This window comes from Callionymus lyra, chromosome 12 (genome assembly GCF_982586985.1).
Source record: "Callionymus lyra chromosome 12, fCalLyr1.hap1.1, whole genome shotgun sequence".
NCBI classification, from domain to species: Eukaryota; Metazoa; Chordata; class Actinopteri; order Syngnathiformes; family Callionymidae; genus Callionymus; species Callionymus lyra.
In genome coordinates this window covers 22,436,573-22,580,751 of record NC_141829.1, presented here as the reverse complement: position 1 = coordinate 22,580,751, position 144,179 = coordinate 22,436,573, and the positions used below count along the sequence as shown (strand labels likewise).

Genomic DNA, 144,179 nt, shown 5'->3' with positions numbered 1-144,179 from the left:
CTACTTTTAAAAGAAAAAGCGCTGTAACTAATGAGCTTTGCACTAAAACAACAGGAGCACATCCCGAAAAGCTCTTCCTGCTCCGTTATTGAAGAGTGAAAACTGGAGGAGCATTATGCTCCCAGCAGGTTTTCATCTCAGCAGAGTGGCACTTACACCCAAGGACAAGCACTTCATTGTGATTGTGGGGAGAACTGGGGGGTTGAGGCGGCGGGAAAGCTTCCGACCAGAGCGGGATTTGTTTGGGTTTTTATGGCTCGGAGCTTTAATAAAGTTTGCTCCATTAACGAACACAAATGTTACAACCGCGAGCATGTGGATCATCTTGCCACACTTTTCGGGCTCACCTGGAAAATTCAAAGACGGCTCTTATAGGGACGAGGATATTAAAATGTGAGCGTCTCAAAACTGATCCACGGTCTTTAGCGAGTTTATGATTAAACTGTCGAGTGCTTTTACAGATGTGTGACGACATTTAGTCTTGAGCAGGTTAAGCATCTGTCCGTCCGTCTGTCCGTCTGACATTCATGGTCTATCCATAGTTTCTACTTCATATCCTCTGTCCATTCCACTCCGTCCATAATGTCATTCTACTGACCATGCATTCGTGTAAACGTTTTTCATCTGATCATTCTATCCATCCATTAATAGTTGGTGAGATCTTCTGTATTGTTCAGTGCACAGATGCGACACTAATAGACTCAGGGACTTCCTTCCTCATATTCTATTCCATGTCACCGTTTGCAACCATTTCAGCTTCCGTCCATTGGTCAGATCGTCTGTCTTTATATCATCTGTCTGTCCTTCCATCCAGTCATCCATCTATTACCTGTCGTTCATTCTGTCAACCCATCTTTCCATACAGTTGTTAGTCCTTCAATCCATTGGTCAGTTCATCCCTTCATCCATCCACATGTTCTTCCATCTGTCCACCCATCTTCCATCCAACCGTCGAACAATTTATCGGCCCAGCTACCTGTCCAACCATTTCATCGTCCATCGATGCATGTCCCCGTCCACTGGTCAGTTTGTCCATCTATATAGTGTACAATCTGTCCATCCATCTATCCAGTCATTCTTCCATAAGGTGTAACTATCTGTTAACCCATTCATCCTTCAGTGCATCCATTCATACACCTGTACTTTTATCTTTCCATCAATCTGTACTATGAATGAAGCCATCCACCGTCTGTCCGTCCATCGTTCAGTTCGTCCTTCCATCCATCCATCAAGCTATCTATTCTTCCAGATGCCTGTCCAACCCTTTGACCAACAGACTATCAGTCCATCAGTCCATCAATCCATCTATCTGTCCAGATAGCCCGACTTCCGTCAGTCAAACCATCTGACCATCCATCGGCCCATTCATCCATCCACCCATCTCTACATCCATCTAGCCATCCGTCTTTCCGAAACCATCGGCCAGTTCGTCTGTCCATCATCCCGTTAACCCACCCATCCATTTCAGTCCAGTCCAAGTTGGTGTGTCGTGATCATGTTTCCATCATCTCAGGTGTTCTTCGCTCCATGACGACGGATTCAAATATCTGGAGTCTCTGCTGCACCAGCATGTGAGGTCATTAGCTCCTCATCCAGACGGCTTCACGTATAGATCCAGCCTCTGTGTTTAATCACACAGCTGCCGAGGCTCCGTCCAGGGACCGAAGCTTCAACTTATCATTCTTAAATCAATATTTCTCTCTCCATATCTGCTCAACCCTGAGCCGCCGCGTCCTTGTACCGCGGATGATGAGTCTCATCTAAGGTGGAAATGAGTGTTTGGGACCTGTGGAACCGTTGTTCTGGACGGGCTGTAAATAATGCATCATCATATCCAGTCTGTGTTTCCATACGCCATCCTTTATGATTCTTCCAGCAACACTCTAATTACGTTCAGAAAAAAAAAAGTGGCAGCCAATTACAGAGAAAATGGATGCAGATTTGGAATAAGTCACCTTCTTTCAGCATAATCGCCACCATTCATCTGAGGACGGAATTAACTTCATGATAGCCGGTGAAAGTGGCGATCCATCACGGACGCCTGACAGTCAATTAGAAGAGAGAATAATCCGGCGCCGCTTCTTTACTGGAACTTTGATTCTGGCGGCATAAATACCTGCCATGATTCTCCATCAGTTGTGCCGGAACGTGAGGATATTTACCTGAATTAACGCGGCGCTGCTGTACCGCCACGCTTTAGTATTCCTCGGAGATCCATTCTGCCGTAAAGGGAGAGCCAAGTCAACGTGTAATGTCGGTGATTTGCTGTGCAAGGAGATTTCCCTACAAACGGCACTTTAAATGTTGTGTTTCTCCCCATTACTCTGCGGAGAAACCTTTAATGAGACTGTCCTCGCGGCCGTCGATAGGCCAGCGGTGATCACTCAGCGCTCTAACCACTGCTAATTGAATCACTGTAACGGGAAACACGGTCGCGACAGAGGAGACTCTGACGTGGATCTGAACATCAAACTTTCATAGGTCTGTGCGAGGGTGACTGTAGTCAAGCACAGGTCAAAGGTCAGTCTAGCTTTCCTTCTGTCTGTAAGTTCAAACCACACCTCATCCGTCGCACCAGAGTCAATTATTTCTCAGTCTTTCTATCCGTTATTCTGTCTACCTAACATTATCCATCCATCATTTCATATCCATCCTTCTATCCTTTCATCCATCCATCCATCCATCCATCCATCCATCCATCCATCCATCCATCCATCCATCCATCCATCCATCCATCCATCCATCCATCCATCCATCCATCCATCCATCCACATATCCATCCTTCTATTAATTTATCCATCCATCCACATATCCATCCTTCTATTAATTTATCCATCCATCCATCCATCCATCCATCCATCCATCCATCCATCCATCCATCCATCCATCTCTCCCTCAAACAATCCATCTATCTATCAAACCATCCATCCATCAAACCATCCATCCATCAAACCATCCATCCATCCATCCATCCATCCATCCATCCATCCATCCATCCATCCATCCATCCATCCATCCATTCATCCGTCCATCCATCCATCCATCCATCCATCCATCCATCCATCCATCCATCCATCCATCCACCCACCCACCCATCCATCTCTCCCTCAAACAATCCATCCATCCATCAAACCATCCACCCATCCATCAATCCATAATACATCCATCCATCCATCCACCCATCCTTCCTTCCATCCATCCATCCATCCATCCATCCATCCATCCATCCATCCATCCATCCATCCATCCATCCATCCATCATCCATCATCCATCATCCATCCATCCATCCATCCACATATCCATCCTTCATCCATCCATCCATCCATCCATCCATCCATCCATCCATCCATCCATCCATCCATCCATCCATCCATCCATCCATCCATCCATCCATCCATCCATCCATCCATCCATCCATCCATCATCCATCTCTCCCTCAAACAATCCATCTATCTATCAATCCATCTATCTATCAATCCATCTATCTATCTATCAAACCATCCATCCATCCATCCATCCATCCATCCATCCATCCATCCATTCATCCATCCATCCATCCATCCATCCACCCATCCATCTCTCCCTCAAACAATCCATCCATCCATCAAACCATCCACCCATCCATCAATCCATCCATCCATCCATCCATCCATCCATCCATCCATCCATCCATCCATCCATCCATCCATCCATCCATCCATCCATCCATCCATCCATCCATCCATCCATCCATCCATCCATCCATCCATCCATCCATCCATCCATCCATCCATCCATCCATCCATCCATCCATCCATCCATCCATCCATCCATCACCACCAATGTATTCTACCTTCAATCAATGTATCTATCCAACCCTCTGTAAATCACTTCTTCATCATCCGTCCATCCTATTATAATCTATTCTTCCATCATCCAACTATCAATCCTTCATATATATATATATACTGTATATCACTTTCTAACGTGTTTCCTTCTTCCATCTGCTTGTTTGCTTCTCTATGTGTTATTCAACCATTCTTCTGTTCATGTTGAGTATTTTTCTTCAATCCTTTCTTCACAAGCTCTCTTTCGTTCCTCTGTTCCCCCGTCTTCCTGTGACGACTCTGGCTGTTTCTCGGGGGATTGAGGATCATCCAACCTCAGTAGATATTGATCTGATCTCTCACATGGTGCGGTGGACATCCGACCACGTCGCTCCTCCCTCAGCTGCGTTTAAACAGCACCGGCGTCTAATTATCCACAGCAGAGTCGGACCTGAAGCGGTGTCACCACACCACGTCCGGAACCCTTTCACCAGACAGAATTAGCCAACGCTAGCGGCGGAGGAGCAAAAACGAGCAATCATGTAAATCTTCAGCGGGTCAGAGGCGTAATTACTCAGCAGCCGTTATGAAGATAGTTAAAGTGGCTACACTGTGACACTCCTCTCCAACAGAGGTAAGGGCTGCACCTCCTGTTCAACAGAGCTCAGCCGTAATGAAATGAAAAGTTGTAATGAAACGTATGAAGAGGATGAGCAGTTCCACATAGACTCCGCGAAACGTGCAGAGATTCCATACCGCTGTAATGATCCTGTTTCCTGTACGAGTGTCAACGCAGAAACTTTCCATCCTAATTATCCATTTCAGCCTGTCTGTTTCACATCTCCGAAGTCGCTCATTACGCCCTCAGCCACTCGGGCTGCTCGCCGTTATTCTACTCAAATAGACCCTTTGATTTGTCCCCAGGAAAACAACCGAGGCGGACAAATAAAGAGAGGAGGGAGGAAGATTAGCCGGACGCGGCCTCGTTTGTTGAAAATATTGACCATGTCTCACAGCCGTGTTTTTTTATTAGGTGATTTGATGCATCAAAAACATAACGAGGAAAATGAGAAACGCACTTTGACTTCTGCTGTTTTATTCATGTATGAACCACTGATGTCTGAATGTGTTGAGAATCAGGCAGAGGGAGGTTTACCTTAATGCTTTGAATAGATGAGCAACATAGAGTTCTAACTTTTCTTTCAAATAGAAATGAAACATTCAGCTTAAATATAAGAGACAAAGAAGAGTAAAAGTAAAAATAAATTGTTTTATTTTGTTCGCAAACGATTGATGAGATAAATGGATTTATATATTTATAAAAAATAAAGTTTACTTTTCCGATAGAGAAACAGGACAAATACTGACTCAGATTTATTCAAATCTTTTGGCATTTTAGATTTGTTGAAATGTATTTTCATTAGGGGAGTAGTGAAGGTACAGATGAAAAACTCATAACTTCAGGTTAAAGGATGTGTCTTGATTCTCTACTGCAGGACTATTACATTTACCCGGGCCAGACTTTTTCAATGGCCGGCAGAAGTTAATGACACAAATAAATGTGACGAGAAAAAGGTTTATTTTACTCCTCGCTTGCAAATTAGGTCAAATCTGAAACAAGAATATCAAAAAGTGTCCAAAGAAAAAAATACCTGGGGAAGCAGCAATGCATGTGTTGCACTTTTGAATTTTAGAAAAACTAACCATTTTGTTGACACCTTCCCAAGCACATGTCAAAGTGCACTCATTGTAAATTAAAAACATTTGACACTTTGATTTGGCAGTATAATAAACATGTGCCTTTTACTTCCAGGCAGCGTTAAACCAGCGGTTTTGGCATTTCAGGGTCTAGAAAGACATATTTTTACAGGTGGTACTCTAGTAGTACTACTTCCTATGTTTTGCCACAACATGCATTCTGTGTTGCTAGGCTACACAGAGTGTTGCATTCACGGTCTGAATTATGTAGGAATTCCTGTTGGTGAGCACTTTTTTAACGGTTTTCTTGGCTTTTTTTTTGGATGTGCCGCTCAGAGGGTTGCTTTCGGGTCAAATGTGGACCACTTGATGAAAAAATATTGATGCCGCAACATATCACAATATTTTTTTGACGATACTATAATGATATTCAACAACTCTGTATCAAATTATTATTCTTTTTTTTCTTTCAAATCACATTTAATTTTTACCATACCTATTTTATGCTTGATATTTTAATTAAGTGTATATAAAAAAAAACGTTTTTTTTATTTGTTTAATTATTTCCCATTAAATATGCAAATATATAAAGCATTTCTTCGTTTTTGTGTTGCAATTAATCTTCTGGCCGCTAGTGCAGACATTAAATCCTCCGCGGCTGAATGAACAATGAAACACTGACAGATGCCGGCAACGACTAAGGACGAGAGGATACAGTCAACTCCAGCAGCTTTTAAAGCTGATGTTTGAACACATTATGGTTTCAAAACCAATCAGTCAAGAGTAGAGTGGTCTGTAAATTCTACAACACCAGAGATAAGTACTCGGACTATACTACAAATATATTGTTGTGCATACAGTATCACAATATATGGTATTTTTGCTCCTGTATCGTGATACATATTGTATCACCAGGATCTTGCCAATACACATCTCTAATCACTCCCATGTGATCTCACTCGGTTGTTTTACACTCAGGCTAGCATGTGCTACATTAGCTGGACTCTGGTCCTCTGGCTGTGACACCGTGTGGGTCTTATTAAAACAGCGTCTGCACCTTATTGGCCATATTTCAGCAACAGAATGACAGCAATAAGAACCTGATCATGTCGGGTCACTCTGTTTGAGCGGCGCTCCTGCCTTCGCCCGCCTTAATTAAACCCACGCAGCGCTCCTTCATCCTGGTGTATCTCACGACTGGGACATTGATACTCATTATTTCTTAAGTCTAAACACCAAGACTGTGTCAAGAATGCATCCATCACTGGCAGGCCGCTTTAGCGTCAGCACTTTTTTTTTTTTTCTTTTTCCACCCTGTCAGCAAATTCAGCAATTTGCGATTTCCATACTCGGTGCTGACATATTTTTATCTGCCAGGATCACCATCAAATGCAAGGATCATGAGGACGGTGGCTCGGTGGGCTTGTGTGGCTCTAATGACAGCAATTAACAAATGAGCTGCAGTTGATAAAAGAAGGTGAGCCGGGAGTGTTTCCGCTGCTTCCGCAGGGCTCTCCTGTTCATTATGTTCCGAAAGCTGGAGTTATCCTGGCCCCGGTGTGCGGGGATGAATGTTATTAAAGGCTGTCTGACACAACTCTAATGAAAAATAGGATGTTTCTGAAGGTTATGTTGCCGGCCAGCTCAGAAATGCCTGCTTCATTTTTTCCCAGCCCGGCACAGGGCAACGTTATTCCCTCCTCTTGATAGATCTTTTTTTCTTAAGGCGCTCTCTGTGCAGGAGCCTCATCATAAAGAGACCTTTATTATCCATGTTGCAGGATGCTCAACAAAGGGCGAGACTGGACTTTTTGTCAGATCATACATTTGTGGAAAAACTACATCAGACTGTTGCTGCTGTGCAGCCTTAATTGCTGCGACTCCATGTGAAAATAAGTGGAATTGTTTGCAAAATAATTCAAATAGAAAATAATTAAATCGAGAGATCTCACGCCCAGGTTTAATGGAAAGGTTGTTGAGAGTATTTTTGCTGTTTTCATGTCCATATTTCTGAAAAAATGGCAATTAAAAACATGTATTAAATGAATTTATAAAGATAACTGAAGAAGAATAAATCATATGAGGGTTAGGTACACAGTTGAAACAAGAAAGTATTCCATCACTTTAACCCTTGTGTTATCTCTGGGTCAAGGTGGCACGAAAACAAACATGTTTGTGGTATCCCTTGTGTTACCTAACAGGTGCCAGCAGGCCAAGGGTCACCTTGACCCAGAGATAACACAAGGGGAAAATAAACAGTTTTTTCATGAATAAGATTTCAGGTGTGTGCACCCCTTTCCTTGATTTATTTTATCTGCAAGTTCATTTTTACAATTCATATATTTTATTTTAATTTTATTTTATATATTTTAATACTGTTAATGTTAAATCCATTGCATTGTTAATGTATTCCTTTTTATTTTATTTTTTTAATCCATTTATAATCGTTTTTACTATTTATTTTAATGTATTTAATATTTAAAATGTATTTATCATGTTAATATGCTTATTTCATTTGTTTGTAATATTTATTTATTCAATATAATGAGGTGTTTTATTTTCTTAAATCATTTTTTATTACTTTACAAGTTACTTCTATTTTACTGATTTACTTTAGTAATGCAGGATTTCTGTGGGATTTAAACTACATTGATGTCAATGGACCAGGAAGTGTTGTTCTTATAAATAAAATATGTTATTAAAAGATAATTAAAACTTGTCTGAAAAGTGCTCTACAAATTTAAATTAATTACCTACTTACTAGCTTCCAAAAACAGTGACGGCCTCCCACCACTAGAGTGCAGAGTTTTTTTAAATCAATGCTTTAAGTGTCCAACATTTTTAAACAACTTAAAATGTAAACACAAAACTTGTGTAGCAGGAAGCAATTTAAAAAAGGCGGGGAAGTCATCTTTGTGCTGCCTTGTTCTGAAGGAGGTTGTGTAGCCAAGTATGCTAACTTGAGTCTGTGAATAAAGACGACACATGAGTTCCGGACCAGCTCAAATGTTTCAACCGTGGAGTTATTTTTGGACCATGGAGTCTCCCTCCCTCCACTGCTGTTTAAGTGCAGCGCTCGTGCGATGACGCCGGCGTGTGACAGTGAGGGACGACGCGTCCACATTAGGGTCAGATCGCACTTTTCAGATCTCCGTCAGAGGTGGCAGGTCACGCCCAAGACGACCCGACCCACCCGCTCTGACGGCTTCCAGCTCCGGCCCGAGCCGTAAATCCTCCCATCCCCCCCCCTCTCGCTCGCTGCCCCACTTTGGCCCCGTCGGTCTCTAACAGGCCCATCAGGGCCACGCGGGAGAACTTTGACAGACGTGTGATCCTGGACTGGTCCAGATGATGCTGGTGTTCAAGAGAATCACGGATAAATATCAGAAACAGCAGCTCTGTGTATATTCAGCATCTTGAAGTATTTGATGGTGATATCACGATTGTGTTTATTGACGTTTCTCGTTCTTCTTCTGCAGTTTCCTCATGTGGCTGAGCTGAAGGCTTCCAGGTAAGAAAAAAACTTGACTTTATTTATATAAAAATAATTGAGAGAGTTGAGAGTTTACTCCTATGAAGGTCAATTAAATTAAATTTTATTGAAATTTTTTGTTGTTAAAATCAAAAACATTAATATGAAATGCATATTTAGGCAATAGGAAAAGGTTGTGGGTTTGATTCCATAATAGCATTTTGGTTTTCTCCCACTGTCCAAAACATACATTACATTTTTTTTATTTACATTTGCTTATGTTGATAAGACACATCCTGTAATCTTGCATTACTGAACCAAATTTATCAGGACTGTAAAGCTGAAACTGTAGATTACTATAGGTTTAACTAACAAACAAACAATTATACTAAAAATATACATAATAATATATATAATAATTTATAATTGTAGCTTTAAAAAGTACTTTATCAATTTGTTTTTCTTATTCGCTTCAGTCTCCTGTAACAACATCCTAGAGAGGTATTACAAATTAAATAATTAAAATATATATATATATTTTTGTTTAAGTATTTTATTTGTGGTGTCATAAACTGTACAGATGACTTAAGATATATGTTATCAAATCAATTATTTTTGAAGATTTCTGTTTTTTCGAGTCTTGGTTGGTCTTAATGTTTAAATGATCAAAGAAAAATAATTTATTATCATTTTAAAGTAATAAAATACATATTAAAAGACTTCAGAGTTGCCCTTGTGTGACAAGCAGCAGAACTTCAACACAGATGTTTTCGGGTCGACCAGCATGACCCCTGACAATTGGTCACCACCTCCTGCTGCATGTAAATCACCCGGACCACCACCACCACCACCACCACCCAAAATAAATCACCTGGCGGAAGCAGCCGCTCCAGCATGTAAAGCCGTGTGTGAAGACTTGCTCGCGCCGCCCGAGGTTTGTTAGGGATGTTTCTGAAGCGGCGACTCGCCGTGTCAGATTATGCCACACGTCCATTTGACTTTCATAAGCTGTTTACGCTTCAGAAAGTGCGGCTTCCCTCTTGTGCGCCGGCTTTTACATATGGTGTCGCCGCTCCAGTTATAGCCGTCATTAAAAAAACAAGCCGGCGAGGTCGCACCAGCAGACACGTAACAGCATTTAGAAAGTCTTAAGTAGAGACTTGAAGGAGATTCCTGGTCTGAGCCAGTCGACCGTCAGTTAGCGAGCTAAATATAGTTGCTGCCACCAACCTTCTCTCTGGTCTGTGAGGTCCACACAAACAATGAGACTATCTTGTCGTTTCCATGTTGTTGTTGCAGGAGAAACACCAGAAGCCTCCAAAGTATTTATTATGTGGTTGAGAAACGTGAAGACTTCCGTACCACAGTAGTTTAAGTTATCCCTCCCAGACACTGTAGTCAGTCCAAAAGTACCACAAACAAAAAATGTTTTCTGAAGATCTTTAGAAGGTCCATCTGATGCCTCTCCACATGAAAGAGATTGAGTGGCTTCTTACTTAGATGTCTCTTGGGAGGAGGAGACCCCGGGGCAGACCCAGGAAACCCTTTTTATCTACAGAGAAGTCGGAAGATGTTTCAGGGCAAGGGGAATTTTGGCTTCCTTACTTGTTCTGCTGCCCCCACGACTTAGAATCAGATACACAGAAGGAAATTGAGGGATGATTTATCGTCCAATAGATTATGACTACTGCTTTTCTTATGGAAGTTAAGTAGTATTTCAACTTTTGACATGAAGAGATTTTTAAACAGAAAGGTCTTGGATTTTTTTACTTTGCTATTTATTAAGTGAGTTTTCCTATAATAAATTACCCTGAATTCAACAAGACTAGACAAATATCGCGGAGATATACAGTATGTCCATAGTTTGTATTATAAATGCTAGTTATCACGTTGGAAAATAAGATTTTTGTCTTATTTTGTTGCTTTATTTTAATTATTCCTGCAATTTAGCAGGAAAAAACATGGATATAGCATGAAACAGGTTTAAATGTACATTATTTAAAAGATACAAATATCTATACCAATGTCACTGTAGCTTAGATGTTCATCACTTTGATATCAGAATCAGAATCAGAATCCTTTATTAGTCAAATATTTGTCTGGTTAAACAACAGCCAGAGTAATATACCAAGAAAATAAAACACCCAGAAATAAAAAATAATAAAAAGAAAAAGAAAGAAAATCTAAATAGAATAGAAAATAAATAAATCTGCACTATATTATATATTCACAATCATATTTACAAAAATAACAAGAAAGGTGCAGGCCCATGAGATGATATTCTGCAGTACTTTATTAAATTTCAAGTTTTTTATTAATTAATTTATTGTTATGTTATTATTAGTTATTATTACTAATTGTCTCCATCTTCGTCTAAGAAAAAGATCATTACATTTAATGTTAAAATTCATATAGTTTTATTATGTAGTGAAAATGGGACCAATTTAAAAGACATTACACAAAAAACTCAGTCAAATCACACATCATTGGACAAAACGATAAACAATAAAATTTGTCTCAAAGACGTGCAGAAAAAACAACAACTGAAAACCCACAAGTCCGAGAGCCATGTTTTAGACATTCAAAGAGATCGTAACAAATTACTTTTAAAAACATTATTAAGACTGGTAGCATCAACGCTGATGTATCTCTTTATCTGCTCTTGGGCTCGCCCGGGGGACTCCTCCTAACTGCTAATGATGTACTTTGAAACAGGCTCTAATGTGAATCAATGCAGCAGTTATCCTATTCTAAGATCTGGAGAAGTTGTGGAGTAAATGTGTATAAATAGCTGTTAATGTATCCAAACAGTTAATGTCTGATTCATAAACGTTCTTTCATCTCCTTCCTGTCTTGTTCTGCCTCTTTTTTTTAAAAGCCCATAAAAGTCTCAGGATTCAACTTTTGATTTATCGGCGCTCTATCGCCGCTAAACGAGCATTTCTCCTTCATCACAAATAATCAGAGGCTTGGGTTCCAGAGGAGAAAACTCACATGAATGTGTTTACGCCGCTCACAAAGCCAGCTAATAATGTGCTTCTATTGCTTCCACCTGGACTCTTGTTAGCCGTTGCAAGTGGGGCTCCCAGGATCCGCGTCCTTCGGGGACCAGAACAAGTGCATGTGAAGAAACACCCGGCGTGAGTCCTGTTCAAAGACGACTGCTAACTGGATTAACATTTATTGAGCGCTTTTTTTTTTCCCTTCAGCTCATCTCTGTTTTCTTGTTTTCACTCCAAGATTCTTACTTAATTGCGGCGGCTGTTCCACCAACTGATCACCAATGTGCCAACAAAAGCCCCCCTAATAGGCGCTTCATTAAGGATCAGAAAGTCTCTATTACAAAACAAATTAAGCGCGCTCCGTTCTTAACCTATAGGTCGAACGACATTACAGCGAAGTTTAAGCTGTTAGACGGCTGAAAAACTTATTACGGCTAAACGCTGAGGTAGCAGTTTGCTATTGATTTTACGATAGCTAGGTATGATGATTTATGGAGTGCTTGTGTCAGTATAACAAGCTGAAGGACACACAATATCATCTCCAACATCATTAAAATTCAGAGGTCTCCAGAGCTGGCTCATCAAGTACTGTTCGCTCACACACACACACACACCCAAACATCAGCACTCAGATAAAGTGTGTGTTCACCTTTTTAACAGCCCTTGTTGTGGTTTTGTTGCAGAAAGACGGTGTTTCCAGTCGTTTGTGTTTTTAATTGTTTGTAGGTTTAATCGCCGGTCGTGATTTGTGTGTAAGCCTGCTTAATGTTTGTATCAATCTTACAAAGCAGCAGTTCAAAAGGTCTCCATTTAACACCATCAGCCCCCCCTGGTCTGTGAGCAGACACCGGCGCGCTGAAATCTATGGAACACGGGCGCCCCCTGTAGACATAAAGGAGTACAGCGGGTCATGCAGCAGCAGCAGCGGATGAGGTTTTATTGTGCTCACCTGATATGCACTTTTATTTCAACGATCCCGGATTTTATTATTATTATTATTATAACACGTTTTCATTATCATCCACCACTTTAAGTTGATCTATAAGTCATAGCAAATGTTAAGTAATAGCAGATTTAATAATAGTCACCGTAACACTTACACTTAAAGAAAGCATGGGACTGAAAGTTTTATTTCATTCAAATGCATAAATGTTTCTTTAACCGTTTTTATTTATATTTTACTCTCTTGTCCATAACGGCTTTCCAGGTCCATAAAAACATAATATTATAATACAAATAAATATTAAGAGAGATAACAGTACGAAGAATAAGGGGGGAAAAATAAATAAATACTAAGTGAATAGAAAATATATATATATATCTTTTCATTATTTAAAATGTACACTGTATATACAATGATGTGTTTTTTTCAGTCCATACAGTGGTGCAGATTTTCCAGATTTAAATTTTAAATACATATTTTTTTCGTCTATTAATATATTGAATACAATTTAATTGACGTACATTTCCTTTAAAATGTTGTGCTGCAAACACTTGATAGACAACTGTTTTTGACTGACAACTGTGTAATACATTTAATTAATCTTTTTTTTTTCATGGTATTCTTTAACAAAAATATTATGAAAAAACACAATCAAAAATCAAGTAAAGTGTTTCTTGTTACTGAGGGTTGTGTTTCTACCTCATCTCCTCAACATACAGACTCCAGAGCAGCAGGCTCACGGAGGGTCGGCCTCTGGGATGGACGTAAGCTTCCGGGCTTCTGCCTGCCTCTCAGATTCCTCTGGATCCACCCCCCTCACGGATCCCAGATTCTCTCCATCATCTCCTCCAGCCGTGAGGTCTAACCGACGGGGCAGGGGCGTGTGGGCGGACGTGCTGGGCGCTGGCAGCGTGCACCGTCTGCTCGTGAGTAATGCAAGTACAGATGACACCCCCTCCACCACCACCGTCACCCCTCTTCTTCCCTCCTGCCTCACCCCCCCACTCTCTTGTAGGGCCGTGGATGGAGGGGCAGGGGCTCCTGCTGCGACTTGGCGCACCCCACTGGACAGCTGCAGACTCCAGGAGTCGTTGCCAAACAAGGCTCGAGGAGGCGAGGAGGAGCAGAGGTGGGCGAGGCGTGAGGTGAACCCATACCTGCAGCTGATCAACGAACCATCATCTGTAATTATCTGCTCTTCTATACCAGAGAGGGGAGAGGTTACGAGGTGGACACACACTCTCATGAACACACACTCATAGTGTACGTAACCACACACTCATGCACTTCTTGCTAAATCGTGAGAGCATTTTTCTTTGCCATTTGAAATGTGGGAAGTCTAGGATTCTTTGCTCAGACTGCTGCCCCTGCGACCCTACATTGCTTAGAAGTCCTGTTGAGAACCTGACATGCTTAGACAGAGAAAAGAAATCAGGTTTATTTTTGAATGTTTGAACTATTTTACTTCATATATTTTGATTTTGCGGAAGATATTAGTTAACGGATGGAGAGAGTGGACACCCTGGAAATGCTGCCAGTCATTTAAAAACAAAGCCACCTTTTATATATCATACAACCATTAGGAATGATGGCATTAAGACATTCATATAGACTTTAAGAAGATTTTTTAATGTTTATAATGTTTTTGTTTTTAAATATAATATGTTGTTGATGGTCACCACAGGCCTTCTCTTGTCAGGGTTTACTCGGGGTACTCCATTCCAATCCACTCTGGTCACATGAATTCACTCTCTAGTTGGCAGCTAGATTTTGAAAAAAATTGTATTAGTTAAATAAAATAAATATTAATAATAAAAAATATGGTAAAACTCTTTCTACGAATTTTGAGCGTATTTCTTATTTGACTCTTATTTTTACTTTACCATTTCTTGTTATTCTGTCAACAAATACAATAGCATTACTATTTTCGAACTGTCCTACCATAGTGGTGTTTACATTTATTTATTTAACCTTTATTTAACTTTAATTTTCCTATTGAGTTCTGCTGATCTCTTTATAAGTCTTGGCCAAGAGGAATTAACACTGAAACCAGTTTCACATTCCTCATTCCAAGTACTAAAAACCAAGTACAAACTCTTAAATAACATTTAACTTTAAAAAATATAGTTATTTACCATCATTTAATTGATTATTTAATCGGCTTATACAAGCTAAACAACTAGATCAACTCTCTCTTATACCCTGAAGTGAATCCTTATCCTCTCTGAGTGCTACTGTTTAGGTCTGTGCACTGAAATGTGCAGAAATATATGATGTGTTTCTATGAATAATCTGAAGGTTCTGTGAATAATTCTGTCAGTAAGTGTCATTCCATCAGGGATATTTATATCACACTTGACGTGTGAAAGTGGCAGAGATCACGGTACAGTACGACGAGGCTGTTTTCAGGGTGAACGAGTCGAGCCCCGATAACAATCCTCCCCGTGAGGAATCATTTGGCCGTAATGTCATGAATATCAACCCGAGCCCTCTTGCAATGTGACCGTCGCCCATTTTCTCCGCCTTCGTTCTCCATCTATCTGCCTAATCCTGATTCATCAGTTACCCGGGCTTATTGTGGCGCCCTGACAGCGCGCTCGCCATCTTGATAAATGACACTGCTCCAGCCAGATTCCAAACGTGAGACTCAAGTGCCAATTATGTGCGCGGACCTGGTTAATAAGCAGATCTCTTGCTAACTATCTGATCCCAGAGTGAGCGTCATTTGTCACCGGAGGCTCATGTTTGCCTCCGAGAGACAGGAGTTCCCGAGACCTCCCCTGCCCAACATATGTAGAACCAGGATCTCTGCTCCTTTAATAACCTGTTATTAACAGCCTGACACCGTGATTAAGTTGGGCCCAAACACACACACGCGGCGATGTACACAATTACCCTCGGTGGCTGCTGGAATCGCAGCAGATCACAGTCAGAGAGAATAATGAATATTGAGCCGGAGTTTGATCTATTCCACACCCGGAGCCCAATTTGCACGAGCACCTGGAGCTGTGCCACTGCAGGCAGTTTTTTGAGGTGATGATGGATACTCGTGGGAGATGGTTTGCACCAGCACATCCTCTCCTGATTTGTAAAGACGATAAGCGCTCTGACCTTAACTCATCATCGCTGCTCATTAAGCCTTTTGTTTGTTCCACTGTGCAAGCAGACGCTTTTAATCTGCCGAGAGGAAAAAAAAAAAGGAAAAAACATCTGCGTGTTTGATTTGACTCGACGGTCTCCAGGTCTCAGATTAATAAACGCTCGCTGTGGTCATTGGCGCCGAGAAGCACGAGGAGGTGAGACGCCCACTGTCCTGTCGTGCACCGTTCATGATGATCCAACTGTTCCTGGACTCGCTCTTCCAGTCGGAGGAATGAGTACGTTGAAGGTCACGGCAGTCATCAAGGACGATCTCCTACAATGAGGTGCAGCAGACTTTTCCTGTAGTCTTGTCTCAGTAGGGTGCAACTCTTTTCTTTTTCCGGGGGGACAACTGGCCGATCCCTACTTTTGCAGATATTTGCAGATATTCCTCTGACTGAGACTAAGACTGAGACTGAGACCGCAGACTGTGTTTGAGCAGTTTTTTTTACTGTACGTATTTGACTCAAATTTCATTTATATTTAGTTGTTTAATGTTTTATGGATTTATGTGTGGTTTTACAACCAAAGCTATGATACAATTGATTTGATGATCTTTAGTCTAACTAAGTGCAACTAATGTTTTGATTGAAGTGTCTTATAACTTGATCTTGGACTCAATTGTATCATCAGTATGTGTCTGTTTGTACAAAACCCTCTTTTCATTTAAATATTTACATTAGAAAATGTACTTAAACCCAGCCCACTGAAAACACTTTTTCCCTGGGGATTAAATCTTGTTTACCATAACCACACACACTCTGCTGTGATTGGTCTAACATCGATGTTTGTCACCACGCAACAGCAATCCTGGAAAATCTCCACCTCCAAGGGACTTGTGGTATAAACAAAGCGGGGTGTGATGACAGCTGGCTAGAGGAGGAGTGAAGACTATTATTACGTCATAATGGACTCTGCTCTCGTAACTTCTTGTTTGCCGAAATTTCAGACGGGGGAGAACTTTATAAAGTAATAAGTTCAAAACATGGCGATGATGAGGGACTTACTGCATCTTGGAGAGGAAGACTTCAACATTTGAAACATGTGAGTGAGTCAGGAGAGTTGGGTTTCCACATTAGTTGCCCTTTAACCATCTGAAATTCAACAATTATGTCTCTTGCTCTGCTTGTGCTCATTAAAACTAAGACAATAAAAAGAATATAATGTCCTGGGTTGAAAATGGACCATGGGGCTGCAAGTGTTGGACCACTGTACAATATTCAAAGTATTTTGATTTTCAATAGTCCAGTCCAACACAACACAGGTTGGCATGCAATGCATTATTGTAAAGTGGGGTGTCCAGAATCCATAGATCGGCTCAGTCAGCAAAATTGACACCGAAATCTTAATGTCAGGAGATGCCAGACAGTGAGCCAGTCTAGTCAGGTGGGTAGTGGACAGTGACACTTGGTCAACAACTTTGTCCGTCCTCCGGTATTGTAATAAATACAATTGGACCATTAAAACATTACATTTGAAGATTCTGCTCAAGGCTTAATCTCACTGTGATGAGATGTGAAATGAAGATGTGGGAGGAAAATCCAAACCCCATATAAATTTGTCAGGAAACCCACCATGCATTCAGATATGTTAGTTCGACTTGAAGCTTTTATTCTTCTAATTTCTTTGTGGAGCGCTTGAGCTACCCTTGTTCAACGCTGCGTTCATGATCAGTCTGAAAATGGAGAAAATGATAAGAACACAAGGTCAAATTCCATTTAACGCTCTTTACCCACTCACTTATCTCAGGCCGCTCGCTTACAGCCGGGTCATCGGGCAATCCCAACGTGGAGAAACTCTCAAAAGCTCTGACCTCAAATGATTAGAATATCTCACCAGTTCAGTTCCAACAAATGTTCCCGGGCCACATTAATAGAATGTCTGTTCTTTGGCTCTGTGGCTCATCGCTTCAACTCTTGTCAAGCACACCAGAGTATAAGAATGTATCATTTCTGTCAACAACGTCAGTAACGTGGCACAGATGTTCTTGAAGGGTTTACGAATCAGAAAAAGAGACTGTAGCATTGCCAGTCAGGCTTCATAGTGACATGTTTAAGCTGCACTATCTAAGATTCAAAAGGGATACTAATGCTGTGATTGGTCAAGCAACAAGGTTTGTCACATCGCGTCATCAATCCTGGAATTCTCCACCTCCAGGGGACTCATTGTACAAACAAAGCAGACATGATTATAGCTGACTGGAGGAGTAGCAAAGACCATTATTATGTTATAATGGAATCAGTTTCAGTTTATTTTAAAAGGACAATGTTCAGTTACAATCCGCTCTCATAACCTCTTTTTCACCAAGATTTCAGACGGGGGGGGGACGACTTTATTATAGTAGTATTTGTTTATGATAGAAATTAAGATTGTACGGTCAGTTTTCTCTTCTTGGAAATTACTCTTGGTACTGCAGCAATTATGGAAATAAATGCAAGCGACGACTCATTTCTGTAAGTCAGTTTGGTATTCTTGTGTTTAAGTATTGTGAGTTCTTCTACTAGAGCAAGTGAGAGTTCGCGCTGCAGAGTTCTGTATCAATTGCAGGCGAGACCGCTCCTTCTTGTTAAGACATGAAAACAAACTGTTGCAATAGTCCAGACGAGAAGACACAAATGCATGGATTACAAGCTCCAGATCATGTTGTGACAACATTTTAGAGATTTTTCTCAGTTGAAGAAAACAGTTTCTGGTCAGTTTTCTGCAGTGTGTGACCAAGCATCATCTGTTTAAAGCTCTTCATAGTCTTCCATGTGTGCAGCCTTCAATTTCCTCTGGACAACACGTCAACACCACCACCCCTGATTGGGTCTGGAAACATCTAAAAGTGGCCCCAGAAGTTGAACGTTCCCTTTAACCTTCGATGTCCGCTTCGGTCGGCGGGTTTTAGAATCACAGAATAATATATGTATTTTCTATTATTGCACAGTCAGTAGGAAGCCAGGTGGGGTGATCAGATCTTCACAGCATCCCCACTTCCTGTCCGCCCGACTGTCGGGGCAGCATCTGCTGAACAAAATAAAGCCCCTTCCCCTTCCCGTGTAGAGACGATCATTTGCATAATATCCCCCTCTGTAAGGTGAAAACAGAATAATAATTGGTTTGCCCTTTTCTCTGTGTGTGTTGTAAAACAGTTAGGAATTAATTTGAGGATAACTGAGCAATTAATTCTAAATGCTAAAGATGGCGTGAGGGCTTTGATTTAGAGGAGAGGAGAGGATACACAGACGGAGGTCACCTAACAGAGACTGTGTTTCTGCTGCCGCAAGAACTTATTCCTTTTAAAAGCACACATGGGAGTTGTTTTCAGACATGTTTGCTATCAAGAGCCTCGTGCCGGAGTATTTACGCACATCCATATACTTTTGCTGCTCCAGCACTTTGAGTTGAGGAAAGAGTTAAGGTGGAAATAATATGTGTTTGTGAGGCTATTATTGTTTCAAAGAGGTCAGAAATGCCCGATGGGTTTTACAAACGTGAATGTTTTATCTGTACTGTGATCCACAAAGGCATGACTCGATTTACGAATTTGTAATTTCACATAACTTCAAGTCTAACAGTCAAGGTTTAAAACACCAACTCCCAAAATGCATTTGTGTATCATGATATGTGTATAATAGATATATGTGTAAACCCTTTCACACATTTGTGAACATGAACAAGTTAAACATGTGTTTATTATGGTGATCTGTGTTCTCAATGCGGAGATCTTTGTTGTCTTCTGTCTTCCACCAGTGCCAATCTTGGTTTTTATCATTTGATTTATTTTTGTCTTTAATATGAAGGGAAATAAGTTAAGAAAGATAAACATTACGATACATGACTACAGGTTGCACAAGTTAAGTATATCAAGGTTTTGTTTAGCGCGATGGATCAGTTGGATTGTTCCAGTTTCGTTAGTCTTTAGGGCTTTTTTTTCTCGTTGATGACGAACATCTCGATTTATTCGTCACTTTAGTTCCCTATTCTCATTTATCGTCACAAACTTTGGGCAGTAACCAAAGGAAAAAGATTGTCTATACATGTGGAGGATTTGACCTTTCTTCTGCATTCTGGACTCCAGTTCTAGGGTTTTACAAGGCATGACCAACTGGAAAGGAACATCGCCTAGAACAAGTTAGACAGACTATGCTTTTTCACGACACAGTTCCAGCCCTACTAGACTCTGCACCACCAGCCGTGCTACCTCCCTGTGGGTGCTGTAACATAACGCACAAAATGGCTGACGTCACCTTGTACGTGACACAAAGACTAAAAAGTTGCTCCGTCCAACTCCTACTGGTTGCGTTCATTCAGGACCTACCAGTTTCCTTCTCACATTGGTTTTTACAAAATAACGGTTTGGTTTCTTGTGACGGGAGTCTCGCAGATGGGTAATCGGTGACTTCACTCACTGACCAATAAGTGGCCGTCACACGAATTTCACCTTTTTAGTACCGGCTAGGCTTGCTTGGAAACACAGCGGAGAAGGTACTGTATTTGCTTCGATGTATCGAATGCTGGTGGAAACGCATCTGGCTACAGTCAAATTGATTCAAGCTCTGAATATGCCTCTGTATTCTCTCAGAGGGTCTGGAGGAGGCTTGTAGGAATCAGAAGCTGCTGCCTCATCATCCTGTCCTTGGATAGGCAAGATAAGATGGATGCTTTTGTTTCAACCATATTCACGTGAAATGATTCAGAGGTCTGCATTTGACCCTCTGGCCTGTCACGACACAGTCAGTATAGTAGGTAGATTCTAGGAAAGTGACGCAGACATCTTTGTTGAAGAAAGTAACTCCTAATCCAGTTGGTTTTTAATGAGAGACTCAGAGAAAGTCGCTCCATCTGAGAAGGAGATGCTACTGCTGTTACTCATGCCGCTTGTTGTGAGTCCTCACGGAGTAAAGAAACCCAAGTTTGACATAATAATTGCGCTGTTTCAGATGCATATTCCTGTCGAGCGTCCTACGGTGACATCGGTGCGACGATCTGTAGCTGCTCCCATTACGAACGTCCTCGTCATCCCGGGGAATGTCCACAGAGGGAGAAGAACACGCCTCACCATGAGTCCCAATTACACCTAATGATGGCGGGAGGCTGGTGCCTGCATGCAGATCAGGCCGCCGGTCCGTCACACCGAGCACAAGACGTGGTCATTTATCACTCCAGTCATATCCTACCACCTCTTCCTGAGCCCGAGACGAAGGGTCCCGGCGCATCACCCGCTCCGTTGTTTGTGTTTAACTGCCAGGAAAAGGGAAATAAAAGCCGAGTTAAGAGGCGTTGCACGAGGTGGGTTCTCCAATCTGTCCCGCCTGAGACGACTTCAACCACGTGTTCGATCAATTTAGGCTTTGGACTACAAACGAGATGACTGCTAGACGCCTTTGTCTTACACGGCGCGAGGCGGGGGGAGGCTTAGTGTGAGATTTGGGAGGTGTTGTGCGAGGGTGCGTGCGGCGGCGGCGGCAGGCGTCTCAGTGCTTGTCAGTGGCTTTCTCCTAATCCAGGCCTGATCTTTGCGTTTGATCCGCTGCACAGTCCTGAGACAGCATGAGCAGCAGCTATCGCTGTAATTTAAAGTCAATATTGTACTCATGATCCCTCCCCCCTGGCTAACTGAACTGCCTCGTGGAGAGCCGCAGCGCTGCCTACACGGAATCCTCGGCTCGACTGGTTCTCACCGACTCTTGATTGAATTTTCGACGGAGGTGTTTGCTGCTGGAAAACCAGGCGGACGGCAGGAGAGGGATTGTGTTTGTTTTTTTCCTCCCTTCTAGACGGTGTTTACCTGCTTTCTGACACCACAGAAGAACACTTGACCTTTAGTCATCATTTACTGTTTTTACGGTGTTGCAGCAGATCAAAACAAGTGACATCTGGTGGTAGACCTGCAAACTGCGCTCAACAAAAGCGTTTGGAAGGCAAAATGACGGTTTAATCCACGGGTGGGCAGTTACATTTGGGGGTCTCATTATATGCTGAGGCTGTTGTAAGTAGGCATCGGGCCAAGAGAAAGACTTATTATGATGGAAAACTTAAAAAAGAAATAAAGAGGAAAGTAATAAACTGTGATTGAACTGTTTAATGTCGCCAATATAAATCATAAAAGAGCTGTGGAAAGAAAAGGGTATCTGATTTTTATTTGATCGCAAAATGGAAAGAATTTACATAGAATTTATTTATTTATTAAATAAAAATTATATTTAGCCTTAAATTGGTGACAAATAATAATAATAATAATTAAATAAATATAATAAAATTGTAGTTACTCTGACCTCATAAGGGCCACTTTATAATCCAGCCAATGGGGGCCCTGGACACACTTTTCTGTACTATTCTTTAGAGCGAAGATTTTGTCTGTTGTTTAGAGTTTCTTTTGTTGACTATTTAACTGTGTTAAATGGTGATGCCAGATGCAACTGGAGGCTTTGTTGTCCAAACATAAACCAGTTTCTTTCTGAAGATGTAATGTTTCAATGTTTTGTAAGTTGCTGTAGAAGTCTTTTGCTTACATTCCCGCATTGTGTATTTACTGAAATATAAGCATATAACAAAGCAATGGAACAAGAAATGCACCTAAATGTAAAAAAAAAGTCAGTTTCTGAATCATAAACCTGCAAAATAATTATTACATAGACACCACTCCATCTCTTTTTGTCCGTCAGTCGTGAACAAGACACTTCCACATGGAGAAGGACCTTATTCCTATTACTCTAGCTGGCATTCCACATTTTCCTGACTGGGAATCGTGGTCTTAGTATTCCTAAATATCTACTATCAAAGTGTGAACTAAGGTCCTGAGGCTATCGAACCTTCTTCCCCTCCTGCCTGCACCTAAAAATACTGACCATGAAAACAATGTGGTCTCTGAGCTCCTGTACGACAGAATTTGGATCAGATAAATACTCGGCGTGAAAACTAAAAACTCAATCACATCCGAGGCAAACGTCCTGCTAAATATGCTGTTCCCTACATTATTGTTCCAGCCGGGTGAGCTTGTGGTCGCGCTTCCAAAGCCCATCAGAAATTGTTATTGACTCCAAGATGCCGCTAACAAGCCCGCGGTGACATCAATAGCTCTGATGATTCATTCGGGCACTTTAATGGATCTGAGATTAGAAATGAGGGTCTCATCCACAAATCTCCGCCTGCTATTACGTCGCAGCTGAGATGTTGAGCGACATGAGATATGTCAGGGTGACCCATTAAATCCTCACGCGTCATCATCGGCAGCGTGCTACTCTGAAACTTTCAGCAAGAATCCGACCGAGGCTTTGATGGAGGCGTCGCGAGGTCGTAAATCCACGGGCCAGGGTCGCTGAACTCTCTCTGTGCAGAGGTGAAATGTCAAAAATTGATTCCTTTAGTTGCCACAATTTGTGTTGACATAGTGAGGACCTTTTATTGAGGTGTTGAGTTCATATTTACTGTTGCTGAAACCCAACTCTTGCTGACAAGGCAATTATATTGTTGCAGGAAAAAGTGTATATTGGTGGTATTCTAGTCGTATAACATCATGACAATCCATTTCTTAAGGTTTAACTGGATACTTAGATTGATAAAAAACATGCTGTATCTTGACAAAGTGACTGAATATAATTAAAATCGTTCTATTGTTTGTGACTGTTGCGCCATAATATGGAAGCTTTGGATGTGAAACGCTTTTATGTTTTTCTAGCAACACATTTCAGTCGACCTCTGTGGTATCAAAGCTCATGATGAATAATCCGAACTGGGTTGACAAGTCTTAGTGTGGTAACCAATCAGAGTCCAGTTTTTACTGTGTTTTTTAACCTGACTGTACATTAGATAAAGGTACAATTCTGGCCAAATATTTGGTGTGAACACAGCTACTTGTTTGAAGATGTTTTCAATATACAGAGTATATAATACACAAGTTGAAACACTGAACATAGAAACCATTCTGGCAATTCCCTAAACTATTATACTGACCCTGAAAGTGAGTCCAAACTTTATGGTTATATATTCTATAAGCAGCTCCTTATCTGCATGGGTTTGCTCTAGTTTCTTCCTACAATCCTGAAACCTCAGACTCAGTTAATCGGGTCACTCTTGAACATCTGTAGGTGTGAGTCTGAGTGGTTCAGAAATGCACAATCATTTTTAATAGTTGGATTACAGGTTTTACCTTAATCTGAGTGTACACTTTGACATATGATACTGCTGTGCTCGCATCTCTGTGAGAGAACCAAGTACCGTGGCCATTTTCTGAAGGTTTAAGAATGCATTTTTGTATTATCATTTACATTATTACTTGTGTTTAAATAAAAAACAAAAAACTGCACTTAAACCTACAAAAGATGTTTGATAAAAAGCATGTGTATCATTATTCAAATAAATCTGCACGCAGGTGAAACAATAATCATAAATGAAGAAGTAAAAGTTCGCTTAAAGACCTTATCACTACTAGAATGATACAATATAACAGTTTTAACGTTACCAGTGCTAATATGAATGTGTTATGTTAGCATGTGGTTGGCCAGTAAAGCTATTCTACAACAATACACGTTTAAAGACCTTCTCACTAATGGATTGATACAATATTACATTTTTAACGTTACTAGCACTAATGCGTGTGGTCGGCTTGGCTAGCTAACCTACAATGATATGTGTTTGTAGTATATTCTATGAACCTACGTTTGATCCATTACTAAGTCGCCAACTCCTATGTTTTGAGGGCTAGCTTTGAGGATTGACTTTAAGGACTGAAGAAGACCATCAAGGAGATAAATGGGATTTGGGCCTTAGTCCAAAATAGAAACAAAAAAGTAAATTAATTTATTATATTGTTATAATCGTCTCGTACACACTTCTGAAAAAAAGAGTCAGATCATCAACTATTCCCACAAAAACATGAAGATCTTAATAAGAGATTCCATGTCCAGCTGTGCAAGGATGGACCAGAGCAACAATCATTTGTGAATTACTGTCGTAGCACGTGTGAGGATATTTGTAATTGCACATGGAAACCCCAGATACGACACCCTGCTGGGTTTGTAATCTCTTAATCCCTGTTTATTAAGAAACCATAAAGTCTTATTATCTTGGTTAACGGCTCGTTCATAAATGCAGATTTTACACGAGGGTTTATGCATTGTAGGAAAAATATTCACAAGCATTGTTTTTTTTTAACCTATTGTGTTATAATAAATGGCTTAAACCATTTGTCATATTTCTCTACATATACAACCTTGTGTTGCACCATGACTATCAATCCATTGCTCTATTTAACCCACAAGCCAATCGTTTACCATGTATTAAATCAACTCTAAATCTGGCTCTCGTGAAAATACGAGTCGAGTTCCTGCAGCATCAGCCGTACAACGGTACGCCGGAGTGTCCCACTTATAACTTAAATGACTAGTTTAGTTAACCCCACTGTTTAATCTAACGCATTGTTATGACAGCGATAGCGGGCCGCATAATTTCCTCAGCATTAGCATCAGTCACCGGCACGCCTGCTATAAATACACCTGACGTTGGCGACGTATTCTTCGCAGAATGGTGCGCGGGACTCCAGAGGTGAGGAGCTCTGGTGGTACAGCCGTGAAATATTTGCTGACTTCTATCACCTATGGGACTAGTGTTCTGATGGAACCAATGATATGTGCCCCTATTAGTCTCTGAGGAGAATCTCTAGCCCACTTTTAGCCCATCCGTGCCAATTAAGTAGCAGGATTATGTATATTAGCTGGAGTCACTTGTACTTCCACGCTACTGAATGTGTATAGGGTAAGATGACAGAGAGATAGCGTTGAATAATTAGAGGGAATCTTCACAGCCCTGGAAACTCAATCATGTGCTGCCATATGCTAACTATTTTTAACCTATTACATCCTCCTCCTCTGCCCTCTCCACAACTCTTTCCTCCACAGAAGAACTCGGTTCCCGATGCTTTACTTTCTCCAACGTAATTGCCTAAGAGCCTCGTGACACACAAGGAAGTTACTGTCGCCCGGAAAAGCCCTTCAACAAAAGGGAGACCATTATAGAGACTTTCACGCCCTCAGAAAAAGTTAAATCACTTGAAAATCTACTTTGATGTGTATATTTCTGGACCGCGTGTGATAGATAAGAACAGCAAAAACAAAATAAAAACAATAACTCAAGTGGAGTGCGTAGGAAAATCTAGTATTTTTTAAAAAATAAAACCCTTCTCCAAATCAATAAAATAAAGTAAATTACCTATATTGTTTATTCTTTCGATGCTGTGGTGGTTTTAGATTAACTGAACAAAATTTAAACAAAAAAATGTAAATTGCTATCAAGACAAAATATTTTAGTAGCCCATGCCATACCGCTATAGTTACAAAAGAAACTTGTTTTATTTTATTTTTGCAAAATCAAAATTAAAATCTTATTGCAAAATGTTCTCAATTGTTGGGCAGTTCCATCTCCAGGTCAGGTACAGAAATTTAAATTTAAATAATAAAAACAACAACACTTGAGTGACTTGAGCCTGACAAATAAAGGACTAAATGTTGTAATAAATAAAGGAATAAGATCAACCTCAAAATGATTTAAGTTGTTGTATCTAGTACTTTTTTGGCAGGTGATCCTACAATGATATTTTCCAAATGATGCAGTTCCCCCTCCAGTACAGGGGGTGGCGCTGTGATGTGATGTTTAATACAATCACAATGGGCGTCTTCATATAGCTTATTTTATTAGACAAAGAATAGGGACAAGACTATTCAACGCAATCCACAGCATTTACCTGCCAGATCCAACTACTATTTACTGTCAAACTTGATCACACAACTTACTATTTGTCTGCATTGACAAAACCTTTTTAAAGAAAATCAAATATGCAAGTGTGTATAAGTTGTTGTCTTTTTAATATCTGATTAAAAACCTGCACTCCTGTATGTGGCGCTGTACGACTCTGTAATAGCAAACGCTGTCATACACACTGAAAATATTTCATGCCGAGGCCCTTCGTCCTCAGACACTTCCCTCAGTCATCATTGTTCTAATGACTCACCACCGCCATCCCACAGTGTTTATTCTCCGAGACAGCCAGATTGATGAGACGCTCGCATCATCCTTAACCACCAACTAATTAACTAATTAGGACATTCAAATGAAGACTTGCTCTGGATAATGCGGCGTGGCTCTTGCACGGGCAAACAGCTCTTAACTCCAGACACTCGTATGTGCTGAGGGGCTCTCGCCGTCGTAAACCTCCTCTTTGCTTCTCCCCTGGTGATGTCAAAGAATACCAATGAGTACAAACAACTCCACCACTGACTGGTCATTACAGGTCATTAAGATACTCTAATGTGTCTTTTCATTTTGATTTCATATGGTTATGTGACATGATATTTATCTAGTTTCAAACATGTCCAGGATCAGACATGTGGAAAGGTGTTATGAAGGTAATGTGCTGTTTCTTTTTTTGTTTTAAGTAATTTATCCATTATTGCTGTTCCTGCTCCGTTTGTAACTAATAATTTAGATGGTTGAAACAAATATCTGCCACCACCTCGTTCCTTCATGGTATCACTTCAGCTATGGTTCACTACATTTGTTGTTTTTCGTGAAGCTACTGTGGAGGCTCTCGCTTACAACCATGACTTCCATCGCAACTCTACTCAGATTTTGTTAGCTCACTCCCATTCAGTGGGTGCCATGGCCGAGCCAAAGATATCAGAACACCAATTGGTCCCCTTTTGGACCCCTAGAGAAGTACATGAAGAAATGGTCTGGCAATGGAAACATTATCATATGCATTACGACCTGAGAGGAACTTAGCCCGACAATGGAAACACTCATCAGATACTTAACCCGTGTAAAATGAAAATGTTGTTTTTTTATTTGAGCTACAAAGCGGTGGCAGTATTTTAGCCTCTATTGTTCTGTGAAACAGAACCACTGGCATATACAGAACTGAGGAAACTTTTCATATGAGAGGAGGAACGTTTCCCTGGAATTCTACACAGTCCAGTTGACTAACTTTCAAACCACTTGGATAACCATGACATGTGCTTTGCCCCAAAATGCGAAATGTAATGCGCAATGAGACCTAAATTGGCGCACTCAAATGGCCAGAAAAATGAGTGTGGATCACTTTCAACGACAACGCATCTTTGGAGCAGATACCGACGTAAATGCTTCAAGACAAACACAAATTTTACCTAAAAACAACACAACAACAATAACAACACAATGAAACAACTCTTAATAACTTGTTGGCGAAAAGCGCTGTCGAGTGTTTGCGATAGGGTTCCAACTTCTGGTCGCGATCAGCACTTAAAATGAGTAGGAGAAGAAACTGTTTCAGAAGGTACTGTCTGTTGAAAATATGCGCACTGGCCAAATACAGGCACTATCTTTATCTGTACTATAAACCAGTGCACTCGGAGAAGTGCGCGAATTGGGACACAGCCCTGGATGAATGAGAACCTCCGCAGACATATTCAATAAATGCTGTTTTTAATATCTACCAAATATTTCGAATATATCTGTGTAAAATTCTAAATATTAAATGAACCAAAAAATTAACCATCTCGCAAGTAGCATTGATGCTAACAAGTGGAGCGTGTTGAAATATTATGGTCAGTGGCCCACAGGCTCTGAATTAGTTTAGTTTCAATGGAATAAACCAAGTTAACATAAACTATTAACCCCTTTATTCTCGCTGGCAAATTCTCAACAAACAAGGTTTCCTCACAGATCAAGGAGATGTCATCGGACACAGATTCTCACATATTTCTCGCTGACTTTACGTCGACCCCGATGGAAAACCTTGGAGCGCTTTCATAATTAGATTTCGACTATTGACTGTTTCACCTTGTTTTGATCATCAGCTCAGAAGTGCATCATTATCCACGTATTTAGACCCAATGCTGGTCTGCCCGAGACACCGGCGTCAGCAGTCCGAACACTTTAATTGGAAGACGCCGCGGATAATATCTCGCCGCTGTCCTAAGTAGTCTCCTTGGAAAGGCTAACACGCGGAGTGCAAACGAGCAAGGCTGATTATTGTCGGAATTACACCTCGGCTTGTTTTGGTAAAACAAAACGCCTCCGACTCCGACATGGTTTAATCTCGCGTGGCTCCGTTTTAAAGGTTAATAATCCTTTTAATTAAAGGATAAAGCCACTATTGAGCACGGAGCGTAATCGCTAAAGGATTACCGTGGAGCTTAATATAGCTGTAGCAATTAGCTCAATAATTAAGGTTTTAGTGCCGGACTGTGATGGGGGAGCCGTGTGTCATAAAAACTCATAGAGTTGTCTGTGTGCCGCGATTATGTCGGTTTGGTGGATGCCGGAGGTGCCGGTGGAACATCCCAGCGGATCCGGCAGCAACAGCTGTTCTTGCCTCCGCACACAATATGATCGCTCCATCAGCTAGGCCGCATCTGCATCCATCAATAAACTACAAACGAGAGCCGGAGAAAACATCCGCCAACTTTAATCACAGATGTTGTTCATCAATAAACCGGCTTCATTCCTTTTAATTACATTTTTATATCCCGTCCGCCGCCGTTCCATTATCGGACGCCGCTCGGGGAATGGAGGTGGCGGCCAGCCGGTGACCAGTCGCGACAGGCCGCCGGAGTTTGTAATTGCATTTTTTTACCTACAGAGGGAGTTAAGAATTCTTGTTAAACGCCGGGAGAATCTCACACGAACAATTATTCTGCAGCAAATTACCAGGTAGGCAATATCTAAGCTGTCAGGAAAGGTTAGGAGAAATGAGAGGAAGAAGATGGACTATTCAGACATTCATCATGGCCATAGTTGCCACTTCCAAATTGAAAATTGGAGGGAAAGCGCCCTTCATTTTCTCAGAATTTGAATCAGTTATACTGATAATTGCCGGGAGTGACAGAAGAGGGCCGGATAAATAAATGGGATGGTAATTCGTTTGTGTGTTTGTTTGTGTGTGATCCAGTTTGCAGTAACAATAAATGATGAATGAGATGTGGCCGAGTCGGAGCGGACGGGCGCGTGATAGATACACATGAACATGTATTAATGGATGTAATCTGGCCTCCGTTGGTGTTGGGAGGATTGCCTGGTCGCCACACGAGACTTTCACTCCACCATCTGTCTCTTTCCTGCATTTACACAACATTCACACGGATGTATATTCCGTGTTTTTAATGGGAATGTGAGGCAACCGTAAAATAAATAACCTCGCCTTCCTCTGGCTGCGGTCAAACGAAGCGTCCGTTTCCAGCCGCCGTGTCCTTTGAATCCCATTTATGACGAGCTATAAATTGAATTATTGAAAAGCTATTGTTTGTGGCCTGAAGTCAGCCAAGCAGCAAAGGGGTTCAAGTCACAGAGTCATAAAAACAATAAGCAAAGGCGCAAAAAAAATCTCCTCCAATCAGGATCGGGTCAATATTTAGCTGCGAACCATAGCAGAGGAATTAATAGGACATGCTCCGTGTGTTGTTATAGATCGCTGGTAAAAACAAGTTCATGGGTTTTGATTGTGGGTTTATACGTTTCGCAAGGAAGTATTTTCCTACCTCTACCTTATGTTTGTTAAACATAAGGCCCCGGGGCCAAATCTGTCCGATGAACTCATTTTATGTGGCCCCTAAGGAACAAGAGTGTTGCATTGTTAAAGTCTTGTGGAACATGTGGTGTGATGCTAAATCTAGCCACCAATGATCAAAAGGCAAAATTATATAACATACTTTGAACTGTTTATTATTAAAAGGTTTTTGTTATGCCCCTGATCTGAACTGTCCACCTAGCTTTGACATCAACTGCTATTTTGTTGAAGTTCCAATCGTGGTGACCTAAAAACAGAAGGCGAGACGAGGATTATTTTTGATTTAGACCAGATAATTGGAGGAATATTACGACAGAGCCTTGCATAGTAGAACTAAAAAGCCTCACGATCATGATTCGTTGCTAACAAAAGTGGTATTAAAATGTTGACCGAATTATGATCGCTGTTGTAAAAAAAATAAACCAATCGAGGTCAGTGAGCACAACCAAAATGAATACTTAACGTACACCAGTTATAATTATGTGCCTTATACTTCGAAAAATACGGTAGGTATTTCTGCCAACATTTCGCCTCATTTCAAAGGTAAAATCTTTATTTCACATGGTTCTTCACAGCAACTGGGTGCCTCAAACTGATAATCCTGGAATCTCCCGAGTTATATCTTCCTCAGCTTCTCCACTAGTGAACCGGCTTTGCCGCTCTGATAGCTGGCTCTAGACTTTCCTAACTGACTTCTCAACTACCTTATCTTTAGTATCTTTAACTATCAAGGCAACCAACATGAATGTAATCATTACAGGACTAACTTGAAGCAGGAGGTCTCGATTTAACAAGAGTTATGTGGCTTAAAAGACATAATAGAAGCACATTCAAAGTTCATCAGATTTTAGTGGTATTTCAGTTGTTTTACAGGGAACTAATAGAAAACCTGTAACTCTTGCATTCACTTCCTTTATACCTTCATTTCTGTCTTTTATTGAGGATTTTTTTCTTTACCTCTGAAAAAACTTCCTCCTGCATCCCCCCTCTATCCACACACATTCTGTCTCATTTTCATTTCTCCAGCTTCTCCTCTACTTCCTAACACTCATACCACAAATCATAACATCTTGGCTAGAGATGTGTAACAGTTCGACCGACCATAATACCACATGAGAAGTTTCTGTGTTTTTTGGCATTTGGGTTGATCCAAAACATAGAGATTTAACATAAAATGTAGCGATATCAAAATCATTAACTTGCAGTACCCACTCTCTCTCCCACCGGAACCAACCTTCTAATGGCTTTCATCTTACACACACTCTATTTGAACAAAAAGTAACAACATTTTGTTCAAACATAAACACAACAACGTATGTTCTCCATTCAATGAGCACAGTATACAAAATACATCTGCGGCACTGGTATACTAGTATATTGTATACAACCTTATTAATGCCCTTCTTTTACCTTAGAAAATAATTTTCCTGCTGCTTCACGACTCGTTTTCTTGAATCCAACTGTTGACCTTGTCGTGGTAACAGGTGACGTGTTCCGGGGCGTCTCTTGTCTCTGAGAGCGAACCCGCCCCCACCCCCTCCGTTCTCGCTAAACCCCCTATTATGTCTCTTTTTTTAGCCATTTGCAAGCTGTGGTCGGTGTTGATTCAAGGTGAGACCCGGTATCATTGCCATCCGAGCTCGTGTTTTTATTGTTGTTATTCTCAAGAATGGGCCATTTTGTCGTTTAATTGAGGCTCATGGGCTGAGCAGCGAAACAACGCACCAGGGAATAAGACGTCAAGCGGCTGAATTTCCTCAGCCATTAACTGTTCCACACTCAATTAGAATGCATAGGATCCTGACGTCCCCTGACTTATGGGTCTCCAGGCTGATATAACCGCCTCTATAAAAGAAGCCGGAGACACACGGCGAACACTCTTTCAGATTTACCTCGTGATTATTGTGCGGCGCAAAATCAACCCAGGTTAAAAGAGAAAAAGTAACATGTAAATATTTCACGCCGCTCCGCACGGATTCCTCTTTAAACCGTGTCAGCTATAACTAGCAATTAAATTCATTTTCATGGCAACATTCTCATATTTCCACCTCCAATAAATCATGTGGCGGAATAACAGGAAGCGCAGCACGCTTGAATGACACCGCTGTAATACCACATGAATATGAAGCATGAGCGGCGGCAGATAGAGCCACTTACTTAAAAACAAGGATTTGTTATTCAGCCATCTTGGGAAAGGTGATGCTGACAATCAGAATTATGATGATAGAAATGTGGCGTGATTGCTATTTAATTTTCTTTGGTGATCTCTCGCCACCACTATAACTCACTTTGAAAACAGACAGCTCCCATTTGCCAGGTAATTAATAACCCGCCGCCCTGGGAGGAGGTATCTATTATTCCTAATATGAAGCCAGATTGTAAAAAAAAAAAAAAACACCTTTTCAGGCACGCGATTGCATTCATTTATTTCTTGTTATTTTGTAAATGCTTTTCCAGAGTTTTAATTTATCTGAGGCGAAGGCGGCATTCCAGCGCAGCCATCAGTAATCTCCTTTTACAGACAGACTATCTGCTTCCAATTAATTCAAACTGATTGCCTGAATAATTTAAGCATATTCCCAAAAAGGAGCGTTCAGGAGTGGAGATTTTTAATCACTCCAAACGGCGAACACCCGCTGGAGGTGTTGAGTGTTCAGGCGTTCGCTCCCAATCATCAAGCACCTAACCCGGATTAGAAGCAGAGCGCAGGAATTGAAGTCAGAGGTCGGGCAATAGATCACACTTTCCTCTGGTTCGTCGTTGGTGGCAAGCCAATAACCTCCGAATAGGCGAGGGCCTCGGTCGCCGACTACAAAGCCCTCAAGGTGGGGCCGGCTGGAGGTGGCCGCCGCTGGACTCTTGACAAAATGACAGATTAACGACAACAGGTTGAGCCTCGCTCCTCGGGCCGCCCACAATCTCAATTATGTGGGTCTTAATGTACACTGAACAGCCCCGGCTGCAGGGCCAGGGCCGGGGTAAACACACTTGCAGGAAGCCCACTAGTGACAGGATAATAAAGTGCCATGATTGATTCGGCCTGCTGGGTGCCATGTCGCCTGGGCGTGTGGGAAGAGGGGTACCAGGTCGGGCGGGCTTGTCGAGGGTCAAGAGCCAAAGTGAGTAAGTACGAGCGTCGAGGACTGATGTTTGCATCACCTTAACACTTGTGCGTAGGTGCTTAACCTGATGGAAAAACAGCAATGAAATCCTCTTTGCTTGCATTTAAGTGAATATTAGTACTTATTTTTAATCAACATTTATTGACACGAATTGGTCATTTCTTAAACAAGTCATGACTTGCATCATCTGAATTAAATATCTTATCACAGATCAAGATATGTTTGGTTTATAGATTTTTAGATTTGCTCTTTCCCTATAAACAAAAAAAACTAAAGATGAATTTACATCAAAATTGGACTTTATAGACTAGAGACCTGACTAGAATGTTTCCCTTCACCCCAAGTAGCTGGGACAGACAAATGAATGAAAGAATGAATTAAAATGATTATTTATACAATTTAAGAACATGGATACAGGCAGTATGAACTATATACTTTAGTTATGTATTTTATTTGACAAAATGTGAATTATTGTTGATTGTAGTCCTACGTCTTTCCTTGTTCTGATTCATTTTAATTTAACGCTTTTATGAAGTATTTATTTGTTATTTTCTTCTTTATTCAGCTATTAAGACTCTCCTTTTTTTATGTTTTTGTTTGTTTTTATTAATCTTGAATTTCAATAATTTTTACTTCATTATTTGCTTTTTGTCATATCATTTAAGTAGTATTTGTTTTGTAAAATGTGAAAATTGAAATAAATAAATGATAGAATTAATGTTGGAACGCTATTTTATCATCAGTATGTGTCTGTTTGTATAAAACTCTCTTTTCATTTAAATATTTACATTAGAAAATGTTCTTAAGCCCCGCCCACTGAAAACGCTTTGTTTTCCTGAAGATGAAATCTTGTTTACTATAACCACACCCACTCTTCTGTGATTTGTCAAGGATCAATGATTATCAGCGCATGTCATTAATCCCGGAAGTCTCCACCTCCAAAGTTATTTAACTATTTTATTTTATTTAAAACATGACTGATAACATTCAGCTCATATTCATGTTTTATTTATTTTCTCTGTCTTTTAATCTCAAACTTTTAATTGCTAACATTTCTTTGACAGTTTTGCCTAATGTTGACGTTTGTTTATCCTTTAAGCTTCTGAAAGAAGTTAATAAACATGTTAAACATCCTCATATTTCTCTCCTGCGGTTCTAATGAAGGATTCTGTGAAGTGCCGAGGATCTTAGATGTGACTCATGGTAAGTGTGCGGGCCTCTGTAGTTTAACTGTGTGGGTTCTGCTTCTCGTTTATATCCTTGCAAGGCCCAAATAAAAAGGGGAACCTCGAGTCTGTTACCTGGCCGAGCGGTCCTCAGCGGCAGCTACTCGTCTCTGCTCGGACATATTGGAGCTAATGCATATTAATGGGGCCTGTAAAAGCAGCTAATTGAGCATTCCGGATCTTGCTGAGTCGGGCGTCTGTGAGGAACATTGAGCAGCACCAGGACCTACAGCAGACCGGCTTTATGATCCCCTCTGAACTGGGATGTAGGTCAGGCTGTTAAAAGCAGGAAGGGCTCTTTTCACTCAATATCGGATTCGACACCCTGGTCCGAGGCGGCCGGGCGACGAGAGCGCGGACAACTTATTGCTGCTGGAGGGGGAAAAAAAGAGTTAATCCTCGTTTAAAGTGACTTAATTGTTTTCTATAAAATGCCGCCATATGCCACCCATGAAGTCTCACCAGCATCCAAGTGAATATAGAAAATCAGCTGACAGTCATCAGGAGGAGACAGTTTTTAGGGTGTCAATTAAAATAAATGTTACATTTGCACAGGCGAAGTGACAAACTATCCATGTATATCCATTTATAATATATATAATCTTGCATCAACCTGATTTCTGCACAACTCAACTAATGAGCCAAACCACATTGATAAGGCAAATAAAAATCCTCTATTAACCCGAAAGAAAGTCAGACCTTTGAAGCGAAAACTAAAAAGAAATGAGAATATAAGACAAGATTTCAGTTATTTCATACATATTAAGTACATAGTCTCCTTCATAGTTTTGGGGCATTCAGCGAGAATGTATTATGTAAATAATCATGAAAAAAAATGCTTTGAATGAAAAGGTGTGTCCAAACCTGTACTGTATTTTTTAAATGTATCTATGTAGTGTTGGACAGTAATGAAGGGAGGCGAAAAAAAGAGTGAAGGCCAGGTGGAATAGATTGTAGCACCAGTGTAACCTCTAAAACGAACACCAAAAATAATGCAACAGGAAGAAATGTATTTTTGACTTATAGTCATTGGCTATTTAGTGAAAAGAAATGTTGTTGGGGTCATGTCTTGAACTCACAATTTGGCCCCTTTTACCTTCATTCCATTTTTGTATATTGTTCTTTTTCTAATTATTTTGATTATATTCTCTGTGTGCATAAAATAATCAAATCCCTAAAGAGACACAAAAAGCCAGATGAAAAAATGCATATTGTTAATATACTTAAAGCTGTTTCTGATTGTGATTGAGTTATTGAGAGTCTCGGGTCGTTGAGAGAGTTGAACTGAGGTGGTCAATAGAAGTGACTAGGAAAGACAGGAAGACAAAGTAAAGTAAAAGTTTATGAAGCGACTCAGTTCTGCTCCAAGTCCCAGGTTGACGACAGTATTTTAACACGATTCCTCGATGTTGACTTTGGCAGTTGTTTTATATTATCAGATCAGCTCTTTTTTTATTTTGTGAATGCTCAATCTGTTGTTATCACTCACAACCAGGTCCCAGAATGCACTTCACCTGAGGGTAATGTGATCTAAATATCCTCAATATTTGGGACCATCAGAGGTTCTAGCAGTTTAACCAACGGTGCACAGATTGGCCTTTTCACCGTGTTTAATAGCAGTTTTGTGCAGTGAAGTGAAACTGTTGCGACTGCAGACTGAAGCACGCCAGTCTTCAATATACTGTCTGTACCATATACTATCTGTCGATCAAACCCAGGCTCCATATGTGGTCCTTAACAACCTTCTGTCTGCTGGAACCAGCATGCATATCTTTGTTAGGTGCTTCAAACACACACAGACATACACACACACACACACAAGTATGGTGTATTAGGTCAAGAAGATGCTCTCAAATTCCCGGCTTGTTTTCTCATTCTGTCATCAGCTCTCAGTGGCTTTTACTCAAGTGTCATAAGCCATTTGATTGTAAATCTCGGTGACCTCGAAGACACTGGAGGAAGCACAGATCCGTAAACCAATCATCGCACAGCTGCCCCTGTCAGCCACGCTCCTGTTCACACAGTCGCTGCCTGCATTTCCCCATGTTAAACAGAGGAAGAAGAGAGGAATGAAACCGTTCATGCCTCCGCTCGTGTCAGTTTTAAAACCTCTGATAAGGAATTATTTAATAAAATCACCCTTCTCAGTCAAGTGTTCAGCAAGCATGGAACGTATCAGGAGGATAGAGACGTATTAGAGTTTGCTGGCAAAAGTAAAGGCTAACAATACTGCGGCGTTTCTTGGATCACCGTCTTATAGAAATGTTGAACGGAATCCTCAGAGTAATTATGTCCTTTAGATCATCCATCGATGGAGAAACCTCAATTTAATTTTTTTGGGATTGGGACAGAATATGTCTTAAAATAAACATTTTAACTTACAGCCACAATGTAGTGAAAAAATGAGCTGAGCCAGAGGGAATCCCCTCTCACGTACCCTTCCCATAGCCAGCAGGGATGTCAAACTTAATTGACCATGTTTACTCAGATGTTGGCTTAGATGTCTGTTTTAACTGCTGCATTATGGGATCTGTAGTTTAGGAGCAAAAAGCGTTTTTTTTGCTGATAATAAATAATTCAATAAAATTATATTTACCTTTGGCCATATTCAATTTTATTTTGGGGCGTTTGGTATAAACTTAATTTGTCTCCAAATGAATCCAAATTAGATTGCAGTAATTAAGTTTAAAAAGCATTTCTAGATTTGTTTGTGATGGAAATCGATTATTCTTTTTGCTGAGTCATGGAAAGTGTTTTCAGAACCAACAAGGTCAGACCCAGTGACAATATCTACATTTTTACGGTGGCAGTTGCGAGGGATCATCAAGCAAATACAATTTGTTGAAGTTATATTTCTTTTTTATTTTATATAATTTTTAATTTGAAAAAAATCTAAAAAAAGGCACATTTTCAAAATGTTCTTTTTATACATGTTTTTGAGGAGAAATAAATACTCAGAAATGTCATATTTAGACACTAGTAAATAAATGGAAAGAAAAATGTTTAGTTCCTATATGATCTTTGACCTCATTAATGGCCACATACATACAATCATAAGTTTGCATGTGGCCCCGGGGCCGCACTTTGCCCAGTTGTGTCCTAGATTGTTGATGAGTTTAAATGAAACTCCATAAAATACAAAAGTTGCTGCAACTACTTTTCATTATCAGCAAATGTGTTGCAGGTATTTTAAAAAAAAAAATGCTTCTGGAAGGTCCAACTGAAAGAAGAGTTCACCTTCAATCTAGCTTAGGAATGTCCCTCAAATCCTCATCTGTAGCGAAAGGACAAAATGAACTAGTTTGGTTGTGTAATAGAATGACTTTCAGGGGAAAAAATCTGTAAAACAACCTCATTCATTTGTGAAATTATGAATGTAATTGCTTTTCCATTAACAGTATCTAAACGTTGCTCTGTGTGTGTGTGTTTGTGTGTGTGTGTGTGTGTGGGAGAGTTAGTAGTCAGGAGGATGAACACAGATCAGTGTAGCCTCACAGGTCATGTATCGCTGCTCTTGACAAAGGGAAGCTTCTCTCAAGTGTTGTGCAGCATCCAGGGATGGAGATTAGCATGGAGCCATCAGCGGCGGTCACTCCCTGCGCTGCTCCTGCTGTCAGAGCGCCTCCTCCCTGCTTGTCAGGAGCTCCGACGAGGAGCTGTAAAAACCTTTTCCCCTCTCCTTAACAACTGCAAAACAACACGCACACACACCCTGGCTGGGGTGCCTGCTTTTCTGAGGCCTCTGACAGGACGTGCTGCAGGCACAAATTGTAATTCATAAAGGTTAAGGGGGTCAATGCTTTTTATTACCAGTCTGAGTGCATCCAGCTTGATGGGGCGGGCATGCAAATGGAATGTCTCAGAGTGTTCTTTGCAAGAACTCAGACAGTGAGTGCGTGCCTGCCTGTGAATGGGAGGAAGTAGGTGGTGGTGGTGGAGGGTGGGGGGGCGTGAGACGGGCTGCTCTCTTCACCTTCCACAGCATTGTAGGACCACACAGCCACTGCCTGGTTAATTAGACAGTATGACATTGACCCCAAGTAGTTAACGGCCTCTTTGATAAGTGCTGTCTTGCAGTTAATTCAGTGTAAATTGCATGTATTATTATCCTGTAAGCTCTGACCTATAAGCTTCTGGGTGTCAGCTGGAGCGCGACTCTGTACATTCAGATGTGAATATCTTACTTTAACCAAGGATTTCAGAAGGAGACATGGAACAAACTGGGCTTATACTTTTTTTGGTCCATTAAAAATATGACAATTAAATTGCTATCACGCGTTTTTTTGTGAGACAGTTTTTATCATGGGGGTTTACCCCCGCGACACAAACGATAATCACCTGAGACCCCATTGCACCCTCTACTGGACGATCTCCAGAGCCTCACACAATTAATGAATGTACATTCATGGGTGATTTATTTTTTCAAAACAGTAAGAAAAAAATGATATTTTTTACTCACTATGACTGAAGATTAAACTGTTAATTATAATAAACTATTTCATGTACATACAAAACAACTATTATCAATGACAACACTGATAGACTTGATAATATTCTGATCTTGCACATCATTTCTGTTTTAGTGCTTGTAAAATGTCGACTATAAAACCCTTACACGGTGATGGAAAAATGTCTCCCTTGAAGCCAGCATGCAGCAGAACAGACTCCCCATGCTCATTACCTTTCCATCACAGAGCAGCTGCTGTTGAGTCATTCATCATGATTACAAATCTGCCCGGCGCTGCTGGCCTACAGCTCCGCCATCAGACTATGAAAGGAACAGATAAGGTGTCGAGCCACAATTCCCACTGGCCGGAGAGTTAAATTCACACCACAACAGGTGATACTGGGGGTGAACTGCAGGAGCTTGGTTTGTATTTTAAGTAGAAAGAAAAAAATTGGAAAGTTTTTCCTCACTTTTTTCTTCGCTTCACTGGATTTAAAAAATAAAATAATTGTCGATTAAACTTGTGATCAAATACTATTAGCCATTGGTTAATGTCACAATTATATATTAAACTATTTTGGTAAAAGGAGCGTGTTGCGTTTGGAAGTTACTTTACAAGCTTTTTGAACGGATAAATGGATGATCCTGATCCTTCAATTATATTGCTATATAGAATTTAGTGTCATCTAGTGGTTCTATATTGTAATAGCTAAAACCCACTACCTATGATTCCTTGTGTGAATCACTTGACTATATAGATATACAGTATATCCAAATTCTCATTCACCCAACCCCCCTCTCCCCAGGCAGGGTTCGTGGTATATTTATATATTTGTTCAATTTTTTTGTTTATAAATAAATAGTTTCATAGACTATTACGTTTCGAACCCATACATGTGCTTCTATTTTCGAATTGGCTATTAAAAAACACGAAATACAATGGTATTTGTTTTCTTTAAATTAATTATCACGTTTTTGTGTATATTTAATGTTAACCATAAATAACGTTATTATTTAGACCTAACGACTGTCACCATTAAACACATTTACATTAATTTATTTACCGTATACAGAAAACTGCATTTTTTTTATAGATTGTTTTAGAGTTACGTTTTTAATGTGTTGAGTCTCAGCCCCTGTATTTGATAATCCGCTGTTAATCTACGTGAATTTCTTTGTCAATAAAGTTGGATTCAAAACTATCTTCCGCTGTCGTCATCCGGCCGCTACATACGTCACACTACGCATGCGCGTTCGTCCACTGTGGTTCGACCTCTGCAGTCGGTAAGTGTCTAATGGCAGCCTGGTGAGAATCTCCATTCAAACAATCCGCTCTCATCCTGCTAATCAACGTAACCTGTCGTAGTCCTCGTGATAACACAGTAATGTCTATGTTCTAGAGAGTCTGCACGCGTCTTTATTTTTGCGTTGGAGAGTTTTCCCCGGTGTTTGACCTTAGTTCTGTCGTCCTCAGAGAGACCCGGCTTCAACCAGAATCGACCAAAGCGGTTAAAATCACCTAAACAAGAAGATGTACGCCTGTGCAAAGTTCGTCTCCACGCCGGCTTTGGTGAGTATTTATTGCATTATGTGAAAGTAGATCGTCGATCTCACTGCGGATCTCCACTGGGCCTTCAGTTGAACTTGACTGCAGCCGTCTGACAAGGGTATCTTCAGACTAGCATGCTAATGCTAAGACATTGAATGGGATATTTCCTCCTTAAGTCTGTTTATGTCACTGACACTTGTTTAGCTGTTTTACTCTGTGTAGCTCACTGTGTCATTGCTGCTAGCTCAATGCTAACATGTCAAACAATGGCCGCTTGCTAAGGTCATCTTTGCTGAAGTGTCTGTCCTTCTTAACCATTTTCTGATGAATGAAACTTGACACTGTTGAAGTTAATTAAAATATTGGTCTTGGTCATGACTTTGGTCATGTCTGTTAAATAATCATCAATCCTCGTCTCTTATTGACGTCATATCGGTAGACTACAGTAATATTGCTACAAGTAGTTGTGCACAGTTGATTTCTAAACAAACTGACCTGTCATTCAGACTTCTTATTGCATGTTGAACTTTTGTCATTGTGCCATCAAACCTGAAGTTACCAATGCACTTGTAATGTGTTATTCACATTTGGGATATTTAGTTTTAGACTCTTTAGTTTTCATGCTTATATTCACAAGTTAGATTTTCTTTTTTATTGTTGTAACTTGTGTCTAGTCCCCTATTGTGACCCTTTGACCTACAGCTTTTGTGTCTGTGTCAAAAACAGTATTTTGTCCTTCACTTTTGCAAAGACCCTGCAGCAATAATACTAAAGTACTTATTTTTACTCTTCTGGTGCAGGTCCGTGCTGGTTCCCGGGCTCTTTACAGACCCCTGTCAGCTGCCGTGCTGTCCAGTCCTGAGGCCAAGTCACAGGTAAGCCGTCTTGTGGACAAATGCACAAAACAAATGATTCTGATGTTTGTTGTTGCAGTCTTTATCTAACAAACTGACGGCAAAATATTAGATCTTGGATCTTAATTCATAACTGTCAAAAACTTGCCCTTTTAAGCTTTGTTTAAGTTTAAATGCAACATGACATTGTTACATTAGGAACATCAATGTTGAGGTCTTGGGTTGCATGATTAATCTTAAGAATTTACTCTGAAGTTGCTCAATTTGTGACTCGTGTTCCTCCAGACCAGCATGGCTGTGGTGCCTCAGAGCCCCCTCATGCAGGCCACACTGAGGAGCTTCCAGACCAGCGCCGTCAGCCGGGACGTTGAGACCGCAGCCAAATTCATTGGTGCTGGAGCTGCTACCGTTGGAGTGGCTGGATCCGGAGCTGGAATCGGAACAGTGTTCGGCAGCCTGATCATCGGCTACGCTAGGTTTGTCGTCTACTTCGCACATTATTGTTTTTATGAGGAAGGGTTTTAATTGAACGCTGCATCCACAGGAACCCATCTCTGAAGCAACAGCTGTTCTCCTACGCTATCCTGGGATTCGCCCTCTCTGAAGCCATGGGTCTCTTCTGCTTGATGGTCGCTTTCCTTATTCTGTTTGCTTTTTAAAAAACTCTGTCAGAAAACACTTTGATTACAGACGTGACATATTTTATTGTGGCTACCAAACTTGTTCCATATTGGTGTCTTGGAAATGTACATTTTCAAGCCTCTCGACTCCGTTGAAATCGGCAAAACATGTATTGTATAAATGTAAGAAATTACGTGATTAAAATACATGTTTTTGACTATTCTCAAACGAACTGCTCACTGTCTACGTCGTGGTTATGAAAGCAGCCAGGAGTGAATGTTGGTTCTAAATCAAAGCTTTGCACAAGAACCAGAGTACTTAAAGTCCAGCAGTCCTGTACTTGCCTCAGTGGATGTTTCACTTCTGATCACTGGTAAGTTGAACACTTGCTTTAGTAAACATTTACTAGTTGCGTCAAGTAAAATTGACCTGGTAATCGGGTTTGAGCTGTAAGAATCCTTACCCGCCGTCTAAATATTTTCTTTTTTGTTTAAAATCCCCAGAACTTCAACGTTTTTACTCAGAAATTAAACTATATGCGTATCAAAGTGTTCTACCACCGCGTGGGCAATTTCGGTCCTCGGGCAGCAGTGGTTGCAGGTTTTTGTTTCAACCAATCAGGTGTCTTAGGAGTGTGATAGTTGTCAATCTTGTTTTGCTTGTTTTAGCTGAAACCTCATTGGTTAAACTGTACACGCTTGTTCGGTTGGAACAAGAACCTGCACCCACCGCCCAGAATTGCCCACCCCTGCCGTATGCCATTAACCTCATCCGCCATGAGAGGACTTGTAGTTAAACTGACAAATATTGATCTGTGGAGATGGTGTGCATTTTTTTTAAAACAAATATTTAAGTTTAGAATGTACATTGTGACTCTTGAACTGATATGAAACATGTAAGTCACTAATATAAACTTTTTCATCTATGCTTAAAATATTAGCAATACCAACCTTTTTTTCTTCTTATTAATCGTTTCATTTAGATTACTTAAGTATTTTTGGTCTATACTAAATGTTTAGTTATGACGTCATTGTTGAAGGCATGTTTTGTATTTCCAATTGTACCATTTGATGAAGGCTTTAAAGAAGCCTGTAAGTTCCTGTTTTTTTTTTTTTTTTTAGAACACATTTGGTCCTCATGTCTTCAGCCTGGAACAAAATTAAAATGAAACGGGAATGAATGCATTGAACATCAAGCCAGTGACGTACACGGAAGAAAGAACTCTCGCGAGTTCTTAGAAAGCCGCGAGAGCTGGGAGCTCCAGGGTTGTGGCTGAGGTAAGTGTCCTCGTCAATGGATGCGCTAACATTATAAACCGCTATACGACGTAGTGTCTGGTCAAATAAAACAGTCTTGCTCTCGCACATTTCTCTTAGTTCGATATAAAAGCTGACACTTTGTCCAGTGACGGTGATATTTGGACGCAAAACATGGCGACGCTGGTTTAAAGGGGCTCGCGCTCGTTTCATAAAACACCTGCTTAAACGCTATTTTGTTTAATTATTTCTCATTTAACGCACTAAACGTATATTATACCCCGACAAGAAAACGCGAGGGTCTCATTTTGTCTTTCATTATTGTAAATCCTACATATTTGTTACGGGAAAGTCTCGCTTTAAGTGATGCTGGGATGTAAACAACCGAAGAGAGACGCCCACGACCAGCTTTGTCCACATGAGCAGAAGACACCAAGATGTTTCTACACCTCTCACTCTGTCTTAATGTATACATGCACAAATATATGAAAAAATAACCCCAGTATGATACACTGTTAACTTATATTTGACTTTACCCCAGGTTTAGGTCACTGGAATCCCTTAATATGAGTGATGACAAACCTTTCCAATGCACTGCTCCTGGCTGTGGACAGGTAGGTTTATGAGGTCAACAATGTTATTCTCTTACTTTTGCTTAGATTCGTAAAGAAAGAGGTTGGAGCCTGTATCAAGCTACTGGTGCAACCATGGACCGGTCCTCTGTCCATCACAGGACTCGCACACATGATAAACAAGATATAAAGAGTTAAAGTTAGAGTTACAATAATGAATATTTATTATATTTACATTTCTTCATAGACAAACAGAAAAAAGGGTTTCAGTACTTCAGGCATCAACACTATGTCACTCTTGTTGTGTTTTCATTAGACATGAATAATCTTTTGTTGCTTTAACATGACTTTAAAAAGTTATTTAATTTGAAAATATCTAATACTTTTATAACTGATACTTGTGTGGATTTTTAAAAATGTATTTTCTGTGAAATGACTGCAATATTAGTAAATAAGAATTTATTAGAAGTTATTTTTCTTTTACAAATAATAACAAAATTTAAAAAAGGTTGATTTATATGTATTAATTTCTTTAGCAAAACCTTGTGTGTATAATCAAAATAAAATGCTATTATGTATATAGTTATTAAAACAACATTTTTAGAATAGTAAAATAGTGACAGAGTTGATTGTTTTGGCAACTTTTAAAACAAAATATGTATAAAATATTGATCTGGTATTCAGATAATGCGTGCAATGGTTTGTTCATATTATCACCCATGTTGTCTCGCTATCACCATCAGCGATTTACAAATGAAGACCACCTGGCCGTCCACAAGCACAAACATGAGATGACACTGAAGTTTGGTCCAGCGAGGAACGAAAGTGTCATCATCGCTGGTACGAATCCCTCAGATCCACCGGATATTCTCATTGAGCCTCCATGGTTTAAAAGCTCTTTCCTCTTCCAGACCAAACTCCCACGCCAACGCGCTTCTTGAAGAACTGCGAGGAGGTGGGACTCTTTAATGAGCTCGCCAGCCCGTTTGACCATGACTTTAAGAAAGCGGCGGAAGATGACATCAAAAAGGTTTTTTAAATTGCGCCGGTGTTCTCAAGCCCACTTGGAGCTTCCTTATTAAGAGATGATTCTTTTGTCCTCTCGTAGTTACCGCTAGACTTGTCACCACTAGCAACACCAGTCATACGCAACAAAATTGAGACGCCGGCTGCCATAGAAGCACACAGGATGAGTCCTCTGCCTCATCCGGAGTCCACCACAAGTGACGACAAGGTAATCGTAATGAAACCTAAACAACCACAGATGGATTGAGAATGATTATCTGATCACTAATAATAATTATTTCCTTTTTTCATTTCCGTTTCAAATGACTGGATGATAGCGGGATGATTTTTTTTTTTTTTACCTGTAAAAGTCAACATTCAAATTGTACATTCTTACTATTATTTCTCAATTTTATTTTTTATCAACCTCTGACTTCGACTGTGTTTACGATTTACTCCCTTTGAGTGACTCATTTCTCACCTGTGCTATAGGTAAACCACTCCAGATTACAAGCTTTTTCTGTAAGATGAAAAAACGTTTTATAGTTGCGTATAAAAGAGAATAATACAATTATTCATTACCATTTAATTTATCATGACTATACAGCACATCTGTTTAAGTTTCATTTGTGCGTGATATCGGCTAATTTAAACCGTGTACTTTGATTTATTGGGCACTACTAACAGTCCTGATCATTACTTACCTATTAATTATTTCATCACTAAGCTCTTAGCTGCAAACATTGATCATTCAGACTGTAGTGTTGATGGGAAAACTCACAGCTGGGCTCTTGTGTGATGTTTTCAGGACTTATCTTTGCAGCCAGCCTCATTGCCAACATCCACTATAGTCCATCCTGCATCCCTCCAAGTTCCCAATGTACTCCTAGCAACTACAGAGGCAAATGTTGTAATACAGCCAGCCCTCCCATCGCCAACATCTAGCTCTGTTATTACCCAAGTCCCATCCACTAATAGACCTCTAGTGTAAGTAACTCTGAACATCCATCTGTAGTCACCAGACAAATCATTTATTTTGAGTTTTGTGCCGCATGTGCTTGTTTTGTTTGTAACAACAATAACATGTTTTCTTTATTTGTGGCTGAATATTTTAAGTTATAGTCATTCATGGCATCAGCAATGCTCATATTGCCCTCAAACACTTATTGACTTCAAAACCCAGCATCTCAAACGAGTTAAGTAACTCAATGCTTTACTATCCATGCACTGAGTGAGTTAATTGATAATTAATGTAAAGTTCTTTTGCAGGTTTCATTGCGGTAGTAGTTATCCCAAGTGTCTTGTACATGTATTGCTAATCCTGTTACTACCAGCAGGATGTGGCATGTGTATTTTCAAATGAACACAACTCCTCAAAGGATGATAGTGAACTCAGTACTTCTGGACTAGCTCCTCCCAAACATATCAGATTTACCTATGTAGGTGCTGCACATGATCCTCATGTGCTAGTTCAGAGCGTTAAAAAGTAATTTTAGTATAATTGTATGAATAATTGTTTTATGTTGTTTTAATTGTAAGTTAGGAATGTTTCAGGTCCTACCACAGCAGCTAAAAACAGCTGGATACTGACTTGTGAACACCTGAATGATTAAAGTCTAGGAGTGACCATTTTTTCCTTTTTAACATGTCAAATAGTTCAAATTAATTATCAATTTGATTATTCATGGCTGTTTAGACAACTTATCTAGCTATAATTAAAAAATATATAATTTTAAAACATTTCTGCTGTGGTTGGAAGCCGAGTTAATTCGGGCACCACAAAAAATAATCATTTAAGTGAATGAATTTGTCCATTCATTGCGTGAAGCCTAAAGTTGTTATAAATTAGTGTCAAATAATAATTTAAGAAATTATATTTGGGCAAAACTGGTGTCATTTTTGTTCTCATTATTTTTGCTGTTTTGTACCATTAGTAGTTTTTCTTCCACTATATCATTTCGTACAATACAATGTGGCTCAGTTTGTGGTTGTGCCGTCTATGTTTTAAACTTTCTTCCTGTGTGATGCAGGCCAGTGTCGGGCACCTTCCCGGTGCTCCTGCAGCTGCCTAACGGTCAGACCATGCCGATGGCCATTCCTGCATCCATCACAAGCTCCAGTTTACATATTCCATCTGCGATCCCAGTGAGTGCTCTTTTGCAATTTTTGTCTAATAGTGTTTTTTAAAAAAAAAACAGATTTCAGACCAAGATATGATTCGACATATGGTCAGAGTCTACGTGTATTTGACTTTAATTTTAATGCATTTAAAAACTTGAATTAAACAGATGTATCCTTATTAATACTATTTCAGAACCACCGCAGTGGACAGCTCCCAATAATAATAATAATAATAATAATCTCTATTTATATAGCGCCTTTTAATAAGAGCTTCTTATGAAGCTTCTTTCGCTCGATCTTAAATATCTAAGAAGGCAGTTAAGTCTGTGAAACACCCGTGTCTCAGCACTCCTTAGCCTAACTCTTCCTAACATCAATGTTACGTCAACCCTTGTATGACCCCATAAAGCATTTTGACATTTATTTATTTATTTAACCTAGAAACTCAAGCGAAATCATTTGTCTTGCTTCAGTCAGGATTTCTGCCTAAATGTATTAAATCCAAGTACAAAGACTGACTAAAACAAATGGCTTTGCATTTTCCATTTGTACCTCGTATTAAATAGTTTTGTTCAAGTAAAAGTACAACAGAGATCAAGTGTGACTTGGAGTTAAAAACAATAACTAATTGAGTGTGATCTTTTTTTCCACCCACAAGTCCTTCAGACAGTTGGAGTGTCATCACACATATGGTCATTAAGCTCTAATCTGCTGAGATTGATCGAACTGATGGACTTCAGAGAACAACTTTGTATTGTTTCCATGGCAAAGACAGCAGAGCAGGCAGCGCTCCAGGACTCTTAACTGCCATGTGTCCTTGTTCAGTCACCAGCAGGGTTTTTTGGTTTCTGGCAGAGTTGATCGATTAATACTGATAATTACAAGCCACAATATTGACCTCAAACGTGTGATATATAGACTTGGAACACTGATCCAAAGATGAGGCATGTGGTGGCAGCACCGCAGGCGAAATAAAAACCTTCTCTGCCGTCTCTCGACAAGAACATAAGCCACCAGTGTTCTTTGCTTTTACTCCATCATTTCCCAGCGTATCCCCCGTCTAACTCTCTTCAGCGGCTACTGGCCGCCCCTCTCTTGAATCTCCTCAGCCTCCCATATGCTCCCGTGCAGGCGGGCAGAGGTTCATTAGCGCCGACGCTTCATATCCATGTGGCGCTGCTTCCACCAAATAACAGGCCATCGGCCCTAATGAGGCTGAGATATGAGGAGAGTCTGCCGAAGCTGTGTTTGTGATTCCGCCTGGCAAAGACTAATTTTCTGCTGCTGATGTGTGTCTCCGCTGTCAGATTGTCAGACCCGTCACCGTAGTGCCTAACGTGCCCGGGATCCCTGGACCTCCCTCGCCACAGCCGCCACCGCAGCCAGCCCAATCAGAAGCCACGCTGGTATGTCACGTTTCCTCTCCTGATTCTTCCCTCTTGCCAGTAACAATAAGAGATGTGTATATATATATATATATATATATATGTATATACATATATACACATGCTGTTAAAGATGATGTAAGTAGACTGATTTCAAGATTTATAAATGAATGAGGTTGTTCACCTTGACCCAGAGACAACACAAGGGATACCACAAACACATTTGTTTTCGGGTCACCCTGACCTAAAGATAACACAAGGGTAAACATTAAGAAACCTAAAAAACATGGAACACCAAATGTATAGCAACTAATATCGTAGAAGAACACCAGTCCATCTTTAAATGACAAATATGCCTTCTTTTTATCAGAGTGCGGCCCGTGGGCCACACAAGAAACTTTGGCTCCATTTCTGTGGCCCTATGAGGTCACAATAAAACCTTTAGATTTTTTCCCTTTTTTTATTTGTAATTTTATTGTTTTTTTCCACTCAATAGAAATACACAATTAAAGAAAATTGCATTTATAGCATATTTACATGTTTTCAATCTATTATTATTTAACAAAAATGTATATACAATGAATATTACACTTTAAAATACATGTTTCATCCGTGTTGTCGTTACATAGTAACACTTTGAAATATCCTATAGTGTTTTTGGCCATCATTTAAAGAACATTTTTCTTTGACCCTTAATTCACTGGGCTTGACGGCCCCTCATAACAGGCAGGGGTCCTTTAAGAAAGTGAATTGCGAACCTGCTTTAAATCACTGTGATTCTGGTGGGAGCATCTAAAAAACACTTAAACGGTGCTCAAGATTTTAACATGTTTGTACATAATCTTTGCTTCATATTCAAGTAAAAAAAAAAACTTTCCTAAATATGATAGTTTGTCATTAAATCCAGCGCAGGTTATTAGCAAACATCTCCCCCGCAGAGAGCCGTCACCGAGGGGGTTGAACATTCCGTGAGTAGTAGAGAGGCTGATAGTTGAAGGGCACGGATATGAAGTGTTGTCATGGAGATAAGTGGCAACGTGATGAACTACGGATCACAGAACCCGTAAGTGTTCTCAGCATGCTAATGCCTGCTGAAATTAACAGATAAAAGTGTGGACAGGAGTGTGTGTGTTGGGGGGAGATTGATTCTGATGCTGGGGGGGGGGGGGTGTTGGCCTGCGTAGGTGGAGGGGAGCTGTTGGGGATCATGGGGTGCAGGGATGACAAACACGTCGACGGTGTTGTGCTCAGCGTGGAGTGAAGAAGGGGGCGGGCGGGGGGCTTCCGACGCGTGCCAGCTGGGGGCATCCTGGCACCCGCCCTCAGTGAGATGCATTAAGTCTCCCTCACCCTGCATGGAACCTTTTGTTCAGCAGAATCCTCCCTGACCCCCACACCCCCCCTTCACTCTGGGCGCCTCCCTCCGCACTTAGCTCATCAGCAAACACCTAATGAGCCCGCGTCAAGGAAACAGACCCCTTCTCAACCGGCCCCCTCGCCGCCCCCCCGCCCGCCCGCCTCTCAGGGGGCGGAGAGACGGCACTTTACAAGGACTGATGATGCTGCAAAGACCACAATAATGATAATTAACTTGCTGAATTTAGAAGATTATGCTGTTAATTAGTTGCAAAATAAAGATAAGTAATATAGTAGCAGATGGTAGAAAGACACCCAAGAGATGGAGGGTTATTACACTGATGAGGTTTCCATGGCAGAGATGAAATATGAATCTGACTGGATTTTCTCTCCTTCTATGGGCCATTCCAGGAGAATAATATCTTGTTTCTGCCAGAGGAGCTTCTGGAAGGGTATTACACGATAAACTAATTTGCTAGATAGATTGGTCTGGCAAAGGTAGTTGTTAGAATAATGCGCTCCTCTGCTTCCTCATGTAAATGTATTCCCTCTCACTTTGTTACGGCTTTGAAAGGCTCATTCACGCTCACCTTGTTTGCTCGCGTGTCTGATGTCGGGAAGAATTGGCCCGAGGATCTGGAACAAAGTAGTTTCAGGGAATGTGTTGGGCTGCACCATCAGAGTGTTTAGTCATTTATGAATGGGTTGTTGTCGTGTCGTCGTCGTCGTGTCCTACACCCTCTATTTGTTTGTGGGATGAATGTGTCATCCTGGTCCTTGTAGTTATATACTTTTAGACGATCAAGCTTGACTAGTTGTTTATGGACACATGGCTATTGTTTTATTCATGTTTGACGACACTTTTTTGACCCACACTGAACAGGCATTGAAAGTGGTTGATTGACTTGGAAGGTCAATGTAAAGATTCTGTTACCCACGGAAATTCATCAAGAAGATCTTTGAATCTCTATGAGCTGATAGCTCTACTGATGTAGGGGTCCCCAACATTTTCACAATTTATTTTGTTTAACTCATTTTCACTAGTTCACTATGTTTATTTTTTAATTAAACTTTAGCTTCTTGACACGCCAAGAACATAATGTTACACCAGAGGTTATACATTTAAAAATGAAACATATTTCAGACAGTAATATTCAATACCGTGGCCCGGGCATGAGGTTGGGGACCACTGCATTAAAGGACTTTGATATGCTGGCGATTATCATTATTTGTGTCATACATAAGCATTAGATAAACGGCTACATTTGCGTCTTCTAACTTGATCCTCCAGCAGATTGACCTTCTTCAGTTGCCACTTTAGAGATGACGAAGTGTTTAAAGCAGCTGGAAACTCACGACCACTCCAGAAGGGGGACATTTGTCGGGAATCCAACCTTACAAATACAATCTTGTCTTAACCTCAGACCGTCAGCGCAGCACTACATCAGCCGCCTCCTCAGGTAACCAACGGCGAAGACATTGAAGTCCAGAGCAGCGCGGTGACACACACCGCCGCTCCTCCGTCTCCTGCCCCGACGCTAAACCCAGCTCCGGCCACGCCTCAGAATCTGACGCCAGCTCACCTGCCTACAGCCCAAGAACCGTCGCTGCAGCAGCCGGCCACCTCCACCACTGAGACGCCTGTAAGTACCGAGCCAAATTAATCCTTGATGAAGTTTTTGATGATATCGTTAAGTGCCGAACAGAAACCACATTCATGTTCACCAAACAAAAAGTCTCAACAGAATTAATTACTTGTTTAATTGCTGGAAACGACTGAAACACCCAACTTTCCTCAAATTACCTTATTAGTTTTGAGTAATTTCCAAATGAATTATTAAAACAAAGCTTGAACACAAGACTTTCTGTAACTCATGACATGAACATTCTTTAGGAGTCTGGTTTTTAGTGCACTTGGAGGTTGGGTCGGATGCAAATTTGGTCAAATTGTACGTTTCTCCTTTTTTTCATAAATGCTTTTTTAGCTAATGTTCTTATTTTGTATAGAAGTGATGTTTTTTTTAAACTTAGTGTCCACCTCCAAGGGAATCGTTGTATATACAAAGCTGGGCGTGATTACATCTGACTGAAGGAGAAGTCAAGACCATGATTAGGTCATAATGGATTCTGCTCTCGTAACCACTCGTTCGCCGAGATTTCAGACAGGCGAGAACTTTATAAAGTAATAACTTCAAAACGTCATCATGATGAGGAATTACAGGAATTACATTATTATAATAAGAATAAAGTTTAACAAAATATTATACGTTTTGAATTTCATTAAAGTGTGTATTCTGCATTGTTGCAATAATACTAATAATAAAAATAATAATTTGTGACAACGTTATTCATTGTTGATGATAGTCTTGAAACTAGATCAAGTTATAAAACAGTAATTATCAATTGTGACTTCAGTTTTTCTTTCAGTTGTTATTTTCTTTACAATTGGGAATCATTATGAATGTTGGATTAATAATGAAGTTATTCCAACCCTTATAATATACATATTGTTATTGGTTGCAATACATGATTATAAACAGTAATAACAGAATCTATACATCCTGATAAATGCATCACAATGTCTTGTGAATGTTCTTTGGATCTGTTGATTGTGTCCTGCATCTCTGGTGCTTCAGTCAAAGCTCCAGCAACTGTGATAGACCATGAATTGATTATTAATACATGTGAAAAATTGTTGTTTTTAATAAAGCAAACGTTTGACTGTTCAATTATTTGTGTGACGTATCTCATTCGGCAGGCCTCCCCAGTGCCACCTGTTCAAAACCCACCCAGCACAGGGGGTCGACGGCGCAGAACCACCAGTGAAGACCCAGACGAGAAGCGCCGCAAGTTTCTAGAGCGTAACAGGGCTGCGGCGTCTCGGTGTCGGCAGAAGAGGAAGGTGTGGGTCCAGTCTCTGGAGAAGAAGGCCGAGGACCTCAACTCGGTGAACGGAAATCTGCAGGTGCTCTTTCAACTTTCTCCTCCGCCGCGACGGTTTCCCGCTCCCTTGTTTCGGAGCAGACGAGCGCAGACTTTTCCCTTCCGCGGTGATGAAGTCATTAGAGCCCATTAAGCGGCGGCGTAGATGACAGCAGTGGCGTGCCAGCCCTGTAACGTCGATACATCCCTGTCAATAAAGATGTATCCTCCAGATGTCAGTGGCAGGCAGGCGTGTCCTCGCTTCTGTCTCGGCACTTTACCGAATGGCCTCAAAAATCTCAGAGGGAGAGGTGTCTTTTTTTGAACCTTCAGTTTGCTCGGAGTAATTAGCATCTTCCGCTGACAAGTTCGAAACAGTTCACGTATCCGCCGTCTCTGTTGATAAGTTTGAGCCGCGGGTGCAGCACTTCGCTGTTCCACGCCATTAAATGAGATGTTTGTATTTTTCTTATTTTCCTCAGAAAGCGGCGGGGGGGTGGGGGAGGGGAGACGTTAGTTCATGTGGTTGGTTTCTGGTTCAGCACAGACATCAGTGAGTGTTCGCCATGTTTGTGACTGACTAGACGTAAAGTCGAGCGGGGTTAAAAAGAGAAGATACAACATGTGGCAGAGAGTAAAAAAAAAAAAGTCTTTATATGAAGCATTAATCAGCAGCGCTGTTTTAATGCTCCCCGCACGCTGACATGGCCCAGCTGATCGCCAAAGCTGCCTCTAATGATGCACAATTATTTTAACATCATCCTTAACTGGCTTTTTAATGAGGTGTCAGACCGGCCGGCTCACCGGGCGCACCATCATTCCATAACACAGAATTTTTGACGAAGTTTAGAAAGGTTTCTGATTTATATCTCTCACCAGTTGCTCGTGCTTCACTTGCAATGATGAATATGCTTTTGTCACAGTCTTTGTCCTGTTTTTAATGTCTCGTGTCATGCATTATTTAGATTGTTTGTGTTTTTGGTTCTATAGTACCCGCTTCAGTAACCATTGATGTTTTCACTGGATAAAATACTTTCTTTAATGTTTATTTCAATATCATCAGTTTACAGTTTATGTGCGGTTTATATACAGTCATACGCTTTGCAACATACATCAATTATATTTAGCCTTTACACAGACAATTGTTCAATTTGGAACTGATCAAACAAGATTGAAAAATAGCAGAGAGATATTTATACTGTATATATTTTATATTTTCAGCCCTTACTTTTCAATTCCCCTGAACAGAATATTAACTTCCTACTTGTATATTATATTTATTTTATAAAAATAATAATTTTCTACTTCTCATAAAAAGCTTATCAACATGAAGGTTACAAAGTAAGTAAAGCAGCTAGCTTTTTTTTAACATCATCCTTTTTATGTTCTGTAATTTAACTTTGAATGAAAGAATTAACAGATATTTATTTTAAATATAAGGGATAAAAGATGTTCCTCAATGTAAATGGGGAAAGATTTGTCAAATTTTTAAATGAAGAAAAAATCGTTTTTGAAAAAGTCTGTATGAATAAAGATATAGTATGAATTAAGAATAAAAGACAAAACTAAATAAAGAAATTAATCAATATAATCAATATTTTGTACAGATTGGATTGAAATGATAATTGATGACTGAATATTCCGTAGTTGTGCAGTGTTTGTGCATGCCCTGACTCTTGCCCCGAGTAGCTGGGATAGTCTACATCAAGGGAACAGGTATATGTAAATTAATATTAATATCTCACAAAGTAAAAATTTAAAATGTGTTTTTATCTCCCTAACCATTTGTTTTTTAATTCTAAATTCGACACAAGCTTTCTTCCATGCATTCAGGTTATTCTGGAGTGATACATTCCCATCTTGGTTAAGAAATCCCTTCTATTTAGAATGAGTTCCATGAACAGCTGATATTTCTGGTGATTATAGCTACAATATTATCCTCCGTTCGTAGCTAAACGTTCCTTCCGTCAATGTTATTATTTGGACAATCATGTTGCAGGATATAAGTACCGTCAGCATCTGTGTTCTTAACAACTGTAATTGGCCGCAGTGGTGGGGGAGCGCCGAGAGAACGTTTGAATCACGCCGCCATTCCAGCTGCGTTTAAATCTGTCTTACAATAGCTCGACGCTGCCAACAGCAGCAAGACTAAACAGATGGAATCAGATAAATTGGCTGCTTTAAGACTAATAGATTACGCCGCCCGCAGTACTTTAAAGGAGAAGGGAAGGCGCTTAAATCTTCCAATTGGTGTTGGGCGGGCAGCGGGCCGCTCTAAATCCAGTTAAAGTCACCTTCAGTGTAATGTGGCTCCTTTTACGACATGCAGAATCCTCGGCTCCCTCGGGTGCCGTAACAACGCTAGCATGTAAATCTCAGCCTCGTCGGCGAACGACAATTGGAACGGCTCGGTTCTGATAGATGTGCTGGTCAGTCGCCAGAGAAGCTGATAATTACTGAGCAGGAAAACACGGGCCATCGTCGTTTCTGAAAGAGTGAAACCACTCAGCTGAACACGTTGATAAAATACACAGATGTATTCACGCCGAGGATCAGTTTAGCATATATATCGCCAGCAATGAATTTAGACTTTCATTCACACTTGTGGCACTGATGGTGTCGCCGTATTGTAGGTTTGCAAGATTAAATGAGTTGCTGGTGAAATTCCATAATGTGCAGCTCTGCCTCACGTCTTGGTCGACGAATGATAAGAAATGTGACTCACAAGTAATCCACACAGAAAGGTGACATATTGGCCCCCTTCCGACCTGGAAGCAAATCGGCAACCTTCATTGCTGTTAAGTTAGCGCTAACCACTCCGCTAGCATGTGGTTTAAGGCGACATCTAAAAGTTAAAAAGATATTATGGGCTTCAGCTACATACCATAATGGTTTAAGCCTAACATTTTGTTTGTTTTTTCATACTACAATTCGGACCATTTTGACCTTCCACTAAAATTAGACCCACGTAGACAGGGAAGGTGAGCTGGCTCAAACCACCAGTAGCAAAAGTATGTATGATTTGGTATGAAAGCACATTGTGAAAACCTAGTTCGATATCTATGGATAGAAAAAGAAAATAAGACGGTCCTTTATATCATAGTTAAGAAAGAACAACACTTTTCTCATCCAGAGAAATTCGTAAAAGTGTCTCTTTGTTTTACCTTGAAGAGTAATTATTTTCCATCAGATTTCACCGTTGTAACGCCCGTCTGTCTTCGTGTTAACATGTGACTTGCTCAACTCACCAGAGTGCTCCTGCCTCTTGTCATGTCTCCCCAAAGAGTGAAGTGTCCCTGCTGAGAAACGAGGTGGCTCAGCTGAAGCAGCTCCTCCTGGCTCATAAAGATTGTCCCGTAACAGCCATGCAGAAGAAGTCCGGCTATCACAGTGAGTAATGCCGCATTATTCCCAGACTCCTGCTGACTCCGAGAGGAACAGATTTCACTCATTAGAGCTTTTGTTCTCCATCTTGAGAAACTTTCCAAGAGTCAGTGGAGACGATTCCGACTCCACCGGGCCACAGGTGTCGAGCTCCAACAGCTCTTTTATTCTTATTTGACGTCTGAACAAACATTTGCTGGATGTTCCTGCAGGACAGGTGCAGGTCATTATCCTGTCGGAATATATGAAAGTCTAACAGTTTGAGCTGTCCAGGAACTGCTCTGAAAACATGAGTTCATTCTATCAAACATGTTGTTTGTTGTCTGAAACCTTTTAGCAATTAAAAAAAAGTAAATGTTTTAAAATGAAGTTAATAATAAATGTAACTTGAGGGTAATTTGAAGATACAGTCAGGAATGACAAAGTCTCTTCAACAAACATGAAACTTAATGTGAAGCACTTATTACCGCACCCACCTTAATTATGGTGCCAACATAACAGTGAACTCCCATCATGCCTTTCTGCACAATGCTCTTTTTAGTGAGAGTTAGTTGGTCACTAAAAAATTTTATTTAAAATAACGTCTATTTTAGTAAGCCAAAGTGATCGACAGCTGTTATTGGTTGCCTGGGCGGCAAAGCATTATGGGAGCTGTTCAGGTCTCAGTTATTGAGAAGGTTACTGAAAGGCATGATACCTTGCAATGTTGAGATCCAATAAATGTTGTTTATTTAAACTTTTAGGTTTAAATCAATAATCACTACTTTAACAGGTTTTTTTTTTTTATAAGGAGGGGTATCGGAATGTAACCCCAGAATTAAAACGGGGACCATTGTCAGAACATGAGAAATATCTCCACATCAGGACATTCCTTTATAGAAGGGGTCCCTAACCTGTGTGCGGACCGCTTTAATGTAGGCATAATATTGACAGACCGACCTTCATATAAAACATTTTTACACTAGTTTACGGGTTTATATTTTGAGTAAACTGAGACTAGCAGGTTTATTCAGAGAAAATACCATCAAAATACGAAACAAAACACCTATAAGACAGTAATAATCAATAGAACAGAAATTAAATACATTATTTTTTCTTTCTGTGCGGCCACTGCTTTATAGGGTTATTATTATTCATTCAAATTGAAATTTCCACTCATTAATTGAGTCTTGACTATATTCTACTTTCTTTTTGAGTAACGTTTAAAAGTCATAATTAATGCCTGTATCACACTGAATTTATTTAAGTGACATCACAGAAAGCAGATGACACCGACCTCCTGAGGGATCAATAAACTTTTACCTTACCTTACCTTACACCACTTGGGTCCATGCAGGAGTCAAGGTCGCAAGTGGGCAATATCTCAACAAATTATTCATTACATGATAAAACTGTAAAACAAATGTTTTGTTTCTTTAACTGTGATGTTAAAGTGACGACATCTTAAACTGAATGTTATTCTTGCTAGCTTTGCTCGTGGCTAACTGTGCAAGCTAGAATGATGGAGCATATATTTAGATAGTTACATTTTCTAATAACGTGATTATCTTCCAAACATGTTTTTAGAGATGATTTTCTCCACTTAAATTCCATTTTGACGACTAATCGGTTTCGCCGTCACGGATGTTAGATTCCGGCTTCTCGCCGCTACCCTTCCCAGAAGGCCTTGCTGCTGCCAGACCTGGTAATACCCTTCATGGTTCTGACCAAACAGTCCCGTGGCTAGCGTGAGGAAATAACCCAGACTGCTGCACGCGCGAGCCAGAAACATGCATCTCTACTGGCCGGACTCCGCGTCCATCTGCTCGCCCCCGGGTTCCGAGGCGAGCGAGCCAATGACTGTTGTGATACATGGACGTGGTCTTTGTGTCATCAGGAGCAATAATGTTCGGCTGAACGTGAAACAAATCCGCCGAGCCTCTCAGGTGGTCCGCGATCAAACGCCGATGTCACACCGGAGCTCCATTCCCCGCTCACACTCGCTCATTAATTACCAGAGAGCCACAACAAGCAACTCCACGTCATTAGCAGTATTAATTATGATTGTGCTCCTGATTCCTTTCCGAAGCCGACCACGAGCGCCCGGTCTTCTCTCCGGCAGGATCCAATTAATTCAGAGCAAGTGTCGAACAGCTGGTGGCATTTCGACTCCAAGTCTCTGCGACTCTCTCGTGTGAGCATCATTAAAATCAGGTGCTGTAATCATCTGTCGCTGCAGTGGTTGGCAAGGTAACAGAAAACAAATGAGAACGCCGTTAAGGAGGAAACGCTGCCCCAGAATGTGATGTCGGTCTGATGATGTGGGTTTAAATTGACGGCGGAGCTTTAATTAACGGAGGAGGTGCAGCAGGAGCGTAATGGGGATTAATGAAACGGTTTGCGCGCTCCACACGCGAGTTTACATCCGATCAGTGATCCTGATGGCGGGAGGCGATCGCCTCGGAAACGGTAAAACTTCTTTATTTTTTTTATTTTTTTAGTCTCCGACAAGGAGGAGAGCTGCGAGGAGATGTCCGTCCCCAGCAGCCCTCAGAACGAGGCCATCCAGCACAGCTCCATCAGCACCTCCAACGGATGCAGCTCCTCCTCCTCCTCCAGCGCCACCCAGAGCACGGAGGAGGGTCTGCCGCCAGGGGGCGCCACCCAGTCGCAGCCTTCGGGGAGTTGATCTGCCCAGACTGAGGTGGAACTACACTGACACGAGCGCTGAGGCTCCATCGCAAGGACACATCCTTGAAGGACGAATCCTAGATGACGTGATGATAGGATCCTTGAATTGAGCTCTTTTTAGGACGGATGCTCACCATTTTTAATCCATTCATGGTTTGTTTAGTCAGAGCCCATCTAGGATGCTTCCTTCACGGCTACCACATACTTTAATATTTTATATATTTTTATGTGAATAATCAGCAGTTTTTACATGAAAAGTTTGAAATTTTGAAAAATATTGTTAAAATACTCTCTTTGTATGGAAGTATATCAGTACCATCAGAATAATATTTTAAACCAAGAAACTTTTACATATTTCTATTTAATTTAAATTTTTATTATTATAATTGAGAATCAAAGAGACGTTACATTCTCGGCTTAAGAAATAATGTTCTGTTGTTGAATAAAACGATTTATTTTATTATATTATAATATTATTTTTAATTTAAAAGGCTACAAATAAAAAAAGGAAGTTTTAAATCAATAAAAACAAACCATACACATTCTGATCGTACTGATATATTTCTATATCTGGTCTTGATCTCACCTGGCAAAGCATTAAAGCACGCTTGTCTCACACACACATGATTTGGTCCCAAAATAATACTGACAGAACATACGTCTCTCACAATGCAAACATTTCTTTTTTTATAAGGTACACATCCCTAGAAGAAGGAGAAAGAATCGTAACAAAAACAAAGAAAAGGTCATAATGTGGTTTGCAGGATGCATCCTTGACTTGAGTCTCAGCCAGCGTTTTTTTTTGTTTGTTTTTTTTTCTAAAAATGCAAAAATCTCTTATGAAGTGGAAGAGAATCGGCACTTTAGGTGTAATATGAAGATTTTATTCCAACATGTTTGATTCATTTAATTGTCATGTGAAACTGGATGATACCAAAGTGTGTCGACACAAACACACAAAGCACTGTTGTAATAATGACTTTCTTTTCTTGGTAAAAAAAAAAAGAAAAAAAATGAAGATTTTTAACCTTAATAATGGTCTCGGCAGCTTTTTAGGATCACATGTAAATTCTGAGATTTTCTTCAGTGGTGACTTCATACAGTCTGAATGTTTCCAGCTTTACCTCATCTGTAAGTACATCGGCGTTCGTGTGCGACTCATGACATTCCACATGATTGTTTCAGAAGCTTAGATTGTTCCGTTTGCGTCGACTTGTTTCAGTGCCACGAGTGTTTTTCTATGAACTCTACACACAGCGATCAAAGCAAGTGATGCAGAGAAGCAGCAACGGTGACTGTAGTTTGTATGTTCTTCTCTAGTCTCAACCTTTCATTCATCTCCAGTGAAATGTAGATGAAAAAAAAAAGGGACTAAAGTCATCGACCGCTTGATATGATTGATGTTTTCAACTTGTTAGAAGTTAAAATACAACAACGTCTACTCGCCTTTTCTTGGGTACTGGCTTACTACTGTGTAGTTCCCGACATTCATCTCGTTCTTAATGTGCGCTCTTGCATGAAGTATCAGGTTCTCTGAGAGAATTGATTTGATAAGACTTAAATGTTGTTTCTACTTCAGTTGTAGGTGATTTTGTTTTTACCGGAACTGCAAAAAAATGAACAAACTTAAAAAAAAAAACAACCAGGGTGATTTTTGTGTTGAATGTGTTGTAACTCGTGAAAGTTGGATTGATACGTTGTTGTAATAAACCTTTTATTATCTCTTTAATCAAAGTTGTGTCTGTTTATAGAGACGTTCATTTCATCACATCAGACGACTATTATTATTCAATTCAGATGCTCTTCTGGTTGACCATAGAAATATAGGACGTCTTACACTGTTGTGGCCTCAAGGAGTGATCTATAGACTGTTACCATGGTGACTAAAAGGACACAATTGACCTGTATACCTGATTCCTTCAAAAAGTGGTTTAAACTGAAGACTCGTCTTTTTAGTCTCACTTTTACATAACTATAATTCTATATTTATGATGTTTTATTATTTAATTTAAAGATGTTCCAGGGTGATTTTTGACCATACTTTTCCTACCGACATCCTTTCTTTGTCTTTTATCTTATCATTAAAAAAATGGATTTAAAAGCAAAGGGAAAAAAATAATAATTTAATGAAATGCACTTACGTTATACTTATGAAGTAATAAGGTTTCATTACTTGATTATCATTTCAAATTAAATACTGTAATATTTTACAAACAACTAGCTGCTGAAAATCTGCTTTTAACGTCAACATCTTCAACAACTCCACAACTGTCGACGTTGTCTCGAGCTCAGCAGCGCATTGTGTGGTTTCTGTCTCCATCACGTGGTTAATATGTGTACTGCAGTCGTTAGTTACGCTTCTCTTTTTAACTCATGAATAAAATAGCGGGTTAACAAAAAAAACTTGCTCAAAGGTTCAAGAGAATCCTTCTGTGTGGTACGGTGCCTCAGACATAACACGGTTAATAAAAAAAACAAAATATTTTTTTGTAAGGAGTTTATGAGATTGTGTTAGATAATGAGAGATCAAACCTCAATTTAATTCAGAAAAATTAAACTACTGATTATCTTTTTATTGTCATATTATCACATTTTTTAATTACTTTTTTTAATTATATGAAAATACTCGGTTCGTGATGAAAAATGTACATATGTACAATTTTTTTCCAATATTATTATTATTATTATTATTATTATTGTTTAATTCCACAAATAAGTCACGTAGTAATCCAACGTACATCTGCAATATTTTATTGTTTTAAATCTAAAATACGTGATCAAAGCGCCGATCAACTTCCTCCGGCGTCTTGCTGACGTCACAGATTTAGCGGATATTACGTGGGTTAGAGAAATAATTTAAATCGAAGTGTGAGATTATGAAAAAATCGAAATAAAACATTGAATATATTTTATGAGTCACGTAGAATTTATTAATAAATATGTGTTTTTAATTTATGTAGATGACTTTTATTTATGAACACACACGTCACCGCACATTCACGAACAAAGGGGTCGCTTCGTTAAAATAACACTCGAGGTGTCAAACGATCACAAAATCTACAAGAGATGTTTACAAACTTCGACATGGATTAAATAAGATGTTATCAAATGACGAATATAATTAATTTCTATTTATTTTATAAAAATAAATATATTATTATTAATAATCACAATAATGATTTAGGGGTGTTTTGCCTCATGTGACCCTGTTTATTTTAAACTGAACGTTGGAGAATGACTTTGAATTAATGTATCGTAAATTAAAGAAAATGTATTATATTATTTATTAAGATTATTGTATAGAGTCAAACTGCTCCCATCAGCCACCAGAGGGCAGCAGATGCTAACATACGGTTCGAACAACACCAGTGACGTCATGTGTGTTTTTAATCTCCGTCATACAGTGCTGTGAGCAATATTTGTGTTTGATGTTAAATCATGTGACAATGACGATCAAACCGACACGTGCACGTCGAAATCACGAGCACACAAAGAATGACAGCGAACATGGTGTGAGAACAAGAACACAAACCAAAGTGCACGCACGTGCGAGGACGTGTTTGACGTCAGCCAATAGAAGCCTTGAGTCCAACCTTCCCGCTCTCTCCATGACAACACTGGAACTGGGGCACCGTTGATAAGCTGAATTGTAAATGTTGGGATGTAGGTCGACGCTTTCATGAATAGCATCACTTTTGCCTCCCGCTGCTTATTTCTGCATCTTTGATCTGCAAACCCTTTCCCTCATCGCTCTGTTGCTCGTGCCTTAATTCACATTGTTTTCATCGAATAACTCGACATGTTCATTATTTATCCTCGTGTCACGATCTTCTTACGACAAAAGTGTCATATTTTAGGCTCCAGAGATGATCCGTACAATGTTTAAATTAAATATTTATGTGAGCGAAGTGTATCTTTTACTGACTAGACATGAAACTATTGTTGTCACTGATGGTGTCACTTGAGAGTTGTTTTTACTTTCTTCTTTCAACGTGTTGTTTTTTACACTCGCTCTTTACACTCTGGTTTCCTCCCACTCATCGCCTGCAAAGGTCAGTTTGATACAAAGAAATCTAGTGTTGAAATACATTTTCTTGTTGGTTGTTGTGCTTTTATGAAACACAAAATAAACATACAAGATGAAGGACATTCTTCTACTCAGTCCATTATTCTCAAACAATAATCCCTGTAAAACATAATGGGTACATTGAGTTGATGATTGTTTGATCAGTCGAGCAGAAGTGCAGGTTAAAGTGTCAGATTATCCTGAGATGGAAGAAGACATTGATGGCTGAGCAGCAAGTAGACAGTCAACCATAATGTTCCATAAACTGGGCTCAACTATAAACGGTAATTGTTTGACGGTCAGACACAGACTGGACTGTTGAGCTGGTTCTTGTTCTCCTTCTGAGATTGCTGGCAGTTGGTGTCGATGAGGAGGGCTGGATTCCTGGGTCGTTACAAAACAGTTGAAAATTGTTGGATTAAAGTTGAAAATGTTTTTGAAAACAGTTAAACATTGGTTGATTTCTGTTGAAAATTGTAAGATAACAGTTGGAAATTATTTTATTTCAGTTGAAAATTTGTTTATTTCATTTGAAAATGGTTGAATTTGAGTTGTAAATTGAGTGATTACAGTTTCAAATGGTTTGATAACAGTTGATAATTGTTAGATTACTGTTGAAAATCTATAGATTACAGTTGAGAATGGTTGGATAGCAGTTGAAAATTGGTTTATTTCAATTGAAAATTGTTAGATTAACGTTGAAAATTGGTTAATTTCAGTTGAAAATTGTTGGATTACATTTAAAAATGGTTTGATTACAGTAGAAAATAGGTTTATTTCAATTTAAAATTGTTGGAGTACAGTTGAAATGTGTTAGTTTACAGTTGAAAATTGGTTTATTTCAGTTGTAAATTGTGTGATTACAGTTTAAAAACGGTTCAATTTCAATTAAAAATTGTTGGATTACAATTGAAAATAGGTTTATTTTAATTAAAAATTGGTCGATATCAGATGAAAATTGTTGTATAACAGTTAAAAAATGTTAGATTACCGTTGAAAATTGGTTGATTTCAGATGAAAATTGGTTTATTTCAATTGGAAATTGTTGGAGTACAGTTGAAAATTGGTTTATTTCAGTTGTAAATTGTGTGATTACAGTTTAAAATGGTTTGATTACAGTTAAAAATGGGTTTATTACAATTGAAAATGGGTTTATTTGTTTGAAAATGGGTTTATTACAACTATTTGAAGACAGTTTAAATGTGTTTGCTTAAGGTTGAAACGTGTACGATTGTTCATGCAAGATGTTTACAAAACCAAGACTGTGTACGATTATAAACTGTTCTCTGTCTAAACGAGATAGAAACAACAACTGGGAGGAGGCTCTGGGGAATCCTAGGACGCTCTGGAAAGATGACCTGGGAACACCTCGGGATTCCCCCCAGAAGAGAGCGAGTCTTCTCAACGTAGCCAAACACCTTCACCAGTGGCTTGTTTAGAAACGTCCCCACTTCACCAGCACCTGTCCGTGTGTGTGTGTCAGCAGTTGGACTCCAGCTGTTCCCATCGTTCCCAGGTTTGGCCCTCAGCTCCTCAGCAGACCTCGCTTTAATTAGCGCAGGATTAAGGCCAAGCGGCTCATTTGTGTGGATGTTATCTTGAAAGCTTCTCACCTTCAGGCCGGTCTGAGGGTAAAACACTTAGAAAACGCTGCGCCGGCTGAAAGAAGTCGCTCGGGGCCTCGGCTCCAGACCGTCCTGACAATGAAGCGTGTTTGCGGGCTCGTCATCTCCACACATGAAAGAGGCTGATTTACATCGAATTGAGATTATGCAAATGAGGCCTGGACCAGGGCCAGTATTGTCATGCTAAATTGGGAGCCCACAGCGTGAGGTCAGCCGCGGTCCTGGTGCGGAGATGGATCTCGATGCTCGCGCCGGGTTCCAGGTTCTGTTCGCTCTCGATTGGAGGCTCAGCCGAGCTCTGGCATCACGGAGCGGAATCTTTAATTCATACGCAGCGTATCAGCGCGGCGCCGTGGCGTGGTAAATCCCTGGTGGGCGCATGTTCATCTCCCACAATCCCTCCCTGGAGCTTCGGCGCACCGGGACGTCTCGTCTTGGAGCAGACATTAATATGTTGATGTGTGTGTCTGGAGCAGATGTTTAGTCTAATGTCGCTCCTGCGTCGCTTTAAACATGTTTCACCGACATGAAGACGCTTCAACACTGGATTAGAGGTGTGAGGAGATATCAATATATATCCTAACATTGGTTTTTATCTGCCTTTGCTCAAGCAATGTTTATTTATTTATTTATCTTTCAAAGCAAGATGGAAGATTCATCGCTTATTATAATTTATTGTGTAAAATTAATGGTCGATCTCGATTATTCTTTTGTTTTTATTGTTATTGTAGACTGTTGTACTTTTTACAATTGTTGAGCAGTTTTCTTATATAATTATTATATTTATTTTATTTTACTTGTTCATTTCAGTTTAAAATTGTTAGATTACAGTTTAAAATTGTTTGATTTTACTTGAAAATTGTTGGATTAGAGTTGAAAATTGTTGGATTAGAGTTGAAAATTGTTGGATTAGAGTTGATAATTGTTGGATTAAAGTTGAAAATTGGTTTATTTAAATTTAAGATTGTTGGGTTACACTTAAAAATTGGTTTATTTCAGTTGTAAATTGTGTGATTACAGTTTAAAATGGGTTTATTTTAGTTGAAAATGGTTGGATTTTAGTTGGACATGGTTTGATTACAGTTGATAATTGTTTGATTGAAGTTGAAAATGTGTTTATTTCAGTTGGAATTTGTTTCATTACAGTTGATAATTGTTTTACAGTAGACAATGTTTATTTCTGTTGAAAATTGGTTCTCGATTATTTTTTTGTTGTAATTGTTAGGGTGGATTGTTGTACTTTTTTTTTCTTTTTTTTACAATTGTTTGTTTTCTTTTATTTTCATTTTATTTATTTTATTCAACATGTTCTGTTGTAAGAGTGGATATAGTATTTTTTTTTTTATTAAGTAGAGGTTTTTTTTACATTCTTGCTTTGTCATTTGTTTAATGTCAAAAGGTTTCAAAATAATTCTACTTGATCTCGTTTTCAAATCATACGAGAAAATATAGCCTGAAATATTTTTTGGGGGCATTTCGCCCAGCTCCCCTTTTAAATGATATTTAATTTGTTTCATATTTATTTTATTAAATTTTAACAACTATTTTAATATTTATTTTAAAATGTACAATTGAAATAAAGATACATTGAGTCAGTTTGCTTATTTTTGTGTTGCAATTAAACGTCTGGTCACTAGATGGCAGCAGAGCTTACGTCCACCACAGCTAAAGGAACAATGAAAAGTCCTGATGATGACTGAGGACGAGAGGATACATTTGACTCCAGCAGGTTTTAAAGCTGAAGCTTGGACATATTTTGGTTTCTAAACAAATTAAAACAGTAATGACTTCATCAAGAGTCATGTGGTAACACCAAAGTCAAGTACTCAACAATACTGCAAATAAATACTTTTGCATTATGACTAAATATATTGTGTTGTTCCCCTGTATTGTATCACCAGGTTCTTGCCGACACACACCACTAATCTAGATGTCACACACCCGCTGTCTAAGAGTCAAAAACCTTTACAATGTGAGTGTGAAAGAATTAGGGATAAAGTGGCGCGAGATTATGTTGAAAAGGTCACCAAGCCTTTGTGAGGACGTCGCTCCAATCCTCCCGCCGACTATGAAAACACATCCTCCTTATGCTTCATAATTCATGAAGATTGATTCTTGACGGAGGGGATTGGTCGCCTTGAACGATCTTTCTTCAGGTGATTTCTGCTCGAGTGACTGTGAAGTGTGATCGACCTTCTCCGGGTCTCCCTCGCTCGCCGCTGCAGCGCTCTGACGTATTGATCCTCCACTGGACATCGATCGCAGTCGTTCTCGCCGCCATAATTGCCGCTAATCTACAATTCTAATGAGATTCTTATTTCAATTACGACGAGGATCAAGTCGTCCAATGATGTCCTGCATGCAGATGAAGCTGCAGGCTTGACGGTGGCAGGGAACGACCTTGACTCTGACTGGACGCCTCCAGTACGTTTGACTGGCATTTTTCAGTCAATTAAAAAAGCTAAAACTGATGTTTTATTGCGTATTATTTTATTATATATATGCTCTACAAGAAGAAAGAAATCAATAATTTTTCAAATGTGTGTAAAGAGACTAGGAAAAACTGACAAAAAGTTAAATGAAGCAAGGATAAAAAGTAGGAAAAAGGGCCTGAAATAAAGAGTTTTTAAATATATGTAAGATTGAACTTGAAATTAATAATACAAGTAAATAAAGAAAATAAAATGTTTATTAGCTGTCAAAATAATTTCTACTTTTGTCGATCTTTTCCAAAGTCATCGTCTTCAGGAACTGCTCAACAAATGACTAAAATGTTTTAACACAGTGATGATAAAATGGGTTGTTTAGCTTTTGCGATAACGTGAAAGCTCATTGAAAAAAAGGTTTAAGATGCAACAGCGCCCCTAGTGTTTAGCTAAGAATGGATCACAGAGGAAAGACGTTGACAGTAAGATAATATAAAATAAATAAATAGTTCTACTGAACCCCTGTTTTCCATTGTTCAATTGTTTTCATGCATTGAAACTACTTTCACTAAATGCCTTTGTACTTTGTCAGTGTGAGTACACAACTCTGAGGACAGTCAGATTACATTCAACTTCAGATTTAAATTCTCTTAGATTTTGGATGTAAAGCAGCGACTCACATAAATCCTGCTCTTACTATAAGGGACTAATTGATTGTATGGTGGAGCAGTAATCTGACGAACAGTAAGCAGCTTAGAATATTTAAAATGTGTCCTCCATTATCACGGCATTCTGAATATAAGTTACCGCTGATCCTGACGACCTCGAACCGAACTGACCTCCAGTCTCATGTACGACGTGGAGTAATACTACAGTCTCGTGGAGTAATACTACAGAGTCTAGTGGATGACGTGGAGTAATACAACAGATTCTCGTTGAGTAATACTACAGAGTCTCGTGGACTACAAGGAGTAATACTACAGAGCTTTACAGAATACTACTACATAGCTTCTTGAAGAGTAATACTACAGAGCCTTACAAAGAGTAATACTACAGAGCTTTACAGAATACTACTACATAGCTTCTTGAAGAGTAATACTACAAAGCCTTACAAAGAGTAATACTACAGAGCTTTACAGAATACTACTACATAGCTTCTTGAAGAGTAATACTAAAGAGCCTTACAAAGAGTAATACTACAGAGCTTTACAGAATACTACTACATAGCTTCTTGAAGAGTAATACTACAGAGCCTCACAAAGAGTAATACTACAGAGCTTCCTTAAGAGTAATACTACAGTGCCTCACAGAGTAATACTACAGAGCCTCACAGAATTATACTACAGAGCCTTACAACGAGTAATATTAAAGTGCCTCATAAAGAGTAATACTACAGAGCCTCACAAAGAGTAATACTATAGAGCCTCACAAAGATTAATACTACAGAGCCTCACGAAGAGTAATACTACAGAGGTTTACAGAGTACTACTACATAGCTTCTTGAAGAGTAATACTTCAGAGCCTCACAAAGAGTAATACTACAGAGCTTCCTTAAGAATAATACTACAGTGCCTCACAGAGTAATACTACAGAGCCTCACAGAATAATACTACAGAGCCTCACAGAGTAATACTACAGAGCCTTACAAAGAGTAATATTAAAGTGCCTCAAAAGAGAAATACTACAGAGCCTCACGAAGAGTAATACTATAGAGCCTCACAAAGATTAATACTACAGAGCCTCACGAAGAGTAATACTACAGAGCCTCATGAAGAGTAATACTACAGATCCTCATGAAGAGTAATACTACAGAGCCTCCTAGGGTAATACTACAAACCCTGTGGATAAATACTAAGGAGTACTTTCTTAGTAATACTACAGAGAAAAGTAAAGGATTGTAAATGTGTCTTAGAGCCTTGGAAATACTGTAATAGTTTAGTAAAAACACACAGTGTAGTATCAAGATCTTCATGTCAACGAGGAATGAAAGTTAATGTGTTGCTGTGAGACAAATATCATTCAAGTTTCAGAGGAACATTGATGCGACTCCTGAAGTCCTAATGTGTTAAAGACTCTTAAAAGCTGCTGAGATGATTCCTTTCTCCTGCGGTGAGCTCCATGAAGTTAATGGGATTAGAGTCGAAGCTTCTGACCCAAAATTTCTCTCTCCAGTGTTTGACAGCAGCGTCGGCTAATGAGGCGCCGCTCTTCACACATGAAGAGGCGTTTGATGCTGCGCTCTATCAGCGGCTCTGGGGACGCTTTTGTTGGCCGGAAATTGAATCTGCCGGTCGTGGCTCTGCTCTGAGGTGGTGACAGTGTCTCCGTTGAAGCTTTTACACTCGCTTTTAAGAATGCTGTTGAGATTTCAAACACTTTGTTTTGGTATGAGATCATTTATCATTTAAGTTCTGTTGAAGCTCCGCCAGTTGTCAGGGTGTTTTCAAGAAATCGAAAATTATAAATCAAACCATTTTATTGAAAAAAATGTATACTTAGTTACTACAGAAAAGTAAATGATTTAGTAAATAACAATTATTTACAGATAATGATAATAATTACATTTTTATTTATTTAATTTTACAAATATCAGGGTTTTTCAAAGAACAAATCAGTTCTGAAAAAAGATCCTTGGATTTTGATTTTTAAGTCATAAATATCACAACCGTTATGTGTTAAAGTGAATTTGTATTCACGAAACTTGTGTAAAACTGCTATTGCTGTAACAGATTTATCATTTGAAACGCAAGATAGACGATAAAAAAAATGTACTGTGAGAAAAAGGGATAAAACTTGACAAACTTCTTTACAACAACACGGATAAATAAAGAAATAGTTGTTTTTTTTAAACACAGTTAAGTTAGAAATCTACCAGTATTATAAAAAAAATGCCTGCAACAATGTTTATTTATGTTTTCTGAATTAAATTGCAGAACCAGCCCTTTGTTTTAATTAAGCATTTAAATGCTTTTAATGTGAAATACTTCCACCACATAGTTACACATATATTGATTGATGTGCATCACTTATGTCACATCTATTTATACACAAAGATTTTCACTGAATTATGGTTTTCAAAGTACAAGTGAACTTAAGTTAAGTTTGGACACTCAACTTTTAGTAAGTAACTTCTTTGTTAAGATCTTTGTATAGGAGGTGCTAACATGTTAGCTAAGAGCAGTTTTTGTGGAACAGCGTCTTTGTTCTTTGGATTGTCAATTTGACTTATGTGCGTGTGTGTGTGTGTGTGTGTGTGTGTGTGTGTGTGTGTGTGTGTGTGTGTGTGTGTGTGTGTGTGTGTGTGTATATGTATGACGACTCCCGGTCGTTCCCTTACAAAAAGAAGATTCAATTTTGCCTCCAGAGATGAAACGTGAAGCCTTATAACACCATCACGGAATGAAGAACTACAAATGTGATTCCTTGTGTTTGTAATATTGAGTCACTGCGGACTCACACCCGTGTGTTATTGACAAGCACGTGTGTATTTGCTGTCCCAGCAGACGCTCTAGATTGCAATTCTCCGATATCCTGGTTCCCTCGACACTGAAGCAATATCGAAGACCCTGATTCTTTGTCCTGAACAGGGAGCTCACGTGTTTTATATTGCCCACATCTTCTGTGTGTGTGTGTGTGTTTCTGAATAATTCATCACGTCCATAAATAATCCGGCCTCCCTGAAGACGGCATGATACAGAGATATATTAGCGTCTGCCCTGATTTCATTTTTTGCACCGAAACTGAAAGAGAGAGTGAGACGAATCGTATGAATGAATTTACTCTGATTACATGTTTAACTTGTGTTCTCTACGCTCTGCCTCTGGTCTTCTCCAGGCACTCTGGTTTCCTCCCACAGTCAAATTACCACGAAAGTGCAAGCTGTAAGTCAACGTTGCATATTTGATGATGTTATTTTTATTTTTTATTATTTAATGAAGCTTTAAATAGATGTTTAAAGAGCATGTTTTATGACAGAAGGAAGCATTTAAATCAACAACATTAGAACCTTTTAAACACGACAAAGCTTCACGACCTGATTGGCTTAGATTTGCTGTTATGTACTTGAAAATACAAACATTTGATCTGTTTTCTTATCTGCAGGCATCTTGTCCTCAAGTCTGACCTTGCAAGCGTAGAAAACCAATAATATCTTCTTTGTTACCAAGTCAAAGATGTTTTGATGGATAAAAATGAAAATATCTACAGTTTAATCAAATCTTTACTTGGCTCCACATTTCTGTATCAAAACTGGTACTTTTGAAAAACGTCCTTAAAAAAAGAGAGACTAGTCTCTTTAAATTATAACTAGTTGTTGAAATATGGTATTTTTCTGTCGAAAAATGTAAAAAACTGTGTTGCTCTTACGTCTAGTTGCTGACAAATATTTCAGAAGTGGTACCATTATGGTACTGAAACTAGTACTATTCCAAACACGTCATATTTACAAGGCTCATCTTTTTTTCTTCTAATGATTGAGCATTAAGCTAAAGTTGTTAAAAAGTCTCAAAGTGTGACATCATCAGAAGGCGACTGGTCGGACACAATTTACAAGCTAGACCTTGTTTTAAAAAGTTGTCGGACAACCAAGTTGTCGTTGATACGTGATGGAAGACTTTAGCTAACAGGACACTGTAAGTACCAATTCATTACCTCCTACTAATCCGGGCGAGCACTTCCTACGTGATAACTTCTTTTTTGAGTAATTAAAACTTCAAATCTATCATCCATCACCTCCTGGTCTGACGACAGACGTGACTTTCACCCCAACAAAATGTGTCCGAGCTACGACGTTGCTGATTGGCTAAAACACGTTTGACAATGCAATACAAAGCTTTAAGTGACTAACGGGGATTATCAAATAAAAAGCTTTTCTTTTTAAAAGGTAGTTTAAAAAATGGGATGGGACACAGTTTAGAAAATCGGCAGCGTTGTCACATTCATCTTTTTGTCGATACATATCTTTTATGTGTGGGACAAAGTGTCCTTCAATCGTTATATCGTCATATCACTCATAAAAAAGCTTTTCAAAGGTCATTTTCCTTCGCATGATGTGAGGAACTCTCATACATTTGAAAATGAAATAGGGGGAGGAGAGAAGTTCAGGAGGATTATTAATCTCCCATTTTCCAAAAGGAATCATGGGTCATCCTTATTTAATGTGAATTAGATATGGTTTAAATGTCAATTACTTACATTTCCATGGTTTCCTGCTCCCTCGCCTGGTCCTTCTTAAGCGACTTTGTTGACATTTTAATATACACAAAGATCTACAAACACACATTCTTGAAAAGATAGAGTGTAAACAGGAAAGTACAAAAGTCCAGATCAGCCTTTAAACCATAAATGATGATCTTCAATGAGTCTAGAAATACATTTATTCTCGACTCAAACACTGTTCTTCCAAGTCCTCCACCCTCGACTCCCTCTTATGTTCATCTAAAAATAAGAAATTACGAAACAAGTTCAGCTGAAACGGATCATCAGGAGTCAGAGATGAACTTCATGTGATTCATTGTTCACCGTGTGACTGCACAGGAAGAGTTTACGTAAAAATGTTTCATGTCTCATCAACGATGTTGACGTTGATGCGCGACCAGGACAAAGACGGACTGTGAGACGACGGCTTGTGTAACGCCTGATCCCGACTGTTATGTAAGAGCTTTGCATTGAAGAGCTGGAGATGTGAGTCTGTGTTTGCAGGATCGACTTTGATGTCGAGAGACTCCAGATGTCGTTGCGATGGTTTATATGCATGAGTTTGGTACACAAACATTTGGATCCGTCAGTCATTCTGCAGAGAGAGTCTGGATAACAAGCTAACGCTAACAATGTCTCTTATCTGACGGGGGCTCGTCAGTTTATCAGGTTCGCTTTCAGAACTCATTCTATTCCGACAAGCAAACTAGATAGATAGACTTGTTCTTGTTCTTTGTCTTTATGTTCTTCTTCTTATTTTATTTTTATTTATTACTTTGTATTGTTTATGAAAAATTGCTGGCTATAACAATTTCCCGAAGGAGACCTCCTGAGGGATCAATAAAGTTTTACCTTACCTTACCTTACCTTACCTTAGATAACTATCAACGTTTACACTGAGCCATGTGTGACTTCTGGGCGGAGCTGAGTTGTGTGTTTCTTGCGAGCTGACAAGTACAGCTGTGCACTTTAAATATTTACAAACATCACAGACAGTTAAGCAGAATAAACAAGAATAAGTGAACGTGAAAAATAAAACTTTTGTACTGATCAACTTTGTTTTCTATCTATGGAGCTAAATAATGGGTAATAAAAATAAGTAAAAGTAAGTAATTTTTATTTGTATAGCGCTTTTCCAGACCAGGGTCACAAAGCGCTTAAACAATCTAAACAATATTCAATAAAGTATATACTTTAAAGGTCAAGATAAAACTGATAACACAACAGGAGTTCCAGAAAATCAAGGAAAAGCCTGAACAAATAAAAACGTCTTAAGATGTTTCTTAAAGGAAAAAAACAAAGAAGAAAAATCATATTATATGAATTGTTATTTAGCATTTTGTTAGTGTTTTGTTTCCTCTAGATACATTGAAATGTTCCAGACTATAAGCAAGCAGCTGCTTTACAAGACAATTGTTCAGCTAATCTATAGATGTAATGGTTTAAAGGCCTCCAGTAGGAACTCAGGAGCCAGACAGGTGGAACCATGATGCTCAGAAGGAAATAAAGATTTTTTTCTAGTAAGCGGTTTTTGTGTGTGTTTTTTTGCAATGCTGTTTTAATGCTGCCGTAAAATTTTAATTGAAAGAAAGCATTTACTTAATAAGCCACATATGTTTCAACATATGTGTCTTATAGATGACCTTTAAATATAATACTTTTTATATCTATCTAAGGATACTCAACGATATATACTTAGATATGCTACCTTTTTTTAATAATTGCATGGTGATACACAAACCATGTTTCTGTGTTACTTTCTTTTTGCTCTGAGGATGTTCATGTTCATGTAAGTAGAAAAATAAATTGTCATTCACAGTCCCCGACCCAGACTGTTGATTCAGCATCAAGTTGTTGAATATCAAAGCTGTGTGTGTGTGTGTGTGTGTATGTGGGTGTCTGTTTGCAAGCCTATGTGTGTGCCAGTGTTTTTATTTGTATGTGTGCAAGCGTGAGTGTGGGGGTGTAGATGTGTTTGTCTAGATGCATGTATGTGTGCAATTGTGTGTGTGTAAGTGTGTAGGTGTGTGTTGCTGGTGTTTGCAATCCTGTGTATGTGCCAGTGTCTATATGTGTGTGTGCAAGTGTGCAATTGTGCGTGTTTGAGGATGTATGTGTGTGTGTCTAGATGCATGTATGTGTGCAAGTGTGTTTGTGTGTGTGTTTGCAAGCCTGTGTGTGTGTCAGTGTCTTTATATGTGTGTGTGCAAGTGTACATTTGTGAGGGTGTATGTGGTTGTGTCTTGATGCATGTATATTTGCAAGTGTATGTGTGTGTAAGTGTGTAGGTGTGTGTGTGTGTGGGTGTGTTTGCAAACCTGTGTGTGAGAGTGTATGTCTGTGTCTAGATGCATGTATGTGTGAAAGTGTGTTTGTAAGTGTGTAGGTGTGTGTGGATGTATGTTTGTGAGCATGTGTGTGTGTGCGTGCAAGCTTGCCTCTGTGTGTGCAAGTGTGTGTTCGAGTGTATGTGTGTGCTTTGTGTGTGTGTGTGTGTGTACCATCAGCATATGTGGATGTATAAGTTCATCATAAAATCTCATCTGTGCACAGAAATGTGATCTTGAGATTATTAATCCGTGTTTCTCCATCAAAGCTAAAGCAGCAGAGATGATTCATCAGACCAGAGCAGGAAGACTCTTGTGGTGGCGTCATGGAAACAATCAGATACTTTTTCCTCCCAGTGTTGAGACGGATAAAGTGGCTAAGCTGGTCCCCGTGTTATCTCCAACGAAAATAGCTTTTTTCTCACTGCGTCGTCCATCATCTGTGAGCTTGAATTAAGAAACTGAGCAGATAAAGCTTTTTCTAATTATTTCACGCCATCATTCGTCAGCGTGTGACAAACGCAGCCGTTGTTGAGGAAATTGAAGCAATAAAAAAAATAAAAATGAGTGTTAGATCTGAGAATAGCTGTTGCTTTTCTCCCCCAGTCGTGAGTCAGATCCGTGACATTCCTAACTCTGGCTCGTCACGACCAGTCGTCGTCCGTGGGAGTTTAAAGTCGTCCTCAGCATCACATCCGTAGCGGCTGATATTCGTGACCTTCCCTCTCCACGGCGGAAGCAGCTCGCCGCCATACATCACTGTCAGCGCACAGATTGTCTCAGCCACGCTCAGGTCATTTATTTTTCCTGGTAAAATGTGGTGTAATTTGCTTTCTGCTCGCACAGCAGAAACGCTGCTTCTCTGTAGGCGACTCCCTCTCCACGCCTGATTCCTGCACCGACGATCACGATTCAACAAAGAACAAATGGTTTAAAATCAACGAATGACGACGCGTTTTCTCTTTTAAATGTACTTTTGTGTTCAAATCCTTTTTACTTTTAAACGTTTTTACATTCTAGATGGAGTGAGAACAAATAAAAATGGCCGCCCTCTTAAAAAATCAGGTAAAGCTAAATATAATTGAATATATCGGATAGGACAATTAATCTAAAGAAAACCTTTAAGGATACCACGACTGTGGTTATGACAAAAAAAGATATATTTTTATTCAATGATTTATTTATTTTACACACATGTTATCACAATGCAAAAATATTCTTCTTTGAATTCACAAGTGAAAAGAAAGAAGAAAAAATACAAATAATTTGTTAACTATAAGCAACAACTGTAAATGTAATGATGAATATTATAGTTTTAATATGTACCACTAGGGCCACTTTATTATAGTGTAATTAATGAGTACAAAGTTAACCCCAATCAAAACCACAACTAAACGTTGGTGTTTTTTTTGCTGCTGTTACAAATGAATGACAATGTTTTAAAAAATGTATTGTACAAGGTCAACACTAGTATCACTAAAAACCACATTACTATGGGACATGTTGGTATCATAACTGGTGGTATTGTCCCGTTTAATGTGTGTTTTTTAGAAATCAATAGGGATTATAAAAGTCAGAAAGTAATCTGGAAAGTTCAAAAGGGTTGGACATTGTTTCTAAGCAAATGTTTGTGCTTCAAGGAGAAAAACATGTGTCTTGTGGTGAAAAGAGTACAGTTTTTGTACCTTATGTTGTTGTTTTGAACGTCAGACAATGGAGTGTTTGTATTTATTAGAGGCTATAATATCAGATAACTACTAGAATAGAAGCTGACGTTGCTAATATGTTGTCAAAGACACATTTTTTCATTGTCCAGCCTGCAACTTGGATAGAGTTTATAATGCTGGCCTCTTGGATGAGTTTGAAACAGTGGCCATCCCACCTCTGACACCACTTGTCGCCCCAAGCAAAGAACTCAACGACGTCGTGACAACCGTCCATCCATGAAGTGTTTGATGACGAGCCTCGAGGTTCACTCGTGAGTCGGTCCAGGCATCATCCTGTCGTGACTGAACCCACACGATTACTCACCGCTGCGAACACTTCTTACATCACGACTGTGTACTTGTACTTAAAGTTCACCCTCCCCCGCACGCACTTCCTGCTTACATTACATAAGTGTTTGTCTGCATCAGGGCTTCTGGACGCTCACAGATTAGGATTAAAACGGGAGCTCCAGCTGTTTTTGAGGCGTTTAAAAAGTGTTGAGTGGAAGATGTCAGTTGGAGGCAGAGAAGTTCACGAGCCGCCTTAATGGCTCTCCATGTTGTCGGGTCAGCAGCGAGAGAACGTTTCCTTACGCAACAGCGTTTTTTCAGAGAAACACTCAGCACATCCAGGTTTACGAGACACCGGCACTTTGTGAGTTCAGGTTCTTCAGCGAGAAGCTCGGAAGCAGAAGCGAGTCGATTCAAATGAACAGCACAAAAGACGCCACCCTGCCCGCCCAGAACCCCCCCGAGAGTCGGATCAGAACATTTTCAGGAAGCAAACAAATCAATCAGTGTCAATTAGAGCCGCGTTCAAAGTGAACCACATCCTGAGCATCGCGCCGCACTTAGCAGCAGGTCGCACAATTACACAACAAAGTGCTCCGAGTGTGAGAGGATGCGTCGTCTTTTATCTCCGGTGCTCTCAGGTTCCCCCCAGCGGGCCTGGGCTCCCTCTCACTTTTCAGCTTCTGGTCCTTCACTGTGAAGGTCCGATGATCTTCAAAGTGTTGCTCTTTTGAAACCTGCAGAGATGTTGAAGTCGGCGTGTCCGAGCCTCAACACAGAGCTACACAGATTATATTCTCACTTCTAAACCAACCTTTACCATCCTTCAGCTACTTGTTATGCTTTCTATTTTACAGTGTGATACAACAATGCTAAAACAAATCAAAAAGATCAACACAAAATGAATAAAAAAGGTTTGTGAGCGACATTTGTTTGGATGTGAAGTCTACTTTCTAAGTGTTTTAATGGGTCTGGGGAGGTCCAGAATCAAAACCTCTTCATACATATTTGATGGATCTTCATTTACCCAAAAAATCATCTGACAAGCATTAGCAACGACTTCAACACTTGATCTTTATACAGTTGTTTCATTTAATCCTGGAAGTGGATGTTTTTTGTGTGAATAGTAGGTAAGTAAGTAATTTATATTTATATAGCGCTTTTCCAGACTAGGGTCACAAAGCGCTTAAACAATCAAAACAATACTGAATAAAATATATACTTAAAAGGTCAAGATAACACTGAGAACAACACAGGAGTTCCAGAAAATCAAGCCTGCACAAATAAAAATGTCTTAAGATGTCAGTAAACTCCATCAAGCGCAAAGAGAGAGGAAGATCATTCCAAAGCTTAGCAGCAACAGTCTGGAAGGATTTCTCTCCTCTGGTCCTGAACCGTGTTCAGGAACCATCAGTAGATTCTGATCCACAGACCTCAGAGCCCGAGCTGGGGTGTAAGGCTGGATCAGATCACTGATGTAAGGAGGAGCCTGACCATGAATATCTCTGAAAGTAAGAACCAGAATTTTGAAATTGATCCTGAAAGAAACAGGAAGCCAGTGAAGAGTTTTAAGGATCAGAGAAATGTGAGTTCTTCTACTAGAGCGAGTGAGAATTCTCGCTGCAGAGTTTTGTATCAACTGCAGGCGAGACAGATCCTTCTTGTTAAGACATAAAAACAAACTTTTACAATAGTCTAAACAAGAAGACACAAACGCATGGATTATAAGCTTCAGATGATTTTCCTAAGTTTAGGCTGCAGTTTAGATTTTAATTTTCTGCTGTAAAAACACGGAAATATTTTCTCTTCTGTTGTATTCTTTTCCTTTCTTTCTCCAATTTACAAATGCTATCTATGAAGCTAACAATTTCTCTGTTAGCAAGATAGATTATAGAAAGTACGGACAAAGTATCCGTGACGTCACTCGACCAGTACTTAACCACACTCACCGCCACCTTAGAAATGCAGTCCTTAGGTTTACCTAGAGAGTTCTGGCTGCATTATGATCGGGAGAGGAAACTGTGCTTCAGCTGAGATAAATACGCATTCACTTGTTTGTCAGCGAGGCAGCTTACTATGCAAATTGAGGCAAAATGATAAATGGGAATATAATGAACAGGGAAATGGGTTTCAATCCCATTGATTAGGTTGCAGATTGTAAAATTAGTGTTTAAGTACCAAACGTTTTTTTTTTTTTTACCAGTTTGCCAATTACCATTTCTGTTTTGTCCAGTAAAAGTCAGCTTTTTACATAACTGCAGGTGTTTCTGCAGCCAGCCTCGAGTGGACACTTACAAAATTGCAGCCTTTTGAAATTTTCATTTGGTTCCCTAGTAAATATTTCAAACTTGATGTACATAAACACATTTATGTTTCACTTATTGAAAGTCTCTTTATAAGTGATATGATAATCTGTTCCTTGGCTCAGGTTAAACACCGATATCTTAAAAGGTACTACAGGGGTGATAAGGTTTTTTTCTACATGAATAGTCAAAACTTCTTACCGTTGTGTAACAGGTTGGATACAGTTGTGCAATAAAACCACTAGAGGGTTTTGTCTCCATTAAAACAGCTTCTAATACCATTAAAGCAAAGCCCTTCCAGTCGTTATCAGACACAATTTATTTTATTGTTGTAGAAACACTGCACTTAAGGAGCTAAAAAGATAGATAAATTACAGTCAACAAAACATACAGTATACATCACAAAACTTCACCTACCGCATTCTTCGGACTATGAGGCGCACTTAGAATCATTCTGTTTCTCAAAATTCGACATGCTCCTTATAAACTAATACAGTTATTATTATTATTTTATTTAATTACCTCAAATTGATTTTAGGTGATACACGGAGAACATCTGTCAAAATTCTTGGTAAACTACAAAGTCCAAGCTTAATTCACCACAAAGTAATCCTCTGTAATTCACTGAAGTAATAGTAAAAGTGGAGCCTCCAGCAAAAACAGCAATACGCCTCGTAGAGTTTCACATCAGAGCATTACTATATTTATTTTTTAATTTAGGGACATTAATACCCTGTATAAGTACCATTATTTATGAATAAAATTGTTGTATCTTTTAGAAATCGTTCATCAAAGTTTAAGTCGTCGCTGTCAATATAGTCTCAAAGTTTTTTGAAAGTCTCCCGTCTGAGGCCCACATCACATGACTGACACAAACACGACTCATTGGTTAACTCGTGCTCTGCGGCACCCACCAGCATGGATGGGTTGGTGAGTAATGAACACGGACAAGGAGGAGAAAAGAAAAAATGTGTAAGCGGTTGCTGATTTTTCTAAAAGGTTATGATTTGTTTTACGTTTACATGTGTTAGTAAGTAGGTAAGTAAGTAAGTAAGTAATATTTATAGAGCACTTTTCTAGACCAGGGTCACAAAGTGCTTAAACAATCAAAACAATACTCAATAAAATATATACTAAAAAGGTTAAGACAACACAGAGAACAACACAGGAGTCTCGGAGAATCAAGGAAAAGCCTGAACGAATAAAAATGTCTTAAGATGTTTCTTGAAGGAGTCAGTAGATCATCAAACACTGAGGGAGAGGAAGATCTTTCCAAAGCTTAGGAGCGACAGTCTGGAAGGATTTCTCTCCTCTGGTCCTGAACCGTGTTCAGGAACCATCAGTAGATTCTGATCCACAGACCTCAGAGCCCGAGCTGGGGTGTAAGGCTGGATCAGATCACTGATGTAAGGAGGAGCCTGACCATGAATAGATCTGAAAGTAAGAACCAGAATTTTAAAAATTGATCCGGAAAGAAACTGGAAGCCAGTGAAGAGATTTAAGGATCGGAGAAATGTGAGTTCTTCTACTAGAGCGAGTCAGAATTCTCGCTGCAGTGTTCTGTATCAACTGCAGGAGAGACAGATCCTTCTTGTTAAGAGTGTGTGTAGATGTTAAAGAAGTTGAGAGGCGTCTGGTATCTAGAGATGCAGACTGATCTTGACTTCTGTTTTTCAAACTTGACTGGATGTTGACTTTGTTGCCTTTGTGTTCCTGCTGCTCGTGGTCTCAGTTTCTGTGGCAACCAGGGATTTTAAAAGTCGCCCCTTTTTTTCTCTGTCTCTCTAACGGACGTCCGCTGTCGCGCGGCTGCTGCCCACTCCTCACCCGTGACTCATTATCATCCCCCGGGTTCCTCTGATGAAACAAATAGGGGGTGTGGGGGCAGCAAAGCCGGGAGCGCTCGTGCGACGCTGCCATTGGCTCCCGGGATCCATGTAATCTTCCAGGAGGCTCCGCCCCCCTTTTCTCCTCCTCCTCCCCCTCACGGTGACAGCATCCAAACACTCTCTGTTCCGAGGAGAGCATCCGCGCTGGAGGAGAGGACTTAGAGCATCACCCGACACTCTGGGATTCTACACTTTTTTCTGTATCTTCATCTGAGACGATGAAGCTGCTCTGAACTCCTGGGACCTGGAAAGGATGCCGTCAAAGGAGTCGTGCGAGGACGAGAAGTCTCTGGTGCAGACGGGGAAGCGGGAGGCCAACCAGGAGGAGATCTTGGCAGCGGCTCTGGGAATGAGGATGGGGCCACAGAAACCTCCGACCGCTTTCTGGCAGCCCCTCAAACTCTTCGCCTATTCTCAGATCACCTCGCTGGTGCGACGAGCCTCGCTGAAGGAGAGCGAGCGACCCAGGTCCGAGAAGGTCCACAACTTCAAGGTGAGCCCTGGATTATAATCTCCTCGTGCGGGGGGCAGTTGGGTGGTCTCTCTCTTTTTCTCCTGGGCGCCAGATGGAGAGATTACAGATTGAAAACAGACCACTTTTTAATGGGATTAAAGGGAAACAGTCTTCTTTTATTACCTCCTTTGATCCAAATCTCGTCCACTAAGAGAACTCCAGAGCAGATCTTCTGCTTAAATCCCTTGTTTGTAGTGAAGAAACAGTTGTTTTGTGAGATGATGTGACACCAGACATGACCTGGGCTCTGATTGGCTGGATTGTTGTTACCTGCTGGACTGGGAGATTCCATCGTCCCCCCCAAAAAATAAAAGGGCAAGATTTCCCTTGTACATGTGATTCAACCAATCTGGGGTGGTCCTGGCTTTGTGAGCCGTGGACTCACATCCACACCAAGAGGATCGGACTCTACAGGATCTTATCATCCATCAGTGGCGTCTCGCTGCTGGCTCAGCTCCTCCGGCGCGATGACTTAGAAAACAAAGGAGGTTTTTGTGATGCTAAAATTGCTTTTTACACATTTGCCTCTGTGTCTAAATGAAGAAATGGAAGAACAGCTTCTAAACAACAACAACAACCCTTTTAATTATTAAATACAAAATATACAGGATTTTAGCTTAAATATATTCAAGGAACAAATACTTTTACGAGGATTATGTGTCTTGAAAAGACTGCCGTGTTATTATAAAACTAACTGAGCAAAATAATCATAAATGAAACATGACTTTGTGTTCGACTCTCACCTTTCAGGTTCTTTTGTTGTTGGAGCTGAACCAGAGTTACGTCATCTTGACTGATGATCACATGATTGTTGGAAGTTTTTAAGATTTAATATCCAGTGACATGAACGCTCGTATTGCAACCTCCCCAAAACAAGCTATTGTTCAGTGAAGGGGCCGCAGAGGGCCCCTGAGTGACCCTGTTAACAACACAGACCACTGTTTGTTCGAGATCTTTTCCCGAACCTTTTTTACGTAACATGATTGACAATGAGAATATAACATTTAATACGTTATTTGACATTGTTTTAGAGAGTAATAGCAACAAAATAATTTAATGTATACTGCGACTATTGTGCTAATTATGATTTATTCTTTTATTCTTGTATAACTTTTACTAAATAATTTGATAAAACATGTTTATACCTAATATATGTTTATACAATACGAAACACTTCAACTTAAATAATTCACATCTTGTTTTTTACATCTTTAAAATAAATAAATAAACAAACCTTGGTTTCAGTATTTTATATTTTTTTACTTTATTATATTCAAATGTCAATAAAACTAAATGAATACTTGGAAACCTCAACAATTTAAATCATTTTTAATCATTTGCTGATTTCTTTTCTCACAATATTTTTCAAATATCTTATATAAAAATTTGAAAATATATGAACTTTCGATTTTCCTATTCAGTTCCATTAAAAGGTTCTACGTTATAATAATAATAATAAATGTAAATGACTATGAATTCTGGTATACCTGGTATGACCATAGGGGGCGCAATAGTGGATCATCTTAATAAATAATCACATAAAAATCAAAACTGCTCCATGATGTTATTGTTAAAACGAATATTATCCCCCTTCAGTTGTTGTGGCTTTAGAACAAACAACACTGTCTCACCATTGTCTCCTCTCTCTGATTTCCTCCCCTGTGCTGCAGGTCCACACGTTCCGGGGCCCGCACTGGTGCGAACACTGCGCCAGCTTCATGTGGGGACTGATGGCTCAGGGGCTGAAATGTGCAGGTGACTACACACTCTTACACAAAGTGAGCATCCCTGGATGTGGGTTAGTTGGTTTTTTGAGCATCTGGAGCTGGATTATATACCGCCCTCTAATCTCAAACTGGATTATACTTTGTATAATAGGACTTGATGATGTAATCGATCCTTTTTTATTTTCACTGACCTGGTTTCGTTTGTGGAGCAAACCAGCCAGTTTTTCTCCAGCCACCAGTTTTTAACCGTGCGGTTGTTAATTACTGTTGGCTCCAGGCTCATGCTAGCAACAATGGAAGGGGTGTTTGCTTTCTATTGGTGGAGCAGAAGAGAATCATTGTTTCGGCCTCAAGGGTTCAAATTCACTGAAAACCTTCATAATTACTGTTATGCAGAGAACCAGACTGAGAAAGGTGCGGTCGGTGGGCCACATTCAACCGCTTACATACACCTCTGAGGACGAATGTTAAAAAGACAATTAACAATGTTTTGTTTTTGTTTTATCTCTTGTGATATTATTTAGTTAAAGTGTATACTTTAAGAATAAATCTTCACGCAGGACTTCATTTTCACCTTACACTTTTTTTGTTATTACATTTTTATATATATATATATAAATAAATTTCTTTCTATAATGTGATGCATTTTTTACATTTTTGTCTAACAAAAAGCTAAAAGCTATGCATTTATCCAATATAAAATATATCTAAAAATGTTTATGGAAAAACTGCATCATCTAGTTATTTATTTGAATTCTATTGATTTAAAAAATATATATATTTATAGTTTTCTTATATTTGTAAATATTAAAGAGTGTGGCGGATTACAGGGATCCCTATTTTAAGTTGTTTTTTAATTAATTAATTTTTTTCAAATATATTTTGGTATTTAAAACATTTTAATTTATAAAATCAAAATTCCATTATTTTTCAAGATCTCAACATTGATAAAGATTGGTAATATTTAAAAATATTTTATGCAACATTTTTTATGCAAAAATCTCTGAAAACAGGTTTTTGTCAGTTGGCTTCCAACACAATCACAAATAAATAAATAAATAAAAAATACCTATTTTATAGCTTCAGACACACGATCAATACTTTGAGTTTCCCGCTTATTTCTATTGATTCCATTTCATTTTCAATTTGCTGGCCTCTATGAATAGCTCTTTGATACGAGTGTATCTTTTGATGTTTCATTGATGCAACAAAGTGTGTCACAGCGAGCTGCGGGAGTTCTAACGTGAATAATGGATGCAGTGAATTTCGAATCAATTTGGGAGACTCCGACATTCCTTCATTGTGGAACGATGCTTCCTGAATCTAGGGCAGCGAGCGTCTCACATGATCAACATATTTGCATACCAAAAACAAAAAAATCTCTCGCCCCCCCACCGTCCTTTTTCCTTTTTGAATGTGAGAGCTGTTTGCTGCTGGGAGCCACTCGCCCGCCCCCTCTTCGCTGCTTGTTGTGCCACATCTCCTCACCCGGGCCTCCCCCAGCCTCATCCCATCACCGACGCCAAGCAAAACAAAGCTGGCGTGTTTCTTTAATGAGCTCAGAGGAGGAAGAAAAGAGCGTTTCCACACTCGAGTTCCGCTCAAAGTGACGCTCACACGATCCACCAGGATCTGTTTGTGCTCATCGTGAAGCAGGTTTTTCCACCGATGGACCTCCTCGCTATAGCAACACACACCTCGCAAAATCTCCGGGGGTCCCCGGGGAACCTTCACCCGACCCCACCTGGGACCCTCGGACCGTCATATCTCACCCAACATGCGTGTTGACAGGTCCTGTCTCTGTCTCTTAAGAGAATCATCTCTTAAAGTAATTACTTTTCTGAACGTGATCCTCCAGGGATCTTCGCTAATCAACATAACGTCCTGCAAGAGAATTAAATCTGTGCGATTGAACAAGATGAAGAAAAACCATCTCCACTCTTAAGATCTCAGGAAAGCTGTCCCATTTAGCGCCGGGAAAAACTGGGTCTTGTGAAGCCTGCAGCCACTGAATCGTCGCTTCCAGAGTCTTTTGTGTGAGCGCCAGGATTGGAGGAAGAATAGAACCAGCAGCACGTCCCTCCTCCAGGCCTTTTCCAGCTCTCCTCCAAATCCCTTACAAAGCAATCTCTCTCTCTCTCTCTCTCTCTCTCTCTCTCTTTACCCCCCGACAAGGTGAACCCAAGTACCTCCACAAACACCCGGAGAGACGCCAGACAACAGCGAGGCCGCTCATTACAGTCGTGTGAATAATTCATGCTGCGTTTATTGTCTTTTACTGCGGGTTTTTGGACGCCTCGTCGCCCTGAGAGGTGCTCGCAGGAGCTCAAGGTGAATTCAATGTCGCGCGGCAGAGAAAAAAAAAAAAGGATGAGACTGTATCTGATTCAATTAGATTTGTGTCGACAATAATAGGTCTTGGGAAAGAGCGTCACGTGTTTCTGGAGACTTCAGGGTTTAGAGGTAGATTTTTTGTTATTATAAATAAAATAAAAATGTAAATAAATCATATAATAAATCATCAAATAAATAATGTTGATAAAATAACACGTATTTAAATGTAAAAATGGGTTGAGAGGCTTCAATCGAAGAATATATGTATATATGTGTAGGAAAAAGCTGCTTCATTCAATTTTTATTTGATTGAAGTGAAAAAAAGGTTTTATTTATTGATGCAATTACTTGATGAAGCCACTTTTCTATTGAAAATATTCATTTTATGATTGAAGGAACTTTTTTCTATTGAAATATCTTTAGATCGAATAAACTTTTTTTATGCAAATATCCCTAAAACATATTTTCTTCTTTTTTTTCGAATACAGGACATTTTTTTGATGAAACATATTCTCAATTTTTTTATCGATATTTATTTTAGTTTTGAGTATCTTTTTCTAGTTAACAAAGAGAGAGAACCCGCTTCATAACAGGGGGAGAAACAAAACAAGTGAAATATTTGGAGCAAACAACATTTCTCGATCCAGACTTTCAACAAAAGATAGGAAAACAGCAAATGACGTCAGTTCACAGAGCTCAACAAACACTTTCCCCAACAATCTCTGATATCTTTGATACATTTTCTAACCTCCTTGTTGGACCAACATCTGTTTTTTTATGTTCATGTTGTCAACTTTTTGCACTTCTCAAGGTAGTAAGGTAACTGGACCCGGGTGAAGAAAATTAAATCTGTGACTCCTACTTCAACAGCTTCTTAAATCATTATAGCTCTTCTTCTTCTACCTTTTAAAATCTCTTTCTTGCTGTCTCTCTCCCTCCAGACTGTGGCATGAACGTGCACAGGAACTGCTCGCCTGAGGTGCCGCACGACTGCAAACCCAGCATGAGACACATCCGAAAGGTCTACAGCTGCGACCTGACCACGCTGGTCAAGGCCTACAACACGGCACGACCCATGGTGGTGGACATGTGCATCCGAGAGATCGAGTCAAGAGGTCAGTAGAAACCCCCCTTCATTTGTTTATGAGTCAAGAAACAGTGAATCATCTTTTCACTCCAATCCTGCCCCTAAACTCAGAATGAAACAGCCTAATAGCACGAGGAATGAATGAGTCCCTGAGTCTATTAGTGTTGCATCTGGGAAGGAGCATTCGTGCGCTTGAATTCTCTTATTCTTTGTATTGAAAAATGTAAATTGAATTCTTCTTGAAAAACTGAATTCAACAATGTCTTAATTGAAAACTTAAATTAGCTTTTATTGAAATAAATAAATCAAATAATTTATTTTTGAAAGCTTGATTAAAATATATATATATATATATATATATATATATATAATATTGAAAAATATTTAAACTGTATTAATTTATTTTTACACAAAGTCTGATATTGTCATTCAAATTATATATAAAATAAATTGTTCTAATTTAAATATGATAAGATAAGAAAAAATGCAATAAAAGAACAAGGGATGACAAAATCCATATGTAAGAAAAGATCAATGTAAAAATGTTGGTATAGTAGTGTTGACTGTTTTTATATTCATATATAGAAAATTATTAATTTTGGAAAATTTTCAATTACATTTTTAAAAGTTGAGAATATATCAACGTTTCAAATGTTAAATGAAACCATTCAATATTCTGGCTGAAATAAAAAAAAAAAGGATGTTCATGAGTAACTTGGCAGGGGTCTGCGCTCTCTGAGTGCTATTCTGGTTTATATTCTGTGTACTGAAGTTCTTAAACTGACAGACACAAGTCTTCATGAGCAACATAATTACTTTTTGTAGGAAAATTAAATTTGAAAAAGGATTTTAAGTCTCGTGGTCACGAGGGATTATACATCCAGAGAATATAATAGAGTGAAGACGAGGAACGCTTGCGTGCGACTTGAGAATCCAATTGGAAATCAAACCAGCAAACAACAAAGATGTTAATAAGAACACGAGCAGGAGTTTTTTCTTTTGATAATTGAATCTGCACCAAATTACTTCTTCCTGCTCCGCGTCGATCATTCAACTCTCTGGACTGTGACGAAAACCTCGTTACTCTCATGGGCGTCCTGATAATAGACGACGGATTGATTTATTTCTTTATTCATCGGCCCAGCCGGGCGGGAAACTGCGATTGTTCTTAATTGGTTTTGCAATATTAGAGCCGGTGGATGGAAACAGAGGTGATGGTTCTTTCGTTGTTTCTCCTGCAGGACTCAAGTCTGAAGGTCTCTACAGAATGTCCGGATTCACAGACTCAGTGGAGGAGGTCAAGACGGCCTTCGATAAAGGTGGGTGTGGCTTATGTCAGGCTGACACACGTGTGGAGGATCAGGAACAAACATCAAGTCCTGAGAGTTCCTCAGATCATCCATGACAGAACTGTGACGCTAGAGAAGTAGGCCACGATGTGTTCAGGGAACAAAAAAAGCAGGACAAGCGTGCACGACTGCTCTTCCACACGTGCACGATGTGACGGATGTGTCTTGATTGTCTCTCACGCAGCCGGAGAGAAGACCGACATCACCGTCAAAGCCTACGAGGACATCAACATCATCACCGGAGCGCTCAAGCTGTATCTCAGGGACCTTCCTGTTCCCATCATCTCCTACGACGCCTACCCGCGCTTCATCGAGGCCGCCAGTGAGTCTGACCTCGAACTGTTGCATTATGGGATTTGAAGTTGACTGAGGTTGTTTAGTGAAGACCATGATGTCACAGGCCTCACATGGTCTTCTGGACATGGTCCAAGAACCTCAACTCAAACATCCACTGCAAAGAGCTTGTCAATGTCTTATAGTGTGAGAGTCACAAATAAGATCCCACATTACTATATATAATTAAATAAAATTAAAATACAATGTGGGAACACAAACTTCTAAGAATGAAGTCATTTATTTATGTTTTTTTAACAGTTTAAATTATATTTAGAGGTATATAAATGCAAACATATGGACGACTAAGCGCGTCATTTTTCATTGGTTTATTCAATAAAATACAACATGGAAACATTTCCAATGGTTGAAATTTAAGAAATATAACTTTTATTTTAGAGTTAATAAATATATGTAACGCTGCTATAAAAGTGGCCCCGGAGCCTGGTTTTACCTGCAGCTTTACAGGGTTTGATTTACAGCTTCCTGTTTTGCTCACGGTAGCGACCGCTCTGTTTTATTCATGTTTGAAAAGAGCTTTTGGTCCATTTCATCAAACTTTCATCCAGTTTATAACGTGGGGAGGAAGCGACTCGTGATAACATCTCAAACATTTTAGGTCAGTTTTACCTCAATGCACACGTTACTGTTAATATCTGGAGTGTGTTTGTATGAATTATTGAATGTTCGTATTTCTATTAATAAACAAACACAATCACAACCGTGCTGCGTTCAAAGACACCTGACAAAATGGGAACAAATCAGGGAACTCAATGTTTCCTTTACATTAATATGAGGGTACTCCATGTTTTACTAACTATCTTAAAAGTATCGTCATTGTGCGTCACATCTAATGACGTTCCTCTTCCCCTCAGAACTCACAGACCCGGAGAAGAAGCTGGAAGCCTTCCGCGAGTCTCTGGCTCTGCTACCTCCGTCTCACAGTGAAACTCTCAAGTATCTCATGGCACATTTAAAAAGGTGAGGTCAACGTGCACCACTGCCCCGCTTTTATTTTGAAAAAAGGTAATGGATATTGGCCAGAATAGACATTTAATTAATCAATAGATATGTTTAATATAAATATATACAAACACTTGTATCAGATCAGTTTTCAAGTTGCTTTTTTTACTCCCAAAAAAAATAAATAGATTATTTCCTTTTTTTTAGGGAAAATGTTCATGGTGAACTTGTTAATGTCCCTTTTCCTAAGTCCTATGTCAATGTACACTGCTGGAATCTTGCTTTTATTTTGAAAACAGGACAAGGATATTAGATATATTAAATTATTGAATTAATATTTTCAATATAAATATATACACAGACCCTTATCCATCAGCTTTTAAGTTGCTTCTTTAAAACCCAAAACCAAAATACAGGGAACGAGATGATTTCCTTTGGTTTAAAATGTTTATGATAAACTTGTCAATTTCCTTTTCCCTTTTTCCTGCGATATAAGTACATATAAGTACATTGACTATGTCAATGTACACCGCTGTCGCCCTACTTTTGTTTTGAAAACAGGAAACAGAAATTGGCCCAAATTGAAATTAATGATCTAATTAAAAACATTTTTTAAATATATATATATATATATATATATATACACACAGAGCCTTGACAATTCAGCCTTTTAGTTTCTTGTTTAAAACCCAAGAACAAAATACAGGAAACAAGTTGATTTACTTATTTTAAAGGAAAAAAGGTTCATGGTAAACTTCTCAATTTACGTTTTCCTGTTTCCTATTTCAATGTACACCACTGTTATTTTAAAAACAGTAACAGGTCTCAATACAAAATCAAATTTAAGTTTTTAATATAAATATCGACAGATTGATTTACTTCTCTTTTTTTTTCCATAAAGTGTTTATGGTTTTCCATTTCCTGTTTACAAAATAAAGGTTCTACTGAAGGTGCTGAGATGATCAGAGAAACTGACTCGGGTGTCTTTACAGGGTCACTCAGAACGAGAAGTTCAACCTCATGAGCGCAGAGAACCTGGCCATCGTCTTCGGCCCGACCCTCATGCGCGCCCCCAACTGCGACGCCATGACGGCGCTGAACGACATCCGCTACCAGAGACAAGTGGTGGAGGTCCTGATCAAGCGCGAGGACGAGCTCTTCTCCACGCCGTCAGGACGTTTATAGACACCAAGCCACTTCAACATGAACTATTTGTACGTTCGCGGAGATGTTTTAAGAACTCCGGTTTCCTCCCATGCGCTCGGCGTGGGTGATGAACCTCGTGATCCTCGTCCCCCCCCATTTTTGTCGGGGGATTTTTCGGGAGACCGGCATGCACGGTGCAAGAAGAGCGTTTCTTCCGAGTCATGTGACCCAGCATGTAGGGGAGACTGTAGTCTGTAGTCCTTGTAGAGTCCAGCTTCTTGCCGCACATGTATTTCTGTGAAACCCGGAGACGCTGGAAAAGAAGCTACTGATATTTTTGTCGACTTTTTACGATGCCGTATTTTTACAACAGTTTTTAAATGTTAGTCGTAACTCTCCTGACGGATCTTAACATTTTCACTGTGCTAGCAGCAGCAGCGGCGTCGATTGTGACCTTCGTTTTGTATGTTTTGTATAAAACCTGTGCATGACCACTTTAATTTATTCTACTTTTCTTTGAGGGCAATAAATGTTCCGCCGTCAACTGCTGTCACTCTTCTTTACTGGAACAACACTCTCAAACCTCTTTCATGGTGATTACATTTTATTTAAAGTGTCATATCGTAACAACATTATCTCGAGACACTTTACAGTTTAGCTAACAGATCCCAGCAAATCAACACTGAATGAATCACAGTGTAAAATTTCCTTTTAAAAGGCAGAAACCTCTGGCAGAACCAGACTCAGTGTTGACAATGTCCTTCTGTGACCTGCTGATATTTCTTAAGTCGTCTAATTATTATATCTTTGTCTCTTTTTTACCCAAATATTAAATAGATAAAATCCAAATTATATTTATAAAACATTTAAATGTTTATCCACTTTATATTGAAAACCAAAATCTTTACACAGTTCTGAAAAACTTAAAACAAAATGCAATAATATACAACTAAATTAACATTTTTTGCCTTATTATTATAATGACACAACATAATTACATTTCAATTACAGCATTTTCCATTTTTCCAATATTCTTATTGTTACTAAAATGTTTGTTTTAAGTAATCAAATGATGACTTTTCTATCGTCAGGGAGACCTTTTATGTCAATGTCACCAGGTCAAATGTTAGGATAAAGTATCAACTCAATATAATGAAGCCTTAAAATGATTATTTAATCTTGAACGTTCTATCTATAGATTGGCAACATGACCCGACACAACAAAGTAATCATAACCATGCAAAACTCAAAATAATTGGAGACAAAAAACTAGCAAAGACTTACCGCACATCTTACCAGCAGGGACGAAAATAAGACGTTTATTTAATGTATTTTCTGTTTACAGTTTGCATAGAAAATATCTAAGAGAAAATGGTCTGAATCGTTTGAATATTTATATATACACAAATTGACATATACAGTATATATATTTATATATACATATGTATGTGTGTGTAGATATAGATATAGTTATATAAATGCTGACAAATATATGCCTAAAACAGGAATATATTAGGTAGAAATACTAGATGAGGTGATTGACGCATCCATTATTTATCATTGGCAGTGAGCTCTGTTAGCTAAAGCATCAAAAGGGAACAATGTACATAATCCATTCTGCTCTGCACGCATGGGTTCTAATCCCATCTTCGTCAGACTGCTCTAATATTGGATAATATACGTATTTCCATCGATTTATATGGAAAAAAAACCACCATAACATGTTAAAGACATTAGGCATTTAAGTTTAAGTTCTGTTTAACTTGAGATTTGAACACACAAAAATAAAAATAAAATAAAAACACGAAACACTATTGTACTGTTTAACACTATATACATGTAAGTGTCCACCAGTGGCCCAGTCCAACTCTAAAGCGTCCTATATTATTTTAATCTGTAAATCCTTGTCTGTCCTTTTCTGAACTCTGCAGCTGGACTCTCATGTGAGGTCAAGGTCAAATATGGCAACAACTGGACTCAGTGATGGACTAATTTATCTGACCTCGTCTAAATCTGACACGAAAAAACCATTCATGAAATTAATTGGATTTGTAAATGTTTGACACACACACACACGCACACTCACACACACACACAGACACTAATCGAAGCTCACCAATATCGATTACTTATAAAACAACAAGATTCAAGACGTCCTTCATCTTCAGAGGCGATGAGACTCAAAGCTGATCCTCTGATCCCTCACAGACCCCCAAACATATTTGCTGGTGGTGTTTGTGCCTCACACATCACATGACGAGGCTGGAAGCCGCGTCAGTCACGGCGACTTCAGTCTGATTAAAAGCAAACAGGAAAACAAAGCCGGCGCTGCAGGGATTAATTACTCTGGCTGTCATTGAAGGATGGTCACGTGACTTCTGTGATGGTTTCAGGAACGTTTGTAGCTGCAGGTCGAGTCTCAACACTCATCAGCGCAGCAGACCATTAACACTTAAACAGTAGAGAGGAGCAGGAGTCTGTCCCAGCTAGGCAGGGTACAAGATAGACAACCATATAACCAGAGTGCCTGGAGGAAAATCACAAGCCATCCACTCCAGACAAAGAGAATCGTGTTGTATTAAAACAAACAAAACGAGAATACTAAACTAGTGTAATCATGGATAAAATGGACATATTGATCAGGAATATTCATGAATAAAACCAACATAAAGATTGTTAAAAGTGATGAATAAATAGAAGAGACTGATGATAAATAGTTAAAATCTGGAATATAAATGTTGACATATAAATGGTAGAAAAGAGACATGAATGGTTAAAACTAGTAATACATGGTTTAAATAGGTAATACATGAAAGAAATTGACATAGGAAATAATCGAAAAGAGAAATAAATGGTTTAAAATTGGTGATAAATGGTTAAAATCTTGAATATACATAAAATAAATTGAAATATGGAAAATCAAAAAGAGACATGAATGGTAAAGACTGATATTAAATAGTTCAAATCTGGAATATACATTAAATAAATTGGCATAAAAACAATCGAAAATATAAATAAATGGGTTAAATTGGTGATAAATGGTTGAAATGTGGAACAAAAATGGTTAAAATTGACATATTAAAGAGAAATTGAAATAGAAATTGGAATTAAAGTGGTTAAAATCTTAATTTTAAATGGTAAGGATTGACATATAAATGGTAGAAAACTGATGTAAAAGGTAAATGATGATGATGAATAATAAGTAAGTAATTATTAGTTGTAAAGCGCCTTTCTTAGACCAGGGTCACAAGGCGCTTAAACCACAAAGCAATACACAGTTAAAAATACATACTTTAAAAGGCCAAGACATGTTAAAAGATGAAATCTGCAGGATGTTTGTTTTCTTCAGTCAAAATATTGACTGAAAATAAACATACGTGAAACCTAAGGAACATGAATGCGTTGAAAAGACTTGTGTGGATCATGACTCCAGGTGGAGGGTCAAGTATCTGCTCAAAATTCAGAATATAAACGTCCCCCCTCTGTGCTTAAGTTTGGGGCTCAATGCCTGTGTTTTGACATTCAATCACGGGGCTGTTGTGCTCACATCACCTGCAGTTAACGTGATCCAGACTCGTCTGTCTGCTGATTGTTCGGCAAAATTGGATTTCCATCCGAGCGTTCAGCCTCCCCCTCCATTATGGCAGCATTGTGGAGGAGGACCTGCCCCGGCACCTCATCTCTCCATCAGTCAGATGCGGAGATAAGAGCCACGTCTGCGCTTGACTCGCCGTAATGAGAGCGCATTTAAAAAGCCGTGATCCATGAGATAAGCGAGCCTCATCATGGTGTCCCCGGCAGGCCTGAATACATTTCCTCAGACACTCCTGGACTCACTGAGAGCAGGACTCGTCTGTGGCACCATGTTTAGCACTGGTCCAGGGTCTCCCTGTGAGGCTGATAAGTGTTTTTAATCGCCGCTGGATGGAACCCAAAGAGTCCATCTGGGACAGGAGGTCGAGCGAGCACAAACAATGACGTCCTGGTGCTGCGACACGACGGTGTGGAGCTGGAGGAGGAGAGTCGCTGACAATCTATCGTCGCCAAAATGCTCATTTGGCTCTAAGTGAGACGGATGATGTCGCTGCTCCAACGATTCTCTGATAGAAGGCGTCGGGGATGAGAGGAAATTGAGTTGCCTGACCCGTCACAGACCTGAGGAGGGTGAGGGGCGAGGAAGGACGGGGAACACCTGCTCCACCAAACAGCTGATAAAACAAAGATGGTTACCAATGTAACTTTACAAATGTGTCTTGAAGAGGTTTGATGCATTCACAGAACTCATTCTTTCAATTGGTTGTTATTGCAAAGATTTTTGGCTTTTTTTTAACCCACGGTGAGGTTTGGTTTATTCTTTATAATATTTTCTTTACTTGGTTGGAAATTATAATTCTGAAACAGATTAATAAATAATTTGATCATGAAAATCAAGCCCCTACTATACTTATACTGTTTTTTGGTTATTTTCTGTATTCATTCCTTCAGTTTTTCTTTTCAAACTGAAATACTTTGATGGTCTGGCTATTACAAAGACACTGTACGTGTAAGTAAATTTCACATATGTAAATAACTTACATACGCACATTTTACATACATAAATTACTTACATACGTACATTTTACATACATAAATTACTTACATACGTACATTTTAGGTACATAAATTACTTACATTAGTACATTTCAAATAAGTAAATTACTTACAAACGTACATTTCACGTACATAAATTACATATATAAGTACATTTTATGTATATAAATTACTTACATACCTGTACGTACATTTCATATGTGTAAATTACTCACATACGTACATTTTACGTACATATATTACTTACATATGTACATTTCACATATGTAAATTACTTACATACGTATATTTTACGTACATTAATTACTTACATACTTACATTAAATAAATTTCGCATGTATGCACATTTTTTACATATATACGTTTTATGTACATGAATGAGTTACATTTGTACATACGTACATTTTACGCACATAAATTACTTACATACATAAAATTCACATATCAAAATGACTTATGCGTACAGGTTATTTACTTATATATGAAAACTCATGTACACAGGCTATGCTAGATGCTAACTGTGCTAATTGCGGTGAGAGTAAATGTAGCATCTGTAACACTTTATCTCTTAGTGTATTTTGTATATAATCAAATTTCTGTAAATATACAATTAAATAAACAACTTATAATTTCGACTTTCACATGAAAGACATTGTCTGGTGAACATTAAAAAAATATGACAACATTATGTTTCAAATGCGGTGGATCTGGTCGCTTACAGGCTGTTCATTAATTTATCTTTATTTCTCTGGTCACATGTTTCTTACATAACAAATATGAACCTATATGTTTACAAATGTCTCTTCCTGCATTATTTAAAAAAGCCTCGAATGTAGAAATATAATAGTACTGATACTGCTGTCCTACTTGTCCTTCAAATGTTCTACTCTGGCTGAAAAGAAAATAAACACGTATGGATTTGTAACCCGAGTCTTCTCGACTATTTTAAACCTAGAAAGGTGACCTCAGCCGACGCCGATGTATGAATTTTCTATAGACGCACATATTTACATTACACTTGATTCTGACCTGGAATTATCTTACGGGGACCACATAGGGTCCTTTGCATGTTTTTTGGGGTCCTTGTGAATTTTGAACTGTGATTTCTCTTTTTACTGTAGGCTTGTATTTTTAAAAGGCCTGTGAGTTTGTTGTTTTTTAGTAATTATTATGATCTATGAATTCAAATGTTATGATATTATTTCATACATGTGCTTTATTTTCTCTTTCCTATTTAGTTTTAAATTCAGATGTATTTTTTCATCAATATATTTTCTGTGTAATGACTTTTTTTTAATATATTTTTGCTATTTTGGTAGTGAGAGTAGCTTCAAAAACCATGAAGCAAAGATGGTGAAAACAGTTCAAGTATTTTGGGTGAATCGTCAGACAGAGATAGGTAGGCGAAAAAGAGAGTGCAGGTGGGGTGGAACTAGTGTGAAATACTGCAGAAAGTGTTACTACATATTTTCTATTTCATTGATCTATCGCTAACTTATTTTAATACTTGTTTTTGTTAAAAAATAGTTTTAAATAAAGATTTTAAAATAGATATTGGACAAATAATAAGATTACATGTCAAAATCTTGATTCTTAAAGAGGGATTAAAGTTTATCAGTGATTATTTAATTTACTTTATTTTATTTAATGACTCTGATAAACTCTTCTCAAAGCTTTCACAAGAACGTTCTGAGGAATGTTCGGAGGCTTCAGGTCATTAAGAGGCTCGACGTGCGGGCGGTCAAGTTCACGACGGTGTATTTCGGTGACGGATCACTCTGGCATGTTGATCTTGCCACAGTTGACGAAGAATGCCGTCCTCTCGAGTGACAAGCGTTGGCTTCGCTCACATCCTCTGTCGACACAAACAACAGGACGACCCGCTGGAACACTCATGTTGGCCGTTGAGAGAAGGTTTTAAGAGAGTGAAAGAACGCAGTTGGAAAAATGAATGACTACGTTTTCATCCTCTTTCTTTTCATTCTCACAGGTAGGAAATGATGAAAACTAACATTTCATCTGTAATAATCTGACCATTTTAAGGCTCTTTTTATGACCTAAAAGTTGTGTGGAAGTTTTGACTTGACTTAAATGACATGTAAGTTTGGGGATAGTTTGTTGTAGATAAGGTAAGGTAAGGTAAGGTAAGGTAAAACTTTATAAAATTAATTAATTAAATTTAAATGTAATTAAATTGTTTTTTTTCCAATAGCCACAGAAAATACAGCAATTTTTCATGAAAAATAAAAAATAAAATAAAAAAAGAACAAGAACATAAAGAAAAAGAACAAGATGACACAATCTAAGTCTAAAGATATAATAATTATAAAATATAAAGATTATAGATAATTAATATATAAGATTATTTTCCTAAATCATTGTAAAAAGCATCATATTATTTAAAACATATTGTTTATATTATTTTTATCACTTGTTTATCAACCCCCCGAATGACTTTCAAAAATGTCCAGAAGTCATTAAAACGCCTTTTTTAAACGACCTTGTCTTCAAGGTTAGCTATAAAATAAAAGAGGATCCGGTCAGAAGGCGACCGACATATTTGCGATTCCTTTGAGATGACTTTGATTGACAGGTGACAGTGTGCATCACCACTGGTTCCGTGTTAATCAGCGAACGTGTCTGACGCTCCCTGAAGGCATCGCGCTTCTCTGTTGCAGCCTCGGTGTGCGGCTCCACTAACGAGAGCCAACTGGTGAAGACGCTCTTCACAGGCTACAACAAGGTGGTGCGACCCGTCAGTCACTTCAAGGACCCCGTGGTGGTCACCGTGGGTCTGCAGCTCATCCAGCTCATCAGTGTGGTGAGTCCCCGCCGAGACGTCACTACCGGTCGCGTCGGTGTGTTTTGACCGCTTTGATCCGGTTCTACAGGACGAGGTGAACCAGATCGTCAGCAGCAACGTGCGACTCAAGCAGGTGAGACTTATAGGACATTATAAGTAAGAAAGTAAGTAATTAAAGGTTATTTCTAAAGCACCTTTCTAGACCAGGGTCACAAAGCGCTTTAACAATCAAAAACAATATACAGATAAAATCAAGAAAAGTCTTCATAAATAAAAACATCTTAAGATGTTTCTTGAAGGAGTCAGTAGATCCATCAAACACAGAAGGAGAGGAAGATTGTTCCAAAGCTTAGGACCAACAGCCTGGAAGGATTTCTCTCCTCTGGTCCTGAAGCGTGTTTCAGTAGATTCTGATCCACAGACCTCAGAGCCCGAGCTGGGGTGTAAGGCTGGATCAGATCACTGATGTAAGGAGGAGCCTGACCATGAATAGATCTGAAAGTAAGAACCAGAATTTTAAAGTTGATCATGAAAGAAACTGGCAGCCAGTGAAGAGTTTTAAGGATCGGAGAAATGTGAGTTCTTCTACTAGAGCGGGTTAGAATTCTTGCTGCAGAGTTTTGTATTATCAGCAGGCGAGACTTGATTTTTAGATATGAAAATAAACTGTTGCAATAGTCTAAATAATAAGATACAAACGCATGCTCCAGATCATGTTGTGAGATCATTTTCCCAAGTTAAGAGATTTTACTCAGTTGAAGGAAACCGTTTCTGGTCAGTTTTCTGCAGTCTCATACTAGAGACATGTATTTGTCAAATACAACACCCAGGTTTCTCAGGCTCAGTTTGACAGACTGAACTAAGTCATCCAAGTATTGACTCAACCCTGGAACCTTATCATCAGGAGCAATAACCAGAGTTTCAGTTTTGTCCACATTTAGCCGCAAAGTGTTTTCACTCAGCCACTGTTTGATAAGAGACCTACAGTCTCCGTAGAGCAGGAATCCCTGAGACTTCTATGTTGAGTCTCTTCTGGATGACGGTGCTTCTATCTTCACATATGTAAGCTGCTGGTGCACGATGTTGTTTTGAGTGTGTGAAGGTGTTTGATAACAATGTTCTGATTTACAAAGACTATTGAGGGCCATCAAGGCCAGTTGGGCCTGTTTTGATTTGCTCAAATTTCCTTTTCCTACGAAATCAAAGCACGCCAGTGAATTTGACATCCTGACCTACAAAGATCAATGTTGCCACTTTGACCTTCAACAAGACTCTGGGATGGGAAATCCATCGTGATTTGTATAAACTTTGCCTTTTTATCAGGAAAATAAATGGTTAAAATTAGTTTTCTATCTATGTCTGATTCATTCAGTTTTTATTCAATGAAGAACAATAAAATAAACATTTTTAAAATTACCTATATGTGTTTATTTTTCACTATCCCATTATTGGTACAGGTCGATGAAAGTAAAGCTTAAGTACTGTCAGTTTTTTTAGGTTTGGACTAGAGTTGCACCCAAGTGAAGATGCAAACAACAAACAAAAACCGAATGAATCAAAGAGATTTAATAGTTCCTTAAAAACAGTGTCCAAATCACATTCCAAGGGAACCTAAAGCGCAACACAAGTCTGGCGGAGAAACAAAAACTCAAGGGGACTGAAAAAACAAGAGAGCGGTGATTCGAACCAAAAAAAAATGCTGGATAAAAACGACAAAAAGTAGATCAGGCTCACAAGGACAAAAATACTAAGAACCATAAAAAATGTAATCCACAGAGAGAGAATAGAGAATGTATGTACAGGGAGTGACGATTATAATCTGACGCCTGTTGCTGAGGGAGAAGTGGCTTTAAGCTCTGCTGTCAAGGTGGTGATTTGGAAGCAGGTGATCGGTAGCTGCCATGAGAGCAACAGGCGCCATGGAGCTCAAGAAACAGAAAAGATATGCAGAAAAGTTTCAAAATAAAATCATGAGACAAGACATAACAAGTTTTTGATTTTATAATTTTGTTTGTTTGATCTTTGAGACTTAGAGTTATATCGTCTGTTGAAAGTGTCAAAAGATTTTTGCTGGAGTCAACTTATAACCTATACATTTGATGTGCACAAATACGCGAAAAAGTTACTGTAGAAAATGATCATGGGTTATAAAATTATCCTGGGGGCCCCAACTAAATAGAATTACAGATTTTATGGTTTATCATATTCTAGTTTAAAGGTTTCATATAAAAGGCATTGGTAGAATGATGAGTTACCCAATGAAACCTCGTTCCTAAAATCCAACTTTTAGTTTTTGCATGAAGAGAAATGGGATTGACCTGATGGTCCTCTCATGCAACAAATGGTGTCAGAAGTAGAGTTGCTTGTTTTTGTCTGAGTTGGAAACTGACAAAAAAAAGTCAAGTATGAATTCTATCATGTTTGAAATGGACAAGATAACCAGGATAATGATTGACAGGAGGAACATTGATCTTTGAAAGTCGCTGCCATTTAACGACTTCACTTAACGAATAAAAAAAATGGAACTCATGTGATTTTGGGATCTACGATTTAAGATAATGGCTGAGATTTTGACAATAAAAACAAATATTAAACTTTCTAAAAATGTAAATACTGCTGAATTTAGACACCATGTTGTCCTCAGACACGTTTACAGTATAAAAAACATAGTTTGGGCTTCATTTACCAGAATCTATTACGTTCACGTGAACTCAAAAAATAAGGTTCAACTGTCTTCAACATGTACAGAGATTGTAGATGTGATTTCGTTTCTGGAGCACAATAATCAGATGACATTGTGACAGAAGAGGTGACGAAGATGAAGCGGTTGAAAGATTGTGTGAAGCACGACAAAGCGCCCTCCATGGTTTGGGGGGGGGGGGGTTGTGACGAATGGCCAGCATTAACCTCAAAATGCACATATTGCCATTCCAAGGATCCGCCGCTTAAATGTCACGGTCAGTGTGCAGGCCTGGTATGCACCCGAGCGAGAGCTTTTCCGTCTCTGCTCCAGACAGCTGTGTTGTATGACGCTCGTAATCCATGTCTGGAGTGTGTTCGTCGTCAGTCGTACTATAGCAGTATAAATACTGATTACCATTAATATTCATTAGATATTATGAAGTTTTTATTCTACTAGAAACTCTAGAAAAAAGCATAACGTCAAATTCAAAGCATAAATTGCTTTCAAAGTTCAAAGATGGTATTTACATTTTTTTTTTTTTTATTGTAATCAGGCACCACTATCTACTATCATCTCATGAAATCAGTTTTTGAGTTATTTTGCCAAAAGATCGAAAGATAAACTTTGAAAATCTCTAATTCCCTGACAAAAACTGGGGGTGACGATGACGTCTAATATTCGATCAGTTAAATTGTAATTCAAATAAATCTTTAAAATATCATATAATTTGTTTATTAACAGAAATTATCAACATAGTAAGATTTGAAAATACATAAATGGATCATCTTAAGTTAAACTTGAAACCTAGTGTTTTTTTTGTTATGTTTGGTACTCTTTTGTTATGAAAATGGAAAACGATGACTAAATTATTTAAAAGTTTACAATAAATGAATGTATACATTCAGGTAAAATTTTTCAAAATCATCGGAAGTAAATAAATGAAAAACGTAAAAGAAAAAAAATGTTTCTAATAAAAACCCATGTATACAATATTTAGTTCAAATATATATAATTTACCATCAATAATGAATCATATTATATATATAAATATGTATATATGCAAAAATAGAATGTAACTCAACCGTTGAGTTATTGGTTCAGTTAATCTTCAGTTGTTTCTGTGTCAAACTCAGCTTTATAATTCCTGAATCTCCTCCAGCTTCTGCTTTGTTTTGCTCAGAAATGGAAAGACGTGAACTTGCTGTGGAACCCTGCGGATTACGGCGGCATCAAAAAGATCAGAGTTCCCTCCACTGACATTTGGCGGCCTGATCTGGTTCTCTACAACAAGTATGTTTCCGTGTCACGTTTGATCGGCCGCCGTGTTTGCTTCTCATCTCCTTGATTCACAAGCATAAAGCGGAACCACCTGACTGGTGTTTTTTCACACTTTTTCTTCGAGCTGTTTTGCTCCATGTGAGCTCAGATTTCGTCATTCTAAATCTGTCCTCTTTATAGGGGCCCCCCTCCCCCTTCACACACACGTACACACTCGTCATATGTTGCTTCCATTCTTGCCTGGCAACTGGCTGGCGGCCCGCTGAGCTCTGTTAGAGCATCGGCGTCCTCGGGGCGGTGATGTCGGCTGGTGTTAGCGTCCAACTTCGTTGACGCTGCTTCTTTTTTTTTCTCAGTGCTGACGGCGACTTCGCCATAGTTCACGAGACCAAAGTTCTGCTGGAGCACAACGGCATGATCACGTGGAACCCCCCGGCCATCTTCAAGAGCTACTGTGAGATCACGGTGCTGCACTTCCCCTTCGACCTCCAGAACTGCAGCATGAAACTGGGCACCTGGACCTACGACGGAAAACTGGTCGTCGTCAATCCCGTAATAATCCCGTTCTTGCTTTTGAGGGTGCAGAGGTTGATGCTCTTCTGCGAGATGAGATTAAGAATGAGTCTCTATGATGATGTTTGCTGATGATATGGTGATTTGCAGTATAGTTTATGGGCAAGAATCTGAAAACACGATACAGGGGAAACTATACTACTCATCACGATACTGTAAGTAAGTAAGTAAGTAATTTTTATTTATATAGCGCTTTTCCAGACCAGGGTCACAAAGCGCTTAAACAATCGAAACAATATTCAATAAAGTATATATTTTAAAGATCAAGATAAAACTGATAACACAACAGGAGTTCCAGAAAATCAAAGAAAAGCCTGAATAAATAAAAACGTCTTAAGATGTTTCTTAAAGGAGTCAGTAGATCATCAAACACAGAGGGAGAGGAAGATCGTTCCAAAGCTTAGGAGCAACAGTGTGGAAGTGTGTTCAGGAACCATCAGTAGATTCTGATCCACAGACCTCAGAGCCCAAGCTGGGGTGTAAGTCTGGATCAGATCAGTGATGTAAGGAGGAGCCTGATCATGATTAGCTCTATGTAGGCCATATTTGTAGTATTTGACTCTGATGTGTCAGAATTATACGACTCTTGACGAAGTCGTTACTTGTTTCATTTGTTTGGAAACCAAAATACAAAAAAACATCAGCTTTAACATCAGCTTTAAAAGCTGCTCGTCCTCAGTCATGGCCTTCTAGCTGCTAAAGATGTAATGAGTGCTGCCATCTGGCGGCTGGATGTTTAATTGCAACACAAAAGTGAACAAACACAGTGAATATTTGGATTTTAATTGTACTTTTTTTATCTAATTATTTTATTTTATTCATGCTTTGTTGAAATAAAAAAACACATAACATATTAATAAAGATATAAATGATTTGAAAGGCAAAATAATAATAAATACATTTTATATATATATATTTGAAATATGACACAGTGTTGTTGAATATTGACCCAGTTTAAAAAATAAAGTAGTAGAAAATATTGCAATATTAAATATGCATTAATATTTCCTCACAACCCCTTAGTGATTAGTAGTGAGAGTAGCTTGTAAATAAACCTACGAGCAAGATGGAGAAAACAGTTCAAGTATTTTGGGTCAATCTTTCAGAGTTATACACAGTGATAGGTAGGCGAAAAAGAGAGTGATGAATACTATACTATTCATCACGATACTGTAGGACATATTTGTAGTATTTGACTCTGATGTGACAGAATTATACGACTCTTGACGAAGTCGTTACTTATTTCATTTGTTTGGAAACCAAAATACGAAAAAACATCCGCTTTAAAAGCTGCTGGAGTCGACTGCATCCTCTCATCCTCAGTCATGGCCTTCTAGCTGCTAAAGATGTAATGAGTGCTGCCATCTGGCGGCTGGATGTTTAATTGCAACACAAAAGTGAACAAACACAGTCAATATTTGGATTGTAATTGTATTTTTTTTATCTAATTATTTTTATTTTATTCATGTTTTGTTGAAACAAAAAACACATACAAATATTAATAAAAAATATATATTATTTGAAAGCCAAAATAATAATAAATACATTTTATTTATATTTGAAATATTGACACAGTGCCAAAAAAAGTAGTAGAAAATATTGCAATATTAAATATGCATTAACATTTCCTCACAACCCCTTAGTGATTTGTAGTGAGAGTAGCTTGTAAATAAACCTACAAGCAAGATGGAGAAAATGGTATTTTGGGTCAATCTTTCAGAGTTATAGACAGAGATAGGAAGGCGTAAAAGAGAGTGCAGGCGGGGTGGAACTAGTGTGAAATACTGATGTCAGAGAAGCAGCATGAGTTAAAAGAGTTAAAATCCTCCGTCCGTGTCTCCAGGACAGCGATCGACCTGACATGAGTCACTTCATGGAGAGCGGCGAGTGGGTGATGAAAGACTTCCGGAGCTGGAAACACTGGGTCTACTACGCCTGCTGCCCCGACACACCCTACCTGGACATCACCTACCACTTCCTCATGCTGCGTCTGCCGCTCTACTTCATCGTCAACGTCATCATCCCGTGTATGCTCTTCTCCTTCCTGACCGGACTGGTCTTCTACCTCCCCACGGACTCTGGTACGTTCCTGAGCCAGAGTCGTTCGGAAAATATCACTGACAGACAGAAGAACAGTTCCTGTATTAAGTCAATAGAGACGACTTTGGACGTACTTTTACTTTTTATTTTCTTCTTACCATCCTTGACCGTCACTGCTTAGCAATGATAAAGTAGGAAGGTTGTTGGTTTAAATCCCACAGACACCAGCAGTGTGGTTGATTGATAGCGTTTTCGGCTAAGTGACAAATATAGTAATGTAATCCAACTTCTGACACCATTTGTGGTCAAAAGTAGGTAAGTAAGTAAGTATTTTTTATTTGTATGGTGCTTTTCCAGACCAGGGTCACAAAGCGCTTAAACAATCAAAACAATACTCAATAAAGTATATAGTTTAAAGGTCAAGATAAAACTGATAACACAACAGGAGTTCCAGAAAGTAATTTATAGTTAAATGGCGCTTTTGAAGTCTTTTTTCAAAGGAGATTATTGTCCTAGCATGCCAGGGTGTCAGACGGAAAGCTGTCATTCCAACTAGTCTATCTGAGGAGTAGGGTGTAGTAGTGAATCTACTTTGAGTCTCACGTGAATGCCCGAGCATCTTGGTCAAATGTATGAAAATGTATTCAAATGTAGAGCATAAGTGACAAACTCAAAACTTGAGGGACAAATCTAAAAAGATACTAGTGTTTAAAGTAAGATAAGTAACAAAGGAGCAATTATACGACTTTCAATAACAATACGAGTGATGTCAAAGGAAATCAATTAGTTTGGGAAAGAATGAATGGATGAAAAACAAGGATAACTAAGATAGATTGAGCCTCCAAAATAATTAAATCATCATTAATATCATACTTCCTGTTAAAGAAAATGTGGTAAATAAAGATTTAGTTCAGCCCGCGATTTGCATTGTTAAAAATATTTGTCTTCTTGTGGGATTGAGATGACAAATAGATGATTTTTTTTGTGATGTAGAAGATTCTTAATAGCTTTTAGTTTTTATCTAGAGCTCAATTTAGTGCCTTAAAAATATCCTGACGTCAATTTTGTTGTATTGGATTAATTTCCGCTCCGCTGGCTGCCTGCTGAGCCGAGACTTCACGTCCACTCCTCGCCTCCAGAGGCACCTCTGACCTCCTGGAGCCCTGCACCGCGTCATAGTCGGGTCGGACCAATGTAGGGTCTTCTTTTAAGGCAATTATGTTTTTACCAAACATCGCATTACAATTGTTTTGAACGCATCCTGGTCATTAGTCGACGCTGTGGCTGCTCCGTGAATGGCTCCCTCTTCCTGGAGTGGAGGCCTCATTACCCACAGTCCCTCTGTGCTGTCTCGTCTGGAAGCAGGCCTCGGCTTTCATGTTTTATACATCACTGGCATCCTCATTCTGACATGACGGCTGACAGCAGAGGAGCAGAAGCTGCAGACGGATTCTTCTGTCTTCAGCTGTGTGTTTACGATCAATAACACTTTTCCATGAAACTGGTGCTACTTTCATTTGGCATCATCTTTAAGATGTTACTAACAAATGTTATCTGCAGCCTTTTTAAGTGTCGTTTTTATTACTGGGTGGAGAATTTTGAGTCCACTAGTAATACAACATGTGTGTCCTCTCAGGTGAGAAGATGACCCTCAGCATCTCCGTCCTTCTGTCGCTGACCGTGTTCCTGCTGGTCATCGTGGAGTTGATCCCCTCCACCTCCAGCGCGGTCCCCCTCATCGGGAAGTACATGCTCTTCACCATGGTCTTCGTCATCGCCTCTATCATCATCACGGTTATCGTCATCAACACCCACCATCGCTCCCCGAGCACACACACCATGCCCGACTGGGTGCGCAAGGTGAGGAGCAACTTTAATGCGGCTTTATACCTCCCTCTAGTGGTAAACTGTAGGTAGAGCTGAAGTAACGAGCCAACGGTCGAGCTAAATTTATTCTAAAGATCGCTAAAATATCGTTTTAAAAGATTCCTATACATCCTTGTAAGTTCTAATTATAAAACCATTCTGTCAAATGTTTTTACACTACTCGGTAGTGACAAGTACCGGTTAAGAATTGTGGGCCCCATTATAAACTGTGACTTTAAAAAACTAACAAAAGAAACAACCACACAATTTAAAAAAAGAGCATGTCAGTAAGAACCTAAATGAGTGTAATAATGCCTTGGTGATTTAGAAATAATATATTTCTGAAGCATGTTCTACTTCAGATGTATTTCATATAATTGTTTTCTATTTTCGAGGGAAAAGAAATGCATTATATTATATCAGGATTATTTGAAAACATTAGAAGGCCAGGGTTTCAACAATACTCCGCTCTTTACTCTCTGTGTGTGTTACAGTTTTGAGGCGACAGCTGATAAACAGTTGAGCAACAGTCTGATAACTGCAACAGTTGGAGGGAGGCAACTGGTCGTGAACTAGACTTTAAACCCCCAGTTTGAAGACGACTGAAAGACACCTGGAACAGAGTTGTTCAACATGAACAAAAGTGGTCAAACTTTTGTTTTATCTACACATTTACTAAATTGATTGCTCAAAACTCAAGGTTCTTGGGCCAGATCTGGTCAGTCAAGTCACTGTGTAAGAGCTTGAAATGGCCAAATGTGTTCAAGGTTTTTAGTTTAGTCCCAGGCCTGAATAGTTTATTTGTCTGAAGAGCCACAGCTTAACAACAATGTATCTTTCATTTCATTAATGCCTGGTGGCAGAACTTGTTTCAAATATTTACTATTACTACGGGTGATCAAGCAATGTTTACTTATATGTCTGAACAGTTGTCACCAGACAGAAAAGTAACACACATTTTAGTGACTCATTTAAATGTTAATTTTCCTAAAAAAAAAGTATATTACAAAATATAGGCAACAACAGTTATTTAAGAATAAGCCCAATGCACACTGTCTAATAAACACGTTGTCCCAAAATAATACTTACAAAACACACAGACCAATGTAACCAAAAACAAAACTACTGAGATGTTCAATAGAGAAATGTCTTCCCCGATGGTATCATCTTCCTGAAAGGAAGACAAGATAATTTAAAATATTTGGCATCATATACTTCCAGACAGTTCTAATGTAGGCTTGTTTTTCCGGCAGGTTTTCATCGAAACCATTCCGAACATCATGTTCTTCTCCACCATGAAGCGCCCGAGCAAAGAGAAACAGACCAAAACCATCTACAGCACAGACTTTGACATCTCCGACATCTCCGGCAACAAGGTGACGGCCGTCCCCTACCAGTCGCCCATCCTGAAGAACCCCGACGTGCACAGCGCCATCGAAGGAGTCAAGTACATCGCGGAGACCATGAAATCCGACGAGGAGTCCAACAATGTAAGTCGACAACAGTCGTTCTCAGAGTGGTGTGGTGATGGTGTCGTCTTTCTGTCCAGGCGGCGGAGGAGTGGAAGTTTGTGGCCATGGTGTTGGACCACATCCTGCTGTGTGTCTTCATGGCCGTGTGTCTGATCGGAACTTTGGGAGTGTTTGCAGGCCGCCTCATCGAGCTGAGCCAGTTGTAGTGTCTCGACATTCTTCCTCCATATCTGTGTTTGAAATGTTTGCTTTCATATCTTTTTTATTGAACATGTGTGGGTGTGTTTATCTAATCGTGTTTTCTTGACTTCCGACGTAAAACATATCTAGAGGGATCAATTTAATAAAGTCTTTTTGTCTGAGCCGTCATCTGCTCTTTACAATGCCATTTCAATTTACTCCAGGAACACTCCAGGAAGGGAGGAGTCCTGGAAACATACTAACATGCAACTAGTTTCTCTCTTGGTCTACTAAGAGATAGAAGTTTAGGCATCTGTGGGAGACTGTAACAGAGTCTATACACAAGTATTTTTAACTTGTGTTTCTGTCACTTTCCAAAGCTCATAAACACAGGAAATATTTTTCCTGACTCTTTCTCTTAAAGCAACAATACATGTGTTTTAAATTATTGTTTTTTGCGTCCTCATGTGTCATAAAAGTGCAACAGCAATACTAGACAATTCCGGGAAATCGCAAGACACAGGGGCTGTGCGTGTTGCCCCTGAACGAAAAAACTATGAAAGCTACAAAATAGTCAAATCCCACATTGATAATTTGGACTTTTATCTATATTTTAAAGTTTGAATGGTGTCTCTACGTGAATGCATGCCAGAGCAGGAGATGTTTGAAATATGTTGCAGATTTGCAACTTTTTTGACCTCGTCCCATTAACCCAGATAAAGGCGGTTCATACTTTTTTAAGTTTTATAATTTAGCTTTGCTGGAACTCTTAAAACATCTGTGACGTTAAAATAAAATAAAAAATCATCTGATTTGAGATGAGATTTTATGAAAACTCATATTAGCTTCTACAATTTGTCCTTACTTTCTTTGAAAAATAATTTTATGATGAGTCACTTCCAAATTTTATTCAAAATTTTGTGTTTAATTTTCACTAACATTTCATAAATACTGCATCAATTAACAAATTGACACATTGGGGTTAGAAATTACCATCTGAATCCATAAACAATTCAGTTTACTCTGTGTAGAGAAATCTGTAGCACTTTCTTTTTTACTTCTACTGTGTACCAGAATTCCACCTGCTGTCTGCTTTATCTAAACATAGGAAAATAGTTTCATAACAAGATCTGGAGCTTATAATCCATGTGTTCGCGTCTTCTCGTTTGGACTATTGTAACAGTCTATTTGCATGTCTAAACAAGAAGGAGCTGTCTCGCCTTCAGTTAATACAAAACTTCGAAGTGAGAATTCTACCCTGAACTCACATTTCCCTGATCCTTAAATCTCTGCATTGGCTGCCAGTTTCTTTCAGGATCAATTTTTAAATTCTGGTTCTTACTTTCAGAGCTATTCATGGTCAGACTCTTCCTTACATCAGTGATCTGATCCAGCCTTACACCCCAGCTCGGGCTCTGAGGTCTGTGGATCAGAATCTACTGATGGTTTCGGACCAGAGGAGAGAAATCCTTCCAGGCTGTTGCTTTTAAGCTTTGGAACGATCTTCCTCTCCCTGGTCTGCGCTCTCTGAGTGCTTTTCTAGTTTTGATATGAAAGCGTGGTAAATGGATTTAAACGTAGAGGAAGTGATTTAAATATGAGGTGTTCATACAATAATGACACAAACATGTTGCAAAAGTTTTGATATTTAATATAAATCAAGTGATTTTTATTGTCATTAATAAACACAAACAAGCTGGATCTCGTCCTGAGTCGGAGACGTCACATCTCTAGACCACCTGCTGAGCCGCGGGCGGTCTATCACAGTTTTATTACTGCTGAATCAACCATCGGGGGAAATGGGTGGGCTTGTACACGTTTGTCTGGGCCAACAATGAGTGAAACAGAACTGGGTTCATATCAGGGCTGCCAGATGAATAACGATAGGGAGACCAAAGCTTGAGAACATCAGAGGAACATATCAAAATATATTGTGTAAACATGACAAGTTACACTTTTCATTTATTTCTTATACACTTTTAGTTTTCTTTTCATTTTGTTGTCGAAAAAAAAAATTCACCTCTTTCAACCCATTTAAATTAAACACTTAACACCAGTTTTCTTTGACAAAAATAGGATTAAAAACGTGCAACATGCAATCAATCACAATATAGTTTTAAACCCGGAACAAGGTCAGTGAACTTACCATTAGCATCTATTATTACTTATTACCAAGTACCCTGCATGGTTTAAACAAGTGGACAACATTGTATACTGGAAGTTTTGAACAGAGATGACTCCAACAGCAAATCCTCACAGACATGGACAGACTCACAATATCAAAAAACACTGGGTTGCATTCGATCACATGAATGTTTAACAAGAACCCCATAAAAAGATCTACCGTTATCTTAGCAGGAATGCTAACTGCATCAACACTGTCAAAAATAAAACACTGACTACAGTTAGAGTGACAAAAGGAAAAGGTGTTGTTACAGTGCTCACGCTACAAAACATCAGTGGAAACTTCAGAACACATCGTCACGGAACTAGAGATTGTCAAGGAAATGCTTGGAACTGCTGGTGGACAGGAATGTAAAAAACAAGAGTGATCACAGGATGAAGTTTTTCTGCTCGTACACGTAAAGGTTTCTATTTTCTGTGTGCATTTGTGTGTCCTTTACTGCATAGATCCATTGATCGGCTAAACACACTGATCGTGCAAACTAACTTGGCCGGAATGATGATGATGAATGCATGAGTTTGAGGATTTAGCGTTCCAAGCACACGAGCAGATCTACCAAATTAAAAACTGTTAAAGCGAAGCCACAGGTGAACGCTGCGCGAATCCTGTTGATCATGTAGCTCTGGGATCGACTGACATTCCCGCTGTCACTCGCTGGAGGAGCTAAATGATCACATGACTCGTTGTTTGTTTTTTTTTAAAGATGTTTTTGTTAGTCCGTTGTTAACCAGACTCACTACAGCCTTGAGCGACCCGGGTCACTTGAACGCCGACTGGAGGTTCTTGAAAGCTGCCCGTCTCTGTTTCTGCTCCTCCTGCTGCTTCTTCTTGTCCTCCTGCTCCTGGCGGATCTCCGCCTCGAAGCGGTTGGACTCACTGATGGCCTGGACCTAACACACACGGTGAATTATTAACTCCTCATTCATGACCCATATATGAAGCAAAAAACTACATTTTGAAGCCAACTGCAACTGCGGCCATCTTGGAAAAAATGTGTGAGACTTGAGACTAGTCTTAAGGTCTAGTGCGGGCGACTGAATTATAATTGGGAAATGAAAACATTTAGCTTGAGGCTACTACACACTTATTGTCAGTCAAGTCAATAATTTCCCTTATTATGAATATTTTTCATAATTTTCTTTTTAAACAAGGCCCTTAGGTTTTACCCGCACAACCTATCGTACCCAAAAGGTTTATCTCATCTACAAATGTTCACTTTTACACTAGGACTGCACAAACAGTGACCAGAAGACACTTAACAAAATTAAAAACTGTTCCTTAAAGCAGAGTTTTACGATGATATATGGCATATTCATCATAGATTCATGCAGACACGCTGAAAAGTTCACTGAGAGGGAGTGGGAATAGTTTGCAGAGAACTTATTGAGTTAAAAAAGTACGTTCGAAAGCAGTTGTATTTGACTTAGAAGGCTAATTGGACGGTGCGTCTTCACATGTTTTAGTCTAAAACTGAAAACCCCAAATACAAAAAAAACGCATTAGCAAAATCTTTTAGGTTCAGGAATGTTTCAAGTCCTACCACAGCAGCTAAAAACACCAGTGATTGAAAAAGGTTCAGGAATGAAAGTTTGTTACTGTTAAACTCCTGTATGTACTTGGAGGAGAACAAGTGTTCACTCACTTTAGCCTCAAAGAAAGTCTTGGCTCCTTTCACGCCCTCCGTGGAGACGTCGATCTCAGAGAGTCTAGCGAGGGCACAGAGGCCGCTGTCCTCGCTCAACTCTCCTGCAGCCGCTTTCCTGAAGATCAGCAGAAACTGAAGAGAAGGGAAGAGAGTCAGGCCTCCACTATTCTGTCATGAAATTCTGTCATGATTCATGATCATTTAGGTACACATAAAGTCAAATTATTCTATTTTATAGTTATTATTCATCAGTATTATAAAAACAGGGAATAAAACTGCAGCAAAATGAATCGTCTGACACCAAATTAACTTTTATTGTTATCATTTTGCCAATTCCCATCAGTGGCGACAGCACCTTGACTCATCTTCATCATCCTGTCTAATCTAATATGATCTTGTCCTTTCTAGTGGCTCATAATCACATCCCGAGGGTCAAATCCATTACTGCAGTGACCACTACTGTCCTCCACACCGGTGTCGCCGCAGGATGGATAGTTCAGTCACGCACCTCTCTGAAGCTGAGCTTGTTGTCCAGATCCTCGTCCACCTCCTTGATCATGGTCTTCAAGCCAAGATGGGTCTGAGGCGCCCCCAACTTCTCCATCATCAGCTTCAGCTCCATCAGGTCGATGAAGTTGTCTTTGCCAGCGTCGTACCTGAGAGTCACAGGCGAGTCAGTGAACAAACAAACCCCCGCTCAATGAATGTCAACACCAACTATTTTTTTATCTGCGTCGCTCACACTGATACCAGTGAAGAGGAACTAGAGAGATACGAGTCGAAGAGAAAAAGGGAAGAGTAGATTTACGGTTGAAAACTTGTCGGAGGTGTTTTGGTGAAGAAACACTCAACAGTGTCTAATCAACTCTGTGCAAGTTCAAGGTCACGTATTCTGTCATCACATGTTTTTTTGAGATCGTTTCGCAAGTTCCTGGAACTAAACCAGTGATAACCTGAACAGGAAATAGAAAGGGAATTTTTTGCTACTTGTTCGTTTATTCAAGCAGGATAAAGACGAAGCCAGATATTTATTTATTCATGTAAATCTGCTTACTCTGGAACAGGAATCCTTATTCTTCATTCTTTTTACCAGATTTGAGTTAAGTGACGATCATTTATTTTGTCGAGAGCTAACCATTTAAATCAAGCTAAACTATTTGTTTAATATTCTACTGGATTGAAGTTTTTATAGGGTATATCTTTGATGTGAGAGATAACAGACTTTTTTTTTATGGCAAGGGTGTCAAACTCAATGCCACAAGGGGCAGCATTCTTCAAGGTCACGGGCTGAACAATATGTCCTCCTTCAAAAAAACATTCCCATCAAAGTCCTTGGCATAGCGTTCACACGTTCAGCTTATATCAACTGTATTTTAAATTCGTCTTTCCCTACGGTAGAGACTTGTCTACAGACAAAATATTGTGTTAGGTCGACTCCTAACGGTGCAAGGCTTCAAAGCATCATGAGGTTAATTCAAATGCTTTTGAACTTTAAAGGAACAGTGGGGGGATTGGCAAAAATTCCATTTCTATTTTGACACAGATCTCCTCAGAGACCATGAGGAACAGGGACTTTCTAACTTCCTCTTGCTCGTATATTTGTTTAAAAATAATCAAACAACCTTATTTTATAGCATTTAGAAGTGACTTTCGGCTTCTCAAGTTATCAGTTCAGCTCCTGTTGGTATGATTCATTAAGGAGTCGAAATTCACAGAGGAGACAGGAAGTGGGTCATGATTTAGGGTAAGATAAACAACAAGTCCCAAAAGATAAGTTCTGAATTGGGTTGGGGTGGGAAGGGCATGGTTATAGTTCTCAGTTGTGAGTGATCAGGTCAACACAGGATTCAATCATTTCTATCGTTGATTAACTTCCACATTGACAAACATGACAATATTATGCTGTTAACAGAGTTTTTTGAGGGGGTGAGATGATGAAAGAAAACAGGAACGAAAAAAGAGAGTCACTGTTCATGGGACCATTTTTACTGCTGATCCAATCCATTATTCGTTCTTCCTGACTTCACACTAAGATCAATAGTTGAGGCTAGTGACTGAGTGCTACGTGACATGGTCACATGTTCACCACATTGTTTTTTATAAAGCTGTCGCTTCTTCATTGAGAAAGTCGTAAAATGGTCTATTTTAAACTTAATTTCCACATGACACCAATACACTAGCAGAACTATGAGCCTCATTCCAAACCATCAGGTTTTTAATCAGAGGAAGTGTTTTGGGATTTGCAAGCGAGCCACATTAATCCCTCCATTATAGGACAAATGTGTGAAAAGCTACTTAAACAGCGATTCCTCTCCTGCGTAACCTTTAGGTCCCGCGCTAATGCCTGAAGACAGAAGCGATGACAACGCTGTGCTAAATTTACAGAGTGATTCATCGGGTAAAGACTGCGAGTGTGTGCTAGAAAACGTAGCCCGTTTTTGGACAAGTCTAGATCTGACAGGAAGCTGAAGAATCTGAGCATCAAGCACACACACTTGTGGACGTGCCGAGACAAACACCAGGCAGGAAGCTTCTCTTGCACTTTCACCAATAGGGATACAGTGATAAAGCGTAAAGCATTTTTAAGCCCAAGGTTGCAGAACAAGTTCAGGTTTAACTTTTAAAATATCAGAATAAAAAAAAGTTTGTCGAGGTGCAGCAGCAAATAATGATGTACTATTGAGTTGTGAACTTCCCTGTTGAAAGCATTTATGGTTAAACTGGTAGTTTATATTGATACAAAAGCTTGCCTTTAAAACTTTAACTTTTTTTTGTTAAAGTTAATCAGGAAACGCAACATAATTTTTAGGTAGGTGAGCTTTTGTATTACCCTGCGGGAAAGTTCTAAACTCTGACCACACCCAAGTCTGGGTTTTTTGAGTCGCTGATGAAATATTCAACACATGAATGACTCATTTGTGTTTCACACAATACTGCTTGATTTCCTGTAACATTTTTTTTTACCATAGATGACTCTTTCTAGAGTTCCTGGACAAGCCTTCTATTGTCCAGTAGTGACGGAATGAAAAGGTCCATACAATTTAGCAGCAGTAACTGCAGAAGTGTTATGTAGTAAATGAAGCCAATTCAAATGCATACATTCAATGATTTAAAATGATAAATAAATTGTCATTTAATTTACGTAATTTCAAGACATCTAAGGCATAACAAATATATATATATATTTATTGTATTTTAATTTTGCTTCCCTCATCTATTTATGAAGCAAAGCATAACCACTATCATTCATTTTGAATGAAGCTAAATAAAATATATTTATTGTTGGTACAATTTCCACAAGAAATATAAGAGCCCTAATATTTCAACTACTATTTCTTTATCACTTGTTGCCAAAGCCTACTAGAATAGAACACATATATTACTCATCTAGTAAAACAAGCATGGATCAATCAAAGTCTTCTACTCCCAATGCCAAGTCGTGCTTTAATATTTACAATCCACCTGAGTAAACAAAGCACTACATGGAGCATCAGTGGGATGCAAATCCATAACTGTTTTTGACTCCATCTTGCAAATTGAAAAAGATTGTGATCTTGTCATGGTTTGGTATTTCATTACACGCTTATGTTTGACCCCTAAAGGTCAACATCTTCCCACTCTCCACACAAGCAAGGTATAAAGAATTCTATTGGAATCATTCATGATCTAGGTCAAAATTATCAATGTATAGACATGTAATGACATCTAGGGTCTACTGAATTGTGACGTCATCGGTGACCATCACTCACGTTTTGAACAGATGCTCCATATCTTTGATCTGTTTCCGGGAGAACTCCTTGAACTCGGTGTAGGGGTTGAAGACCCTGGTGCTGGGCTTGCTGGGCTCCCCGTGACCCTCGTTCAGCTCCCCGCGTCGCTGCAGCAGGGCGCCCAGCTCCGAGTCGGCGTTGGCCGTACACGGCTTGTCCCCGGAGCCGTTCTCCAGGGCCCCCTGGTCCGGGGCCAGATCCACGGCCACAGCCTCCTCCGCGCCGTCTTCGATCTGCAGACGACGACTGAGCTTCGCCGAGAGCTCGTCTGTAGCAGCCATGTTCAAACTCAGGAGACAAAAAAAATCGCTATCAAGCTAAAAAAAATCGGGCGAACAGATGAATGATCGTATCAGGGCTAAACAATGTTTTTAAAAATATATAAATTTAATCGAGCGATGATCTGCACAACGCCGAGGAATGCAGTGGCGCACAGATAACTGTCTGAAACTATGTGTACTTCCGGTTGTTGCACTTCTGGTCATTAACTACGTCACACTCTGGCCTGTCACGGTGGCCACGCCCACTTTTAAAGAGACAGCGTCACGACACGCCCTTGATGTTGTGTGTGACGGAGTTTAAAGATAAGCTTATCATCAGATCTCTGGACCAGGATTTCTCTAAGACTGAGTGACAGCTGGAAGTTTCTCTTCATTGTCAACAAAGAAGCACATTTTATTTGTTTTAAGTAGAGTGTTCATTCATCCATTTCCCTCCCTTCTTTTCATCCACACAAACGTATTGGGTCGTTTTTTTACTTCCACAACTATAATTAAAAACATACATGACAATCTTCCTTTTTTTAAATTAAATTAGCATACACTTGTTTAATTGTTAAAGCACTTTGTGACCCTGACCTTGAAAGACGATTTAATAATAACCATTACTTACTTACTTGCTTACTTACAATTCCAATTTCCTCAATGAGGGCATAAGGTAAGGTAAGGTAAGGTAAGGTAGAACTTTATTGATCCATTTTTTCCAATAGCCACAGAAAATACAACAATTTTTCACAGCAATTTTTCATAAAAAATAAATCAAAATAAAATAAGAACAAGAACAAAGGGAAATAAAGAGAAAGAACAAGATGATACAATCTAAGTCTAAAGATAAAGGTAAAGAACATTGAATATATATATAATATATATATAATATATATAATAATATAATAACATAAGTAAATAAGTAAGTAGGTAACTTATATTTATAGAGGGCTTTTACAGACCAGGGTCACAAAGCCCTTAAACAATCAAAACAATACTCAATGAAATATATATTTAAAAGTTCAAGATAACACCGAGAATAGCACAGGAGCTCCAGAAAATCAAGGAAAAGCCTGAACGAATAAAATAATAAAAGTGATATTAATCAATATAGATGTGAGCATTACTTTGATAAAATGAAGGGCGAACATTATTGTAAAATTAATTATGGACTTTTATTTTTTGTAACAAAAAAGCGGAAAGGGGAAAAAACAAACAAACATCTCGTAAAGTATTAAGGTCATAACTTTGATAATTAAATCAAAGAAAACATATTTTAATAATAATAAACAAAATAAAAAACAAATTTTTACAAATATCTTATTTTCAAGAGCTTACGGAGTAGAACGTTAACTTTTTAGACTATAAAATATAACATGCAATATAAAATGTAACACTGGGTGGCGCTGATGATTTATTTTAAGTCATACCATTTTTTTTGGATCAGATTTAAGTTTAAACGAAACCAAAACGACACAAATTATTTATTTTACTTGTACTATTTATTATTTCATTTTAACACTATATAATAATAAATAATTCTTAACATATTATAAATGTATGTAAAAAAAAGTACGTCTTATAGGGGCGGTGTCTGTTTCCATGTCCCCTCCCCTCCCGCTGTCAATCATTATGAAAGTTGAAGTCGGGACTACCCTGGGCAGGAGGAGTGGCGCAACTGCCATGTGTAAATATGAACGTTTAGTAACAACAATAATTCCCTAAGGCTATTATTCTCCATTTTTTAAACTTAATTCCACGCGTGTAGCTACTTGTTAGCTGGATGCTAACAGGCATGGCTACCCGGGCTGTGATTGTCGCCGCTGCTCTCAGAGAGGTGAGGATTTGTTCATGTTTGTTCAGACCTGTTTCAGATGTTGTTACCATGAACAACACTTACCCAACACCTCGATATTAAGTTGCGGCCCTTCGTGTTATCAGATCAGAACCTTTGCTCTGCCCCACTGTGACCGTTATATGTTGCACTGACAGCTGCTGTTCACATGAAGACTGATAGTTGATACGGAACCATGGAGCCACTGGACGGAGGAACCAACCAAACCATTTCTCAGGATGAAAGGTCCAACATCTCCTCCAACAACATGTCCATCGACAAACTCCTGCCGGCTCTCCTGGAGTGCTTCGGCATCATCCTGTGCGGCTACATCGCAGGCAGGACCAGAATCATCACGACCTCTCAGGCGAAGGGTTTGGGAAACTTCGTGTCAAAGTTTGCTCTGCCGGCTCTGCTCTTCAAGAACATGGTGCGTCTGGACTTTGGAAACGTCATCTGGCCATTTCTGTGGAGCGTCCTCATTGCCAAAGGTTCCGTGTTCTTCATCGTCTGCATCCTGACTCTGATCGTGGCCAGTCCTGACAACCGGTTCAGCAAAGCTGGGATCTTCTCCATCTTCGCCACACAGAGTAACGACTTTGCTCTGGGCTATCCTATTGGTGAGTGCAACTTATTTTCAACAAATCAGATGGATAGAAAATAATGTTATAAAAAGAAAAGGAAAATTCCTAAACCAATCACCATAAAACCTTATGCAAGATCCTGGCGATGACTGAGGACGAGAGGATACAGTCAACTTGATTTCAAGCTGATGTTTGGACATATTTTGGTTTGAAAACAATGAAAGCAGTTACCACCGACTTCATCAAGAGTCATGCGATCGGTAAATAACAACAAAAATCAGTTATACTACAATACTACAAATATTACTACAAATATATAGTTGTTCCATCACCAGATTCTTGCCAATACTCAGCCCTAATCACAACACAGAGCTTCATTACGATATATTGTGAAGGATATGTTCGTAGTATTGTCCAAGTACTTGACTCTGCCATTGGAGTATCTACAGACCGCATGACCCTTGGACAAAGTGGCAACTGGCTTCTTTTTTTTTTAAACCAAAATATGTCCAAACATCAGCTTTAAAAGCCGCTAGGGTCGACTGTATATACTTTATCGAATATTGTTTTGATTGTTTAAGCACTTTGTGACCCTGGTCTGGAAAAACGCTTTATAAATAACAATTACTTACTTACCTACTTACTTACTGTATCCTCTCGTCCTCAGTCATTGTCGCAACCTTGCGGGATTTCATTGTTACTTTAGCTGTGGATGATGTAATGCATGCTGTCATCTAGGGACCGGAAGTTTGTAACACAAAATCAATTGAATAATTGCATATTAATTGTAAATAATAAGATAATAATAATCACGATTGAACAAGTAGAATAAATTATCCCTGAACGATTAGTGTTAAGTTATGAAGATTGACTTGTTGAACAGCTGCAAAAACGGAAGAGGGAAAAGAAGGAAAACAAATAAGGACCCACGCAAGCCAATCAGAACACTGAAAATTATTATCATTATAAACACAACCTTTTGTTGTACGGTAGTAAGTAATATTTGTAGAGCGCTTTTCTAGACCAGGGTCACAAAAGCCTTAGACAATCAAAACAATCCTCATAATCACAATAAGAAAATATATGCTTAAAAGGTCAAGACATAAGTCAATGTTTGAACATCACTGCTTGGTTGGAAATTCACACATAAAGCAAAACAGCCAAAATGATATTGTGATGAGTCATGTTTCTCGATTCACACTTCTCTGAGTGAGACAAATTTCCCCTCATTTGATTAAAACAAAAACATGATGGCCTACAAGTTAACCGAGATCGCAGGAGCCTTCAACACCTGAAGACAACAGATGGTGTGTCCAGTTTTATGACGTGAACAGACATGTTTCAACCCATTCTAGCCATAAGTGGCCCAAGAAACCCTCGGAGACAAAAGGTCTAAAAGTGTCATTCTCCTCGGAGAATAATTAACAGATGGGACTGAACGAATGTGAGATTTTGCAAGAAGCAATTTGTTGACCAAGACCCTGTATGAACATGTGTAGATGTGTATGAATGTGTGCATGTATGTGTATGGATCTATAGATAAAAGTGCTGATTTACCTAAAGAAAGAAAGAGAAAAGAAAGAGAGCTAATCTGAAAAAATCTCACCTAAAGGCATTTTAAAGTGAATGCTTCCAGAACTTAGACATTCTGAATTTATAAACCTAAATTAATAAGGCTAATATCACTAAAATAAATATTCTAATAGCCATGAAATGGCAATTGCAACTCGCATTTTCGTGACGCATTCATTCCTTATGGGAAATGTATCAAGTAGCAGATTTATATTCTGGGGAAAAATAATTATAGCAGTGCGAGTCCAATTGAGCTGTATTTTGTTTCTATGTGTTCAACGGCGCGGGGTGTGAAAAGTGCCAAAAACGGAAGGAGGATGAATAATAAGAAGAGGCCTTATACAATAATAAAACGAATAAAAAGCTTAATCTAATCTAACCTTTTGCATTTGTGTTTTTTTTTAAATTTTTTATAGTAAATGGCATCTAAAACTTAAAGTGTTTGTTCATATTGTGTCCAAGCAAATATGAAAGCCAAAGAGTTAAATAAACTTAAGCTTTATCATCTTTTTCCTTTATTATAGCTCAATAAATGTTTAAGATCGTTGTTCAGCGTTAATGGTCTGCAACATGATTATGAACCTGACCTACATAAACAAATGGATTGAGTCAGAAACCTTAATGGGTTGTCTGGAGTGATTGTGAAATGGTTGTGTGCTCAGCAAACACCCTGATATCAAACACACCGCGACAAATCAATCGGGTCAAAAATATTTTTCTCAATTTCTCTTTCAGTTGAAGCTCTGTACCGAAACACCCACCCAGAGTACCTCGACTACATCTATCTGGTCGCACCAGTGTCTCTGATGATCCTGAACCCCCTCGGCTTCGCACTCTGTGAGGTCCAGAAGTGGAAGAATCAGGGAAACCAGCAAGGAAGCAAGCTCCTGATTTTGGGAGTGGTTTTCCTGCAGGTCCTGAAGAACCCCATCGTGTTCATGGTCATCATTGGAATAGGCGCCAATTTTCTCCTCAGGCAGAAAATCCCTCCTTTCATGGTGGAGTTCGTGGACGGCTTGTCCAACTCGTTCGGCGGAGCGGCTCTCTTCTACCTGGGTCTGACCATGGTCGGCCAGCTGGGGAAGCTGACCAAGACCACCGTCGTGACCTTGATACTCCTCACCACTGCAAAACTGTGAGTCGAATCACTAGAACATATCACGATGTAGCTAACCCCGCGACGACTCTGTCGACTGGGATGACTCAGTCTGAGCCGCAGGTTTCGAAACAAATGCATGACGATGCTAATATTTGCAGTGTCACAACAATAGTTTAAATGTCTTTGTGTACTCCTAACACAAGTGCTCTGGTTGTCCCTGCAGGCTGCTGATGCCTCTCATTTGTAGAGACCTGGTGAATCTGTTGGACACCACCAACACAAGCACTTTAAACCACTCAAGCCTTTCTAATTACGCCTTCCTGTACGGCCTGTTTCCCACGGCGCCCAGTGTGGGAATCTACGCCGTCTACTATAATGTGGAGCTGGGGGTGGTGAGTGGCCAGCTCTTCTTTCCTCTCGAACAAAACGTTGATCTATTTATTTCTTTATTTTCAAGGTGACCTCCGGGTTGGTGATCAGCACTCTTCTATCTGCTCCCATCATGTATGTGTCGGCCTGGCTGCTCACCATCCCCACCATGGACCCACAGCGGTTGATGAACGCACTGCAGAGCGTCGGCTTTGACATCAGCATCGTCAGCTTAGTGTTTCTGGTGAGTCAGAGTCCGCTGTCGACAACAACATTAAAACTTGAAAATAAAACAATAATTTCACTTGGTAAGACAGTAGTTATTCAATAATGAAAATATTGAAGGGTAACATTTGTTTTATTTAATAATTTAATTCAATTATTCTAATATTTCCCCAATTAATAATTAATACGTTTTCTATTCTGATTCCAATGGTACAAAAAAAAAATCTAAATTCAATATTTCTTAATATTTATACTTTTAAATTCTAAATTTTTGTTGGAGATATTATATTAACATTTATATTAAATGTAGCCCTTGTGTTCTCTCTGGGTCAAGGAGACCCAGAGGCTGAAAACAAATGGGTTTGAGGTATCCCTTGTGTTGCTTCTGAGTCAAGGTGAATAACCTCCGCCACCCTTTACCTCGACCCAGAGATAACACAAAGGTTAAATTTAATATAAATGTTAGTATAGTATTTTCGCCAATTTCCACCAAAAATATTGAAGATTTAGACAAATATTTTTGAATTATTGGAATCAGAATAGAAAACTGCATGTGTTGTAGTATGTATTGAAAAGCATTTTTAAATTAAAAACATATTAAACATTTCAATATAGAAAATATTATATATAATTATTAAATAAATAAATGTTTAAAAAACATTTCTAATATTTAAAAATGTTTTCAAATATTCTGATGACACTAAAATACTTCCATAAATAATGGAATACGTTTTTTTAACTATATAAAATGATAAATATGCGAACATTAGGGATACAAAAGTAACATTTCAAGGGGACTTGAGTGTAATGGAAGACAAACTATTCTAAGAGGTGTGGGTTTCACAGGAAACGTGGTTTTACTTCCTCGTCTGTCTGACTCATCGTACCATATCGGGAAGTTCAGTTTAAAGTGATGAAGCAACTCCATCTGCTCTCGTCACGTTTTCCCTGACTCGACACTTGCGTATTTACAGCTCAACATACATTCATCTTAATTAACTGAAATTGTTGATAGTAATAAGTACTTTTGGCAACGTGATTATCTTTTTAATGAAGGACATTTTGTACACATTTCTTTCTGACCCTGGGCCTTTAAGCTTAATGAGGAGAGGAGAAGGATTTGCAAACATTTCTTTAGGAAAGTTTAAAAGCGTAAAATAAATAATTAGAAGAAGACAAACTAAGTAAAATAATTATTTACTAAAAACAGTAAATATGGAACCACGATGCACAAAATCTTTGTTAAGTAACGCAATGTGTTTATAAAACAATTTCCCCCCAATTTGCAAGTTTTTGTCCATAAAACTACATGTGTTTAAAGCACAGAGCCTTTTTCATGTGTATGAACTTAATTTTGACACGCACGCACACACACACCATTTTTTTTTTAATATTTCAGTGAAAAAACAGCAAAAGTCTTCTACAGCAGCAAACAAGTGAAAAGTTGAAAAATCTATGAGAATTCTTTGTATATATATATATATATACATATACATGTGTGTGTAAGATAGTTTTACTGTGCTTTAAAATGTAATCTTGAGTACAAATAATGACTAAGATAATGAAAGTTGTAATCGTAGCAACTGTCTTTTTCTTTCTGTATATTAGTAAAAAGAAAAGTACTTCCTGTACAAGACAAAGTTGTAGGTGCTACCCATCAGGTGAAAGTATATTCTATTTTGCAGGTGTGGACCATCGCAGTCATGTTTTTGAGCAAAAAATACAAACGAGTGCCTCACATGTTTGCAGTCAACCTTTTCCTGGCGCAGGTAAGAAACGTACTAACCAATAATTAACCGATTAACTAATGTTTGTCGACCCACAGATGTTAACCTGCGTCGGGATGATCATCTGGAACTTTGTGGTGAACAGCAACAACTTTATAGGCAAAGTTGTTACATTTGCCATGTTGTGTACCTCCCTGTTCAGCACGTACACCTGGCCAGGTATGGCGTGAGCGTTCAAAGGTCTGCACTCTTCGATCTAAAGACTGTTCTTGTTTCAGGCTTGATCGCGCTCTCGCTGGTGCTTTTTCAACGAGACCAGTTGAAAGAGTTTGTGTTTGTCATCGCCGGCTGGGGGTGAGTGGAGTGAAGCTACTTTAGTTTAACACGTATCTCAATCAATAACACTGGTTTTCAAAAGGGTTCCAGCTTTAGCGACTGCCTTGCTGCTCATTTTCGGAAACATGATGACGGACATGTTCGATGAGTTTCACTTCTACAGTCGATCGCAGGTGAACACGCCGATGCAAATCATTGACCGCCTCCGGTGTTTCCAACCTCAGCTCCACATGCGTCTGACTTTTTTATTTTTCCTCTCTGCAGATGATTTGCTCCACAGTCCTCACCGCCCTGAGCGCTCTGCTGGCTGGAGGCTCATTGGTTTGTCTGAGTAGAGAAAGCTGGACACACGTGGGGAGCTCAGAGGGAAGTACAGCAGGAGGTTCAGCAGATGAAGTGGTCAGTGAGAGCCACCTCCTGATAGAGCCGAGCCCTCCTGCAGGAAACAAAGGTACCTTCAGCCATGGAAATCTGCATCATTCAAATAGCAAGCAAAACTAAAGCGAAGGACACACAGGAAATGTGATGTTATTTTCCCTCGGTTTATGCGATCCTTTATCCGTCAATCAGATAAAAAAATTACTTGCTCAAAGCGAAACAGGAAATGGGTATGAGCCTCTGTTTGTGCATGACATTTTTTAAAGCAGCATGATGATTCATTACTCATTTTTAACGGTAACGTAACATTTTAATACAAATACAGCGCTGACATCCTAATGCTGTCAAGCCAACTATAGCTTTGGGTTCTTCACTCTTAAAGAAACAAATTTAAATCTGGAGAGTTCTCGCTAAACTTTACGGTAAATTCCCCTCAGTAGGAGGAAATAAATGTTTGGCTTTCAAATTAAGAGCATTTAATCAGCTGTGTCTTCCTTGTAATCTTTTATTATCACGTATACTCTATACTTTTTTAATCCACGTTTACTAATACTTTTTTTTTTAGTTATTCATTAGTTCATTCATCTTTTCTATAACTATTGATTGTTTAAAACAAATTTAGATTTTCAACAATTTGAAAGGTCTCAGATCATTAAATATGGGAGGTTTAAGATTTTAAATATATAATTTCAAATAAATTAATAATTAAAACATTATATTTCAGCTACGACTCTTATGTCTTTGTCAAAGACGACGGTTTATGAAGCTGTGAAGTGTGTGTGCATGTGTGTGTGAAGTATGCTGTTGAGATGATAAAATGTGTATATATTTATATATATATATATATATATATATATTTATATATATCTTAATGAAACTCGAATCTAGATAAGCTCACAGATGCCACATACCTCTACTAAGGAGCTATTTTTTATAACCTTGATTTTATTTTATAACGCACAGGAAACAATTAAATTCTTAAAATATCTTTGCTTTTCTAGTAGTTTTGGTTTACTCCATAAAAAAGGAAGTTTGAAGAAGAACCAAACCTGCAATTGTCAACAGTTTTAATCAGGACTCGTAAATGAAACTAGATTTATTTTAGTGATTTGATTGGAAGTTTGGGTTCAGAAAATGTAGCCGGACACACAAGTATACGAGTTGCTGAAGAAACCTTCAAATGTTTCCTAAGTCCAGATGAAATCCAGGCAGTCACGATTTGTTGTTATTTAACTTTATTTACTTTTCTTCACAATGATTGTCAGATAAACACAACGTGACATAAGCTGCTTGTCAGAGGTAAACATTTACCTGAGACTGTGATACAACCATGTGTTGATGTTGGTTTAGTTTTGATCTCTTTCATCAGAGTGTCTCCTCTGCGACTGTTCCCCGGCCAAACCCGTGCCTGACACGATCATCGAGACGCCGCCTGATGTCATAGGTGATTTATTCCTCACCGTGTTGATGTTTCCAACATGTTTCTGAACCTGTGCTGCTCGGCCAGACCACTGTGACAGCAGGTGTGAGTCCAGAGACTGTCTGCTGGTGCAGGAGGAGCTGAGCGAGGCTGAGGACCGACAGGTGGCTCGACACGTGCTGCTGTGTCTCCTCCTGACGGTCGGCCTGATCGCTGTGAGTTCTTCACTTCTGTTAGAAGAGTCATAACACACTTTGACAGGTTGTTTTTGTACTTTCATGTTTGTCTCGTCAAAGAAAATTTGAATACGAGTTTATGAATTTTACTTGTGTTAAAATTGTGGTTTATAGGTTTAATTGTGGAATTTAATTAATCTCAATGTTCATTTTATTTTTTTCTTCTTTTCTCTTTAAATTTCTTCAACTTTTTGCTTATCTACTTTATTATTTTCTTTTTTTTCTTCCCTTTCGTTCTTGTTCCCCCTTTTCACCTTCCTTTCCTCATTCCCTTTCTTCTTTGTTTTTCTTGGTCTGCTAACTTTTCCTTTCTTCATACTTACTCTTTATTTGCTTTTCTTTTCTTCTTTTTTCATGTTTTCTATTTCTTCTTATTCTTTTCAATTTTTATTTTATTTTATGTGCTATTTATACCATTCACTCATCTTCTTCCCATTTTATTCTTGTTATTTTTCTCCTTTTTGTTCTTCATTTTCCTTATTATGTCACTTTATCTTCTTCGGTCTATGTTCCTTTTCTTTTTCCTTTTAAATTGTGTATTCTTCTTCATCATCTTTTCTGTCTTTATTTTACATTTCTATCTCCCATCTTCATGCTCTTTCTGTCTCTTTACTTGTCCTTGTCTTATTTCTTACTTTCTTTTCCCCCTTCCTTCTCTTTCTAGAACCTGTCCAGCTGCTTGTGGCTGCTCTTGAACCAAACCCCTGGGAGACTCTACACAGAGCTGCAGTTCTTCTGTGCAGTGACCAACTTTGGGCAGGTGTGTGTCGACGAGGACTGAGGTTCAAAAAACACTTCCCGTTAACACTTTTCTTTGTCTCCAGGGTCTTCTCTCGTTTGCCCTGTTTGGTCTGGACAAGCATTTCATTATACTTCCCTTCAAGCGGAGGTGATTTCTTCATCACACGACAATTATCCTAAATAAATATTGTTGAAATAGAAGCCATGCCGCTCCTATTCCTGCGCGTTCAAATCAAAGTATTTATTCTGACTTGGACAGAGGAGCCTTAACACAAGTTCAGAATTCTGGTTCAGTGACAATACCTAAGGAGTGCTTTGGTATGGCGACAGTAACGGTTGCAATTATACATTTTAAGTTGCGTGCAGTTCCTCCCTCTGGATGTTTCCTGCTTTTTAGTCACACACATTTTTTCACAATTACTTGATTCTCTTCTCCTCCTCTTCAAATGAAGCATGATCAGTCAAAGGTCATAAAATCAGTCACCAGTTGTGACATGTGCTTCGGCTGTAAGAGATAAAACCTTCTATCGTTCAAGCACCTTTTTCTGTTGGATTCAATCTTTTATTATTAATTGTTATCTACATTGATTATATGATCTATTTGACCTATATCCTATAATATGTGGAGACTTCACTGCTGGTTTTGTTTGCTCTTTGGCAGGTTGAGCAGGCTGTGGTCAAGAAGGTCAGATGACCAACCCCAGAGCGACTTACCCGAGGAGGTCAGGATGACGTGCACTCAGTTCCGCAAATACCACAAAGACCAGTGTTGTCGTGACATTGTCCGAAAGAGAAGGTGAGTGAGATTCACTAGAGAAGACTTTCCAAACAAACCAAAAATAACGTAATGTGTCCCAATGAATTCTAATGTCTTCCTTCACAGTAATGTGTGTGCGTGTGTGTGTGTGTGTGTGTGTGTGTGTGTACAATGTGTTTATAAATGAAAAACATCTCAAATTGTACTTCTTTTGTTTCTGAAGAAAAAAATAACTAGAAACTTATTTTTACCTTCTGATTTTTGGCCTTCCTCTTTCTGCAAAATCAAAAAAAAGAAAGTCATATAAAAAAGCAATATGAATAAAAAAAGGGACTTTTTCCTTGGTTCCTGATTACCATCTGGATCCAGGGAGGTTTTAAAATGACTCCTTATGTCCGTTGTATGGCTGGCTTACATAGCATGCAACATGTGTAGTTTTTGTTCAATTAACAATGATCTAAAATTGTTTAAAAAAAAAAAAAAAAGTAGCAGCATTTCTAGATGACCCTTTTTTCAGAATAACTGCCTGCTCAGTGTCTAATATTTAGCCATTTAAGATGGCTGCTTTCACTGAAAACACATATTTTGGTTCAACAAAGTTAGCATCAATGTAAAACGTGAGATAGTTATGTTTTATTCAAATTAATCAAACATTTAAAGACTTTGTGCACAGTAATATACAATATTTAAAATAATGAATTCCCAGATTAAGCGATGGCCCACAAGCCAAACTTTAGACATATTTTAACAGGAAAGCACGAGGTTCTGACATGATCAAGAAATGACCAGCAGGTTATACTAAATCATTAGAGAGTCATTAAGATGTCTGTGTTTATAGGACTGTTGCTAATGTTTGCTAATGTTGCTAATGTTGACACTGATAATAACCTGCATTGAAAACCTGTTTTTGAAAGAACCATTTCCATCAGGGCCAGTAGGTTCTTCATGCACTTTAAATAAATATTTACCTCGGAAAAGAGTTGTTTTTATAATGTTTCATAGACTCATTTATCGAAATCTAAATGATCATTATTGAAAGAATGTTCTGTGATGTCATCCGTCTCTGGTGAACCAGGTGTGGGAGGTCGAAGGCGGTCGACTGTTTTCTGGGCTGCGATCTGGTGCAGTGGCTACAGCGGGTGGGCCTCGCTCAGGATCCGGGTGAGGCCGTCCTGTACGGCGCCCGCCTTCAGCAGGGCCTGGTGCTCCAACACATCACGCAGGAATGTGATTTTCAAGATGCTCAGCTTCATTATCGCTTCACGCCCTGACACTGGGTAATTAACCAGTGAGTGACAATAACTACCTAGCCAGGTTCAACACGTCGTCACTCCCATTTCATGGTTACATCAACGTCAGTATTCTTTTGTTCTAAAGTCCTTAAACCTGAAAGATATGTTCTTGAAAAAAAGAAACCTTTTAAATGTATTTTTATTTTAGCATTATCCTCATGGTTACCACTAGGGTTGATTTATAAACAATCCATTTTATTTTTATTGGTCAACTTTTCAACTGAGAACCACTTCAATTTATCTTAAACATTTTATTTTTCATTTTCAATTTTTCATCCTCATGACCTCTGCGAACCTCTTCAATATATGTACAAACAAATGCACTGTGTGAATTAATTGAACACTTTACAGCTATAAGCGTGTTGAGCTACTGAACTCTGAGGGACTCTGCTGAATGTATGGGCGACTACACAGGGACATTAACGTATCTTACCTCTCATGCTAGTTACCAAGACAACGGGAAATGCTGTTAATCTAATCAATGAATGTGATGCACAAAAGTTTATTTAAAATCCATTAATGTAGAATTTTTAAAAAGGGCTAACAATGCGTTTTATCTGCTTTTCTCTTTAATGATTGACGCATAGATGAACGAATGAAAACCAAACTTGATGCATGTTTTGTTCTGTACTTGCCAACTAGTTTCTGCCGACTCAGGAAGTTTAGCTGTTTATGTTTTTCCTGAGATGATTTTTGTCAATGCAAGCACTGAATCTTTGCAAATGCTGCTTATTTATTTGGCGTTCTATTAAATGGTGAATGATTGAAAATAAATGATTGTCTTAAATTGTGTTTTATGATCATGAATAAATGGTTATGTTTTAAGTCAAGCAAACAACTTAAATTAAGTTTTACAACAAACTTTTTTTTTTTTCAGTTCAAATTCCACCAAAAGATTAAAAATCTTTAATATTTCAAACCAATTATCACAATTAATAAAAACAAAACAATCAAATAATCAGAAAACAGTGGAGAAAGTAAAATATAATTATATTTTATTCAAAATCATGTAAACATAATGTGATTTGTTTATAAATGAGTGTTAAATTAAGACTAGTATTTTTCAATAAAACAAACGTTCTTCTTTCATTTCTCAAACTGATTTCAAGCTGTTCAATGACAGCCTCAAATTCAAATTGAGAGATGGATCAATCCACAAAATAAATTAATAAGAAATTTCCTGAAATGTTGAGAGAACAAGAAACTCTGTTGAAACCGGAACAGAAATGCAAGCTATGCTAACTTTCTAATGCTAACTTTGTAGAGCTAGCGTAGCATGCTAAAGTGACTTTAGGAAGCTTCTGCTGTCTGAACACTTTTAAATGTTGCTTTTAAATATCAATATTTCAAATGCTAAAAGTATCTTGGTATACAGAATAAATAAATGAAGGGCATAATAAATGTCTGCTTTTCTAGTTTAAACATGTGTATAGAGTGGCTGAGGCACATGTGGATTTGTTATTTGTATTAAAAGATTATGTTCAAACTGTCTAATTTAGGCACATTTATTTATTTATGATTGACCTTTTATTGAAAATCCCCCATAACTCTATATATGCTCTTTACGTCTCCTTCTGTGTCTGGCTGCTGCATATACTTGTACTAAGTTTCATTTCTGTTATTTCAAATGTATTCACTGTGGGTGAGCACAGCTGTTTGACTTCATGCATTCCTCAGTTCTTCTCCCCGTACAAAGTCAACTCTGCCTGCACACATCTCGGGAACAGATCCACCAGAAGACCCGAGTCCATGACGCCGTAGCAAAGAATCACATCCATCTCTGCCACTTTCTCTTTCTCCAGCGTCCTCATGTCTTCCAGCATCTTCTTCCCTCTCTCCTGTTGAGTAACACACTTGAATTCCTGCTCCACCAAGAATGGGAAAAAAATAAAATAATCACAAAATCTCTGTTCACCTCGTGACTTTCAATGATGGCCGCGACCACCTCGTGTTTGGTAAAGAGCTTGTGTTTGCGGTCGGGTTTGCTCTGGAAGCGTGGCTTCTTCTTCACGGGGTCATCGGCACCGTAACTGGGAGACAGCGTCTTCTCCATCTGTCCCTCGATGTACTTCACAAAGACGAAGGGTTTGAACACAGATCTGGAAGGAAAGACAAGCCTAAGTACCTCATTTTGAATGATTTGAAAAATGAACGTTACCTCTCGGGGTCTGGCGTGGCTGTAAAGTAGTGAACCCCGGGAAGTTTGGGGTCTCTGGGGATGACGGACACCATACTTCCTGTTGTCATAAACATCCCCTCCATGTTGATCCCGCTGTCTTTGTCCCTCAAGATACCCATCATACTCTCTGCAGTGATGTGTCCTGCAGTCATTCAAACACGTGAGCACATGTTCAAAACTCAGCACAGATCATAGAAACCTGCCATTGTTTTTCTCCAGCAGCTTCCTTCCTTCACAGCGGCGACTTCCTGCGGCTTCTATTCTGGCCGTGTTCATGTAGGAGTAGACAGCGGCGAAGTTGAAGGTAGACTTTCCATCCCACCAAGCTTTAGTGAGAGCATGATCCCTCAGTTCAGGGTGCTCTTTGTCGATCTTGGTGGTGACGCTGTACTCATTGGAGATGTTGCGATGTCCACCTGGTCGCACCAATCCAAGAACCAAACATTTAACTTTTTGCATTTAATGTCGCTGCCATCAAGCCTCTGGCTAAAAATATTGAAATGTCAAACAAATACTTAAACGAATTTCAAGAAAAAGAAAACGAGTTCAACAATTTAGCTCGTCGAGATCCACTCTTCTTTTCATCCATCAATCTTAGCGTTTGGACGCTGCCATCTAGTGGTAAAACAATGTAAATACGCCCTTTTATGAAACGCCATGAACTCTGAAAAACGCAAAAATTGTATTTAAAGGATTTTAAAAAAAAAAGGATGTTTGATTTAAATGTCAACACTAATCTACATTATTTAGTAAATTTTACCGAGGACATTAGAAATTAGCCAGTACCACGTATAATTAATCCGAATGTATTTATTCAAAATATATATTTTTTTTTTGTTTTCAAAATAAATGATTCTAATATTATAAAGACACAGTTTTTATAAGTAAAATCGGATAACATAAGTCAAACCTTAACTTGAGCCAGGGTCTCAAACACTTTTCAAATAATGTCATTCTTTCTTACTGCTTACTTACTGTCTGAGCACAGCTTTTTTCATGCAGCAAACTTTTACGACCCTTTGAAATGTTTTGTATTCGTACATTTTAATCAATATAATATATATAACAGATTTTAAGTCTCCAATATACTGAAACTGAATTGAGGAAATGGTCTACTACATTTCTGTCATCATGATAAAGAATCCAGCAGTAAATAAAACTGTTGTTGTTTACCTTCCACTCTCTCTGCTGCCCAATACTTCCCAGCGGTTTCCAGTATCCACGCCTCCTTCCGGTCACAGATGAGGAAGCTGTTGTGGTACGTGAAGCCGCACTGGTCCTCCATGCACTGTCCTCCTTGACCATATTTCTCCAGCAGGTCGGTGATGACGTCGACAGCTTTTTCTGCCGTGTCAGATCTCTCCAATCCAAGTCTGTAGGGATTAAATCTTGTCACCAAACTTTTTTGCTTTATCAAATAAACATCACAAATTCAAAAGTGGAAGTAAGAAATAATCACACACTAGGTTTCACTTCCTGACCTCAGAGAAAGAAAGGAAAACTGAAACTAGTCTTCTCAATAATTGACAGATGGAAACATAATGAAATTAACAATTAAACTAAAGGAAAGAAATGAGTTGTCGTAGTTCATACCTGACCAGATCCATGCCTAGCAGAGCCTCCTCCTCATCTGCACTCATTCTCCCCCAAACTGCTTCATTTCCAATACACACTTGGTGCTCGTTCGCTCCCATTTCTGCCCCCCATAGCCAGGCGGGTCGGCTGAGAATCACCGCATATGTTTGTGCAGCTTGTTCAATCTGGATGTACGTGCACTTGTTGACAGAAAACACACCTGTGTTAATGTCTATTCAAGTTGTTTAATAGTCCACGTGTCTGTGTTTACCTCCACCGTCTCCCCTGGACTGTAATCTTTGGCAGGATAAAACACAACTTCCTGGACTTCATCACAAGGCCGGTCTGAGTTCTTCCCAAAGATGATCTGTTGACGCTCAGTCGATGGAGGCAGAGCAACAAAGGTGTCACAAGAGGAAGGCTCCATTCTGGACAAGTGAAGGAAAGTAAAGGTGTCAAAACACACACATTAGGCTGCGAAACTGTGAGTTTAAATGACAACAAAAGTTTAATGTAGACTAAAATACACATCATGTAGACAAAAAAAACTTTATGAAATACAGTCTCACCTGTGCCCGCTGCTGCTTCTGTTGTGTCTGTCAGTTTCTATTTACACGTTCACACCGACTGCTACGTCACTGTCACGTGACATTACCCGGAAGTTAATATGAATCGCAAAAAAATGACATTGTTAAAATGTATTTATTATTTTTTGCGAATACGTACACAACAGTTTTTTATTCGTAAGCAAACATATTTAAATACAAATAAACCACCACTGTGTTGACACGATATTATAGCTCAAAACCGGAAATGATTGTTTGTATATATCCGGGGTCAGAGATCCGTCTACTCTTGCTATTATAGTTCACACTTTATATTTCACCTGTTTTGATCCCCAATAACCAAACATGGGGAAATCTTTCGCTAATTTCATGTGTAAGAAGGATTTTCATCCTGCGTCCAAGTCAAACATCAAAAAGGTAGGTTTAATTTCCGTTGGCATTGCGAGTTAGCATGCTATCATGCTAGCATGGCGATGTTTTGAATTGAGTAAAACTTGAACTCAATACGTAAATGATCGCTCAATGTTGAGCACATAATCTAGTTTGACACTAGAACTCAAAATAAGATAAATAATTGCTTGGATTAGCAGAATTGGCGTTGTTTTCGCTAAAATGACATCGTTAGCTTACTTTGGAGATGCCGAGTTTATTAACACCATAGCTAGACACATCTATGCTTTATATACGTGTATGTGTGTAAACTTTTAAAGATTAATTGATTTATATTAAATCTGTATCATCAGGCAGGTCTTGTAAATTCTATTTAAGTGTTATAATTCTCCTGTGATCAATATTTAGAAAGTTATGGACTATTATATCTTTAGACTATTATAAATCCTGAAAATGCACTAATTTTTGGTCCAACCTCTTAATACTAAATCAATGGGATTCAATATTTTAGGTATGACCTTTTTGTTAAACCTTTTTGTTAATTTCAAAATGTTATAACTAGCTCGATATTTACCAAATTTTGATACGGTTCGTGTCATATGACGGATTGCTAAACAAAGAACCAGAACATAGTCATTATTCTGTAGTAATATTATTATCTAAAAATGATGGTAATTATTTTTAATCAAATAATTAGAGTTCAAGTCGAAACAACTGGCTTCTGCAATTTGTATAGAAAAAGCCCCTTAATATGATATTAAAATAACTTGGCATGTTTGTTATTTTTTAATATACAGCAAATGAAACATGAAATGCAGTTACAGTGTGTTATTAATTGATCAAATTTATGAAATTCATGTTTCGAAGTGTCGGAAAATGTCAGTAACCATAGCTGGTCAAACTCGACCAGGAAATCGGCAGGTAAAAAGACACTGTGCGAATTGATCCAATGAACACTTTATTCATCGAAGATGTTTTGTAAGGGAGTTTTGTGCAGTGAAAACTAATGCTATCAAAGATTTGTGGCTCATGTACTTGGACAATCAGAAAAATTCAATATTCTACATAAACTAGGACAGGGGTCCCCAACCAATATAACAAAAGTATATGAGGAATAACATGTGTTTATATAATACAATGAACAAAATGTTTCGTGTTTAATCGCTTCAAGTCTTCTCTACGAGAGTCACAGACGTTCTTGTGAAACAATATAAATCAAACTTAAGCTGCAGCGAGCGAGGCGCAGCAAAAGTCGGTTTACCTCGTGTGATAACGTGATCGAAGCCATCTCCTCGAAAAACACAATAATATTAATGTGCCATCACATGATGACATGATTTGTTAACAAAAAAATGTATTATATAAATATAACAATACAATGTGCGTTTGTTGCGCAGATGAGCCTCACATGTTAATGAAGCACAGTGACGATCAGACAATCATCATTATTAAGTTTCTGATTTGCAGTTTTACCCTTGTTCAATTTTATCTCAAGGTGTTTAATACAAGCCCCTGAATTTTTAATTAAATAAAGTATTTGTCTCAATAAGCCCGTATGTAAAATATATACATTTACCTCTGAGCTTGTCTGCACTAATTTACAACAGTGTGTGATTCATGTCCGTTCAAAATCATGTTTTCACTTGTTTTTGTGATCGCGAGAAGAGAATTGCTGGTTTTGGTTCATTTAAGTATCATTGACATATTTAAAGCGACCAATCAGCCTTCGCTATTGGGCAGGTATGAATAATGGATGGTTGCAGTTCTGTGTGCACCATAATAAGTTAGGTTGGTTCATAATTGCCTTCCCCCCAGTTCAAGTTAAAACCACTGTACAGTTAAGGGCTGACTACACTGGTGACAACTCGCGAGGCATTACTGAAGCACATTATCCATTAAACCAAAACGCATACTCAGGCTTGGGTCTGACTCTACCAGCACAGAAGACCGGTCAGACCTGGCGACCGGTCCGTAGTGTAAAAAAGGTTGGGGATCGCTGAACTAGGACATGTGTTCTACGTCATCAGTATAGGTGTGTAGTGTTGACTGCTGATATCCAGGAAGCACAGAGAACATGTGAACTATATTGTAAACTATCCTCAAGTGACCTAATATTTTCTATTACTCTGTTAGGTATGGATCGCAGAGCAGAAACTGACCTTCGATAAAAGGAAGCAGGAAGATCTTATGCAGGCGTACCTGAAGGAGCAGGACACCTACAACAATAGGTACAACTGAACATCAAGCTTATCACTTTAATGAAGATGTTGCTATACGTGTTTAAACAGGCTTTGTGTAGGATGGTTGGATTATTTTTGAGTAATCTTGCTTAATTCCAGGGTGTTGATGGGAGATGATCGAGTCAAAAATGGACTCAATTTTATGTACGAAGCTCCACCAGGAGCCTCCAAAGGTCAGTAATGAATCTTATGTCTGTCTAAAGAGTCTGAATTCTTCTTCTAATTTAATGCGTTTTTATTTCCTCCATGAATGTTACAACTAAAGAGGAAAAGAACGAGGTAAAGTACCCATCTCTCCTCTTTTGTGCAGCGATGGAAAACAACTCTAAAACCAAACTTTGTTTTTTAGGATGGAGATGAGGAATATAAATTCGAGTGGCAAAAGGGAGCACCAAGAGAGAAGTAATTGACGTGTATTTTTGATGAAATGATCAATCCTATATTATGCTAGTGATGTCACTTAATCGTGGTATTTACATTCTTACAGATATGCCAAAGATGACCAGAATATCAGAGACCAACCGTTTGGCATTCAGGTGATTCTTCTTTTCTCTTTTTTCTTAAGTAACAACAGATGTGCTCTTAAAATGTGTGACAATAGTAACAAACAAACTATGGTTTGTCAGGTTATGTAATCGTTAAAGTATAGCTCACGTTATTTAGGCCTTTACGATGTAAAATATGCGTTTATTATTTTTGACCAGCAGAGGGAGGCACAACATCTGTAGACCAAATTCTACACCAAACATTTTTTTTTATATTTCAGACTTAATGCTGCTATTTTCACATCTCGTTTCCAGGTGCGCAATGTGCGTTGTATCAAGTGTCACAAGTGGGGACACGTGAACACGGACAGGGAGTGTCCTCTCTTTGGACTGTCTGGGATCAGCGCTACTGCTGTCACAACGGAGGAAAAGGAGCAAGGTGGGCCTTCAAGAATCACATCAGTGTATATAACGTTCTACTTCCAACTCAACAAGAGCCATTTCATCATTCTTTAAAACAATATGAAGTTAAATGAGAAGTTGTCCATCGGCCTTAAAAAGGAAAGAATTGTACAAAAAGGTACATTCATTTATTATTTATATTTTTATATATATGCCAATCAATCTGTTAAGGGGGTCGTGGGGGCTGAAGCTTATCCCAGTTTCATTGGCCTCTGTGCCCCCGGGCAATATATTTTATATATTATTCATTCTTCGATTTTATCTTCTATAAAATAATCTTGTGTCAAGTCGTAGAAATCTGAAGATCAGTGTAATCAGTGTAATGTCACCTGTGGATTAGCTGCTGGTCCAAAGTAGGTCTTTGACGCCACAGAGTCTGTTCAGAGTGGAGGAGTCATCCTGAGGAGATGTGTCTCTTCTGGTGTGTTGCACAGGGAGGAAACGATGTCTGTGCAGTTGGGACTTTGAACACATCACAGCATCTTTAACTATTTCAACAGCAGCCTCGCTGTTTACAGGTGCTGAGGGTCATACAGGTTTGGGTTCTGGAATCTCATTCTAAGAACCGCACAGTTTTCGACACATTCTCCACCATCAATTATAAAACCACAGGAGCAACAATACTGGTGCAATCTATAATCTGTAATCTTTACTTCCAAATCAGGCCCCATCAGGTCACCTTTTCTGTCCAAAAAGAGTTTAAAGTGAGTTTAAAACCTTAATGACTCCATGATGAGATACAAAAATAACAAAGTTCAGACGTTTAGACAGTGTCCTTTAGTAAGATTAAAAATGTTGCCTGTAAAGCTAGAAAACCACAACATTTAAGTACACTTAAGTCTCCAAACCAACCATCAAGGTTTAAGATAAAGATTAGCCCCAATAATTAAAAGGAGTCTGATAATTCTGTTAAAGACTTGTGTTTTGTAAATGTGAATTTTGTTAAGTCAGTATTCACCCCCCCTATGACGTCTTTGACTTCTTTTCTTTTTTTGTTGGGGCACCAACAGCGCCCTAAGAAAGTGTAACTTTTACATGATTAAAGTCTTAATTTTAGATCACTGCTCCCCAAACCCTTGTGGAGTCCGGTACTGGTCCTTAAAGCACAGGCCGCACAGAAAGAAAAGATAATTTATATAATGTCTGTTCCATTGAACCGACGGATATTTTATTATATACCTCTTGACACTTTTCAGTCAAGTTTAATCACAAAATAAATATGTAAACTTGTGAACACAAACACACTTTATATCTGAAAGTAGGTGTGTGACTACAATGCAGATGTTAAACCTGTCCATAATCGATGGATTAATACTTTATTTAAAACATGTTTGACATTTTTAATGAAATAAAAAATGAGGGAAAATGTATAAAGCCTTTTTGAGGACGAGTATAGCGATCCAAGTGTGTGTAGCATAAGCAAAATGTTATTTTTCTTTTGCTTATTTATTTTTAAATTGTTAAATAAAAATCCCTTTGCTGTGCGGTCAGTCTGAAGGTCGACAATCATAAATCGACCTTGAGCTGGTTCTTCAATTTGCAGGTTGAGTAGTGAAGTAATAGTGTTTATCTGGGAGAGTCCAGTCAGCGCCGGGCTTTGACGCAGTAATGGTCGTCCTCCTGCGCCGCAGCAAAAAAAGAAAGTAATTATTGTGTATTGCTTTAGCGGAGACTGATATTGTATGATTTGCTCAGCCGGAAGTGGAGTGAGTTGATTTGATGTCCCATTCTGTTAACAAAGCCGGCCCTGACATTCCCCCCGAGGAGACGTCGGCCGGCGCCGCTCCCACATCAATGGCTCTGTGATGCTGTGATTTGTGCTAACAGGTCCGTCGATGCACCCCTCTGAGTTAATGGCGGAGATGCGAAACAGTGGGTTTGCCCTGAAGAAATGTGTCCTTGATCGGAGCGCCACCGTTTGTGATCCGACGCAGGTGATTGTCTCATTTTCACACGCGCGGACGAGGGCGCACACGCGCTACCCTTGAGCCGATGATGAGGGCTCGAAATGTGCCATATTACATGAGATGGAACTAGAATAAGATTTCAGAAGGAATATGGTTGAGTGTAAAGGAACAATCACCATGATGGAAAAATGCTGAAGAAACAAGAATGAATCCAACATTGCAAAGTATATATTTGCAATGACATTGTTATAATAAGCTGTAGTTCCTATATTTTTTTTATATTATTTCATTTATATAAATTTTATTTCAATAATAATGATAGTGAAAGAACAGTGAACCAAACCTGTTCTTATGATATAAATGTCCTGTAACATCATGTAGATACACTCGACTCCATTTCAGAGACAAGAAAAAAACTGGACATTAACCAGCAAAAATAGTTTAAAAGTAAAAATTGAGAATAAATGTTCATTAAACCAGCACCATAGCTACGTTCTTATAGTCAAAGGTTTGTTTTTTATAGAATGATATGTTTCACCACACTTGGCTCTTCAGAGGATGAAGATCAAATCGCTGAAAGTGTCCTTCGACACTCTCTGAGGCGTTTGCTCGGAATAAACATGCGTTTAAGTTGTGTGTAAGCATCGTTAGAAAAACTCTACTTTGAGAACTCGTCATCGGAAAGGCGACACTTCTACAAGTTATATTTAAGATAAGCTGACTAAGTTAAATAAATAATATTCAGACGAGCTAATATTACTTCTACGTCCAGAAAACACTTGGATTCATGTTAATGTATATTTCCCCACTGTGATCACTCAGAGTTCATGGTAAATAAATCTTTCTTCGCAGGAGTATGTCGCCAGCGACGAGGAGGAAGACCCGGAGGTTGAGTTTCTGAAGTCGCTGACGACCAAACAGAAGCAGAAGCTGCTCAGGTACGAGTGCAGGGATTTAAACATGACACAAGAGATATTTTTAACAAACATTTCATAAAGTAAACACAATAACATGACATCTATACTTGGTTCAGGCATTGCTTTTGAACTGACCTATGCTGTTTTTCTTTCTTACACTGAGAGGACCTTGTGATCTCCTCAACACGCGTGATCATCCCAGTCTGACTGTTTTGTTAGACTTTATCTTTAACTTTTAAATTGAAATGTTATTTTTACAGAATTGAACATTAACAATAGCATTAATCACATTAATATCAACCCTTATTTTAGCATCGTTTTGGTCTTTCATGTGGTTTTTTTCTGTGTAATTTTTCGCTGCAAAAAGTTGTATGTGTGTCAGACGACTAAAAGTATTTTGGCAAAAGGCGATGTCGATGAAAACAGGTTGATAAGAGGGATTTTAATTAGTTTTGGGTCAAATGAAATGAAGGAAATATCCGATGAGAGAGAGAAGGGGAGTCATTAAGGTGTTTTTGCGCTAATGACAGAATCTACACAAAACAAGATCTTCCAAACTCGCCTCTGTCGCCTTCGTTATCTCGGATGTGAGTCGCCAAGTTCTTCGTCGCACAACAAACCGATGTGTTGAGGTTCTTTGATTGTGTGTCTAAAACAGAAAACTCGATCGTCTGGATAAGAAGAGAGCCAAGAAGAAGAAGAGCAAGAAGCAAAAGAGCAAAGGAAAGAAGAAGAGCAAGAAGAGGAAGGAGAGCAACGACAGCTCCGACGACTCGTCCAGCAGCAGCAGCAGCGGCAGCGACTCGGACTCTGACTCTCGTCAGAAGAGCCAGAAGAGGAGTGGGGATAAGAGAAAGGAACACCGCCGCGATCACAGCTCAGACGGCGACAGAGAAGTCAAGAGTCAGAAGAAGAGCTCCAGTCACAGGAGCAGGTCAGGCAGCCCGCACAGACACTCCAGAGAGGAGTCGGGAGATCACAGGCGAGCAAGGACGGAGAGGGGAAGGAGCAGGAGTGCAGAGAGGAAGAGACACGACAGCAGGGACCGGCAGAAACCCGGCACCTCCAGGTCCGGCGTGGAGAGAAGCCGGAGTCGTGACCGAGGCAGGGAGGACAGACGTCGCAGCGGAGAGGGAGAGAGGGAGAGGGGCAGAGCAGCGGAGGGGAGGAGAGGAGAGTCCAGTCATGACCGGACAAAGCACAAACACTGAAGGACTTACAATAAAATTCCTGAATCTATCCAAATAATTTCCCTTTCCATCAGTCAAAGAGTAAGATAATTGGCCTGCTCTTCCACTATTTGTCCTCTAGAGGGAAGCATTCGACACGACTTCATCTCTGAAAGACGCGTTAATCTTTTTGACATTTATATTTCCTTTTTTTCCCATGTTAAACTGTATTTTTGTTCTTAAATGTTAGGCCTGTGTACCATTGTGAATTATTAAAACAATGTGCTGACTACAAAAGCTTGACTTGAGTGTTTAACAATTATTTCTGATGTTCTTATTACATTTTTTTCGTCCGCGTAGATTTTCCTATCATTTCTAATACTCATTTGAATCGCGTGCGATAGTTGACAATCCTCGCTTTATTGTATATTTTAGTGTAATTGACAATTTCAATTTAACTGTTTTTTGGAGGGTTAATTAAATAACAAATCAAGCAAGATTTTGCGCTTTGGGTAAATTATTGGTCCTTTTATTATATTCATCTTCTGTTTTATGTCATAATCTCAATTTAATAATTCTTTTTTGAAAGGAGGAGCCGTTTATTTCAGTTCATTTCTGTTAATTATTTTTTATAAACACGGTAAATGCGAAAAACGGTGGACAAATATTTTTTCAACTCGACATTTAATTCAATTGTATTGTTTTTTTCAAATCAATTGTCTCTTCACGACTGAAATACAACACTTTGAAATATAATAAATAGAAAACATGATCTCTAAATTTGAAAATCACTTTAAATGTGAACCATATACATTAATAAAGACATAATCCTTTAAATATATTTTTTTAAATCAGTCTATTGACCACATTTAAATATGGTTTAATGTTGAGAGTTGTTTTTTTTTTACTATTCAACTGGAAATAATTTAGATGTCGGCGAAAAGAAACTACATTATTGAGCAAAAAAATACCAACAATAAAATTGAATAGCATGTTGTTATTACATGTTTTGTTACAATTCGATATCAATTAAAAACGTCATATTTTTATGTCCAGTGTTGCATGTTTATGTTTTCGTAGTTAATATTCTCACGTTGAGGCCATTTTTTATTGACCATTACATTACAAATGCGCCGGAAGAAATTAAAATAATTTCTTTTCTGATGAATTAACATTTAACATCCACTGAAAGGGTCCTGAGGAAGGGGGGGGGGCTGTTTGGATGAGACCCTCACCCATCCCCGACATGTTCCCACTGCCGGACCTGTAATTATTCTGTTCGGTTCGGACGCTGCACTGGGCAAACACAAAGAACCCAGAGAGCATCCTTCAATCTTTTCACGGAGACCCCCCACTCATATTCAAATACCACGCAGCGACAAAACATCTTACATCCAAAATTACCATTTGACTCTTTGCCCTTCCCTTAAAAAAAGAAAACTGAGGAGGAAAAAAAACATGGTCGTATTTCCTGCCGTTAAATATTGAGACACAATGAAGTAAACAATCGAGCCTGAGGTGAATAATTTGTATTTCTTTTAAAATAAAACGCATTTTTTAAGAAGTAAACTCTTATTAATCGAATAAAATAGAAAACAAGAGAATAAAAGCATTTTGAGATGTTTAATTTTTTTTTTAAAACGAGTCTTATACGTGTGACTTTGTACAACATTGATATATAGATAGATTTTTTTTTCAGAGCGAATGGATAAGATGTGTCAAACCAAAAAATTATCCAAATAAAAAAAAAGCTGTGTACATACATTATCCACAAAGTGCGTCCAAATAAAGTCCCTGGTCTCCAGGTTCAACACGAATGAAACGAACACATTTACAAGTCTTTCTAGGTGAATTTTTAAATACCTGCGGAGATACTGTCTCTGAGCGTCTTCTCCTTGTAAAGTCTGTCAACCCGTTTTAGTTTCAGCTGATTTTTTTTGGGGTGCTGGGAGGGGAGAGAGAGAGGGGGTGAGGGAGAGAGAGTTCAGGGCTCGTCGTGGGGCGACCCGTCCTTCACTGTGATCCTCGGCCCTTCCAAAATCAGATCCGGGGACTCGGACCTCGGGGTCTCCAGGTTGCTGGTGTCGGTGTCGCTGTCGCTGCCCTTCTTGCTCCCGCCCCCCCCGGCCGTGTGCGTCTTGATGTGCTTGCTCAGGTGGTCGCTCCGCATGAACCTCTTGTTGCACACCGGGCAGGCGAAGCGCTTCTCGCCGGTGTGAGTCCTCAGGTGTCTCTGGAGCTCGTCCGAGCGCGTGAACCGCTTCCCGCAGAAGAGCCAGTTGCAGACGAAGGGTCTCTCCCCGGTGTGCCACCTCAGGTGCGCCTTCAGGTGCGACGTCTTGCCGTAGACCTTCCCGCAGCCCGGGATGTGGCAGCTGTGCAGACCCTTCCTCCTCAGGCTGGCCCCCGCGGGGCCCAGACGCTCGGCCTCTTGGCAGTTCGGACAGTCGCACGTCGCCCGGCCGGAGTAGCGTCTCGAGGAGCGCGTGGAGCTGCTGATCCCGGACCCCCCTCCCGAGATCATGGCCGTGGACGTGTCCGTGTAGGTGGGGATGACCGTCTTGAACCCGTCCTGCGTCAACAGGTGCTGGCCCGTGGACAGCAGGTGGGGCGCGGAGGGGCTGATCCCCGTGGAGCTGAAGGCGGAGTGCGTCAGCGACGAGAAGTCCGGGTTGTACCCGCTCAGCTGCGAGTGGATCCCCTGCGGGGTCCCGGTGTGGAGCGAGGTCTGGAGGCCGCCGCCCGGATTCTGGACGTCCAGCCACGACCCGGGGTTGGTGTGCACGTCCCACCACGAGGACGCGCCGTTGTCCCCGGAGATGGTGGAGTGGAAGCCGGTCTTGTACCAGGACTCGTACGGGTGCGCCATGCCCACCCGCGGGTACAGGGTCTCCGCCGACGCGTGGACTTTGGAGATGAAGGCGGACTGGCCGGGCTCCTGGGTGGTGACGCTGGCCGCGTTGGAGAAGAGGCCGCTGTACTCGGTGGAGAAGGCGGCGGAGGTCGGGGAGGTGGAGGCCAGGCAGAAGGCGCTGTTCCCCGCAGAGCTGGCGGGTGGGAGTCCCGAGGAGGCTCGGCTGGTCGCGACCGTGAACCCGGGCAGACTGGAGCCCAGGCTGCAGCTGGAGGAGGACCTCTTCCACGGGTGGAACCCACCTTTGGAGAAGGCGCTGGAGTCGGGGAGGGTGGTCAGAGGACTGGTGTTGCCGATTTTGTTGCAGGTTGCTGCCAGCATCGCTAGAGGAGTAGTTCCAAACCGTGGCTCTTCCTGCGCGTGGAAATAAAATACATCAGTTAAACAACATTATTATTGTTTTTTTGTTTCAGATTATTATTTTTTGTTTCAGATTATAACTATTGCATTTCAAATTATATTAAGAAAAAAGAAAAAACAATTGATTTTTTTATTTTACAATATAAATGAACTTAAAACTATATTATTGTTCATTTAATAACGTTTGACTTTATATTAAATTAGCCAAAAATCCTAAAAAAAACCTTCATAAATAAAGATAACATTTAGCTACAGGAAGAAGTAGTTTACAACTTTTAAGGCACAACTTTTTACGCACGAACCAAAAACAACTCACCCCAAGAATAGAGGTAGCCATATCCAGTGTGTCCTTCGTGGATGAACGGATTTTTTTTTTTCAATCTCTTTTCTTTTCTTTTTTTTTTACAAAAAAGTCTCCAATTAGTCTCCGAGTCCCGGTGTAAGGACGTCAGTTCACACGGTCGCTCTCCTGGCCAGCCTGCTCCCACACTAGCTAGTTGTAGACTCTCGTCTTCTTTCAAGTACAGCTGACGTGGACAAGCAGCCAATCAGCGGCGGATGCGGACGGCGTCAGCCAATCAGAGGCCGCGTGCGCTCCAGGGAACACCCCAAAATCCACCGTCAATCATCCAGGATGCAGCTTCGGATGTCAGGCTGTCCCACATTTGGTCGGTTTTTTTAACAGATATTTCTTTTATATTTTCCGCAAGCTTTAATCAGATCCGTGTTTTTGTTGAG

At 39.2% G+C, this 144,179-nt stretch overlaps 9 protein-coding genes across 11 annotated transcripts; 6 read left to right on the top strand and 3 right to left on the bottom strand.

Moving 5' to 3' along the window:
- The first annotated feature begins 40,600 nt into the window (after positions 1–40,600).
- atp5mc3a (ATP synthase membrane subunit c locus 3a) lies at positions 40,601–42,628 on the top strand. 2 transcript variants are annotated; one of them, XM_087804271.1, is made up of 5 exons: positions 40,601–40,666; positions 40,857–40,952; positions 41,732–41,806; positions 42,071–42,261; positions 42,330–42,628. In XM_087804271.1, the coding sequence occupies exons 2-5, from the start codon at positions 40,914–40,916 to the stop codon at positions 42,442–42,444; spliced, it is 420 nt and encodes a 139-aa protein (XP_087660397.1). In that variant the 5' UTR covers positions 40,601–40,666; positions 40,857–40,913; the 3' UTR covers positions 42,445–42,628. The 2 variants fall into 2 exon arrangements, with proteins under 2 accessions (XP_087660397.1, XP_087660398.1); XM_087804272.1 differs by lacking the exon at positions 40,601–40,666 and adding an exon at positions 40,678–40,764.
- Positions 42,629–43,760: 1,132 nt separating this feature from the next.
- On the top strand, positions 43,761–60,811 carry atf2 (activating transcription factor 2). The gene is made up of 11 exons (XM_087804122.1): positions 43,761–44,276; positions 44,978–45,074; positions 45,146–45,264; positions 45,343–45,468; positions 46,048–46,226; positions 47,270–47,384; positions 48,668–48,766; positions 51,526–51,744; positions 52,860–53,066; positions 56,308–56,413; positions 58,888–60,811. Exons 1-11 carry the CDS (start codon positions 44,229–44,231, stop codon positions 59,073–59,075), a joined length of 1,503 nt encoding a protein of 500 aa, XP_087660248.1. The 5' UTR covers positions 43,761–44,228; the 3' UTR covers positions 59,076–60,811.
- A 20,236-nt stretch (positions 60,812–81,047) lies between these two features.
- chn1 (chimerin 1) lies at positions 81,048–90,903 on the top strand. Its single transcript, XM_087803844.1, has 7 exons — positions 81,048–81,399; positions 83,091–83,175; positions 86,423–86,596; positions 87,810–87,887; positions 88,102–88,239; positions 89,126–89,231; positions 90,206–90,903. The coding sequence occupies exons 1-7, from the start codon at positions 81,160–81,162 to the stop codon at positions 90,396–90,398; spliced, it is 1,014 nt and encodes a 337-aa protein (XP_087659970.1). The 5' UTR covers positions 81,048–81,159; the 3' UTR covers positions 90,399–90,903.
- A 5,857-nt stretch (positions 90,904–96,760) lies between these two features.
- LOC148068690 (acetylcholine receptor subunit alpha-like) lies at positions 96,761–107,870 on the top strand. Its single transcript, XM_087804645.1, has 9 exons — positions 96,761–96,845; positions 97,628–97,770; positions 97,841–97,885; positions 101,616–101,725; positions 102,070–102,265; positions 104,130–104,367; positions 105,963–106,186; positions 107,446–107,682; positions 107,742–107,870. Exons 1-9 carry the CDS (start codon positions 96,761–96,763, stop codon positions 107,868–107,870), a joined length of 1,407 nt encoding a protein of 468 aa, XP_087660771.1.
- Positions 107,871–109,474: 1,604 nt separating this feature from the next.
- efhd2 (EF-hand domain family, member D2) lies at positions 109,475–115,909 on the bottom strand. The gene is made up of 4 exons (XM_087803766.1): positions 115,424–115,909; positions 112,183–112,330; positions 111,672–111,806; positions 109,475–110,919 (listed from the first exon to the last, which is right to left on the bottom strand). The coding sequence occupies exons 1-4, from the start codon at positions 115,723–115,725 to the stop codon at positions 110,788–110,790; spliced, it is 717 nt and encodes a 238-aa protein (XP_087659892.1). The 5' UTR covers positions 115,726–115,909; the 3' UTR covers positions 109,475–110,787.
- Positions 115,910–117,376: 1,467 nt separating this feature from the next.
- On the top strand, positions 117,377–129,137 carry gpr155a (G protein-coupled receptor 155a). The gene is made up of 16 exons (XM_087803918.1): positions 117,377–117,544; positions 117,700–118,161; positions 120,433–120,832; positions 121,020–121,188; positions 121,254–121,409; positions 123,076–123,159; positions 123,216–123,336; positions 123,396–123,471; positions 123,536–123,626; positions 123,718–123,904; positions 125,201–125,275; positions 125,339–125,466; positions 126,152–126,247; positions 126,312–126,376; positions 126,890–127,024; positions 128,061–129,137. Exons 2-16 carry the CDS (start codon positions 117,738–117,740, stop codon positions 128,254–128,256), a joined length of 2,403 nt encoding a protein of 800 aa, XP_087660044.1. The 5' UTR covers positions 117,377–117,544; positions 117,700–117,737; the 3' UTR covers positions 128,257–129,137.
- A 118-nt stretch (positions 129,138–129,255) lies between these two features.
- On the bottom strand, positions 129,256–132,663 carry scrn3 (secernin 3). The gene is made up of 8 exons (XM_087803919.1): positions 132,601–132,663; positions 132,303–132,459; positions 132,050–132,231; positions 131,630–131,829; positions 130,660–130,872; positions 130,436–130,598; positions 130,193–130,376; positions 129,256–130,115 (listed from the first exon to the last, which is right to left on the bottom strand). The coding sequence occupies exons 2-8, from the start codon at positions 132,456–132,458 to the stop codon at positions 129,951–129,953; spliced, it is 1,263 nt and encodes a 420-aa protein (XP_087660045.1). The 5' UTR covers position 132,459; positions 132,601–132,663; the 3' UTR covers positions 129,256–129,950.
- Positions 132,664–132,875: 212 nt separating this feature from the next.
- Positions 132,876–140,453, top strand: cirsr (corepressor of RBPJ and splicing regulator). Of its 2 annotated transcripts, none has more exons than XM_087804355.1 (10): positions 132,876–133,014; positions 135,121–135,215; positions 135,327–135,400; positions 135,490–135,506; positions 135,577–135,629; positions 135,715–135,763; positions 136,028–136,151; positions 138,002–138,108; positions 138,934–139,019; positions 139,657–140,453. In XM_087804355.1, exons 1-10 carry the CDS (start codon positions 132,943–132,945, stop codon positions 140,207–140,209), a joined length of 1,230 nt encoding a protein of 409 aa, XP_087660481.1. In that variant the 5' UTR covers positions 132,876–132,942; the 3' UTR covers positions 140,210–140,453. The 2 variants fall into 2 exon arrangements, with proteins under 2 accessions (XP_087660481.1, XP_087660482.1); XM_087804356.1 differs by having other exon boundaries at positions 135,493–135,506; positions 139,657–140,450.
- Positions 140,454–141,802: 1,349 nt separating this feature from the next.
- Positions 141,803–143,894, bottom strand: sp9 (sp9 transcription factor). The gene is made up of 2 exons (XM_087804010.1): positions 143,758–143,894; positions 141,803–143,435 (listed from the first exon to the last, which is right to left on the bottom strand). The coding sequence occupies exons 1-2, from the start codon at positions 143,776–143,778 to the stop codon at positions 142,152–142,154; spliced, it is 1,305 nt and encodes a 434-aa protein (XP_087660136.1). The 5' UTR covers positions 143,779–143,894; the 3' UTR covers positions 141,803–142,151.
- Between the last annotated feature and the right edge of the window lie 285 nt (positions 143,895–144,179).

Bases quoted from the DNA above. Each gene is read 5' to 3' on its own strand.
- LOC148068690 (XM_087804645.1), top strand. From the start codon at position 96,761: ATGCCGTCCTCTCGAGTGACAAGCGTTGGCTTCGCTCACATCCTCTGT. The intron at 96,846-97,627 runs GTTGGCCGTTGA...TCTCTGTTGCAG, and splicing joins CGACCCGCTGGAACACTCAT to CCTCGGTGTGCGGCTCCACT. The intron at 106,187-107,445 runs GTGAGGAGCAAC...TTTTTCCGGCAG, and splicing joins TGCCCGACTGGGTGCGCAAG to GTTTTCATCGAAACCATTCC.
- chn1 (XM_087803844.1), top strand. From the start codon at position 81,160: ATGCCGTCAAAGGAGTCGTGCGAGGACGAGAAGTCTCTGGTGCAGACG. The intron at 86,597-87,809 runs GTCAGTAGAAAC...TTTCTCCTGCAG, and splicing joins CCGAGAGATCGAGTCAAGAG to GACTCAAGTCTGAAGGTCTC. The intron at 87,888-88,101 runs GTGGGTGTGGCT...TCTCTCACGCAG, and splicing joins CAAGACGGCCTTCGATAAAG to CCGGAGAGAAGACCGACATC.
- atf2 (XM_087804122.1), top strand. From the start codon at position 44,229: ATGAGTGATGACAAACCTTTCCAATGCACTGCTCCTGGCTGTGGACAG. The intron at 44,277-44,977 runs GTAGGTTTATGA...TATCACCATCAG, and splicing joins CTGCTCCTGGCTGTGGACAG to CGATTTACAAATGAAGACCA. The intron at 53,067-56,307 runs GTGCTCTTTCAA...GTCTCCCCAAAG, and splicing joins CGGTGAACGGAAATCTGCAG to AGTGAAGTGTCCCTGCTGAG.
- scrn3 (XM_087803919.1), bottom strand. From the start codon at position 132,458: ATGGAGCCTTCCTCTTGTGACACCTTTGTTGCTCTGCCTCCATCGACT. The intron at 131,830-132,049 runs GTATGAACTACG...TAATCCCTACAG, and splicing joins CTAGGCATGGATCTGGTCAG to ACTTGGATTGGAGAGATCTG. The intron at 130,599-130,659 runs GCAGGTTTCTAT...GAATGACTGCAG, and splicing joins GCTGCTGGAGAAAAACAATG to GACACATCACTGCAGAGAGT.
- cirsr (XM_087804355.1), top strand. From the start codon at position 132,943: ATGGGGAAATCTTTCGCTAATTTCATGTGTAAGAAGGATTTTCATCCT. The intron at 136,152-138,001 runs GTGGGCCTTCAA...TTGTGCTAACAG, and splicing joins AACGGAGGAAAAGGAGCAAG to GTCCGTCGATGCACCCCTCT. The intron at 138,109-138,933 runs GTGATTGTCTCA...CTTTCTTCGCAG, and splicing joins CCGTTTGTGATCCGACGCAG to GAGTATGTCGCCAGCGACGA.
- atp5mc3a (XM_087804271.1), top strand. From the start codon at position 40,914: ATGTACGCCTGTGCAAAGTTCGTCTCCACGCCGGCTTTG. The intron at 40,953-41,731 runs GTGAGTATTTAT...CTTCTGGTGCAG, and splicing joins TCGTCTCCACGCCGGCTTTG to GTCCGTGCTGGTTCCCGGGC. The intron at 42,262-42,329 runs GTTTGTCGTCTA...CTGCATCCACAG, and splicing joins CTGATCATCGGCTACGCTAG to GAACCCATCTCTGAAGCAAC.
- efhd2 (XM_087803766.1), bottom strand. From the start codon at position 115,725: ATGGCTGCTACAGACGAGCTCTCGGCGAAGCTCAGTCGTCGTCTGCAG. The intron at 112,331-115,423 runs GTGAGTGATGGT...TGTGACTCTCAG, and splicing joins ATGGAGCATCTGTTCAAAAC to GTACGACGCTGGCAAAGACA. The intron at 111,807-112,182 runs GTGCGTGACTGA...CCTTCTCTTCAG, and splicing joins ACAAGCTCAGCTTCAGAGAG to TTTCTGCTGATCTTCAGGAA.
- sp9 (XM_087804010.1), bottom strand. From the start codon at position 143,778: ATGGCTACCTCTATTCTTGGG. The intron at 143,436-143,757 runs GTGAGTTGTTTT...TTCCACGCGCAG, and splicing joins TGGCTACCTCTATTCTTGGG to GAAGAGCCACGGTTTGGAAC.
- gpr155a (XM_087803918.1), top strand. From the start codon at position 117,738: ATGGAGCCACTGGACGGAGGAACCAACCAAACCATTTCTCAGGATGAA. The intron at 120,833-121,019 runs GTGAGTCGAATC...TTGTCCCTGCAG, and splicing joins CTCCTCACCACTGCAAAACT to GCTGCTGATGCCTCTCATTT. The intron at 123,905-125,200 runs GTACCTTCAGCC...CTCTTTCATCAG, and splicing joins CCCTCCTGCAGGAAACAAAG to AGTGTCTCCTCTGCGACTGT.